At 45.2% G+C, this 140,270-nt stretch overlaps 6 protein-coding genes and 1 non-coding gene across 9 annotated transcripts; 5 read left to right on the top strand and 2 right to left on the bottom strand.

Annotated features, from left to right (window-relative positions):
- The first annotated feature begins 1,463 nt into the window (after positions 1 to 1,463).
- On the top strand, positions 1,464 to 5,788 carry CIMAP2 (ciliary microtubule associated protein 2). The gene is made up of 8 exons (XM_088522487.1): positions 1,464 to 1,484; positions 1,571 to 1,687; positions 2,130 to 2,258; positions 2,336 to 2,473; positions 2,571 to 2,735; positions 3,164 to 3,292; positions 4,706 to 4,836; positions 5,692 to 5,788. Exons 1-8 carry the CDS (start codon positions 1,464 to 1,466, stop codon positions 5,786 to 5,788), a joined length of 927 nt encoding a protein of 308 aa, XP_088378613.1.
- A 3,148-nt stretch (positions 5,789 to 8,936) lies between these two features.
- On the bottom strand, positions 8,937 to 18,593 carry DHCR24 (24-dehydrocholesterol reductase). Its single transcript, XM_088522464.1, has 9 exons — positions 18,361 to 18,593; positions 16,807 to 16,962; positions 15,180 to 15,285; positions 14,787 to 14,905; positions 14,434 to 14,697; positions 13,586 to 13,729; positions 12,759 to 12,956; positions 11,858 to 12,036; positions 8,937 to 9,772 (listed from the first exon to the last, which is right to left on the bottom strand). The coding sequence occupies exons 1-9, from the start codon at positions 18,589 to 18,591 to the stop codon at positions 9,619 to 9,621; spliced, it is 1,551 nt and encodes a 516-aa protein (XP_088378590.1). The 5' UTR covers positions 18,592 to 18,593; the 3' UTR covers positions 8,937 to 9,618.
- Positions 18,594 to 27,335: 8,742 nt separating this feature from the next.
- On the top strand, positions 27,336 to 33,965 carry TMEM61 (transmembrane protein 61). Its single transcript, XM_088522396.1, has 3 exons — positions 27,336 to 27,398; positions 32,075 to 32,489; positions 33,651 to 33,965. The coding sequence occupies exons 2-3, from the start codon at positions 32,137 to 32,139 to the stop codon at positions 33,952 to 33,954; spliced, it is 657 nt and encodes a 218-aa protein (XP_088378522.1). The 5' UTR covers positions 27,336 to 27,398; positions 32,075 to 32,136; the 3' UTR covers positions 33,955 to 33,965.
- Positions 33,966 to 35,282: 1,317 nt separating this feature from the next.
- On the top strand, positions 35,283 to 37,347 carry BSND (barttin CLCNK type accessory subunit beta). Its single transcript, XM_088522486.1, has 4 exons — positions 35,283 to 35,467; positions 35,984 to 36,081; positions 36,281 to 36,451; positions 37,179 to 37,347. The coding sequence occupies exons 1-4, from the start codon at positions 35,291 to 35,293 to the stop codon at positions 37,345 to 37,347; spliced, it is 615 nt and encodes a 204-aa protein (XP_088378612.1). The 5' UTR covers positions 35,283 to 35,290.
- A 972-nt stretch (positions 37,348 to 38,319) lies between these two features.
- TRNAG-CCC (transfer RNA glycine (anticodon CCC)) lies at positions 38,320 to 38,390 on the top strand. The gene has a single exon. It is a non-coding gene; the product is annotated as a tRNA-Gly (tRNA).
- Positions 38,391 to 40,300: 1,910 nt separating this feature from the next.
- Positions 40,301 to 44,561, top strand: PCSK9 (proprotein convertase subtilisin/kexin type 9). The gene is made up of 12 exons (XM_088522485.1): positions 40,301 to 40,531; positions 40,610 to 40,801; positions 41,582 to 41,705; positions 41,877 to 42,010; positions 42,153 to 42,294; positions 42,370 to 42,566; positions 42,715 to 42,898; positions 42,985 to 43,155; positions 43,280 to 43,422; positions 43,508 to 43,667; positions 44,119 to 44,306; positions 44,394 to 44,561. The coding sequence occupies exons 1-12, from the start codon at positions 40,364 to 40,366 to the stop codon at positions 44,559 to 44,561; spliced, it is 1,971 nt and encodes a 656-aa protein (XP_088378611.1). The 5' UTR covers positions 40,301 to 40,363.
- Positions 44,562 to 49,012: 4,451 nt separating this feature from the next.
- On the bottom strand, positions 49,013 to 110,136 carry USP24 (ubiquitin specific peptidase 24). Of its 3 annotated transcripts, XM_088522430.1 has the most exons (68): positions 109,815 to 110,136; positions 99,999 to 100,164; positions 98,984 to 99,051; positions 97,413 to 97,556; positions 96,931 to 97,053; positions 96,025 to 96,060; positions 95,376 to 95,441; positions 94,273 to 94,338; positions 92,965 to 93,039; positions 92,001 to 92,159; positions 90,631 to 90,745; positions 89,990 to 90,093; positions 86,610 to 86,717; positions 86,080 to 86,175; positions 85,814 to 85,975; positions 84,549 to 84,593; positions 83,858 to 83,965; positions 83,082 to 83,231; positions 82,189 to 82,320; positions 81,540 to 81,651; positions 81,231 to 81,307; positions 80,265 to 80,405; positions 80,062 to 80,115; positions 79,753 to 79,868; positions 79,078 to 79,144; positions 78,797 to 78,907; positions 78,568 to 78,666; positions 78,284 to 78,454; positions 77,475 to 77,560; positions 77,234 to 77,327; positions 76,822 to 76,977; positions 74,922 to 75,019; positions 74,043 to 74,138; positions 73,664 to 73,892; positions 72,512 to 72,671; positions 72,142 to 72,297; positions 71,836 to 71,906; positions 71,207 to 71,367; positions 70,905 to 70,966; positions 69,703 to 69,894; positions 69,270 to 69,387; positions 67,707 to 67,851; positions 67,115 to 67,234; positions 66,820 to 66,945; positions 66,508 to 66,606; positions 66,215 to 66,297; positions 65,822 to 65,963; positions 65,320 to 65,439; positions 64,732 to 64,952; positions 64,274 to 64,398; positions 63,464 to 63,605; positions 62,947 to 63,097; positions 61,499 to 61,594; positions 60,766 to 60,869; positions 60,107 to 60,220; positions 59,035 to 59,131; positions 57,639 to 57,755; positions 56,965 to 57,057; positions 56,509 to 56,611; positions 55,493 to 55,614; positions 54,865 to 54,978; positions 54,552 to 54,617; positions 54,215 to 54,281; positions 51,205 to 51,283; positions 50,579 to 50,654; positions 49,828 to 49,914; positions 49,464 to 49,574; positions 49,013 to 49,288 (listed from the first exon to the last, which is right to left on the bottom strand). In XM_088522430.1, the coding sequence occupies exons 1-68, from the start codon at positions 110,124 to 110,126 to the stop codon at positions 49,226 to 49,228; spliced, it is 7,845 nt and encodes a 2,614-aa protein (XP_088378556.1). In that variant the 5' UTR covers positions 110,127 to 110,136; the 3' UTR covers positions 49,013 to 49,225. The 3 variants fall into 3 exon arrangements, with proteins under 3 accessions (XP_088378556.1, XP_088378555.1, XP_088378554.1); XM_088522429.1 differs by lacking the exon at positions 84,549 to 84,593; XM_088522428.1 differs by lacking the exons at positions 49,013 to 49,288; positions 49,464 to 49,574; positions 49,828 to 49,914; ... (1 more) ...; positions 51,205 to 51,283; positions 84,549 to 84,593 and having other exon boundaries at positions 53,894 to 54,281; positions 56,965 to 57,054.
- Positions 110,137 to 140,270: the final 30,134 nt, after the last annotated feature.

Below are 140,270 nucleotides of genomic sequence, written 5' to 3'. Positions count from 1 at the left end.
AATAAAGATCTTCCGTCTAAGGTCGCTTTTTTTTTGGGGGGGGGGGGGGGGGGGGGCGTTACTAGACGGAGATCAGTGCAGTGCTGCGGTCTTCAGCCTCCTGCTCGCGGCTGAAGGAAAGGAGAATCCCCATGGTCGGATCCCAGCGTGGATCCGAGTGTTATCCCCTGCTGCCAGCGGCAGGAGGTGCCTCTTCCCTGAGCCCCGTTTCACGAGGCGCTAAGTAACCCTTTTAAAGTATAAGAAGGCAAGAATGAGCCCCGGTTTTATTTTAAAAAATGAGACGTGAGGAAAGTTTCATGATTCTCTTTTAATGGGAAATACACGTTAGTGAGTGCTCCCATGCAGAGAGGTCTGGAATTGGGAAAATCAAGGGATCCACGGGCACGTTTCTGATGCTCCCGATTAGTTTAGGAGCATTAAGGTCATTAACTGCTTGAGTTAGACTGGGCATTGCGTGAGGCTGCCCGGAGCGGCGCGGGGGCCCCTTGGCAGCCCCGTGCCGGAGCCAGGATCTGATCCAGCTCCCCCGCGCTGGGCAGTGCCGACGCTGCCGGAGCAGCCCCTCCTGCTTCATCAGGTGGTTGCTCCTTCCTAGGTGCTTCCCGACACGACTGGATGAGCTCCTGGAGGAGGATCTGCCCACAGGCATCACTTACTTACCCTCCTCACATGATGCCCTGGGAATTCAAGTTGCTCCTGCTTGTCCCTTCCTGCCCTGGGTGAAGACAGGCTCCCAGGGCAAAGGCTGTTTGCCCGATTATTTGAATTACAAATTATTTGAATCCAGCTTGATGATGGGGCTGCTGGTGCCAGTGCTGGTGGGATTTGCAGAGGACATCCCGTGCTGTATCGCATATCCCTTGGGCCGTCTCCTGCTTGCCTGGGAAGTTGAATAATTCTGCCAGGATGGGAGGGTGGTCTTCTGCGCTTGGCATCGCCCGTCCAAGCTGCAGGAGAAAACACATTTCTATCAGCGACTCGGTGCCTGCTGTGCTGATCAAAGAGGCACGAGATTCTCGCGTTGATGCGCCAGGACGGTGTTTTAGTTGGGAGGGTTCAACGAGAGACATGGTCTGCAGGGGAAGCTGCTCTCTTGTATTACACTGATGGAAGGACTGAGCGCCGGGGCAGCACAAGGCTCCCGTTGAAGGCAGAAGCAGCCCCGAAAGCTCTAGGGCCGCCGCGGGGCCGGGCATCCTGCAGCCGTTCCCTAGGGAACGTGGGATGCGGGCGCCGGCACCGCGGACACGGGCAGCGAGGGAGAGCGGAGCTCCCCACTGCCCACCTCTGGGCAGGCGCCATCCCGAACAAGGAGGTGCCGGGGAACACACGCAGTGATCCCAGCCCCTCCGCGGGATCCGCCTTGGTGGGAAGGCAGCTTGGAGGCAGCTGGGCTTTGTGTTGCAGGGAGGAGCGTCGGCCTGGCCGGCTCGGAGCAGAGGAAGGCTGGGCAGGAGGCCATGGGGAGCCGGAGCCGCACGGTGCGGCCGGGGCTGCGGCGGGGCATGCGGTGGGGCCGGGCGGCGCAGGCCGGGCCCAGCTGCGCCCTGACCCTCCCTGCCTGCAGGCAGAACCGCTGGGCCCAGGCGCCTACAACATCAGAGACTTCCTGCAGGAGAAGCGGCCCTCGAGCCTCAGGGGCGTCTGCGACACCAGGGAGAGGCGGTTTCGAGATGTCCTTAGGGTACGTCCTGCCTTCCAGCCTCACGCTGTGAAAGTCCGATCCTGGGGCGGGCAGGTGCCCACTGCCCTGTGGGGCTGCAGGGCTCGGCCGATGTCGGCAGGGCAGGGATGCCAGTTCTCCTGCAGCATGAAAGCCTGTGACACCAGCGAGAGTCCTTGCCCCTGCACAAAGCAGCGTCCTGCCCCACTTTGGAGTACAAAACCAGCCACAGTTGGGGTTGAACATATGCAATCCAGCTGTTCCTACATCAGTATGGCAGCCACCAGGCACCGCAGGGGTGATGGGGTTGGATACCTCCGTAACGCGGAGCTACTGAGCTAGGAGAGCAGAGAGCAAGGGATGTGCCCAGCGCCTGCACACACCGAGCGCCCAGGGAGGTGGCAGAGCCCCTGTGGGACCAGGGTGCCCCGTCCCGTCCCATCCTGTCCCGTCTCTCCCACAGGACTGTTACCCCGGCCCCGGCACCTACGACCCATGGCGGCAGCGCCGCGAGGAGCCGGCCGGGCGCCCCGCCGGCACGCGGGGCGTCATGGACAGCCGGACACCCCAGCGCGTCCTGCCCGCCACCCTGGCAAGTGCCACCCCTGCCCTGCACAGCGCTGGCACCGGCCCCGCTGCCGGCCCTGACGGCCCCGCTCGGCCCCGCAGGGCAGCGGCTTGGGGCCGGCCACCTACAACCTGCCCAACAGCATCGACGAGCTGCTGGGGCGCGTGGTGAGCGTGCGCGGCCCCTACGAGCTCTTCTCGGGCGACAGGTCGCAGCCAGCGCTCCGGGAGCAGCGCGAGGTGCGTGGCCCGGCGGGGCAACGGGCAGCCTCGGAGCCGGGCTCGTGCCCGGAGCCAGCCCCGAGCCGCCTGCGCTCCGCAACGTTGTCCCCGGCAGCACAAAGGCGGCGAGCTGAGCAGCGGCGCCGTCAAGAGCTTCGTGGAGGAGCTGGCGTCCAGGGACAACAAGCAGAAGGGGCGCTTCAGCACCGTGCCGAGGGAGCCGGGCCGCCCTGCCGAGAGGATCTGCTGGGCCACGCTCAGCCAGTGCCCCCGGGACGCGGTGAGGGAGAGCGCGGCCTGGAGCTGCCAACTCACCCTGCGGCGCGGGAGTGTGGGCAGGAGCTGGGGCTGCAGCGGGGCGGGAGGCTCTGCCCCACGGAGCTGGGGCTGCAGCGGGGTGAGAGGCTCTGCCCCACGGAGCTGGGGCTGCAGGGGGGCAGGAGCGACCGGTTCGTGCAGCGGGTGCTGGACAGCAGCGAGGGCAGCTGGCAGCTCCCGGCTTCCTAACGCGTGGTGGCCATGGCTGGCCGCAGGCCGACGTGTGGTAGCCGCTGCTCGCGTGGCTTGCCAAAGCTCCTGCTGGCCCTGGCCCAGGGCTGCGTATAATGCGAGGGTTTGTGCTAGGGCCTGGCAGAGGGACCCTCCGCTGTGAGGTCAGCAGCTCCTTTACCAGCAAACCGAAATGTAAGCGGTTTCCTTTTGTTGCAGTTTGCTGCAGGGCCAGGCTCATATGACCCAAAGCCGTTTGAGAGGTCAGAATCCTTCAACCAACCCCCATTTTGGTCATCCGCCAAGAGATTTGACAGAAGGTCCTGCTGCCTCTATGCTGGGAATGCGGTGAGTGGAAAGACACTGCGGCAAGACAAGGACAGGGGGACTGTCCTGCTCTGAGCTTCCTCCTCGACCATCCCCAGGCCATCGCTGGTCCCCCTGCTAGAGGACAAAATGGTGCAGGATGCACCTCGTCCCACACATCTAAAGCTTCTGTGTCCTCAGCACCTTCTGAGCAAGGGATGTCCTGCACTGGGATACAGTGACCTCAGGAGGTGCCTTCTCTCCCCATTGACTAGCAAGGAACCCGAGTGACTTGGCCAGGTGCCAAGGCTTTAGACAGGAGCTTGGCCCACTCATGCTACTGTCATTCTTGCACAAAAGGGGTTGCTGAAGAATAAGAGGTGAAGCCCCTCATCCCCACAGCTGCAAAGTCCTACCAAATCAATGGAGAAACACATGTAGCCTTGGAAGCTGAGCCCCTTTCTCCCGTGCTTCCTAAGGCTTCCCCGCTGCTGCTCTTGTCCTCCGGAGCACGTGCAGGTGCCAGAGCGCTGCTCGAGCAGTGACACCAGCACGACCCACGTGTGCGTGGGTTGTGGCTCTGCGCCTGGTGGCACGGCCATACACAGCCCCTGCACAGCCGGCACGAGGGGCCAGGCCAGCATCCACTGCCACCTTGTCTCTGTCAGTGTCACCATCCCCCTGTCCCCACTCTTTGACTCAGCCCCGGTTCCATTTCGGGATGGGGACAGCAAGGAGACTGTCTGCTCTGAGCTCTTTCAGGTGCTCCATGAATCCTCCTAGAAAGTTACATATTCTGCTGCTTAAAAGCAGCTATTTCTCCTCGCGGCAGCAGCAACACGCCGTGCAGGTGCGAGCCCTTCCCTTAGTACCGTCCTCAGAGCCGCATTCATCTTCGTGGCTTCCCCACGGAGAGCCAGAACAAAGCGGAGAGGGCTCAAAGCAGACGGCGAAAGCTTTAGTCTGAAATAGTCCACCCTGGCGAGGAGCGAGGAGCAGACTTCCACGGGGCTCCTTTCCTTCATGTGGCTGAGTGTGGAACAGGCAACTTGAAAGAGGTCAAGGATGAAGACACCTTCCTAATTGCTGGGGGGAGCCGGGCGGTGCCGTTTCAGCGGCGCGGTTGCAGCAAAGCAGCCCTCGCCTCGAGCTGGCGGCAGGCAAGCGGGGAGGCCGTCTGAGCCAGCACAGTTAATCAGGCCCAACTTCTCTGCAGACCGCTGTGACTTAAAGGAGCTGCTTGTGAAGGGCACTGCTTGGGCTAACACCGATTAACAGGTCTCCTCCTCCCTCCCCTGATACTTAGACATGGTTTTGTTAATATATTCCACAGATTGTTGTATTTTTTGCTACCGAAGGGCTGCTCCTGGGAAGCCCTCCTGCCTTTGCCCTCCATTGCGTCACCCATGTTGCCCCTGCGATGATGGGCAACCAGCTGTGACCTTCTCCTTGCAGAATCCCGTAGGTGTTGGTCGCTACAACATCACCAAACACGAGAAACACACTCGGACGATCCGGTACCAGTCTCTGTACCAGAGTGAAACGCGGCGGTACCTGAGTAACCTGGAGCGGGACGCCTACTTGCTGTAAGTCCGGTGTGCAGTGGATGCTCCAGGTGTTCCATACTGGCTTCCAGGGAAAGCATTTGCCCTGAGCACCTCTCTGGAGACCACGGGTACATTGCCAAAAATTTATGACTGATGCAAGAGGCTGAAGAGCAGAGGGATGATCGTGTGGTTAGAGCAGTGGTTTGGGCCTGAGGCAGCAGTGACCACGAGGCACAGCCTGGGACAGGAGCCTGTGCCGGTAACCAGGCAGGTGGCTGCGTGCCCAGGGCTGCACTGCGCCGCCCAGCAGCCTCCAGCAAACACCCCCTATTCGCACTGTGCCTCGCTTTACTCTTTGGGGAAGGAAGCCGACGAGGCTCCCTTCCGTTATCCCTCGCAAGCACCAGGATGGAAGCCCTGAGGAACTGTTAGGAACCATCCTACTGATGGACCTCGGGACAGCCCCTTGCTTTCACCTTTGCTCATGACCAAGATTAGCAGCTGTGGTTGTGCTAAGGGCTGACAGCACTGCGAAGACTTGGGTACTTTCTCTTTGTTTTTTTTCTATTTTTTTCCCCATCTCAACTGAATGTAACTGAGGGAGGAGGAAGCAGAAGGAAAGGCAGCTTTCAGCATTGCGCAGCTTGGTTAATTTTGCAGTTCCAGCAGGTATAAAAACCAGCCTGAACGCCAAGCAGGACCTGTGATTCAAACACGGTGAATGGATTGCTGTGATCAAACAGCACGAGCCCTCAAATCACTTTGCAGGCTAAAGTGGTACTTCCAAGGGAATAGCCAGGCTTTAAAGCTCTGCTCACCTCCAAGCTCATTAAGATTAACAAGATTAATCCAGCCAAGAAGTTGAGCCCACTGAATTGCATCCTCTTTTCACAGTGAGCGGCTCAAGCCTTCTGCTAAGAGCAACTGGAATGATTTGATTGCTGCTCCGCATCGCCCAGCTGCCTCTGAAGAAATTACCGCTGTTTTCTGAACTTTTGATGGGGCTGAAAAGCAGTGAAACTGTGAGTAAGGAAAAGTGCAAACAAGCTGTGGACACACCAGTGGATGAGGCTGTGTAGATAAAAATACCTAAGAGGTGGTGGTGGTGTGAGAATCAAGAGCAGGAAACAAGTTGTCTTATTCTGTGCTAATTAAATGGCCTTCCTTGGACAAACAACAGACTAACTCATTATTCTCAGTAATTCATTACTGCACCTTCAGCCCATATAGAAGCTTAAGAGGATGTCAGAAACCACATGCCCCGTGCCATGCACAGCTCCCTTAGTGTTATTTCCTTTCCAACTGCACCACACTACTGAGAGGAGTCATCCGCATCTGCTACTCTTGTGGCAGGGAGGAGAATCCCAGAGGGTGCCGCAACTCACGTTGTTCTTGTGGGAAGCAACAGGACACCTACCCCGAGGCCCAGCGGGTACAACGCGAGCGACGCTGCTCTCCCTGGGGAGCAATGAGAGCAGCCTTGTGCCCACGTACCTGTCGTGTGCGCCCTGCACCGGCGCAGCTGCCTCCTCGCCCGCTGGAACGTACAGCTGCACCGGGGGCAACAGCGCAGCCGCCTGGGAAAAGCCGCTGGGATTTAGGATCCTCGCTCCAAGCTTTGTAGGATGTCAAAGCCCTAGACGCAGGGAAGAAAGTGAAACGAGCAGAAAGCTTCAGCAATGGTCATGAAAAGGCCATAAACCTGCACGGAGAGCAAGCTGGCTCATTTAGAGTTTATCTTTCTGCAGTGTCAGAGTAGCACTTAGACCAGGCTGGAATAATTAAATTTAGGTGTGATTACATGTTAGTTAGGGCTGATTAAGTATGCTAATTAATCCACAATTACTCTTTGGTGGGGGAGAGAATTGAACACAGGTAAAACTGCGGTGATTTAAAGAAATGCTCATTATTGCAACAGGAAGGCAAGCAAAGAAGGAAATGCCCACACTGTGCTGCGTGTGAGTGTGGGCTACAGCAAAACTGCTGGGTAACGAAAGGGAGAACTGCGGAAAGGAGAGCCCATTGGGACTGAAAAAGATCTGACTGAAGGAACGCAGGACTTGGGCACCTAAATTGCAGTTTCAAGGGGATTCAGGGATTCATCAGCCTTGATTTCAGGGGAAAGTCTTGCAACTTGTATCAGGGAGGAGAACAGCACAAGGGGTATCTCCATAAACGGTGTGGGAAGGTGTTTTTTGAGGAAAGTGGGGGTGAGGATGTGAAACTCCACAGTTGAAGAGTGTTTTGAATCTTTGCCTCCAAGCCTCTGTTTGGTCCCTCAACCTAGGGGCTAGTCTATGCCAATAGCTCTCGCACCTAAATCCAAAATCATTTTTGTCTTTACAGGCCAATTGTTCACAGGGAAAGGAGGTAGTGAGGGGAAAAAAATAAGGGGAACTGACAGGATGATCTTAAGAAATACTTGTAGTTAGTAGGATGTAGCTGAGAGCTTGAGGCTCAGCTACCAGGTGCTTGCTTTGTACGGGCATGTTGTGGGGTAGAGATAAGTGCACGATCACAGCCTTCAGTAACACTGAACATCAGCACCAGGATCCTCCTGTCCCAACAGCCTCCCCACACCTTGGGCCTCCTGCTCAGAGAGCAGCTCTTCTCCGTGAGCCACTTCCAACAACACAGTAAGCACAAGAAAAAAAAGAGTGTTAAAAAAGTTAAAAAGTAAGTAATCACTCCTTAAAAGACACCATGGAACAGCACACTGGTTATTTTTATTTTAAACAGCTCATACAATGAAAAATTTCAGGACCACCAGCAGTTATGTGTGTGCATGTATGTGACTGGTATAGTCATAAGTTACAGTACCAAATCACGTCATACCAAGTTTGCTGATAAATTAGGAGTGGAAAAGAAATACAGTGCATACCTAGGGAACAGCAGTACAAAAGTGTAGATACACAGCTTAAGTAAAAGCAGTTGCATCTCTCTGGTTGTTTTACCATTACCCTTCTAAAAAACTAACCCAACTCTTGCTCGGTGCAGATTATCTCACAAGCACTGCCCTAATCACAGCATTGCCACAGGGCCAAGGAAGCTGCTCTCTCCCCGCTCCCTTTGTGGGACAGGGAGGCAGGTCACAACTCCCGTTTCCTTCACAGCCTGGAGCAGCGGAGCAAACGCTCCGGGATCACTGACCCAGCTCTGCTGGCGCCCGGCTCCCGCTTGGCTCCGGGCTGGGAGCAGCTCCGCAGGAGCGCGGCGCACGCTGCGTCTCCCCTTGCTGCTCTGCTGCCTGGCCCCGGGGGGCAGGACGTGGGGGGCTACCTCATCCACACACCGTTAGTCCAGCGCACGTTGCTGGGCCACAGGCCAAGTTAACTCGTTACTGCTTTATCATTGGTTTCATCTGGATCATAAACATCCATCTATCAATAAATAAAATCATTGGTTGAGCACTCAAATAAAAAAAGAAAAACCCAAACTACCCTCTGACAACCGTTTGATGAGCTCTTTGCATTACTCCCTACACAACCCGCAAGGACATTCCTTTTTTCCCACCTCATGCTCAGTAAGGTTTAAAGCAACTATTTCAAGCGCTGCTTGGATAACACATAGATTTGGTTTTCAGACCTGTTTCTGACTACAGGGTCGAGGCATTTCCACACTCGCACACGTTGGTGCATGATGTGCAGCCGGGCTGTCGATGCCAGCGTGCAGCCCAGCGCGACGGAACGGGCCGGTTCCCTCTGCAGGGGACTGAAGCAGCCCTTTCACAAAGTCTATCAAATGAAGCCAGCTAAAAACAAAAAAATCCAAATTTTCACTCCGAGCCTGTCCACGAGGAGAGCTTTCCTTACCCAGAGCCACTTCCTCCGAGCGGTCTTGTACAATAAAGGCTCTATCTGTCAGAACAGGACACGCTTCCTTCTCCTGCTGGTCAGGACGGAATGATCCCAAATGACTGAGGTCTTCCTCCAACTGAGCACTTATAAGGCACTAAAATTAAGCAAAACCTCCCAAAACAAAACAACAAAAAACCCACAACAACAACAACAAAATAAACTGACACATGCAAAAACTGAAAATAGTATTTGACCATATGAAATAGCAGCGATTTCTTTAGTAGTCTAGGAAGCCAGAGCATTGATATTTTGGGAAGGAAAAAACAGTGAGACCCCTAAAAACCTATATCCAACTTATAATCAAGATCAGTACAAGTTTGATAGGCACAAGTAAAAAGGATTTTCTTCACGCTTAAACTCCCTAACAATTCCTCCAGTTTCCAAGCCCAGCTGAGCTGCTCTATTGAGAGTATAATGCCCTACAGCAGAGGATAGCCCAGACATACAGTACCATCTATACCATATACACAGAGTACTGTACAGCGTGAAGATTATAGTACTGTGCTGCAAGCAACAGGCTGCAGGCAAATGTTTTCAACCTCATGATTCACTTGACAATTCTTTCAACTTTGGCACCTATTTCTGTGACCTCCTCATCATTTTCAACAGTAATTTTAAATACAACTACAGCAAATAGCTGGTGTAACTTCAGAGTATTTTCTTCCTTTCCAACTCTTCCTTGAAAGTAGGTGAATTCACCTACGTCACTACATCAGATCCAAGACACAAAGGTTAGCACTTCAGATTTCTTAAATAACAATCACTGAGTTTGGAAGAGCAGTTTAAAAACATACTAATGAATACTAAACATAAATTCAGAAAGCAGGAGTTCATACCTTTAAAACATCAGCAAGAATGAGCTTATTTGGACAGCAATAAAGCCTTTTTTTTTTTTTTTAAGGATATACTGACTAGCTACAGGTAAATCTGTTTTTCCCTGATTGCTTGATTAGGTTATTCAGGCTCAGTGCCTTGCAGCTTTGCAGATTTTGTCATAGACTTCTGGAAAGGCATCCTTGCAATTCATTTGCTCCCTCAGCTTATGGTATAGCGAGCCATCAAACATATCCCAGAACTCCTCACGGGTCATGTAGCAATCTGCATACAGCATCTGGAAACTGGAGGGGGAAAAAAGCCCAACAAGACGGTCAGCATTACTTGTGTCACGGGATTCAGACAGAATAATAATAATAATAATAATAATAATAATAATAATAAAGTATGAGATATAGACAGTAAATATTCAAAAAATATAAAAAACATTATTTTATTAAAAAAGCAAATATAATTGTTAGTATGAATTATTATGCTGGGACATGCAGCCAGTTCTATCTTGGGGATGTAATACTATCATGGTGCCCTTTCCAAAGGGAAATAACATGTAATAATGAAAACAGCAAGATATTCATATAGGCCCTTTTGATGGTGAAGGGGAGGATGGGAATGGAAGACAATTGACACAAACATTATTTTTAACATTTGGTTCAAAACACTTCTTTAGCCAAAGTATTAGCATTTCCATTAGTTTTACTACCCTGCTAAGTGAAAGGGAGAGAAGCTAAAAAAAAAAAGTCTGAATGAATAAAATTTATTTAAGAAAAGAAAAAACCCTTATTCATGTTCAGATTTACCAGCCATCTGCAATCAAATTTTCTAATGTGTTCTAACAATCTGTGTTCACAGAAATGCAGGTCTAGGGAGCAAGAACTTCCTCCAAATCAAGAGTCTGGTCTCAGTGCATGGAATAAAAATCAAACACGACCTAAATACTCCAGGACAAATATTCCTACCCTGTTTTATACCACCCTTTAACTGCTTTTGAAAGCCTGCTTGCTTTTTCCTCCATTCCAAAGCTTTTAATTTCAGCTCGATTTTTCTTTCTGCCTATTTTCCCACTGTATACATTTTTACACAGTATACAGATACAATTATGGCTTCTCAATTAGTCAGCATCTCACAATGCAGTCAAGATAGATACGCTGATTTTTGCTTTGATGCTTTTAAATGTCTTTGAATTGGATGTTGAGAATAGAACTGGGAAGGCAAAGGACTCCAGCGCGGACTAGACCAAGAACATAAATAAGTTTGCACTGTAATGAAACTGCAACATAACACCATTTCCGAAAATATATGAAATCAGCAATTAGTTGTGGACTCTTCTTTAATTTTATATTGCCCCCTCTACCCAATATCAGAGTACAGCAGTAAAACACAAACTATTTCAGAGATGCTCTGGTCTTGTGTGTGATTGATTATGAAACTGCAATACTGTTCTAGTGACAGGTGCAGAAGAGACGAAACTTTGTTAATAAGAAGCTTTAAATAAAAAGCTGAATTTCAAGTTAATTAAGAAAAGCTTTAAATGAACTTTCAGCTGCTTTGTTCTCTGGCAGATCGCTCATAGCTGCAAGTCACTGATGCTCCCCCGACCATCTCGACGCAAACTTGCTGCTGTTGGTGTAAGCCACGGGGGATATAACCCCTGAGAGATGAGAAGTAGGTCAAAATAGAAACACAGATAAATTATCCTGACAGCACGAATATCACGACGTTGTTTTTGTTCCTGAGAAACAAATTTGTAACTGCTCCTTCACGGCAGACGGTGAGTAAATACCTCAGCCCTTTGGTGATCCCATCTAGTAGGAATCTGGGCAGCGAAAAGGGGGTTCCGACGCCCCAGCAGGGAGCGAGGGAAGATCCGGCAGCACGGGGAGCTGCTGCGCGGCGCTGCCAGGATCCTCAGCCAACGGAGCGGCCTCCAGGGAATCCGTCCAACCCTTAACGTCCTGCGGGATTACGGAACTGCCCGTGGCCAAACCAGCCCTTGCTCTGCCCTGGGCAAGCTCGTGCCGTGTTCACCAGCCTGCGGGGCTGCTGCCTGCACTGGGGCTTGTGCAGGGGCCCTCAGACACCAGCACGTGCCCAGGCCCCTGTCCCTGTGCACGTTCGAGAGGCTCCTTCTGATGAAGAGGAGGCTCCGAGCCAGAGCCAAGAGGTTGCTTTTGCTTTGCACAATCCGGCCATGAAGTACAACCACATCTAAAAACTGCGACACCAAAATTAGTAATTAAAGTGAGCTTTCTATTATTGTGATGGCTGAACTATTGCAACGCTAAATTGTCACAGTAATATGTAAGTGTGGTTAAACTACACAGTTTTAAGCTACATGGCACTGTTACTATTCTGAGAAGCAGAAACCTTACCCATGAACACTTCTGACAAACTTTTCCATTTGTCTCATCGAAGCCCTGGCTTCAAAATGTTTTGTTTTGGGCTCTCCATAAGCTCCTATATCCACGTAGAGTTCTGCTTCATCCCCTTTTGGGTGGACCATACCAGGATTATTGGGCAGTATGAAAGGACACAGCCAAAGAGGGTATACCTGCCAGAGGGAAGAAAGCACTTTATCACTTAAAAAAATCTATTAATAAGGCAACAAAATAAAGATTTAAGAGGACTTTGTCACGGTTTAAGGATGTAAACTTATATGCATCTTCCTTTCCAATTCTCTTGCTATGATTCTTAGACCCACTTTCTAATGAACACAATACAAATGAATTAAGATGCTCAAAATAAGTGCAGTATCCTCCACAAATCATATTCCCCTACTAAATACCTTAAGAGCTGAATGGAGTACTTTCAAAGCTGAAGTGAAGACAACATCCCTGATCCCAAAGAAAAAAAAAATGCGAAAACTCATTCTGAATAAAGATTTTTTTTTTCAGCTCAGTCCAAAATTGGAACTGGGAAGTCTGTACTTCTTATGCTAATACAATATAATCAAAATCAAAAACAAGAAATTCATTCCCACAGCTTGAGTTCTGTGAGACAGCCAGTGATTTCAGTTGAATGAAAAATCAGTTCAGGCTTTACTAGATGATAAAGTCTCATGTTAGTCTATTAAATAAATTTTAATCTCATAACTTTAGTCCTTTTTCAGAAAGCCATGTTCACTCCCGTGGCCTCGCTCATAGATCTGTGAAGCACAGTACTCCCCACAAGATGAGAATGACCAACCAGAGCTTTATGTCTTAAGAGCAGTAATCACCATTCATATTATACACAATATATGATTTATTGTATTCTAAAAATGTGTGTTCTTACATTAAGATCAGCTTGGAAGGTTTGGATAGATTTTTCGAGGCTCTTCATTGGGACCAACATATCTTGCACAACGTGATGTTGCTCATACAGCTTTCGAATTGCTTCTCCTTGGGTCAGTTTTAACAAGGAGATTTTTGGAGGAGCCATCCAGCCAAACAGGTAGCGGAAAATAGGGTTATTGCCAAAAGGAATAATGTCCTTTAAGCAGGAAAGAAAAAGAAAACATGACGTAAGAATACCTAAGTGAAACAAAAGATAGTATTTCAGTACTGTACAGCTGTAAAATTTTATACTCCCTGCACAGCCAACTCCTATTTAACTTCTCCAGTACCTTAAAGGATTTGGTATCTCACTGCAGTGAGTTCTAAAACGTAGCCACGGGAAATCTTCAGAATGGTAAATAGTTTGTGTTAATGCACAACAAATACATTAATGAATTAAAAGTAACAATCTCAAGGCCTAACTTCATTAATACTTTATGAATTTAGGCAGGGCGTATTTTCAACCATAGTTCTGCATTCCTGTTTTTCTACTGTCTGCCTTTGGAAGCCACTTGGCAGGTAAAGAGGTTTTAAAAATGTACTTAAAGTCTGAATTCAGAAAAGCACTAACACAGAAATTAGAAAGCTATGACAAAAGGCCATATTCATATATAAAGAAATGCCTTTAGGTTTGTATTAGCCCAGCTGTGTAGCTTTAATATTTGCCATGAACTCAGCTGGGTCCTTTCTGCCGTGAAAGGCAGAAGAGGTGCCAAGAGGAAAAAGGTACATGGTATCTCTGTGGGGAAAAAGCAGCTGTTATTTTAATTCTGAAAGTGGTCTTACTTGGAGCTCCCAGAAGATGCTACGGGTATGCCTGTGGTAATAATGTCTGGAGGGAATGTATTCTATTCCAGTTCTGTCAGCTTTCAAATACTTTTCCACATGCTTAAAGAACCATGGTTTGTAGTAGTTGCCAATTCTGTTTATCTGTAAGAAGGGAAATATATATTCATCAGCAAATGCCAACACAAATAAGTTTACACTTTACATTAAGTTCCCCAAAATTCCTTGAGCATGAAGCATCAATGTTGCACTGTCTGTGAAGATTTGGGGAGTCTTTATTTCTCTTTATTTTGACCATATACATGGCTTTCTCTCACTTCTCCTCTCATTATGGTCAAGTTTAAATTAAGAGAGCAAGAATGTGACAGAGAGGGATTCTGAAGATACTGTTCTCTCAGCTCATGCTGTTCTAAAGCCTCATGGTTCAGAGTTGTAAAGAAAGACCATGTCCCTCCTGAAAAGCTTCCTTGATGCATTTTACCAATATTAACCATATTAACAGCTTAATGGGAAAACAAACACACAAACAACAAAGTTACTCTGATAACTGCAGGTTTAAACAGTGTTCTGTATGTGAGACAAGGTGCTTCTCTTTTTGCTTAGGTACTGCAATGCAAAGGCTGGAATAAAGCAAATCAATCAATCATTTCTTAGCAGTTGAAGATTCATAGTAAAACTCTATTTTTTGTAGTCGCAAAGCCTAATTTAAGATCATCTGATGGGTAGACCAAACTTTTATCCTATACTAACAATAAAAGATTGTTCTGATCATATAATGATTCTACTTTTATGACATATAGTAGAACAGTTAAATTGCATGGGGGGATTTTTTCACAGTAAATAGTTACCTTCTTTGGTTCAGCTTCATCAGTCAAGACTCCTGTCATGATAACTGCTTCGTTCAAGGAATAAACAAGTCCTTCCACAAAACTATTCTCCTTTTTCTTAGACTCTTCAGCAAATCTTTCACAAATCTTCTGCAGTCCTCTCACAGGCTCATAATGCAGTTTTATATATTTCTTGGCAGGAATCATTTTTATTTCTGCTGCAACCAGGAACCCCAGAGTACCACAAGACCAAGGCACTGCATAAAATAGGTCTGAGTTTTCAGTCTGAAAAAAGTATGTCATACTAAATCATATGTCCATATTGGTAACTGTCAATGCATTGTAAATGAGAGCAAAATAACAGAGTCTCTTACTGGTGAGCATCTCACAAGGCTTCCGTCGGCAAGAACAAGTTCATAGGCCACACAGGTATGTTGAAAAAGTCCATAGATGTGGGATGAAGACTCAATGCCTGTTCCCATGATCAGACCACCTTATCAAGAGAGCACACAGCAAATCGAGAGAGATACATTTCAAGATGAACACTGTTTAAGAGAATAAAAGTTCATTTTGTAGCTCTGCGGGTGGCCTTTAAGACTATTTAAAAAAAGGCAAGTGCCTCTAGCATAAATGACATTACAGTCACTCCAAGTTCCAAGGAATATTTTAGGAAACTTTTAAATAAGGCAATGTGTTACTGCATGAAAACTTAAAAAAAAAAAAAAAAGAAAGTGAAATCGGTTTCTTGTCAGCATATCAACCCTTACCTACTGTCAGGTCATCAAGTTCTGGTACCACAGGAATAGTCCAGCCCATAGGATTTAGGTGTGCAGTCAGCTGACCCATGGTGACCAAAGGTTCCACACGGACAACCTAAAAAAGAAAAAAACAAAAACCAAAAAAACAAACCCAATTCTCCCCAAGATAAATTAAATGTTCAGCATTAAGGGTGACAAAATATGGATAACTGGATTGTACTTCCATCTGTTAGCAGAATTCAGAGACTTACTTTCCCCAAAGCAATACTAAAAATAGTGGAAGCTGCTTAGTGATTCCTCCTCTGCCTCAACATCTTGTTGCTCAGTCCCCCAAAACACAAATCAGTCTGGTCTTTCACACTTCAGCACATAAAATTAAGCAATTCCATATGCTGTGTTTTTTTTTTTTTTTTTTTACTAGAATGGTCCAAGCATTTATTGCAGAGCCTGAAATTTGGTGGGTCTACTGTTTATAGTTCTTCAATAGTTACTTATTACAACAGTGCACATCAGTGTATAACCATAATATGTTAATCATTAATGTCATTAATCAGATATTACCACATGCGGTAAATTTGAGCTGGGCATTTGTGTACATAGACAAAGTTTATACTGCTGATGCAACAATTTGATACCAACGCCCCGGATTTATCTTATGTCACCAGTGGCAAAGCACATCGAGAGGAATGAACAGCATTTAGGAAAAATCTGTTTTCCTCAGCATTGGACAACAGGTTGAAATTCCATGTAAGGATAGGCAACCCTGGCTGAAGAGAATCAACAGTGGATTTTCTTACACTAGAAGTTCTTGTTTATTCAATTGGTTCAAGGTATTTTTTTTGTTTTTAAAAACACAAGAATTTAACAGTCTTTGTTGTGATGGTCCATATTTATGGAGAATATGAAGGAATCCGTTAGGCATTAGGAAAAAAAGTAAAATGCAAGAGTGAAGTTTATAACTGGCTTCCCTGAATCCTATCTGCAATTCCTTACGAAAAGCTAGGGCATGCAGATGATGACAATGTAGAATACCTAAGAATTGGTGCATCAGGTATGTTTTCTTCCTTCTCGTACCATCTACAGTAAAAACCTGCACTGACATGACTAAGTTTTTTAGTTGTTTTAGCAAAATGCCCAAGGTCAACATGATTAATATAAATAAACAGTTTTTGAGTTTAGAATATTACTAGACCCTTAGTAGTGATGCTTGGCATAAGCACTACTACAGAAACCCAGGACTCTGGTTTTATCACTGCCTCTCTGTCCAGAGAGCAGGAACTCAAATACTGGATTCAAGTTTTAAAGAGAACTAAAGGACTTCCACGTAAAAAGAAAGCCTTTTTGAGATTTTGTTTGTTTGTTTTTTAATTGTTGGGAAGAAGCTATGTCTCATCTGACACAGCCAAGTCTTAACACTGCACGTAAATATTTAAGTCCAAGGAGGACAATCAAAAAAAAAAAAAAAAAAAAAAAAAAACCTTAGACAGGGACACAAATAATTTTGTACTAGGATTTGTATTCTTTTTCTCAACAAAAATCATTTGCTTCTTACAGAACTTAATGTCTGTTTCAGTTATAAATGCGGTAAAAAGATATAAGCCTTATTATTACTGCAACTTGGTGAGGTATTTGTTACCTGTCTTTCACTGTCCACCTCAAGAACATCCATCAAGTTGATCATGATGTTCTTGTGAGTCTTCTTGTACTTTCCAACACGAAGCGACACAGTCAGCCAGCCGGGCCGACCGGTGCACATGTATCTCTTACTGCCCTCATTTTTCCACTCCCGAACCTGCAAGAGGTAAAATTCAACTGATGCTATAAGGTACACACGTGTATGCGATAACCTAAGCTAGAGACATTTCCCCTCAATGTGGGGGGGGAAAAAAAAAAAAAAACTTTCAATTCCATGAAAGTTAATGCCTGAAATGCAGAATATTTCTAAATGCAGAAATACCGCTGAACCTGAAAAGAAATTGGAAAAAGAGATAAAAGTTGAGAGGAAAAATGCATAGGACAGACATGTGATCTGCAAACTTTGAGAACAAATATCATCTCTGGTGTTTTCTTCAAAGCTATACAGCTAATACAGGCTCTTACTGGTGATAACAACTCCAAACTCTCAAATGGTAACTCCAGGGACATTAGTATCATCTGCATCTACTCCATCCACAACGAAGATTAGTGACAGCAAACAAAACAGCAGCAAACAGGACAGAAACACCATACATACCAAAGCACATAAAAGCATTAAGGAATTCTCTGGAGTCCCTAGTGGAAGAAAAGTTTCAGTTCTCCTTCAATCATTTATTTGAACTAATAATGCAAAGCAGGATGCTTGGATGGGATGAAAATGCTGTTAAAACACAGTACTGAGCCAGCCCTTTGAAGGACTGCAGCGTTTCTGTGTTAAATGTGTGCACACACTAAACGCAGACGAGGGCCGTAGTGGATTTCCAGCAGAGTTACCACAGCAACAGGACAGCCAAACCTGCACGTTCCACCTGTTCCACGCAACAACTTTTATAAGAGTTTTAAACGTAAAAACGCAGAGAAAGAAGCGTCTATTGGCTCCTCACATCCCTCTTCCCAGCTCCGCGGACACATGTGAATTCATCAACAGATCCCAAGATGCCGCTGCCAATGCTGGGATGCGGGAATGCGGGGGAGCTGGATTTGGGAGCACGTGGGCTGGGGGGTCCGTAGGGGGGTTGTGGGGTGCAGGACGCGTATGCTGGGGGTGTAGGGGCCAGTGTGAGCGGGATGCGTGTGGGAGGTGCTGGGGACGTGAGGGGGGAATGGCGCGTGGGGAGGATTAAATGGTGTGGGATGAGGACAAGCATGGGGGGTGCCAGGGAGGCCAGGGGGTGCGGGAGGGATGCACAGAGGTTTGCGTGGGGGGGATGCACAGGGGTGTGGGGAGCGCACGGGGCACGCAGAGCTGTGGGGGGATTCCGGGCCGCAGGGGCGTTCCAGGGGGTGCCTGCGTGGGAGGGATGCAGGGATGAGGCGGGGGATGCTGGAGTGCATGGGGGCCAGTCTGAGGTGTGTGTGTGTGTGAGGACACGGCGAGCAGGGGCGTGTGTGTGAACACGCGGGGGGCGCGGGGGCTGCGTGGCCGTCTGGGGGCCGAGGGGAGGGGACGCGGGTGCAAGGGGAGATGCGGGGGCGCAGAGGGGGCTCCGCTCACCTGCGCCTGGATGTGCCGCACGCGCTGGCCGTGCTGCCGCGGGGCGCTGTGCAGGCGCCACACGGCCCAGGCGCGCAGCTGGTAGTAGACGTCGAAGAGGATGGAGAGGGGCAGCAGGAAGAGGCACACGAAGACCCAGCGGTGGTGCACGAGCACGGCCTCCAGCCCGCGGTAGCGCACCCAGAGCAGCAGCAGCAGCAGCCCCGCGCCCAGGGACCACACGGCCGACATGGCGCCCCCGCTCCGCTCCGCGCCGCCGCGCTCCCCTCACGGCCGCGCCGGCCTCGCCATCCCGCGCGCGCCGCCCGCGCCGCGCCCCGCCCCGCCCGCCGCCGCCCGGCCTCATTGGCCAGCGCCGCCCTCCGCCGTGAGGCGAGGGGAGGCGGGCGGCCAATGGCGACGCGCGCTTCACATCGGACCAGGCGCTGAGCCCGTCCATTGGCTGCGGGCGCGGCGGGGGCGGTGCTCCCCAGCATCGCCTCGCCGGGACGCCCCGCCCACCTGCCCCCCGCCCTGGCGGGACCGAGGGAGGCGCTGGGGACCCCGGTCAGGGCTGGGGGGTCGGGGCAGGAGCGGGGTCCCCCATGGGGACTCCGGGTTTGGGGACAAAGGGGGGATCCCCCATCGGGGCTCCGGGTTTGGGGGCAGAGGGGGGATCCCTCTGTCAGAGCGGGGGCTTGGGGACAGCGATGGACCTCCCAGGCAGAGCGGCGGGGTTGGGATACGGGATGGAGCTCTCCCTCCCGCAGGACTGGGGGTTTGGGGCAAGGGATGGACCCCGCGCCAGGACAGGGGGTGTCCCCCAGCAGAGCAAGGCGCGCCCCGCCGTGTCCAGGAGGAAGGACATGGTCCCTCCAGAGCCCCTGGCGCTGGGTGAAACCGCAGCGAGCGTCTCCCTCCCCAGTGAACACTGCAGGGATGGCGGAGCAAAAGGGCTGTTCGTGATCTGGGAAGGATCAAATGCTGGCCTGGCTGGATAACGGCATCATTTATTCATAAGTAATATTGACTCTTCCAGCTTAAAAACTGATCTGATTTTTTTTAATGAAGATCCATTAAAAGTGTTTTATAATAATTTCCATACTCTGTTCTTGTTTTCGTAAGACCCTGGGCAACAAGAAGAAAAGGGAGCAGGTGGGCTTAAAGACTGCAGCATGAAACAGCTTTGAAACAGCCATTAACAAGGAAATCACCAATGTTCATAGTGATGTCAAGCACAAAAAGTACAGGAATCAGGAGGAAAAAAAGGGGAGTGGAAAATTTTTAAAGCTGAGATTTTCAATTTTAGTTATTTTAGATGTCTACAAACATCTACAAAGATGTCTTTAGTTATTTTAGACATCTGCAAACATCTACAAATTTGATCAGCAAAGCTAAGATTCCTTTGATATATTCTGTAGGGCTAAAATCCCAGCTCTCCCCAGTTAAAATAGCATTTTATGAGTGTTTAAGCTGTTACTGCTTTTTTAAAAAAAGCAGTTCTCTTTCCCTTCATCTCCTCCCTCCCTCTTTCCATCCCGCCCACCCACTCCTGCTGTTCTGGGCACCGCACACAGTACAGACGCTTGTGCTGCCACTTGCTATAACTGTGGAGACCTGCTCCAACTCGAGAATTAAAACGATATTTAGGGTTTTTTCCACCCAGATCAGTTCTTGGACGGAGTTCACCCCACAACACTAGTGTGGGTGGCGGGCAGGGAGCAGAGCGAGGGCTTCTCATCCACCTGGCCGGTGCGGTTGTCTCTTGGTGATTTGCTTGTCACTCATTGCTCTCCCAGTACGGTGCCCCTTTTGGTATGAAGCAAGACTCGGTAATAACTAAGCAAAGACTTCTGGAAAAGAACAAAAAGATGCAGCTCTTTATCTCAGGAGACAGCTAAAAGGGACGTGGTACTAATGTACAGAGCATTTGAGCTGCGGACAAAAGTAGGCTGGAAGCGTCTGTCTCCATAAGAAAAGTATCAAGACACATTCAGTGGCGCCAAAGAAAGGCATTGAAAGGAGTTAGAAAGCCCTTTTTCACAACACTCCCTTAGCCCTGGTACTGGCTGCCACAGAACTGCGGTTGAGTGGCACCAGGACATCAAAAGGATTGGCGTTTTAATAGCAGCAGTTATGAAAACTAATGAGGAATTTTTGAAAGGCTGCAAGCCTCCTCAATTCAGCAAGTAAATGAACCCATGTCTACCAAAAGGCTTCAGAATAACTTTTCCTAATTACCTGCCTTTGGGTTTCCTGAACTTATGCTTTGCACGAGGCTGTGCTGTCGGGAAGGGGACACGGTTGCAGATAGCTCAGCTGGTGTGGAGTTCAGATCCATACGTGAGAAGCTCCCTCTACTGAAAAAACCAAAGCATATTCCACCAGCTTGAAAGAAAAATGTGCTGGAGGATGTACGACAAGCCTGCAAGTGGGCTATTCTGGGGGACATAGACGGGTGACACAGAAGTCACCGATTTAACACCAGCCAGAGCTGGGAATGCTCTGTGGCATGGGACACGTGCCTTTCTCAGGTAGAGCAGGGCTGTGCTAGGAAGGAGAAGCCCATTCCCTACTCAACACCTGGCTACAGCGTGCTGAGATTGGGGTAAATTCCTAAGGAACGTGAGGAAGGGCAGTCGAACAACACTAAATCCTTCAGGTAGTGTGTGTCTAAATGGAAAATTAGCTGGTGTGAGCATCCTACTTATCTGAAGACAGGGAAATAGGATTTGGAGCGGGTCTTTTCTCCACTTGGATGCACAATGTCCATTATTGAGAACTTTACACCTCAGGTTTCGGGAATATTTCAGGTGAGGGAGGGATGATGTGGGCTTGATGAGGATGGAGGGTTTCCTATGGCCACTATAGCCATGGTGGCTGTAGGAAAACCTGCCACACAGCACCACGGGATGGTGATTGCTTTGGAAATTGCCCGGTAGCTCTCAGAGAAGGTGGAACTCCACTTGAAGGCCAAGGCAAGGATCTTCAGGATGGTTAGGAACTTTTAAGCACCTGGAATGCACTTTGAACCCCTCTTGCCAACTGCCTTTATATTTTGCTTATGTAACAGGGCGGTAGCTTGCGTGATGAGCTGCTTGCTGAAAGACCTGGGCACCCAGCACTAAAATCACAAACTCTGGTGGGTTTCACTCCTCACATGTGAGCGGCTGATGAGAGGAAGCCGTCTTGGCGGTGGTGATGGACAGAAAGTTGGGGCTCCTTGTACCAAATGTACTTGCGAGCAATTTTCTTCCAAATGAAGCTAACGCTTTCGCTGCCTTGGCTGCCACCGTCCCTCCCAGTGCTGTTACTCAGTCACCTGCCTGGTTTCATTAATGTCAGCTTTTTGAAATTTGGTGGGCACACTCCCAAGTGATGTAAACTTGTAAAATTCCAAGTTATGCTCCAGTGTAACTGCAACTCAGTGTAAGATCTAGATCTTTGGGGTTTTTTTTCTTACTATGAAAGAAAAATAAAATGCTGTAATCAAAATTTAAAATGAGGCATGCAGCTGAAACGGTTAAAATGTTGGTTATATAAAAACTGTCTTCTTTCCTAAGCCAAGCAATCACAACTGGATAAGTTAATAATTAAGGGTGACAAAAATATGCCATTGTTGCAATAATAAGGAATTATATTAGTCTTATCAGGGATAAATGGAGACATATTTAAAATGGTTCAGTATTATGCTAATTGGCTACAAATGCCCCCCTTTTTTTCACCAGAAAACACAGTATATAATCAGGTCAAAAAACTGATTATGGTATCTGATAGGTGCGTTCTGCTTCCCCCTGAATTGCTCATCTTCTGTCAGTGGTCAATGCTGGTCGTTGCTGCAAACCAAATTCCATATACAAGAAGATGAGTAGAAGGAAGCTGGAGGGTTTGAAGAGGGGGTCGTGCCCCTTCCTATGAGGGTGTGCTCTCATATATGTCATTTCACAGTGATTCAGAACAGTTTCAGAATGAGGATTGAATAAATAGGCTGGTCCTCATGTCTGAAAAGAAATGAGGGGCAAAGGTCTATGCATGGGGGAGGTGAGCAGGATGTAGTTGTTCAGGGGCTCGTTTAATACAAGAACTGGAGGATTCTCTTGAAAAATGCTCTTTGGCAACTTGGATTATTGCATTATCTAGCAAATCAAGACAATAATTCCACTACCTTTTGACACAACTAAAGAAAAATTTTCCTACCTCTATCAAGGATAGAAATGTGATGTCTGCACAACTGTGCCAGTGTGGAGCAATGGTCTTTTCCTATCCCCATGCACAGAGATCTTGGGACTCCCAAAATAGACCTGAGAATGGACAAACACACAGTGCCTGTTTGCAGCTTATGGTAAATCTAGGTATGTGACTCGAGCCCTGCGTACTGAGCTGGGCACTCACACAACCGTTTTCTGACTCTTTCTGCCCTCTCCCTCTGCAGCTAGGCCCATTTTCTACGGAATGCTTATGGAAGGTGGGAATTGGTCTGCAGCAACCCCTGACACCCCAGCATGGTTATTTTCCATTACCTCCAGTATCAGTCAATCGCCTCTAATAAGCTCTGTACTTTTACTGCGTTGGGATGTCTGTGCATATCGAGACTAATGCGAGTTATAGGGCCAGCGTACGATGTAGCTCATCCTGACAGAGGCACAGTGAATCACCAAGGGAGGAGAAAGTTTTATCCCTCTTTATCCTCAAGGCTAGGAGTAGTCAGCCAACAGTTGTTGTCAGTTTTCTGGCACAGAAATATTTACAACTCCCATGAATGGGGAGTTAAGATGAGAAGCCAGACTGTCTCTTAGTTAGGGAAAGATAGGACAGATCAGCATCAGCAGAAGGTGGCACATCAACCTACTGATGCTGTAATAACAAAATCAGAGGGAATTTTAGGTCATTTTTGACCCATAAAGCTCTCTGGGTGGAGAGCATCTTCGCTTCATCATTCATCATTCTGGTTGGGTTAATACTTTTTTAAGCTTTAAAATACTCAGTGTGTCAAGGCCCACAATCTTTCCTCTGTATAGATCATTTCAGAAGCTGAGCTCACACAACTGATAGAGCTGAATGTAGTTCCAATGGATCTTACTCTTCTACTATAGTTCAAATACAGTAAAAGTAACTGGAATTAAGTAAAATATGTGTGTGCAAAATGGGCAAAAAAATGGCTGTCCACAAAGAGGGTCCTCCTGTTGAAGCTGCAGATGCCCACAACAAGGAAACACCTTCTTATGGCCCTTGGGATAATCACCTTTCATGCCTAATGCATTTCCAGCTGGATAGGAAAAACAACTAATCCCTAACCCTCAGATTTTCCATACAGAGGGCATATAAAGACAGTTGAAAGTTCAACCCTAAATAAGCCTAGGGTACTGGGGAAAATTGCATCACTTGAAGGTGTAGGACAAATAATTTCATTGCTAAGATTTATTAGCTGGGTTAAATAGGAGTGACTGAACCAGTATATCAACAAACCCAACTAATTAGGCATTTTATGAAGAAGCAAATTGAGGCACAGATAAACAGCGGGAAGTTTCTCCCTTGCTTTATATGCGCTGACTGCAGGAACTGCTTCTCCTCTGCACATCTTGGTCTCTGCACAATGCCTCAGTTGGAAAGGTTGCATCTGTCCACCCTCTGCTAGTGTCTGGATGGTCCGTAAAGAGGAGAAATACAGGATGTGCCCTTAGGACTGTAGGAACAGCTTCCCTGTGTGATCCAAACAGCTTGGGTGTCTTCCCTGTGCTGACATGCGTCCCACAGGACCTCTTGAGACATGGTTTAGTTGGCTTCTTGGTAAGGAGGCGCCATCTTGGTGAACGGTGCTGGAGGAATCTGAGCCTTCCTCTCCGTGCGGGCACTGGGCGTGTGACAGCACAGTCAGCATGACAAATCTTGAAGAGAGACCTATGCCAAGGGTGGAATCACTCCCATCTGAGGTATGAGGTCAACCCTGCTTGGCCTGGCCTCTTTCTGCCTCCCAGGAGAGAAGAGGCTTGGACACCTTAGTTGAGAGTCTGATGGACAGAGAGCAGAGAAGCCTCTGCCATGCGGGGCTCTGCACCATCAGCTACACTTTTCAGGCCAGACCTAGTCTCCTGTCTTCCTCCTCCTAAGGCTGCTGGCCAAGAGAACCCTGGTGGACATTAAATCTAAGGATCCCAGGTGACTCCAGTACGGATTAGGGAGCAGGAGAGTGGTCTCCCCCTGGTCTCCCCTGGGTTGGCCCTCCTCGTGTGCTGTGACCGTGCTCTCCGTGGTTGTGCTGGCTCCTGCACGAATGGTTGGCCTGCTTGCAAGCGCCTTCTCTTGGCGCTGTTTCCCCGGGGAGCAGGGAAGTCCCTGGAACAGTCTTGGATGTGCCTGTCTTTCCAGATGTGTCGCTTCCCAGTCCCTTCAAGAAGCTGTATGTAGCGTGATTACACCAGGCCATAAAACTCTCCCTGCCTGTACAAACAGCCATGTGCATCTGGGCTGCTCTTCTACAGGTTCAGTGAATGCCCTAGTGCATCCAAATTCACCCTGTTTCGGTGCTCTGGCGTCCACCACCTTGCCCTGTTGGAGGGATGCAGCAGAAAATGCCCACATGTGCGCACACACACACATGCACACAGGTATTTATCATTCTGATTTAGTTAGCCCAATTAGATGGTAAAACATTCTATTTTACAGATGATTTGCTGCAGCAGCAGAATGTGGTGAGCAGGGAATCAAAAAGCAGCACTTTTTGCTGCCAAAAGGAGGGGAGAACTGGCTGCTGTTTGAGTGGCAGAGTTGTTCAGGCTCTGCATCCCTACCTGGGGGTGGCAATTACTGAACAATTTTTCTTTCTCAGTTCTTCCTTTGTTCCTGTTCTTGCAGGGGCTGTAACTATCTTTTGTATCATCTTGTCATCTCCATTGCGGCTTCACCATGCACGGGTTGCTTTACATATTTTGGGCAGATAATCTTTCTTAATTAAGCCCTAAAATTGGTTCTCCTCAGCTCTCAATGTTGCTTTCCTTCAGTAGCCAGCAACGGTTTCTGTCTTGTGTTTGTGCCCGTGGAGACCTCTGGTACTGTCCTGTGCTTGTGCCCATTGCTGCAGCTCAAAGCTCTGCTGCTTCCCTTTCCCTTACACCACGTGAGGCCGAAGTGAAATTCTCTTTCCTGCCCCGTTTGAGGGTTGTTGTGAAGCAGGGCTGTCCATGGGGCAGATGTGTCAGGAAGGAGAGTCAGGCTGAACCCCGTGTGGACAAGGAAGCAGCTGTGCCGGGAGGGAGGCACTGGAGATCTGGTTGCAGCCAACATAGACTGAAAGGGGCACCTGATGTTGGCATTTGGGAATTGAGCTCCAGGGTACGACAGACTGATATCTCTTACAAAAATCTCCGTTCTTTTCCACTGAACACTGAATCCCAAACAGGATCCTGCCACAGTGAGATGTCCCTGGCTCTGGAGGAAGGTGGGGATTTGAGGTCCTCACACCCCCTCTGTGATGGGCAAATGCAGCACACAGAACCTCTGTTCTGTCACAAAATATTTGTCATGCTGTTTGTCTCCCTGTAGTCTTGATCGCAGGAGAAAATGGAAGATCCGCACTGGTTACGAAGCTGGAGATAACAGGGATAACTTTGTGACTTTGAATGACTTGACTCCTACCTTATGTTGGCACAGCCCATGTGCAAGCACCACCTTGAAGTGCTTCAGAATCCACTTAACAATCAAACTTCAGTTAAAAATACAGTAAAAGCATGTGACAAGCAAGAGAACGTGTGTCATTGTCCTTTAATAGGGAGCTGGTGATTCACAGTACCCGTGTTCCTCGTGGATGACAGGTGCTGTTAATGCAAGTGCTCAGCACCCGCGTATCTGTGACAGAGGAACCCGCATGGTCCCTTCTGACATCCTCGGGTGAGACTCTGTCCTGCCAAGGAGCATTGACTGTATATTTGGAGGAGCCTGGGATTGTTACGATGGATTGGATCCCCTCAGTGGTCACCAAACTCAAACGAAGCACATCTGGATTACATGATAAGTCTTCAGATCAGCCTCTGCAGCTTGTGCTGAAAAGTCCCGGACTGCTTTTGAACCAGCAGGATGAGGAGTTTTAAGTCCACAGCAGCAGCAGCCTGGAGTTCTACTGCAGTGCGGCAATGGTTTAACCCAAGAGCTGAGCGCAGCTGGGGCTCGGGGGCAGTGCCACAGAGCTTGGAGAGGGCCCAGCAACAGCACCCAGCAGCATGGCAGCTGCTAACACAAGCTGCCTCTCACCTGTATGAGGAGGAGGCGTGCAGAAATCTTGGTGTCGGTCACACAGATCATCCCAACCCTTAGATTGGAACAGCCTCTGTTTGCTTAAAATGCACATAGATCTGGCATAGCAATGCCAGGTGCAGAGGCAGCAAGGTGCAGAGAGCCCAGAGTAAGGCAAGGGCAGAGATCTCCCAGTGGGTGACCCACTGCAGGGTGCAGGGTGTCCCAGCTCCAGCACAGCCGCCCCTCTGCTCCAGCTCGGGGCTCTCCCTCCCAGGCTGGTCCCGGCTCCCCTCGCTGACTCCCGCACTCGGTGTGAGCAGGCTCTGTGCTCACCAGTCGCTCCGAGATGCAGCCCAAATTTATTGAACACCGGCTGGAAAGAAACCCCAAACACTTGCACGGGAGCCCACGTGGACCTCCCTGTCCGGGCACCGAAGGCCCCGCGCTCAGAGTGCGGCGCTGCCTCCGAAATCGGGAGAACGAAGTGCGAGGGTGGGGGGTTCTTGTGGACTCTGAGCTTGCTGTTTTGGGGGGCCCGAAGCACGGGAACAGCCGGGACGTCCCGGCGGGAGGGCAGCGGAGCCGGGAACCTCGGCGGGACTGAATCGGAGCGGGGCGCCCCGACGGGACGAGACCGAAGCGGAACGGGGCGCCCCGGCGGGGCGGAACCGAACCGAACCGAGCGGAAGCGGAGCGGAGCGGGGCGCCCCGGCGGGGCGGGCCCGAAGCGGAGCGGGGCGCCCTGCCCGCCCCCGGCGCCGCCCGCCCGGGGCCGCCCTCGCCGCGGGGCCGGGCTGCGCCGCAGCCGCCGTTCGCCCGCGGAGGGGCCGGTGAGTGCGGGCCGGGCGCGGGGCGCGGGGCGGGCGCGGGGGCGGTGCGGGCTGGGGGGAGCAGCCCCGCGGGGGCCGCTCCGGACCGAGCCCGAGCGTCGAGTCCCGGCGGGCGGAGGCGGCGGCGCCGGGCGCGCTCCGGGCCGGGAGCCCGGCGAGCCCCGTCCCCTCGCGGAGCCCCGAGCCGGCCGCTCCTCTGCCTCCCCGAGCGTGCCCGGGGGTGGGAGCCTTGGCAAGAGCCCCGCGCGTCTCCCTGCGCCAGCGCTGGTCCCCCCCGAGCCCGCGTTTGAAGAGTGCCGGGGCTTGGAAAGCTTGTTGCTTGGCTTTGGAGGGGGACCAAAAAGCTCGCGAGGATGAATAGTCCCAACCACAACAGCAACAGTAAATCCAAACAAAGGCAGGGTGGAATCTTTTTAATTATACCCTCGCGCCTCGGCCCGTTCCCTCCCCACACTCCTCTTGGTGTGTTTGCGTGTGGTGAAAGTCTCCGGTGGCAGCAGTGGAAGGACGGGTTGTGGAGGTGGTTTTCCACTTGCTGGGAAGATGGGAGAGATTCAAAACTCTTCTCATTTCTTGTGCCTCTGAGAAAGATTGTTTTTCTGAGCTTCGTAGCCCCTATGAATCACCATCTGCATCACTTTATATGGGGAGTGCTATTCTCAGCACCTTCCCGGGGCTGTGCACACTGCTCACACTCCTGTCTGTTTGTACACGCAACATGCAAAGCCTTTTTGCCCGTAAAAACTGCTCCGAAGCAGGTCAAGGGAGAGACGGGGCAGAGCGAAACGTCGGAGCGTATTGGCAGGCGGAGATGTGTGTTTGAGTGGAGGCGGGAGGAGCCTCCAGAGGCTGGAACTGCTCGGGAGGCGACTTGAGGCACTGGTGCTCGTGGGACAGAGCCCGGAGCGCGCCAGAACAGCAGCGGTTGCCCCCTGCCACGGCCTCGTGCCTCCTGCTCGGTGCTGCCGGGAGCTTTTTCCAGCGGTTGGCACTTTGGGAGGCTCCCTGCACGCTTGAAGGCCTCCTAGGAGATGCTCAGCAGAGCTGTCCTAGCTGAGGAGGGCTGGCGGCAGCGGGTGCTGTCGCACTGCCGCCCGCAGGAGCCGCCCCCGCGGAGCCAGAGCGCTGTGCGGGGAGAAGCTCTTAGTGCAGCACTCCGCGCGGCGCCGGCTTCATCAGGGAGGGCGATTTCCTTGTCTGGAGCCGTCAACCCGCCGGCTCCGCTCGCCTCGCCGCCGGCCTCCCCTCGCTGCCGCTCGCGGGGCTCTGCCGCAGAGGCGCGCGGCGCTGCGGGCCCAAGCGCGCGCTCGGCTCGCGGGTTGGTTCAGCGCGCGCAGCCCAAGTTCCCTCCTGCTGGACGGTGCAAATCCTGCAGAGGGTCTCCCCTTCCCTGCAGCTGCTTGGCTGCAAGCCTGAGCACCGCTCTGCTGCTCTTGTGCATGGGGAGCAACTACTGGGAAGGATGCGCTAGTTCTGGACCATTTCTTGGGCTTCTGAGGAGGCTGCACTGATGGCGAAAGGATGACTGGGATATTGGGACCACCTCAGACATCGCCCCACAGCAGTGACAGCCGTGTCCTCCCTGACCAGGACCAGCTACCAGCGCTAGGCTCTGCATCTCTTGGCCATGGACCTTCCTGAGGAAACTGCAGACACTTCAGCTGACTGCAAGATCTGAACGTTTCAACGTTCGGTGCCATTTCAGTGCAGGTTTTCAGTTCAGGGGGACCTGTATTTTCCATAGAATTTGATAGAGAGAGCTGCCACACATTGTTTTGCGTTGTTTTGTCTTCTTTTTTTTTTCTACCTACACTGGCTGCAGTTTTTCCTGGAGAATGCTATGTTCTTAACAGCAATGGCATCCAGCAGTCAGTAGTGTCCTCTTGGGCTCTCCTGAGCACCTACTGCTCTGAAAACCCATGTGTGCCCCCTTCTCTGCCAGTGCCTCCTTGCAGAGCTTGGTGGTGCATTGGAGGATGTTCATCTCTGATAGCATCTCCACAAGGTCTCCGAAATCCTTTCCCCCACTGCTGTTCCGAAGGGAGCACCCAAACGTGTCCCCTCTGTCTGAAGGGAAGCTCAGCCTCGCTGCAGGGAGGAAACCCCAAGTCCTTCCCTGTCGGTGACTTTGGGGCTGATGGTGAGGACAGCTGGCAGCAGCCCAGCCCGCCGGGGGAGCCGAGCTCGTGACCTCGAGATGAAAGACACGGCGGGTTATCAGGACGCCGAGTCTTGCAGCCTTCCTGCAAGTTTCATAAATCTCACTTCTTATTGTATTTCTTCATTAAATGCAGATTAGATCGCATGGTCTTTCTTTCACTACAAAGTAATTTGGATTTCCATTTCGTGGGCCCATCTGATAAACAGCTGCTTGAAATAACATAATTTTACCCGGCCTTGATAGCACTGGATTCATCTCGAACTCTTGGGCTCTGTCTACTGGGCTCCCTACTTAGCGGTGGCTCTTCCCTTGCAGATCTCAGGATAAAGAGGCGCAGTGTGCAGCTGGGGTTTTGAAGAGCTGGGGAGCTCATTTGGAACATGAAAAATGACTTCATATCAACGCTGTGCAGGGGGAGCTCCAAGACGACAAGCAAGGACCTCAGGAAGCCCTCTAAACAGTTCATCGCTTTTATGTATCGCCTATGTAGATGTCTCACTTGGAGCCTTTCTTTCTTTCCCCAGTAAGTGCCAGGCAGAAGAGGGACCTGGGCTCTCATTGCCTTGCTGGGCAGTGAGCAGGGCTCGAGCAGTAGGGATGTCCCTGAAGGGATGTCACTCCTGCCGCTGGCAGCGGTTGGTTCATGGTAGGGCATCCAATGGCCTCGGAATAAATGCCTGCTGTTTGCTGGAGTGGAGAGAGCAGTGTGGAAAAGGCTGATTTGGATAAGGGACCAGCAGGGTCTCCCAGAGCCGGGGCATCTGCCAGCGGCAGTGACCTGGGAAGTCAGTCCCAGCCCTGCAGACAGCGGGAGGCTTGGGCAGCCTCAAGCAGCATCTTGCCTGGCTTTATTCAGAACACCTCTCAACGGGCTTTCTTCCTATGCTAGGCAGAGCGCTTTGGGGACTGTCTTCAAGATGATGTTGTATGTTACTGGGGAGAAAAAAAAAAACATTGAACAAAAAACCAAGCCTCGAAGCGGCTGCTCAGAGCGAAGCCCTTCTTCCCTGCCGCCGCCCTGGGGCAAGGGAGTGAGCGCTGGAGCTTCACCAATTACCACAGTGGCGTTTCTGGCCTTCTGGCCGTGGAGCCCTGCTTTCACCATAACCTGGACCCTCTTCTCTTCTGGGGTTTCTTGAGATGGGACACAACAGCTAGGTCAATAAAGGCTTCAGATACCTCAACAGGCTGTTGATGCAGAGCTCCAAAGCCGCACAGCAGAAAGACCAAGTTCAGAGGTCCTTCACCTTGGGGCAATAGAAGACACATTCCAAACGATAATCTGTCTGTGTCGGTTTTAGTTTTTCCTTTTCCTGGGTGAGAGCAAAGCTGGGGGCAGGAGGTGGGTGTGTGTCTCAAACTCACATTGAGTCCCTGGCTGATGGCAGGGAGCGATTTACCTCCCTGGCCGCGGTGCCGGGGCCACCCCAGCAAATGGGGCAGTAGGCAAACTGAGCAGCTGTTACCCTGCATGTCTAGGTGAGTAGCTGCTGCCAGGTTTAGATGCTGCAGGCTTTCCTAGGTGCTGAACTGCCTGGACACCTTGCTGGAGAGCTGGGACACGACCACAGGTGAACGCACAGAGCCTTCGAAATGGCTCCTTTGCTACCAAGAGGAGCCGTCTGGCTTTCCGTGAGAGGGTTTAGCTCATCTCCAGAAGATTCCTGACTTTAAAGGAGATGCAGATTAATTCCCACACAGTGCCTTGCCTGAGCTTGGTCTCACAGGGGAGCTCAGCTGCTGTGGGCTCTATCACAGCACTCCCATGGGTCCCACCTCCCCCAGTGTCTTTGGAGCAATCCCTAGGGAAGGTGCCCTGGTTGCCAGTGGCTGAGCGGTCCAGCAGCTCCCTGACTTCCAGAGAGGCTGCTCGGCTCTTTTCCCTGAGAAAGCAAGAAGCAGCGCAGCCCCAGTCTCTGTGGGCTTCTGAGCAGCGATGCCAGACACCTACTGCCACTGCAGGACTGATTCGCATCCAGTCTCAGAGGAGGAAACAAGCGCCCTGCTAATTTGGAAGCTGATTTGGAAGCGATGACATCTCAGATTTATGTCCTTTTCTCTATCCTCTCTCATAAGCTTTGCTTTGATTGTAAACCCAGCTGGTGGCTTTCCAGGTTTGGGAGGCAGCATGAAATCAAACTCAGAGACAAGCAGGATGCCAGTCCCCGGAGCTGCCTGTGCAGCTACGCTGCCTGCAGTTCTCACCTTGCCTGCAGAGCAGCGCGGGGTGATTTCTTTGAAATGAGGACATTTTTGTGAGGCTACTGGAAAGTTTGCGGGTCCAAACAGTCTTGGCGCTGCACATGGGTCCTTCCAGAGGCACCAGTGTGGTTTCCATTTGAGAGTGGAAATGCCCTCTTTGACAGCAGAGATCAGTTGGTGATAAATAGTTGAAGATGACACTGAAGCCTCTAACCCATAGGGAGCTCCTAGCTTAGCAGTTTTCTTCTCAGGGAGTTTTTTTTCCATGGAAGCCATTGTCCCTCTCAAGCCCAGTCCACTTTTTGTATTGCAGGTCGTGGGCTCTCTCATGATTGTCTCGCCTCAGCTCTCTGGCACGAGGCCTCTCTGTGAAGAATGGTGGCTTCCTCTTTCCGCTATGGGGTGACCATCACCGGGGCCGTGCTGCTGGTGACGGGGACGTTGTGCTTCGCCTGGTGGAGCGATGGGGAGATGGGCGCCGTGGCCAGCAGCGGGACTCAGCTGGTGCCTCCCCGGGAAGCCCACATGATGCCCAGCTCCTCCTCGTCCAACGCGCTGCTCCGCTCCGTCAGCTTCTTCTGCTGCGGCATCGGCGGCATCCTGCTCCTCTTCGGGCTGCTGTGGTCCGTGAAGGCCAATGCCAGGGTGGTGTCCCGACGCTACCAGTACCACTTCCCCAGGGACCTCCAGTACTTCACCGCGGAGCCCCTTGAGAAATGGAACTGCAGGTTAGTCCCTGCCCGCACAGGCATTGGGCCGGGGAAAGGAGCCAGAAATAAATCTAGGCTGGAAAAGAGCCAGCAGCCTCTGAGTTGAGAAGCCCTGAGATCCTGGAGAAGTCACTAATGAAAGTCAACAGTTTTTAAGAGCTTGATCAGCTTGTGAGAGAGGTTATAGGGTCACCTCTACTGATGGTACTGGTGATCATACTCTAGCAGCTCCTCCCGGGCCTGTTCCCTCAGTGAGCAACACAGTATCTTTTATATTAAGGTGTCATTGCTTTCCAGGGTGTCTATGACCACTGATATTTAGTTGAGTATATAGTTAAATTTGCCCCTTGAGGTGGGTTCCCAGCCACTTTGTGCACCAAGGACCCCTCACGTACCTCTTAGCTTTGGTGTTGCTGGTTCGTCCAGCCCAGCTGTCCCACACGGTGCTGTACCTGATGGAGGCACCACCATCCCCTGCAGACAATCCCAATCTTTGGCACGGTGAAGGGCAGAGTAAGAGTGTAGTGACTCTGCCGTGCTGGAGGTAGCTCATGTTGTTGCATTAGGGAAAGCCCAGCAGTGTTGTCTCATTACATGTTATCTTTAATGGGAGCAAAATGTACTTTTTTTTTTTAATGAAGAGAAAATAGTCATAAGATTGGCATTAAGTAGAATGGAAAGGGAGTTGGAAGGAGCCTTTCAAATTCCTGCTTGCACGCTTGGGAAGACCCCTTACATGACCCTGAGTGGTACTATTGCTCATTTAATCAGAGTCTCCCTGTGTGAGTTGCAGAGATTTATTCCCACTTCTTAATTAAAAATTATTTTGTTTCAGCGGATGCTCTGAACAGAGAGCCACTGGTGCAGCACTATGGGGTCACAGCAGAGATCTTGGCTCTAGAATAAATCAGACTCTGGGGAAAAGTCAGGCTTAGAGGAAGTTGGAAAACATAAAAAACCTGCCGGGGTGGATGGCATAGTTGGGTTCCCTTGGGGTTTTGGAGCCCCTCTGAGGACATGGGAGTGGGATCCTGAGTGGGAGCACCGAGGGGTTTGCTGCAGTTCCCCAGGTCCTGCAGGGAGGGGAAGGTCCGGGGTGGCCCGGCGAGGTGTTGCAGGATGCTCGGGACCGGCAATGGGTCCGAGCTTGGTCTCAGCTCCCTCGCGTTTGCCTTGCAGCGGCTGGGACGCCAGCGCCATCCCCAGCTACGAGGAGGCCCTGAGCTGCCGGCCGGCCCCCGGCGCCCTGGTCTACGTGCGGCCGCCGTCGCGCAAGGAGGAGGCCACGCCGCCGTGCTACCGCGCTGCGCGGGACAACGACGCCGACGAGGCCGAAGGGCGCTGGCAGGGCGGGCGCCGGCGCAGCTCCTCGGACGGCGCCCTGTGCCGCACCAGCCCGCCCTGGCCGGGCTGCGGGCGCCTCAGCGAGGTGCGGGCCACGCCGCCCCCCAGCTACGAGCACATCAGCGCCGGCGGCCTCTGAGGCGAGGGCGGCACCGCCGCAGGGTGCCGTGTGCTGCCTCGTAGTCCCTCTGCCACCGGCTGCCAGCACGGGGGAGAGCAGAAGCTGTGGTGAAGTGGCCCTGTCTTGCTTGCTGCTGCAGCCCGGGGCTGCAGGGCGGCGTGCAGCGGTACGGGGGAACCGGCCGTCGCACCCAGCTCTGGACTCGGGGACATAGAGGGGCTGTGCGGGTGGCTTTGGCGGGAGAGGAGGGCGTGGAGGGATGTGGAGTGTGGCTGCCCCTGTGTTTGCTCCCCTCACTGCTTTTCACCTCGCCGTGAAGACAAAAAGCACCGGCGTGGGGCAGAGGGGCCTGCCCAACACCCGCGGTCCCGCTGTTACCCATGTCCCTGTCAGCCCCTCCACCTGCTTAACGTGCTCCCCGTCCCCGCTTTGGTGTCCCCAAATATTGCCTTCCCGCACCTCGCTTCACCCTGTCCCCGGATGCTCAGTGCTGCTGCCTGTGCTGCGTGTTGCCCGCATGTGTTTGCCGCGTTGGACGGGGTCCCGTGAAGGGCACTCCCTGAGCTGCGCAGCTCCCTGTCTGCCTGCAATAAACACGTTGGCCTCAGTGCCCAGCCCGTCCTGGCTCGCTGCCATCGTGTCGCGCCACGCGCTCTCTGGGGGGCCCTTCCCTCTGGCAGGGGTGCAGGATGCGCCGCGGGGAGGGTTTGCACCCCGGCGCACCTTGGCAGTGTCCATGAACCCAGGACTGCTGCAGGAGGAGAGTGGGAAGGGACTGGGATCACCCTGCTTCTTTGGGGGCTGGGGATGCGCGCGGGGACCCAGAAAGCTATAAAAGAGCCCCAGGCCTCAAGGATTGCCTTGGGCCACAGGTCCCTTCTGGAGTCTCCAGGCCTTCAGCTTCACTTGTCCCAGTTGCCCTCGGCAGTGTCCTGAGAGCTCGGGATGAGCCCCCAGGGAGGGAGCTTGGAGCAGACGCGCCCTGGCTGCAAATCCCCTTCCCTCCCTGGCGGGTCCAACCTGTCCCGTGTGCAGGAGTTCTGGCCGGGGAAGCAGCAGCCCGGGGTTTTGCAGGGTGGCCCACAAAGGCTCGGTAGCTGTCCTGTTGTGCCTCCCCCGCTCCGCTGCCGCTCGTGCCTCCAGGGAAGGTGATCTGGGCGCGTGCCGGGCGGCTCCGCCGGGCTGGGAATTTCGGCGGCTTGTTTGCATTCATTACAAACCCGTTAAAAACCGGCTGGCTCAGCCCCGTGCAGGAGCGGGCAGCCCGCAGAAACCTCCCCTCGCCGTGCCCTGCGGGCGAGCTCAGCACGCAGCCCTGCCGCTGTGGCGAGCAGCGCTCCCCGTACCCGCGCCCATGGCCGAGGAGAAGACTTTTCGCTACGGCTTCATCATTCTGGGCTTCTTCCTGGTGATGACGGGGCTCTTCATCATGAGTGTGGACAAGCCCCACATCTATGTCACCTTCTGCACCTTGGGCATCCTGCTCGTGGCCGTGGGCATCACCTGGAGCATGTGCCAGTGCTACCCCAAGGTAGGGCCCTCTGGGGACTCCTCAGCACCTTCCCTGCAAGTGTTAGGGAACGAACGCAAGGAAACCCGCTTGCTTTCACCGCTCTCCCATGGGAATCCTCCCTCTTTCCAAGGTGACCTGGGGTGGAGCTGCACTTGGGGCGGGGGGGATACATGGAAAGAAAGACTGGGGGTAAAGTGTCCCTTTGGCAGCTTTGTGTCCACATGGGGCGCACAGCGCTCGGGGATTTTTTGGGTCCTCGCTGGCAGGTCTCCTTGGCAGAGGACATTGCCTGTCACACGTCCCTTCTCCCGGGAAGCCGGTCTGGCAGAAAAGACTCCTTTTCTCCCCAGGTTGCTCTGCAGACAGTGGGCACTGTGTGGTGCTTCCCTTAATCCTCCATTGATTCCCCTCCTGAAAAAAACATATCTGAGCACAACGCGCAGGCGGGAGGCACCTGCAGCAACGGGACTCGCGCTGAGGCCACCGGGACCCCCTGTGCTGCCACCCCCGGCTCTGCCTTTCTTCTGCCCCCAGATCACCTTTGTCCCCGCTGACTCAGAGACGGAGCAGTTCCTGGCTCCCCGTCCTGCCGCGCCGCTGTTGGCACCGGGGGAGAAGCCGGGGAAGCAGCGGTACGTGGGGGGCACTGGTGGGTGCTCTCACCCATGCACGGGGTGGCCCGAGGGACACGGCTATTGCTTCAAAGCCTGTGCACCCCCAGCTTTGTGCCATGGCCAGGTACTCCTGGGCGGCCGTGGGGCGCAGGAGAGGGGATGACAGGGCTGAAGCATTGGGGACCGGAGCCCCACACCATGCCCCATCCCCCTGCAGCCTGCAGGCTCCCGCCGGGCACCGCGAGGAGCCCAGCGCCTACGAGAAGAGCCTGCCCACCTACGAGCAGGCGCAGCGGCAGGCGGCCGCCGAGGTGCACCCCGAGCGGCCGAGCGGCGCCGTGGCCCCCCAGAACCGGGCGGCCCCAGGGGTGATGGCCACCGGCAGCAGGTAGGTGACAGCAGAGGGAGCGGCAGAGGGACGTGAGGAGGTGGCGGCCCTGCCCGCGGGCGGCTCTCAGCCTGAGCCCGCGGCGGCAGGACGGATCGCTTCCGAGCACGTTTTAGAAGCGCAAGCAGCATCCCTCCGGCATGAGTCCCATCTGCCCGGTGGGACCTGCCCTTGAGCACCCAACCAGGCTGCATTCCCTGACACCTCCCAAATGGCGCACAGGAATGCCAGCGGGATAGCCGGGAACGCCGAGGGGGTCATCCGGGCGGTCCTGACAGCACTTTGCAAGTGGCAATAACTCTGGTGTGGCATGTGCTGGGCGTGGGGGGCAATTACCTTTCTTGACAAAGTGACTTTAGTTTTGTGTGTTTTCAGGAGCACAAGCAATGTTAAATCTGGCTTAACTCCCGTGGCAGGAGGAGCTTCGTGCCCTCCTTCCTCCAAAAGCCTCTTGGAGGAGAGTGCCCAGGCCAGCGTCTCTCCATGCTCACACACACAGCCGTGAGCCCCCCCAACCACGTGCCATGAAATTAATAAATGAATTTTGGCTCATTCTTGGCCACTCCTGCAGCACAGGAGGAGGCAGCAGGGGTGAAACCAGGCAGCAATGTCATGGGCAAAACACAGCGCCGCCCCGCTGCGTTTACTGTAAACCTGCCACGGGGAACCCAAAACAGCGCCTGCCCGGCACTGCTGCGCCCGTCACCGCTGCGCCCGTCTCCCGCAGCCCCGCGGCGCCGCTCGCTGCCTTCCCCGAGGAGCTGGACGGGCCGTCGCCAGCGGACTCAGCGCCCGGCAGCCCGGGCACGGGGCGCAACGACCTCTACTACGGCCTACAGGAGGGCTGGGACGCGCTGGCGGCCGACGGCGAGCTCCAATTCGAGCCGGAGGAGTAGCAGCCCAGCACGGCTGTGCTGAGGACAGTGCAGGACTGGAGGCAACCCTGCCGCCCCACGGACCACCTGGAAACATCTGTTTCACCAGGATGTGCCGGGCCAGGAGATGGAAGCGCAAGGTGCTGGGCAGAGCGATGGCAGCGCCGGCCCTGAGCTGCTTGATGCGCTGCTGGCGGCGGGGACTGGGGCAAAGCCTCTCCCTGCACCGACACCAAAGATCTCCAGGGAATTAAACCTGCTCTGGGGACAGGAGACGTCTTTCGTGTCTCTGCCATGGTGGTGGGGGGATTTGGAGGGTTTTGCTGGCCGCAGGCAGCATGCAACCACGTGGCAGTTAAACATTGCAAGGAGCGGGACATTCCTGCATGAAATTAGGGGCTCGACGGCGCCACTTGCTCCCGGGATGAGGCCAGACCGTGCGGTGGCTTCCCCATGGGGGCGAAGCTCCCTCCTGCTGGCACCCGTGTGTGGGGGTACACACGGCCGAGTTTTGTCCTCGGTGCAGGAGGGACCCAGCGCCCTCCTCCGCCACTCAGGGTGCTGCGTTTTTGTACCAGCTTCACCCCTACATGAGCGCTCAGCGGCCTCGCTTTTCCCAAGCTGCTGTTTCCTAGTGGGAAAAGCCAGTTTCCCATGGGAGAATCACTGGGGTCCCGTGGCACGTCCAGCTCAAGCCGCTGGTGGCAGCAGGGACTCACTGGTGTCTCGTGGGGGCTGAGCCCTCGCGGCAGCCTCCCCATCGCTGCAGTAGCACTGAGATTTCTCACCTCTCCCACGCGCTGCTTCCCCCAGGCTCGGTGCCTGCGAGACGGGCACAGCCTGGCCCCATTTGGCTGCGCTGCCGCCTCTTGCAGGAGCCGCTCTCAGCAAATGGGGCTGCAGGGGCTGATGCAGCTGGGCCACAACTCACAGAACAGCTGGGAGAGCCACGTGCAGGGTCCCTGGGCCTGCGCTGAGCCCTGCACACTCACAGCACCAGTGGTGTAGTGGTATCATGCAAGATTCCCATTCTTGCGACCCGGGTTCGATTCCCGGCTGGTGCAGAGAAGCAACGGTGCCTGTTAGGGCGCGATGGGAGAGCCTTCCCAGCAGCTCCAGTGCAGATGAACTTTTATTTCCCTTCCCTGTTCACCAACAGCAGCAGCTTTTCAGGCCGTTTCCCATGCACTGGTGACTGCTGCTCTTTTGCTTGCACCTTTCCCCTCCCCAAGGGGCTCCATCCTGCACAGATACCCCAGCGCCACCCCTGGATACCCCATGTGCCGGAGCCTGTGCTCTTGGCGGCTGCTCCCTTTGCTCTGGGGTCACCTCTGTGGCTCGGGGGCCCAAGGTGGCCAGGAGGGCGTCAGTGCTGCCAGGTCTCCTGGCATCCTCGGTGCCTCGCTGAAAGGGAAAGGGATCATCTGCAAGGAGACGGAGCAGGATGAGTCCCCACGCTGCCAGCTCTGTCCTTCCCCACGTCCTTCCCCGCTCGCTTCACGCTCCGCTTCGTGCCCCGGGGACGGGGAGCGAGTGGAGCCGGGCGCTGGCGCCCGTCATCTCGCTGCAGTGACCTGGCGCTGACGGCAGAGCCTGGCTGTGCTCAGGTCAGCCCCATGGCCGGCGTCACGTGTGAGCTGCCTCTGCCTCCATCCTTCTAACAAATGGGTTTAATAAAGCTCCAGCGAGCAGCTGCCGGCGCGAGGCGCAAGCTTGTGCCGCTTCTCATTCGCCGCTTGCAGCCGATCCCGGCTGATTCCTGTGGCACAAATGGGCGCAGGTGGACTCATTTATGCACAGAACATATAAACCCCAGCCTACGGGGCTGCCCTTGCACTGAGGAGCTTCTGGACCAACTAGTGGCTCCAAGGATGACAGTTTCCCCTGGGAAACTGAGGCACGGAGGGGGTGACCTTGGCAAAGGACAGCAAGGACGGCAGCAAGGGCATCACCAAGGCCATCAGCAAGGCCACCAGCAAGGGCATCGGCAGGGAAGCAAGGGCAGGACATGGGTACTGGCAGTCCCAGCGTTGTAGTCCTGTCACAGACACCACCCCTAAGGGCTCGGCGGATGAGACCTGTGGAGAAATTGCATGAGAGCAACCAGAAAGGAGCAACCATGTCAGTTGGGGAAAAAAAAATAAAATTGCAATGTGTGACGAGTCTGTAAAAAATGTGTAAACAGGATTAGATTAAAATGTGCCTTGATGAAAATTCGCCTCTGCAATAAGCCAATAAGGGAGACATAAAAGATTTCAGTCCCTCCTGTGAACAGCCCTTCACTGTCAGTGTTTCACTTGCCAGGACCCCCAGCAACGCACGGAAATTTGGGGCAGATTTCATGCTAAGTGGTCAGAAAGAGGCAGCTCGGATCAGAGCCACTGGGCGTCCTCCTCCCGCCGCGGCTGCCGGTGCCCCCGGCCGCGCTGCTCCGCGCTGCTCCGCGCGCCGTTAATGTTTAACCGGGTCGGTGGTCCGATGGCCGCGGCGGTGGCGTGATCGCGCCGGGCCGCGGGGGCGGGGGGCCGCGGGGGGGACGCTCCGTGCGCCGCGGCCGCCCCACTCGTGCTGCGCTGCGGGGCGAGAGGCTCCGCGGTCCCGGCAGCTCCACGGTCCGAGGAGGCTCCGCGCTCCGGGAGGCGCCGGGGTCCAGGGCGGTTCCGAGCAGGCTCCGCGCTCCGGGGCGGTTCCAAGGAGGCTCCGTGGTTCGGACAGCTCCGCGCTCCAGGGAGATTCCGAGGCGGCTCCGCGCTCCGGGCAACTCGGCGCTCCGAAGCGGTTCCGAGGCGGCTCCGCGCTCCGGGCAGCTCCAAGGAGGCTCCGTGCTCCGGGGCGGTTGCAAGGAGGCTCCGTGATTCGGACAGCTCCGCGCTCCGAGGCGGTTCCGAGGCGGCTCCGCGCTCCGGGCAGCTCCGCGCTCCTGCGGCCCCGCAGCTCCGGGGCGCTCCGGCCTCTCCGGGCGCGGCGCGGGGGCTCCGCGCTGGCGGCTCCGCGCTCGGTTCGGCGCCCCGGGGCGCCCCGTCGGGCCGGGGGGTCCATGGCGCCCTGGGTGCTGGCGCTGGCGGCCGCGCTGGCGGCGGCGCGGGCGGCGGCGGCCACGGAGGTGGCCGAGGAGCTGGTGCGCGCCCTGAGCCGCGCCGACGAGGCGCTGGCCGTGCCCGCGGCCGCCCCGACGGCGCCCGGCGCCTTCCAGCGCTCCGCCAAGGTGAGGAGCGGGCTGGGCCGGGGGGTCCCGGCACCTCGAGGGTGTCTGCGCTGACCACGGGTTGCTGTGTCCCTGCAGGCGGCGTGGCGGCTGCCTGGGCGCTACATGGTGGTGCTGCGGGCCGGCAGCAGCGCGGCGCAGCTGGAGGGCACCGTGCGGCAGCTGCAGGCCCGCGCCGCCCGCCGCGGCTACCTCACCGAGGTGCTGCACGTCTTCCACCACCTGCTCCCCGCCTTCGTGGTGAAGATGAGCAGCGACGTGCTGGACATGGTACGGGGCGCTGAGCTTGACACGGGTACGGGTGACAGCATCCGGGGCTGCTTTGGGGGTGGCGGTCCCAGCCTGAGCGTGGCTGTCAAGACCCACCGGGAACAGGAGCTTTTCCGCTTGCAAAAGACCCTTCTAGCCTCTTGGTGTTTTTTTTTTTTTTTGCCCTGTTTCCAAAACTGCATGTTTCTGGACACAATTCAGTCTTCCCGGCAGGGAAAGAAGAAACTTTCTCCATGGATTATTGCATAACTGCCTGCATGTGATTTTATGTTTGTTGTTTGTTTAATCCACCTCCCAAGGGCCAGCTCCTGGCCTCTGGTCAGAGGAGTGTGAGGGAGCCTGGGGTTCCCTTGGAGCAAACACCTGCAGGGTGACAAAATCCTCTGGGAGACATGGATTTGGCACCGGGCTTCCCCGAGGCCGCGGCTGTGACACCGGTTGCGCGCTTCCGACCCGCTGCATGAGCCAAGCGGCCCAGCCTGGCACATCCCTGTGGGGATCCAGCTGCGGCCCAGCTGGTGGCTGCTGGTGGCCCAGTTCTGCAAAGGCCGAGATTTACTGTGAGCGGCAGGGCTGGAGCTTGCTCCTTGGGGACACCGTGTGCTGCGGACCTGTGTTTTTGCTGCGAGCGCAGCCCATTGATGTGCCTTGCTGGAGTCCTGGGCCGGGTGGGCACGGGGGGCACTGCAGAAGCTGGCTGGTTGCAGGAGGTCCAGCAAGCCATGGTGTGAGGGCCCCCAGCACTATGGGGGCATGTTGCACAGGTTGGTCTTCCTGTAGGCGCTGAAGCTGCCACACGTGGAGTATGTTGAGGAGGACTCATACGTGTTTGCCCAGAGCATCCCCTGGAACCTGGGAAGGATCGTGCCAGCGCTGGCCAAGGCAGGCGCCTACAGCCCTCCCAGTAAGCGCAGGGATGGGGGAAATGTGCGCTGAGCCCGTCTCCAGACCATGGGGAGATGGAGCAATGTCCTCCTCAGGGCCAGGTGGCTATGGGGAGGAGTTGGCAGTGCAAAGATTGTTTGGGGAGGACCACAGTCCTGACTGCCTTTCCTGCTGATGGCACCTCCGGCAGATAAGGGGGAGCTGGTGGAGATCTACCTGCTGGACACGGGCGTGCAGAGCACCCACCGGGAGATCGAGGGCAGGGTGCTAGTGACCGACTTCGAGAGTGTCCCCGAAGAGGACGGCACCCGTTTCCATCGGCAGGTACGGGCAGATCCGGATTTCTCCATGGTGCTGGAGAAGACCGGCCGGTCACCTGCCCCTTGCACCAACTTTCCCTGACCGCACTTCTCCCAAAGACGCTGTGCGAGGAGACAGGGTGTCCGAGTGTGTCTCCATCCACCAGGCCAGCAAGTGCGACAGCCATGGCACCCACTTGGCCGGGGTGGTGAGTGGGCGTGACGCCGGCGTGGCCAAGGGCGCCAACGTCCGCAGCCTCCGGGTGCTCAACTGCCAGGGCAAGGGCACCATCAGCGGGACCCTCCTCGGTGAGCGGCGGTGCTGCAAGGAGGCGTCACCCCATCCCACCGGCTCTTCTCCCTGATGCTCCTGTCTCTCACCAGGCCTGGAGTTCATCAACGCCTCGCGGGAGGCCCGGCCGTCTGTGCCGCCCGTCGCCCTGCTGCCCTTTGCCGGTGCCTACAGCCGTGTCCTCAATGCCGGCTGCCGGCGTCTGGCCGCGGCTGGGGTCGTGCTGATCGCTGCTGCTGGCAACTACAAGGATGACGCCTGCCTCTACTCGCCAGCCTCGGAGCCGGAGGTATGGGAGCCGAGGCCCAGGGGCTGCCGCCCTTCCGCAGGGCTCTTCCAGCCTCTGTTTGCCTGGCTGGAGAAATGGGCGGCACAGGCAGAGCTGGCAGTCCATGCCACATCCCTTGGCCTCATGCACATGCGTGTTGTCACCACAGGTGATCACAGTGGGGGCGACCAATAGCCAGGACCAGCCAGCCTCCATGGGCTCACTGGGCACCAACTTTGGCCGCTGCGTGGACGTCTTTGCCCCAGGCGACGACATCATCGGCGCCTCCAGCGACTGCAGCACCTGCTTCACCTCGCAGAGTGGCACCTCGCAGGCGGCTGCCCACGTGGCAGGTGAGCAGGGCGCCCGGGGCGCGCGGTTGGGCTGCGGGGCCGGGCACGCGGCCGCGCTCACGGCATGACGCCCGTGCCGCCCGCAGGCATCGTCGCCGTGGTGCTGAGCGCCGAGCCCGCGCTGGGCCCGGCCGAGCTGCGCCAGCACCTGCTGCGCTTTGCCGCCAAGGACGTGGTGGACGCGGCGCCGCTCCCGGCCGAGCAGCGGCTCCTCACGCCCGCTGCCGTGGCCCGCCTGCCCCCTGCGCCGCTGCCAGGTGAGGCGCTCAGCGGGGCCTCGAGAGGGGCTGTCCTGCACAGAGGGGGCATTGCGAGCCCCGTGGGGCGGTCGAGCGCGGTGCTCCAGCTGCTGTTCGCGCCCTGACGCCGTCCCCGTTGCAGAGGAGCGCCTGTCCTGCCGCACCGTGTGGTCGGCCCGCTCCGGCGGTTCCCGGCACGCCACCGCCCGCTGCGCCCGCCATGAGGAGATGTTCAGCTGCTCCAGCTTCACCCCCAGTGGCCGCCGCCTGGGCGAGCGCGTGGAGGTGAGGCCGCGCGGGGCAGCCGAGCCGACGGGCACCCGCCGCTATGTGCGCCCCGTCCGTCCCCAGCGCTCTCTCTCCCTGCCAGGAGAAGGACGGTGTGAAGGAGTGTGTGGCCCGCAGTGCTTTTGGCGGCGGTGGTGTTTACGCCATGGCCCGGTGCTGCACACGGCCCCCGGGTGGCTGCCAGGTCCACGCCAGCGACGGGGAGGCTGTGGGGTGCTCCACGCAGGACCACGTGCTCACCGGTAGGCTGCGCGGCCGGGGCTCACAGCCCCCTGCCATGGGGTGGAGGTCCTGCGTGCCAAGATCCCCATCAGGGAGCCTCCTTCAGAAAAACTCCCCCCTGAAAGAGCCGTGTGGATGAGCGCGACCCGATGGGTAGGAGGGTGCTGGTTGGAGGGGCTGGGGCTTGGCGGGGATGTCCTGACTTGGCGGGACCTTTGCAGATGGAGGAGGGTCAGTTCCCAGTGCTGTGGTCCCTGTTTTCTACTGTCTCATTTTGAGAGGTGAACACATGGTTTGCTAAAACTGTGCTGAGGTTAACTCTGAAACCTAGTGATCTTTGCTATGAAGATCAGCTCAGCACTACCCCTCCTCCTGCAGTGCATTTCTCCTTGCAGCGTCAGGGCACAGCGCAGGCTCCTGTGGAAGAGGTCGTGCTGGGCTGCCCACCTCTGACTGCTCTCCTGTTGGCAGGATGCAGCTTCCACTCGGACACCATGGCAGCTTTGGGTGACGGTGGCCGCCCCGTCCTGGGAACAGGCAACAGGACCCACCGCTGTGCCGGGGTGACAGCCGCCACCACCTCACATGCCTCCTGCTGCCCCGCCACCGGCCTCGAGTGCCGGGTGAAGGAGCAGGCGCCGCTGGGCCCTGCGGAGAAGGTAGGGATGGATGCGGCAGCCTGGGCACCAGCAGCCCCAGTGCCGCTTCGGTGACCCGCTGATCCCAGCGTCTTCCCCCATCACCAGGTGACGGTGTCCTGTGATGAGGGCTGGACGCTGACGGGCTGCAACGCCTACTCGCCAGGCGCTGCGGCCTTGGGTGCCTACGCCGTGGACGACACCTGCGTGGCGGCCAGTGGCCCTGGCGGCCGAGCGCCCGCGGCCGTGGCCGTCTGCTGCCGGAGCCGGCACTAGGGCAGGGAGCTCCTGGCTGCACCGCACCCCCGGCTGTGGGGACACTGTGAGGGAGAGGAGCTGCGGCGCGGAGGAGGCAATGCCCGCGCGGGTGGCATGGGCCCACGCACGCGCAGTGCGGCGGCCGCGCTCCGTCCTTCCCCACCCCGCTGCTCCTCGGAGAGCAGCCGACCCACCTCAGCGCTCGCTGCGGTTGGGTTGGCTGGGGGGGTCTTCAAGTCTCCCGGTCATGTCCCCAAGAGGCTCCTTTACTTCTTAGTCAAGTGTAGGGTCCCTGGTTTAGAGAACTTGCTGCTTTAGTGTTGAGTTTTAATTTGCATTGCCCTGGCATGAGCTGCTGCTTTGTGAGTAGGGCTGTGGTGGTGGTGGTGTCTACGTGCAAAGTTAAGTGCAAAGTCTGCTGGTGCTATACATTGCTTCTATGGTTCCCTCAGGGCTTCTCCGTAATTTCTTTTTCTTCTTCTCTTATTTTCCCAATGAAAGAAAAGGAAAAGCTTTCATGATACTTTTTTTTTTTCTTTTTTTAACATTTGTATCCTAAATATTTATTTGGACTTTTATAAATAAACATTTTATAAGTGTCTTTTTAAAATAAAGTTCATGGACTGGTGCTCAGTAGATCCGATCCCTGGTCTGGCTTAGTGTGTGTGTGAGCTCTGATGGGAGAAATGGTGCTCACCTGGCAAAGCTCCAGGAGACACTTGAGAAGCATCGGGGAGCAGCAGCACAAGGCAGGGAGCACCCAGAGCTGTCCAAGTCGGCTCCCACCCTTCTCCCTTTTACGGGGGCTCTCCTGCTACCACCACTCGCAGTCTGCAAGCTGTTGTGTGAGGACAGGTGAAGAAATCAAGCCTGATGTCCCGGCTGGCAGTCAGGCTTGGCCTTTTTTGTGTCCAGGTCTTAGCCTGTAGCCTACCAAAACGCCCATTGGGCGTTTCTCCCTTCCCGGCGAGGGGGAAGGTCCTGCCGCCTGCTGCACCGCGGCCTGTGGCAGAAGGCAGCATGTCCCCGACGCCACGCGCCCCTGCGCCAGGGCTGCTGCTCCGTGCAGCACGAAGGCTGATCCCCCCCTGCGTCCCGCTCAGCTCTGCGAGCCATGTGGAGCGGAACAGTGTGCCACCATGAGGAGCCCTCGCTCGCTGCCTCGGCAGAACCATCACTCGTGCTTGCGCTGGAGCGCGGCTTGGAAATGGCAAGGTACACCTGGAGGACCAGGAACTCCTGTGGAAGGAATAGGAGAGGAGGAGCGCTTTCCGCTCCACTGCGGACACGAGCAAAACCCCCGGAGGCCAAACGCGGCCAGTCAAGGGGAAGGCAGGAGATGGGCCTCGCATTCACGTGCGCCTCACTGCGCTTAACCGCACGGCCGCGACCTGCCCAAGCATGAGGACAGCAGCAGCGCAGGGACAGGCCGCAGGCCTGAGCAGGAACAGCACCATCCAAGATGGCAGCACTGTTGGAGAGCCCTGTGTGTGCTGCGGCCCCGCGCCCTTCCCTCGGGCCCAGCAACAGCACGGAGCCTGCTGAGGGAATCTGAAGAAGCCAGGAGCATCCACTGCTCAGTGACAAGGGGAACTGGAAGGGAAGGGCAGGATAAAGCTTTGGGGACCATGGATGGGGAAGCCTCAACGTGCTACAGCTCTTAAAACCTAGCAGTAGCATAATTTAGGAGAAAGCAACAGTGATGTGGGGCAAGTGCTGAACAGCTGCGTGAGGTGGCTGCAGGTCGATCTCACAGGACGGGCACTGCCCATGGAGGCTGCAGGCTGGGGCGCACGTGGAAAATAATTCCCTGTCCTTAGAGCAGAGGGAGGAGGCAGCCACACGAGAGGTGGAAGAGCAGGACTTGGCCAGGTTTGCTTACGGAAGAAGCGGGCGGACAGATGAGCAGGGAGGCTATGGCGGTGCTACCAGAGGGAAACTATGGCTCTGTGTCCCTCCTGAGGACAGGGGTGAGCGCAAGGCTGCGCTGCCTCCACAGGGCGCTCCAGCAGCAGTGCCAGCCTCGAGCTCCTGCACCGCTCGTTATCCGATGTGCTGCCTGCAAGCACAGCAGCATCCGATAGAAGGAACTGGGAGCAGAGGAACGCGAGGCCGCGGGAGCAGGGGGAGGCGGCAGGGCGCTCCTCAGGGCCATCCCGGGAGATCAGCTGGCCTCGGAGAGGGGCCGCGAGCGCGGTAACCTCGCCACGCTGCGTATCTAAAGGTCAGGCCTGCGAGGGCTCCAGATAAGAGGATCAACACGACACAGCAGAGCACAGGCACAAGCTAAAGATTACACTAGCCTTCTGTGAAAGGAATAACTTTATTCCATTGACCAGGAATCCCAAGACTGTTCATCAAGACTGCCTATTTTTCCAGTGCCAAATGTCTGTGTATTAACTGGACAGTATCTTCCCAGAGGCTCACAGGCAGGCTGTGGCTGCTCTTCACCGAACATTTTGTAAGCTGTATAAAAACATTTTCATCCAAAAAGATTGGCAGTAAAAATTACAACATAGAAATGCATCACAATTTACACAAAAACTAGTTTTGTTGAACTCTATTTTCCAAAAAATAATCTTCAGCAGGTTCAAATGACAGCAGCTGGAAACCAAAAATAATTGACCAAGTATCATCTTATTGCAAATTATAACCACTGACTTTGTACAAGCATGAGCAGAACTATGAAAAAGTTTGTATTGGTTTCAAGTATACAGTGGTGATGAGCCATCCCGATGCAGCTCTCCCATCAACGCTTCTTTGGAACTGCAGGAATTGAGGATGTTGTTTCCATAGGAAATAACAGGAACCTGAAGTGACAATTGGTGCCAACCCATAAGAACATGACTCACTCCTTCCATCACCATCCCCGCTGCATACCCACTACTCATGATGATTTATGATCCATTACAAAGTATTTGGTGGTAGTTGGTGGGGAGGGGAAAAGGTAGAGGGAGTATCCTTAAGAAATGATTTATTCGTAATTAATTTAAAACATCACATTTAAAATGTCCCAGCACATTATCAGAAACATTTATAAAATGCTAATTCTGCCATGTGTTCATGAAGACATTGTTTGGAGAAAAAACAAGTGAGATTCACTCCAGTGCCACCCTTACTTTGCAGGCGCAATTGGTGACAACAGTTCTCTTAACCCACAATAAGTTATAAAGCCGTACAGCTGAAGGCAGATGTTTACTCCCGACAGTGAAATGACTGCTAAATTTCAATATTGGTGCACAACAGTGAAAAGCTGGCTGCCACTTCTTGTTTCGGCAACAGTGTGTAAAAAGAAGAAGAAGGAAAAAAAAAAAGGCACTTTTCGGCTGTCTGTGCCTTTAACTTGGCAAATTTATCTATTCTGGAGGTACCCAGGCACTCCTAGAGATCTCCCCCATTTCTGTGCATGTCTATTTATATAATTTTTAAAGTAAGGCAGAATCCATAAATAAAGGCAAAAGCAGTGCAGAAAATGTGACAAACGCAAAATGTACAAAATATGACGAGTTAGTTGGCACAAAAGAAGCTAGCATCCAAACCCAGAAATGCATTTGACACAGAAAACAAAATTGCTCAAATCGTCCCAACTGGTTTCCAGTTGTGAGCAAATAGGAGCTGTGGTATTTTAAATGTTGCCTGGTCAAGTGAAAATACAAAGCCAAATCTTTCTTTCCCCATGTTAAAACTGCTAAAATCTGCACAACAGTGTCCTCAACTCACTCAAGGAATTATTCATCATATACAACCAATACCAACTTTCTCAGTAATTTCAAAGCATTAAGCAAGTGATTGCAGATCACATGATTGAGACTACATCTTATTTAATATGTCTCCAAAGATTAAAAAAATTTAATGAGTAAAACTGCAACAGAATTCCATGTTAAAGTGCTTTTTTTCTTTTAAACTACTCATTAATTTTTTTTTGAAATCCACCAACATCCTTTCATAAACACCCGCATACCTAGAAAGCAAAACGTTTCTTTTATTGCTCTTCCCAATTTTTGGTGGTTTTCAGAAGGTTACCAGAAAAGACAACCTATTCCAGAATTCCTTCACCAAACCATTCCGTAAGGAGTCACTGTCCTTAGAGCAAGTTTACCAAACCTTCTCATAAAGAGCTTTACAAATTAGCAGGGAGACATATTAAATACAGAAGTCTTTATGTAAACTGATTCTTTAACTAATATTTTACAATGAAATGTAAGTCATCACACATCTTTACAGAAATTTGAATATTCCTATTCAGTATTATCAGAAAGATTAAAAATTGCCCTCCATACATAAGGGCAATGTTTTTTTTTTCTGTATAAAAACCAAAAGATTTTTTTTTGCAGCATCACAGAAAAGCAACAGTTTTACATTCACTCATTTAATGTTCACATAAAAATTCAACCACTAGCGTTTGTGTACTTGATAAAATCTTCTTGACAAACTTTTCGGTGTCTGGACTGTCACAAGCATACTGCAGGTGAAGATGCAGTTTTCTAGATCATTTATTCATCTGAAGCCTTCATGGCAGAAGAATGCTGTTAGTTTTCAGGGAAAATTTTTCCTCCAGCAATTTTAATAAAGCCATTTCTCTTCCAGACTCTTCTAATGGCATAAGCAATGGGACTCCAGTTGCAAAAAGTACCAGGCATTAAATATTAGAGTTGATCTGCTCTTGTGTTCTTAGGTATCCTTTATGGGTCAACATCATCAAGGTCACTTTTAGGCTCACCAATCATCATGGGAGACTCTGAACCCTTTCAATACACACAAGGGGTGGGGGGGAAAAATAAAAAAAGATATTGCACGTTATTTACTTACACAACACACAGCTATTATGCACATTCAGTGATAATTCTGACCCTGAGACCCAGGGGCACGTTGTCCAGAGAATCAGATAGTAGAAAACAAACTTTTTAATTTTATTGTTACCTGCTGCAGATGTCTCTCCCCATTCTCGTTGGCTGGACTACTTTCTGACCCATTACTGCTTCCAGACTGATCTTTCTCATTCAGCAGGGCTGTGGCATAGGCCAGTGTGTCCTGTGTTGGAAATACATTGTTCAAGAGACACTGTCAGGAGCCATAGTGATACCTTTATTTAATAACTATTTTTTAAAGTTGATTCTAATACCATATAACTATTGGACTGAGATAGCTTAGTGACCACAGGTAGTTGTTAGGTACTAAAATTTAAGGGTTAGTTTAGGCTTGGAAGGGGAAAATGGCCTTAAGCACACAGGAATATGGCAAGAAAATAAAACAAGTTTGACACTCGTAGGACTGTGCCACATACCTGTGCCGAAATAGTGCGCTGGAAGGTTTTTGCAGTTGATGTTTCGTTGGATACGTTACTCTGTGGAGCCCAATAATGTTCAGACATCTATATAAAAAGCCAAGATCAAATTTCATCAGTTTTGCTTTTACTTTTGTAAAGTCTAACCTGTTTGTCCCAGCAGGTGAACAAACAAGCCTGGAACAAGGTTCTTCAATACTCTGGCAAAGAGATGGAGACCTGGAGCACTGCCAGATGTGCACTTCTAATGCAACTGGGATCAGTTTCAAGGACTATTGCCCCTCAACAGCAACCCTGTAACCAATTTTGGATATGTGGTAACTGTACATGCATGCAAGTTACTGGATGCCAGCTGCAGAGTGGCAATTTAGCTATTCCACTGGGGTTTACATGAGCCTATTTTCACTGGCTCAGTAGGACCACCCAGAGCCCATCAGTTCACTGTGCTTCACCCACAAAGTGGTAACAGGTTGTGTTGTATTGCAAGCATACCACTAATTCTGCTTACACTACTCAGCAAAATATTATTTCATGCATCTAACATCGTATTATTGTCTGGGGTAGAAGCTGTCAGGATAAACAGGCAGATTTAGCCACATTCAAAAGGTCCTTGTAAGAAATGAAGTTAACTTGCATTTTGTTTTAAAAGGCACCTCAAAGACCTATATAGAGAATGCAAATTATGTAAGCCTTCTCGCAAAAATAAATAAATAAATGTATCAGTTTCTCCATAATTTTACAGCCACACTACCTTTTTCTGTAGCCACTGCACAGCCCAACTCCAGTGATGGGAATTCTCCTTGAAATAATCTTTTGCAGTAGGGCACCTTGGAAATTGAAATTATATTCATTATTCAGCAACAAGGCATTCTGGCAAACTTTCTCTGGGCTGCTGCCTTCTCTATGTATGAACATCATTGATAACTCTGACGTAAACTGTACAGCCCTGTTATTACTTAATTAGCAAGAGCGATAATGTCCAGCAAAATTTACAGTGTAGTTTAGTACACAGATTCATATATTTCAGAATTATACTTCATCAGATCTTATGAAAGCTCTAAACAAAGAATTTAGGAATCATACCATTTCAAAAATCTGGGACAGTTTTCTTGCATATATTTTGATCGTAATGGTAGAATGGTGCTTTATACATGTGGCTGACCTTGCCTTTATAAACAACTATTGTCAGCTGAGATGGAAGAAATCCACCTTCAGAAAAGATTTCACTTCATATTGTAACTTTAACGCCAAGACCTTTGAGCACCACTTGAAGTCCAATAACACAACCTAGAGCTGTAGTCAGAGCAGCAACCTAAATGGTCACAGAGATCCAAGGTAGAGGTCAGGTTGAACTCTGCAGTATGTATCATGACTTACTTCTGAGCCAAAGTTACAAGGAACTTGACACACTGATAACAACGACTGCTGTCCACATGGTTGCTGTGGTGCATCAGGGCTGTGGGGAGAAACATAAGGATTAAAAACATAAAACAACAACAACAAAAAACCACAGTTTAGATTTGCGTGTACCACTCTGGAAATACAACAAAGATGAAGCTAAAATCTTAACGTAGGTAGTGGAAGTTATTTCTGTAGCTGTTAGTATTTTTGTTGTATATTGCTGCTGTATGCCTGGCAAATTCAAGTATTCCCAAGACTCTATTGGATTAATAATAGATCAAAGTGAAAATGCAGTAATTTTCATATGCAGTACCTGAATTTTAAATAGCCCTTTTCTACATTTCTCTTAATCGAGTTATTCTTCCTCTATAATCCATTCTAGGTTAGATAATTGCTATGGTTACATCTATCTGGAAAAAAATTCACTGTTCTAAGCTAGAACTTGCAAAATTCACCAGACAGAAACCTCTTCTAGGGCAGATCCGGAGATCTGGACAAGACAAGCCATTCTTGGCCAGCATATTTTTTTTCCACAATGGAATTCCCATGTTCTGCAAGAGAATCTTTTTGCTGAAGAGAACTACAGAAACCACCATTACACTGTCCCCATGACATTTAACACCCAAATCTGCTCTGTCCTTGGGTGGCTATCAGTGAAGAACACTGTAGAGATGCCTCTAAAGCAGGCAAACAACTGCTGAAGAACTGCAAATTGCCAGCTTTTCTACCCTCAAAGCACGGCAGATGAAAGTTACAGTACTGACACGCTGCAAATTATGCATACACATCTCGAGCACCACAGAAAACTTATTTTCTAGCTTCCTTTCTTGAAGTAAGAGGAGCCACTGTGACTGATAAGCCATGGTCTACAGGCAATGAGACTGGAGGCTGTTCAAGGCTGTTGCTAGGAAACTCCAAGGTAAAGCTACAATTTTCACTTCCAAACCCCACAGCATTTCTTGTAAAATATGTATGGTTTAACAGCATAACACAATGAATTTTAAACATAAAAATCTGATTGAATAATTGCACCTCTCCTCTGTAGGAAAATAAAGGTCATGTATTGCCTGAATTACAGAAGAGAATTGGTTCAAGTGGGACCAACTTATATAGAAGTAAAATAACCACTTGGCTGGTTTTTTTTTCCATATCAAGCATATTTTCTTCTTTTTTATCAGTCACAGATGGAAACTAGCAAACAGAAGAGCAGCGGTGCAGAAAAGGGAAATAAAGAATGAACTAAATATTCCTTCTCACTAGAAGGAAATCCCCCAAACGGAGAGCTACTATCTGAAGCATCTTCACAACTAAACAAACAGCTTAAGAGAGATGTCCAAGTTGCACCGTTTGATTAGAGGTGCTCTCTGAGCTCCATGTAGCTCCTCTGCATTTCTCTTCCAGGCAGTGCCTCTTCTCCTGACTCACATGAAATAGACTCTCGTTACTTCTGGGACTTATTTTCTCTTACTGTTGAATGCTTTAGTAATTTCACTTCATCAGGGTATCTGGATCCAACAAGGTGACAAAAATTTGTACAACAGGTGACAAATGGGAGCCACCTGCCAGATTATGATAGTTATCCTATAGCTAATACAATAGTCATGCTTCTGTGTTGAATCAGCTACTTTTACAGTAATTAGAATACTGAAAAAGGAAAGGATAGGCAATTTCTTGAGATAGGTGGAAAGCAACATTAACTTTCAAGGTTACAGGATTCAGAGAGCTACTCTTCTGTGGTACAGGAGGCTTCTTGTTGTAATGGTAAAACATGTCCACGACCAACCTTGAAGTAAATAGGAAACAGGAACTAAAAGACTATAAAAAAAAAAAACAGAGACAAAAACCACTACCACAGCCACTTGTGAAAATAAAGTAGAATTTCACAGCCAAGGCGATGAACAATAGCTCTAAGAAGATGGATAAGGATGATGCAACCTGCTTGTGATGCTTTATGGAAGGCTGTGATGCTACTTAAAGGCCGAAATCCCTGTGCTGTCTGAATTTACAAAAATTCAGCTTAGACTTGGTTATCTTCTTACCAGTCCTAGGATATAATTTTAGTGGCAAAGGAGGCTACCATTTCATGCAAAGTAAGACATAAGAGACAGTAAGTGGAAAATAATGACTGCACAAATACAAACATGGAGAAAAAGAGGAAGCAGCTACATTAGGGCTCTTCAGAAATATACCCAGAAAAATAAAACAGGAGACTCCAACTAAAACCAGTTGCAGCAAAAATATATTTCCTTCCTATAAATTCAAAGAACTTTCTTCTTCACAGCTTCTCTCCATTATACATCTAGTTATGTCTGCTTTGATTTTGAAAGTTTACTGACCATCCAATCTGTTCCTTATCATTTTGAAGCATGGAGCTGCAAGCTGGGAAAAGTCACCAACAGGCAGGATGGCAGGAGGAAGGCATGAACATTTCAAGAGACAGAGCACTTCCAGTACAACACTTCTAACTCATGGGACCCACTTGTTGTGACTTTTCTTCACAGCTTTTATCTCCCCATAAAAGTCAGAGACACATGGGCTAGATCATATATTTCTTGTTTAGAAGAATTGCTAATGAGATAGACCTGAGCAAGGTATTTCCAACTACTTTTCTTTCCTTATATACACGTCCTGATCTGGCCCTGATTTCAACTTGTTAGCTCTCTCATCAGAACCATTAAGGTTCTTTAATGTCATTTATTGAAGTAGGTAATGACCATTCTTCCCTAGGTTCACCAAGTGCTTTTGTTGGAATTTTTTTTCCCCCCCAACTATTTTCCTTTCCAACTTCCCATTACTATAATATTTTACTGCTTGCTGTAGTTTTTGCTGATTTTTTTGGAGAAGATGGGGGTGCTAATAGCATTACGTTGATTTTCCTGAGAAGTAGAACAGTCTAGGAAGATTAGAAAGTAGCAGACTATATGAACCAGCATCAAAATAAAGGTCAGTAGGAGAAAGCAGTCTATTCACACACTGGTCTACTTGCCTATTAATCCATTTTCAGTCTCAAAGGCAAATTTGATGCGCTCTACTTGTAAAGGGTCTTCAATAACCTGTTAAGAAAGAAAAGAAAGGGTCAATAGAAGTTGTGTGTGATACCTATATCTGAGCTATGTTTTAACCACCTCAACATGAGTTTTAACAACCTTGACATGAAAAACACACAAGATTTGTGAAGTTTCATGTATGATTACATTGTCAAGCAGCAATTTATTAGACAATAAAAGTAGTATGAAGTATCAATGATACGTGGATATTAAAATTATCACTCCAACACAAAATTCATGCTGTGCTTAATATACAAGCCTTTCCTCTTCACTTACCAATATTTCATGGAGCAACTGGAATATGTTTTTCAGTTCATGAGGTGGTGCAGTTTCCAGCTGAGTCTGCATGCAAGAAATACAATTGTTATTTAGCCAGCAGAATAGGCTGATGATACTACAATATTATCAGATGACTTTGCAGCTTTTGAAACTATTTATTTTAAACTCTAAAATCTAAATAAAATGTAATGAATATACTGATTGATCTTCTGAAAATCCCAGAACCGTTATAACCCATAGGGTACAGTAAGACACACCAATCTCTAGAAGCAACACTCATACTAGAAGTCGAGCTTGGTTCTCTCCATACCTTGATGAAGTGCAGCACAGTGAAGGAAAAGTGCTCATTACAAAAGCAGCAGTACACCACCATCTCAATGAGAACCGACAGGGATCCAGTCAGCTCTCGTAACGCATACATCACCTAATGGAAAGATGGAAACAATCTCAGACATAGTCATTATTTTTAAAGAGACAAGTTCTTAATAGAATGTTAATCTTTTCCATGAGGGATGCAGTTTTTGCTCCCAGGATGAGAATGGCCCCATGGGCTGAGCCCCTACTCTTACAACACTCTGTTTGACTTCTGCTGCCCACTTCTAAGGGCCTGGTCAAGCGTTATCCATTAAGTCAGAGCAGTTCAAGCTGGCACCTCGGGCTGACATAAAAAACAAACTGCACGGGCAGATTGAGCTCAGCTGTCTTTGCTGTCAACTTCTGTAACTCTCTAACCAGACCTCCAAGCCAAGAGATAGACTGGCAGGAGAAGGGGTCAAGAAGAAATTGAAGGTGACTTCTTGTTCTGGCTCAAAATAACCACCACATACTTCCCAGCTCACTGCTTTTTAATATGTCATGTTTTTTAATGCAAAGGTTTTATAAAGGACTATACAAGACAAGCTTTGATGTTCAAGTAGGGCAGAATTGAGAGCAAATACCTCCATTAAGTATGGCTTTCCCTCCGACAGGAATAACAAGGCTTCTACTTCTTCATGGAGAGTCAAAAGTGGACCTGAAGCAGTGATGCTTAGAGGCGGACGCTGCTTAAAGAGACCAGGAGCTATAATAGCAAATACAAAAACAATCCACTAATAAATCAGATTGTTCTACGCACCTTGAAAATACTGTCACTCACTTTGGTACCACGTTATTTCTAATACTCATCTCAACCAGCTTGTAGCTCATGAAATACTCCCAAGTAAATACTACTTCCATGCAAAGAGCCATTTACATGAGTGACAATATATGGGAATGAAGTTTCAGAAGGCCAAAGCCAAAACATTTATATTTACTATTAGTACGTCTAGCTTTAGAATCACCCAATCCTGCTTGCCCATCCTATTCATAATGGTCATCATCTCATCCTTCTGTTACACTATAATTTTTCACTGCCTCCAATTCCAGAAATTTCTAGCCCTGGACAGAATTCAAGTTGTTATCATTATTTTTTAATATGACAACTTAAAATTCCTCCTTCAAGGCAAGAAACATCTCAACTCATTTCTTTTTAATCTTTTTTTGGATATCACTGTCTTTTTAAAGAAATACCTAGTAGAGTGTTACACAGCTTGTTGTTCAGTAGCTTAATCTAAATACTCCCTTTAGGATTAGAAACAGAAATAGCAAATGTAAGTGATGTTAGTCTAGTAGGCTGCCAAGTCATCAGTGGCACAACTCAATTCATTTTAGGTATGGAAAGCTCTTTGGGGGATATAAAAAAAAAAAAAAAAGACACAATAATGTTAACTTAGAGTGCCTGCAATACTATCTCCTCAATGCAGCCTCTCTTTTGATAGATTTTAAGAAAAAAAATATCCAAGTGTATGCTATTCGGTACTGCCCTGAAAATCAAGGTCAGTAATGCCTTAAAATCAAAGTAATTGTATTTTTCCCCATTGATTCTAAGTTATTCCCCACCAAAGTGTCAACAGAAGGAGAAAGAGGCAAGTCTTACCAACATTTCTTTGTGAGGAGACATCAGAGTGCAAAACAAGCAGTGACACAGTATTGTGAAGATACCCAAACTCACGTGCTTGTGCCGAACTCCATCTTCGGTTCTATGTGGGCCAAGGGAGAGATTTAGTTAGCTTTTGATTACTTTGTTTTGCTGACTTAAGAAAAACTGAGGCCGTCTTTAACAGATCACTACCACATTCTAATACTTTTAAATCAGTGAAAGTTTATCACCACAAACACGAGGCTCATTTATGTGGACATAGCTGCTTTCGTGTTAACTGCTATGAACACGCAGTTGTTCATAGCAGAAGATTTGCACGGATACTATAGAACTATCAAGGAAATAGTCTGGTCTATCCCATTAAAGTATCTGTCCATAATTTAAGCACATTAGAAAACAAAAATAACCCTGCAAGCGGATAAACACACACAACACACAATGCATAAGCTTTACCTGATTATTCTGCCGGTTGGGGCCAAGGAGAAAGTTGATCATATGTCTCAAAGCAGAGTGTCTGAGAAGAAGACTGCTAGCCCTTATGCCCTGCTGCTTAGACAACAACACAAAGTTATGTCTGCAAATCAAGAATTAGTGTTCTAGGGGATGAAAGTAACATGCATAGGCTAAACATTGCGCTTCCCACAAAAAGATCTGACAATGTCAATAAATTATGCCATTTATAATGTTCCTTTTAATGAGAGCCCTTAACTAGATCAGAATCAGTGCATGGAAAATAGATGTCATATTGGGAGAGGGGATGAGGGAGAAGAGAGAGAAACCTTACTGGCGTATACAGTGCGGACCAGACAATTTATCTACTCTGCATAAGAAAAAAAAAATCCTAAATCCTTACTCTTAATAAAGGAGAGAGAAAAAAAAAGAATATTTAGACTTTGGAAATAACACCTGCAATATCTATATTTGGCTTGCATATTTCTGTGCAATTTTTAATTTGATCCTAATCCTGTAGTCAAAGCTATTTATTTTTCAGAAAGGAGAGAGAATATTCTTCTTAGAGCTCTGGAAGTCTCACTATGTTGCTTAAACCTACTAGGAATATGCTTAACTAGCTGTTTTACTCTGGTCTTTAAAACATACAAAAACAAGAACAAACAAGGGTTGTTTACCTTCTGTACAAAGTTGTTGAATAGCAAAAAGTACTGAGCACAGTTTTTACAGTTTTCAGGAACATCTTTATCTAGTAGAGCAAGTAGCACCTCCAGTAACTGATGCAGACTTTTTAACTGTAAAGACAATTATTAATTTGAAAAGTTGTCTACTGCTTAAAAAAACAAGACAAAGAATTTCTGCATAGCAAAGTTTAAGATACAATTAGCAAAACTGCACTCTTTAGACATGTAAACTGATGTTCAAATGTTACAGATGTTTTAGTTATACAAAATAACCCAGCTTAGAACAACATTCAAGGTCTTGGTTGGCACAGTACGACTCTCAATCCTGCAAAAGGCAATCTTAGTGCACTGAAGTGCACTAAGAGCAGCATTGGTAAAATGTTTCTTCTTTTTTTACATCTCGGTTAATGGATAGCAACTAACAGCCTAGAGGAAGTAACCAAAAACTCTCAAGTCATACTGTAAATTTCCATCTGCCTACTATTGTAGTCAGCTTTGACACTGGACTACTTAGCAGTCTTTCCTTAAAGCACCAAATAAGACAGCCTTCTTCACAGTTGCCTATACAAAGTAGCATTCTTCATTCACTAGTATTATTACTATATATATATATATGTATTTGTAAGAAAAGGTTTATCCAAACAAATTTTAAAGTGTGATGTAAAAAAAATACTTTAGATTAAACAAGACTTGAACACTTAAAAGCAGTCTAAACATGACAAGTTACAGGAATACATTAGAGCAAAAGGTAATGGTTCTATTGTTGTTTTCTTAATATAAATGATACAGGTTCAAGCATCCCAAATGAAAAAGGTGAAACTCTAAACATTTCATAAAAGACTCCTTCTCCACATATTCCCTATCAGATTTTCCTACAATATTAAGATCATATGAAGCAAAAAGCTACACTTGTACTTTCCAAGCTTATTACCTTAGAAAGTATAAGATTTTCTAATAGAAATTTAAACTTCTGAATATTAACAGGTATTGTGTCTCTGTGGAATGAGATAGCTTGGCTACTACTGCTATGGGCTTCTGAGTGAGGAAGGAAAAATTAGTTAAAAATTAAGCTGACTTCTGGAATGTCTCAGTTGCAAGGTGAATAAATCTTAACAAAACAAAGTTTTCACACCATTAAAAGAATACGGCGTATCGGTCGGTAAGACAACAAGCTGAAATGAGGCAGGCTTGCTCATAACTAATACTTTGAACTTACTCTCTGAGAATTACAGAAGCATTAACCTATTCAAGAAATGAAGAGCTATAAACAAGCATGATCAAGCTGAGTGCCTTTCATTTTGCCATTTACAGGTCACACAACAAATGCAGCAAGAGCCATTCGGTAGGGTAGATTGGCAGAATCCTTGGTGATTAAACCCTCTCCACTAACCTTCTCCTGATAAAGCAAGGCACTGTCAAGGGTTTTCTCCAGGATGGTGGCTACAGCAACTCGCACCTCCCTTACGCTGCATTCCAGGAGGAAAGTCCTGAAAGACAAAAGGCAAAGCTGCAACAAGGACTGCAATCTACACGTACACAGGCTTACTATCATTGTGATATTTATTTTAGAAGTATAACAGTCAGGATATCTCTTGTATCTTGGTGGATCAAAACAGCTTTGACTTGCTTTTCCTGCATTCTTGTTTGTCAATACAAAGGCCTACAATGCTACTTTAATGCAACTCATTAAAAGGACAAAAACGTCTCACGTAGTTATTTTAATGTGCCAAGTGAGTTACATGGTCCCAAGACACGTTTAAAAACGTATGATCTTTGGACAAGCAACAGCTTAACAGTCCTGCAGAATCCACTTCACAGTGATGGCGCTTCATAAATTGAAGTCTGAAGCAACACAGATTCTCCTTCCACTCTAAGGTCATCATATGCAATAACAGCCAGTTAAAGATGACACCTCTTAAAGGCCTTGATCAATGCATAATGGCACTTAAACTAGAAGCTATCACACGATCATCTCTTTCAATGCAACTTCAAAGAGAAAAAATAGACAAAATCCTCCATCTCTATTTATCAGTTCTCCAAGTAGTTTTCTCTTAGGTGTTTTCTTAGCACCTACTCCCCAATCTGAGCTTGAAGAAAATTAATATGTTCCAGTTTATCTGTGATCTTCACCAGAGAAGCGTTTAATTCATATTATCCCAAAGTTCTCAAATATTTCCAAGTTTTCATTTCTCTACACCTGCAAGAGTCACTAGACAAACTTAGCATAGACCAAAGATTAACTTCTACATCCTTATTAACATATACTTCACTATTTTACAAGATTTTCAGATTTACTGAGAAAGCCACAAAATTAGAGAACATGTCAGAAGCGAAAAACTAATTTGATAGCTTATGTGCACAGTCAACACTATACATCAGTATAGGGCAGACCATGTTCTTCTGAAGCATTATATGCAGGCAAGGTGGATAATCTCATGTAAGACAACAGTACTGGTACTTACTTCACAAGCTCCCGGCCTTCTGGCCCAACCAAATACTCAACTAACCACTGACAAGCATCAATGCTTTTCGACAGCAATGCATCAATGGTGGCAATCCATTCTTCTGTATCAGCCCTATAACAAAACAGAGGTAATAGTTAATTTGTTTTTTTAAAAATAGAGAGGAGGAAAAAAAAAAAAAACCCCACACCCAAAACCTAAGCCGTGTTTCATAACCTGTCTCCTTTTTGGTAAGCCATAAGCGGGTTTTCGCACAACCACCCTCTTCCCCTCTCCGCGAACCACACCAGAGGTTTGCAGCACAGCACATCTGCCTCTTGTTCAAGAACTTCCTCCTGAAACCACACCTAAACCTGGCTATTGTGGTGTGACGAAGCACAGAGTGCCTTCCTCTGTTTTGCTGGTTTGCCAAATTGATTTTTTTTTAAGCTTTAATTGAATAAACTTAAGTCGTTATACGACTTAAAACAAAAACACCTATTGAATTATTTCGGGAAAATTGGATATTATCTTCTATCTTTCCAGGCAAAATAACAGCTCCTACCCTTGAATGCGACTTCTGTGAACATCCATACTAGCAGCAATAGCCCGAAGACCCACAGGTCCAACAAGCCAGAGCACCTCAGAATGTCACTACAATATCCAGGACAAGCCCCTACCTGAGTTTCTTCTTGGTTCGGAGATAGGTTTGGAAGAGGAATTGGACTGCCAGCTGTAAGCTCACCTTTGCCATGCATGGGTAATGAGGATGTTTTACCTTAGTCTGAAACAAACATTAAATTTACTTCAGGGCAGAAAGATGCTCGCAGTACATACACTTTCCCTAAGACACGTCAACATGTTCTGTTCAAGTAATTTATTTAATTTGGTGGGGGAAAAGAAATGATCCCAAGCAATTTTGTGCTAAAACCAGTTTTCACGGCTGATTGTATATATTCAAATAGGAGGAAACTTGCTCTAAAGTCCACTACACCTGTGAATTCAATAAATTTGATAAGTGTTGGTTTATTTATTATTGCATAAGTATGTTTAAAAAAAACTTCCATTGTCGGCTACAGTGTATTTCAAGACAAGTCTATCAACTTTGAGGTGACTAAGCAATTTTTTTTACTCCTTTATACAGGGAGGATTTTTTATCCTTCTGGAGTTTGATTCGTATCACTAAAACACATTTTATTTCATATATTTTACTATGACACATGACTTTTTTTTCCCCATATTACTAAAACAGGAGACTGGAGTCAACTTTGAGATGAAAGTTATTCCTGTGAAGAATTACTGGAGGCAATGGATTCCTTGGTTAGAAAGTCAGTCCTGTCAGCACTTTTCATCTTGTGGCCCTCCCTATCTGATACATTCAAAGTACTCTAGGATTAAAATCCAGTTACTTACAGCATTCAGTGAAGCTAATGACAGAACAAAACTGAAGTAGTCACTACTGTATACATCTCTATTCTTCATAAACTTCAGGTTTTCATCTCTCACCATCTGCAGTTGCAAAGTAACAAAAGGCAAAAAAAATGTTGCAAAGCTGTTTTTCCCTCTAAATAAAATTACGTCCTACATGTAAATACATGAGGTGTTAAAAAACAGAAAGAAAATTATTCTGCTCATACTCTGAATCACTGTTTCAGTGGAGGGGAAAATACATATGAGACTTGCATAACACCAGTGATTTCCTTCCAAGAATATTACAAAACACAAGATAACACGTGAGAAAAGTAATCTGACCATGAAGGAAAAGAAAAAGAAAGAAGCTGCTGATAAGGTCTATTTTTTACTCTTAATAAAATTCCAACAAAACATTGTTTAAACCTGAAAGCTTTGCTTAACAAATTAACATGTACAATGCAAGGAGCCAGGGTATAATTACAAGTTGCATCCATTATAATGTACTTGCATACCAAATCCCCTTCTCCAAGTGAGATTTGCTAAAAGGTACTCAGTAAATTTGAATAAAGTTTTGTTTATTCTAATAAGACCCCCCCAGGTATGACACAAGAAACCCAAAAGCGACTATAATGACCTGATACCGCCTAGGTGAAAGACCATACATAATTCATGCAGTTTAGCCTGATTGTGTATGTGGTATGGGCTCTTCTACATGTATGCAGAACAGCAGTGGTGTATGTTCAGAAGGCCAAATCGTGCAGAATTTCAACTTCTGCACAGATCTGACTGTCACTCTAACATGTAAGTCAATTCAAGTTAGGCACTTAGGCCTTCCTCTTATGACAGCAAACCCTATCTAGGTTCTACCACCTCTCACTACCCTGCCAGTGCTGTCAGATTCCCTTTTTCTGCTCTGACTTGCAAGCGGCCTTCAACATCTTCATCCTCCCTTTTGAGACTGTATGTAGTAGGCCATAAACTGACAGACATGAAGAGAACTGAAGCTCATTTTGGTTTCTCTTACTTCTCTTGCCCTTTCTACATTGTTCTGAGCTGAAGAACTGGAGGACGACTGAGGTGATTTGACATCTTCACCACTTCTCTTCAAGTGTAAATTCAACTTCAATACTTCAAATGAAGCATCTTCTCTGTTAACTCATCTCTCCCTGCTTGTACACTGACTGCTGCCATGTTTCAGTTTAACTAGTTTGCCTGTAGTTTCTGCAAAGCCAAAAGTGGGTCAATTTTGTGAGAAGGGACAAAATGTAGAATACTATATCACTAAACAGCTTTTTAACAGAATTTGGAAATACTTTCCAATTTTGTGCTGGTTTGACTTTCAACAAGGAAAATCCTCCAAGGCCATGTTCAATGTTACCATGTTCCTCGTACTGTGTACTTAGATTTCACAGGAGTAGCATTAAGTTTCAGTTTTTGGAGTGCTCTACCTGATATATCCGCACAGGCATTTTCTCTACAAAAAGTCCCTTCTTTTCTCCCTTTCGAACGAGCTTAGTCAAGATGGAGAGACGGTCACTGTTGGGCCTGTGGGGTCGTGGTGACGACTGGGGGGAAATCTCTGGTGAAGATGGAGCAGATCTAAAACAAACACAAGTTCAAGATCAATAATCAAGCCCTCTGAAAATCTTGAATTCCAAGTATTTAAAACAAACAAACAAACAAACAAACAAAAACAGTAGAGCCAGTGTCATCTAATGGCAAATCTAGATGACAGTCTAAATACTTCTTGAGGCTGTCAGGCACCTTGAACTTCTTACTCCAATAGTGACACGTGTACTGAAGACAAACATAAAAAGGTGATAAAAGAGTATCTATTAAACATTTCAAAAAGATGGATCCGTATGCCCCTGCAGGGAACACACGCAATTATTTTCTGAATTCTGAATATTGTGTCTAGACGACGAAGACACAGAAACATTTACAGACACAGCAGGAAGAACTTACAGCGAGAGGTCCTCAGCTTCTTGACGCACAACGCTCACTCGACTTTTCTTTGGTAACACTGGAGAGTTCTGATCAGACACTCTCTGGTAAAACAGCATATAGGCATTCCAGTACCGCCGACGCACGTCAGGGTAAGGGTTAGCTGGCAGGAGAGAAGGCATTCAAAGAAGGTCTTTGGGGGGTTTATTTTATTTCTACAGTGGACTTCAACTCACTGGGCAAGTAATACAGATTGTGGCAATATAAAATAATGTTTTAGATCAAAACAACAGTCCATGTTAGTGGATAATAATAAAAATAAATAGAGTTTTAAAATATTTTTCCAAAGGGCATATGTTTAACTAAAAATATAACCAACAGAATTTCGAAACAAGTGAATAGCAGTAGAAACATATTTGGAATTAATTCCTTAAAGCACAGAAAAGCTTCAGTAGAAGACCCACACCATGTTTCTTATGTTGTCTTTGTCAGTAACCTCAAGCAGGGAGAGGAAGCGAGAGCATGTAAATGAGCACATGTGATTATTTTTTTTTTAACCACTTTGAAAAGGATGAACAGGCACTTTTCAAATAAGCTCTGCTATTAAGTCAAAAAAGTGCTGAACATCAGTGAATATGGTCAATTAATATTAGGCCATTTACAAGCAGTTACAACCTTCAGTAAAATAGAAGGTTTTATGAAAAACTGCTTGTGAAGGATTATTAGACCAAGTCACTCAAACAGATTAGCTATAACAGACATAATTCTAACTGTGCTGAGAACTAGTATGATATATAAAGCTACTGTAAAATAATCCACATTTCTACTTACACTGATCATAGACTTTAGGTCTATACTCTCCACCAAAACATTCATATTCCAAGGTTTCATCAGATAACTCAAACTCTTCAACAACTGTGTCATTAAATTTATACCATTTTCCTTTTCCACATCCCCTATGGTCAAGAGAACAAAAACACATCAGAGAAAGTTAGATTTTCTACTTAAACAAAATACCCTGAACACCCCAGAAATCAGAACCCTCAGCTTGTGTTTGTTTCAACAGTGAGTAAGGCTTAGTTCAGTGACAAAATGGAATTAAAAATACGAGAAAGCATGTAACACACCTAAATGTCACAAGAAGCCTTCAAACTGCAATACAATGCAAAGAATTCCTAAGACTTTGACAGTCAAGTTTTAAGGCGGCGAAAAGTGCTCCTGATAAGAGTTCCAAATGGCTCACTATGCCTTTTAAAATTTTGACCACTTCAAACCTTCTTGGCCATTACCTCCTGTCCTTTATAAAGGAGTAGTAGTGCCCTGCGTGTGCCTGGCCACTGTGAACAATCACACCAACAAGCTCATAGTTTTCTGTAGGAGCCACTTTCTTCCTTGGGGAGCCTCCTCCTCCTTGATCCATGTTTCTACCGTTGTCCCCAACTTCGGAGGACGAGTCCTGGCGAGCCATTCCTGATACAGTGTAAGGCTCCATGTTCAGCATCCAGGGAAACTGTTTGAAGAGATATTTTAGGTTAAGTGGAGATTATATTTTATATAGGCTTTGTGAAATTTTATACAACTGTATTAATACTTCACACTCTGGGAACACTTAAAGAAAGCATAGTAAACTTTTTATCTGTATGATAGACATACTAAGTAAGATGTCATTAGGGAGGTTTTGGTTCTTCCTTTCCAGAAGGACCAGTATGCTGGAGACAAGGAATAAGGAAAGTATTTGTTTTCTGCAGGGTCATCATGTTGCAAGTGTACCTCATTCTCAAAAGCCCTTACTGAAATGGGTGGTAAAGAAGGGAGAATAGACAGGAAAAGCAAAAGTGCACTGGAATTTACAAGCAGTGGTGAAAAAGTTTTCTTACCCTTATTTGCTCATCATATTTAATAGAACGTCCGCTTTCCCAGTCAAAGCCAAATCTCATCAGGTGAATCACCAATAGGCTAGGCAATACCTTAATGCATGTGCGCTTCACTGTAGTTCTCTTAAAAAGACAGAAAAATAACGCCTCTAACTATTTATTTCAATCATGTATTTTTGTATAGTTTCTTAATTCCAGCAATCTCAGACTGATGTGCAATATAGCTACTAGATGCAGGATGACTGCAGGATATCATTACAGATATTACAGAGTCTGGTAGTGAACCTTGCAGAACACTATCATCCTGCCACCCTTCTGAATGTTCACAGCCTACAATGAGTCACAGAAAATGAAGCTGCCTAGAGTTATGGATTCAACCTTCTGATTACTAAAGTACAAAGATTCAGCTGAGCAGTATCTAAGTATGGCTTGATACAACCACACAGTGCTCCAGAAAGCATCAAGCTAAAACTTAATTTTCCTTCACACAAGTTAAGAGCAATACCTTTTCTTTGCATTTTTCACAATAATATGCATTACTTCCTTCCAGAACTTCTCCTCTAACAAACTGATCCAGTGATATTTCCAGACTTTGACATGAAGTCACTCCTAGGTTGAGAGCCATGAAGGCTTCTTCACGCTCATACCTAAATTAAAGAAAGAAAACAATCAAGATATTAACAGAGCAGACTTACGTTAACTGGCATTAATAAGATATATGCTTAGGAAATAGTATTATACTTGTTCCAAAGCTATCAACAGCTATGATTCTCACAGTCAAAGGTGAGAATTATCACTCTCAGTCAAAGGTGTATTACTCTACATTCCCATGTTATTTTGACACATATATTTTACTAGTTTTGGCAGCACATAACTTGGTGACTAAATTTCATTTTACCTGTGGGGACAGTCCTTGCAGATCTTCTGATCAGAGAAGATGCCTTGAAAAGTATTCTTAAATATTTGATCTCTCCCTATTTTCTGTTGGAGATAGAAAGTTAGAAATTAGTTGGATATATTTGCAGCATGAAAGACCAAGAAGTCAACATGAATTTTAAATATCCGAATGAGTATGATTTAGATAATAAAATGAAGTCAGATGGCTTTCTGCCTTCTTTATCAAGGAACAGAGAGAAGAGGTACTGAAGTGAGATGCACAGATAAGCAAGGAGAGCTATTGAAGTATTTTACCTTGAGGTACTCATCCATCTGATCTATAAGACTAGTGAAGAATTCATAAGCATCCTGTTGTTCTCGGACATAAAGTTCCTTGTTCCACATCTTGAAAATCTATATAGGTATAAATAAAGGTAGTTGTTCAATATACATATCACTCCAGAAAATCTTTTTTTTTTTTTTTTTTTTTAAAAAAAAACTTAAAAAAAAAATTGAGGTAAAATTTACTTTATCACCATAAATCCTGCAATGAAAAAAAGATGGATAGATGATTACATTAAATTTACAAGTAGGAAAGCAATATATTCAAACGAAAAGTAGTAACACCTTCCAAAAGTTCTCAGGTACATAATACTGCAACTTGCTTTCCATCAAATGACCAAAGAGGGATTGAACTTGATAGAACACATTGTCATCTGGATTGTCCGTACCATCATCAATGGAAAGCAGGGCCTGGAAAGAAAAAAAAAAAATTGGTTTTAGAAAAAAAAAAAAAAAAACTCCTTTTTAAATATATTTTCCCCTCCTCAACAAATTAACGTCAAAAATGGTAGTCAAAGGAATTTACAGTTCAGATGACTAACTCCCAAAGGAGAAAATTACTGGATATTGAACCAATTACCTCAGGGAGACCAGGTTGCATGTATAGCTGTTGGAAGACAGCATTCATGTAACAAGTGGCACCACCATTCTTCAACCCCACGAATCCTGAAATGGAGCGGCTATCCACTGGCGGAAGATACTAGAAAGAGCAATTAATTTTTTGTCCCAATAAGTTATAGGAAGCACAGTATTCCAGCAACATATTATAAATTCCATAATCATTTTTATGAGTTGCTTAAGAGCACTGGACACTGGACTATTCCAGTGTCCAATTTCACTGGAAAACGAGAATGTAAACTCTGAAATACTACACAAAAGCTAAATTTGTTCATTTATATAGCCAATGCTTAGCATAACATGGTTAAAAACAGTCTAAAATTACTTATGTAAAACAAATGATATTTAGGCATTACTTCTTGTTAAGATAGCAACTGACAGACTCATGATAGTATCTGCTTCCGAGGAAGACCAAGTAGATCTGCATTTGCTCATGCCTAATCATTACCATCTTAAATCGGAAACCACAAAAACTTCATGGATGGAGCAGCTGAGTAGCTCATACAGTACTTCAAACCATGCTAATACCAATCAGAACAAAGGTTCTTGCTTACATCAAACTCCTTGGTTAGTGCAGGGTCAGACTGATGATGCATAGAAAGCAGCTCTTTTGTAATAAGCTGAAGGTTGGAAGGAGAGCTATCGGCCAGCATCACCAGCACTTCATAAGCAGCTAATCGGCTATCTGCTGTGCTGCACCTAAAAATAAAAGCAAAGCTGAGATCTACTTTGTGACTCAATTATTTCTACTTCCAGAAAAATCATATTATTCAGAATAAGTGACAATTAGCTGTTCAAAAGAAATGGAATCGGAGAGCAGCAGCACTGGGAACATTCCCTTAACTAAGCCTCCCTTACTGACACAGAGACATATGGTTGACATTCAATAGCAATGAGAAGTAAGTGCTCTCCCTCCCCACCCCTTAAAAGAGGGGGCAAATGACTGGTTTCCTCTATAAGGATAATAGAGAATATCCAAGTATTCTTAACACCAATGTGATCACACAATGACTCATTCACGGGGAGACAATTTTAAAAGAGTTGGACCAGATATTTTATGTATTGCAACAAGGGACTACTTTTTACTTAGTGTAGAACACTTACTTGGTTCTTTTCAAGGGATCATCAAGCACTCTCATAGCTTTCCCAACAAAGACAAGACACTGTTTGCTTTAAGCAAACAAATATGAAAGTGCTTGAGATGAACTGCAAAGATACACTGTAGCAAGCATGTCAATTAGCAGGGTTTTCAATCACTGTAGCAAGTTAATACATATGCCTATGCTATTTACATGAAGATTAGAACAAACAACAAAAAACCTACACAAGAGAACAACAAAAAACACACCTAAAGATATTAAGGAAAGCAGCTTGTCAGCACTGCATCAATATTAAACCAAATGACATGAGATTAACATGCAACAAAAGGGATATATTCTTATGCATCTCAGAACAAGAAGTCTAACTGACTACAACCATCGTTTTCAGATAGTGACATAATGTTGCAAGGTTTTGCACTATAACAGGTCCTGATAAAGAGAGTAGCTTTGAAGTCAGCAATTGTCAATTGTTCCCCCAGGACATTCTTTAGGGTTGGAAACATTATGCAGACATATCTGATCCAACTTCAAAACTAGAAAGTCAGAAAAACATAAGCAATCAGCTGTAGCTGTACAACACTCCACATGGACGTAATTCCATTCCTTCCTTCCCCGTTGCGTGCCAATAACAGAAGGCAGCTTTGACAGGAAAGAACAGACATACTTTTTTTCCCCCCATTTCATATATTCTGAGCTATTGATGGCTATCTCAGTTGAAAGGAGACTTGCTTAGCCCTGGTTTCTTACAAGAATCAGTTATTCGGGGGAGAAAAAAAGAAGCTAAATAATCTTTTGAGATTCTCATCAGAATCTCACAAAAGAGTGAAGATTTTACATGACTTAACTTATAAAATGCTATTTGGACACTTATGTAGTAAACGTGTAAATTGAATAAGTATGCTCTTGAGAAATGTTCCCTCATCAGTATTAATTCCTAATATCCATAGACCCAGTGTGACATGTACATACATGAGAACTAGGATAGAAAAGCAAGATGATCAAGAAGGCATTTCTTACTTTGGATGAAAGTCTTGCTGACTGATGGCAGCACTGCCTGCTGGAGAATGGCTATTCAGGATAATCCTGGATGCTCGGAAGAGAAAATCATCCAATAATGGTTTAATTAAAGATGAACCTGCAACACAGTAATCCAGAGTGTTAATCCAGAGTAATAATTTCGTTATTACTGCAACAGTAAAAAGGTGTTCCATAACAGCAAAACCACTTAATAGCATTCTACCAACAAAAGTAAATCCAAACGACCATCAAAAAACAAAGATACAAAACAATGGTACTGTCAACATTTTTCCTTTCAGCTCCATACCACTTCTACAGACACATAATAATGGCTTCACGGGTAGTGTCTACTGTTCAAAACACTAAACGATCTTTTAGTGCTAAGAAGAATTCAAATTGGTTTAGTTACTTCAGTGCACAAAAGAATACTTACCAACCATTTCCTTCTCTGCTCCACAAAGTGAAAGGAGAGTTTTGATGAGTCTCAAGTGTCCTGCTAATAAGATATTATCAGCTTCACTGGTCTCACACTCGGCAGTGCGGTTGGGTTCAAAATTGTCTAGCCAGGTGATCTCATCTTCTAACATGGCAGCTGGGCTTATCTTTAGCTGCTCCATTTCTGAAGCTGCAAGGGAAAAAAAAAACAAACAAAATGAAGAGTTCTAAATTTTTAAATATCAAGGATTTCAAAGAGTTTGATGCTTATTATGCTTATTATGCTTATTATGATCATACTACAGTTGATTTAAAAAAAAAAAAAAAAGGTACTACACTGGCAGTTTATGAGGGAGATCATGGGGCTGAAGCTTCCAGTAAGTTCACTAATATACCTTATTAAGTGCTTTAAAGAGAAATATTTAGCATAGAGAAACTGAAAGATAGACAGATAAGTAAGCACAGACAGCATCTAGTCATGCACGAGATAATTCAACTCCTGCACCACGCTCATCAGTGATTTCAAATGTGTACAGATAACTTTAAGTAATGAAAAATACTCCAGTGAGACTCACAGATAAAGAAGGTCTCCAAAATCAAAGTAGACCACTTGTAAGATGAATATATCTAGTTCCCTTACATTATTAAACAGGAAACAAGCAAGGGGTTATTTTATAGGGAAGGCAAAGCACCTTAGAGACATACCTTGAAGCCAGACAGTGAACCCTGAGTAAGATCTAGCCAGTGTGAAATAGTAGTGTGCTTATAGGCATAATCTTTTTATGAAGACTGTGAGAGAATCACTGTGTAAGCAGAGCACAGCTAGGCAGGTACTGCAGACCTCCTCACGAGGGAGGTGACATACACTGCTACCTAAGTTCAGGCTGTGCCAGAACCTAAGTGAAATTTTACATCTCTGAATTTCCATCTGAAGGTACCTAACACATGGATCTAGCTTCCCCTTCAATGTGTACAAAATGTACCTTCAGCACTTCACCTTCCAAGAGGAATAAGGTACCTTGCAGTTACTGAACAGTCCAAATGAATTAACAGGACAGCCAGCGCACTGGCAAGTCACACTGAGACCGTGGTGTAGTGTCTGCCCCATGAAGTCAATTCCACATCTTGTCTACAGAAGGAACAAGTTTGGAAGTTGCAGTCAGAATATGACATGTGTGCCTGTTCAGTAATCATACTTACATGTGAGGTCATCCAGTAACTGACATCTCAGGTCAAAATATTCTGTACACTGGGACAAAAATCTGAAACAGATATAAATAGAAGAAGGGTTTTAAAATTAAAATTAGAAAGTTTCTTCTAAACTGCTCGGCTCTATTTCCCACCATATGCTCCTTAAACCATCTCAGGCATGTCAGGAATACCTACATTTGACAAAAAAGCAAGGACAAATTCATAACCATTTGTCGTTAAGAGCTGCCACGGCACTGCTCATTTTAAAATGTATTTTATTTCCTTTCTCAATAAACATGCAGCTGACTTGCCTCTGGTTGATTCCTCTCATGATGCTGGTTGGTGACCAAAGAGGCAGCTGGGCGCTCAGGATAACACTCAGGAGAAACTGGTTTGGTTTCTGCACATCCGGGTGAGCTGATGTATCTGTCTGACTAAGGGTGTACAGCTGATCACAGGCAACGCGACGAATCTGAAAGAGTATCATTAGAAAGCACCAGACCTTACTTGAAGGTTGCCTAAATAGATTTCTAATCAAAACAGAAGTGTAACGTGGGGGGGGGGGGATAAAAGACATTAAAAAGTCTGTAGAACAGAACCCAGTTCAAATGGCCCCTTCTTTAAGAGAACCTAACTAGCAGTTCTGTGGCATTTTCTCTCTCTCTCTCTCGAAAAAAAAAAAAAAAAAAAAAGTGAGTATTTTCTTTAAACTAGTCCAAGCACAGTCCTGTACTTTATGGATAAAACAAGTTCAAAGAATGTAATGCTTTAGCATTTGCTATCAACATGGTACTAAATACTGAGTTGCTAACACTGTGTTGCTAAAACAGATGTTATTTATACAGCTACTAAGACAGCTGGAATATTTGCAATGCCCAATTTTATCTTGAGACCATATTAACTGAACAAAGTGTACACATTTCCAGGGAAAGATCCTCACCTCAGCACTTGGTGATCCAAGCAGGATGTCAATGATGAAATCAGCAACACAAGGCAAATTGTAGAAAGATCCTAGAACAACAACAAAAAAATCAGGCTACTTTTAAGTAATTATTCAAAAAGTCAGCTATGGATTTACATTAAAATAACACAGGAAAACTTTTTTTTTAAATTGTGTTTGTGAATTGAGACCACTCAATTAATTTAGAGTTGTAAGTTTCTTGCATTTTTTAAATATGTGTCTGTCTTCAAAAGCCTTCTCTCTCCTTATATTTCAAACAGTGACTACCCCAATCCCATTTCATACCTAGTTGCTGACTGCGCAGCTGAAGGCATGTGACTAGCAGAGACAGGGCTTCTCCAGCAATCAGAGCATCTTTGGTGGATACGGACTGCTGTCTCACACAGATGCCAGCATGCAGTGCTGTTGGTTCTCCTTCACTTCCTGAACTGCAATTACTTCCTGCATCAAGAAAGGATATGATCCATTACAGTTTTCAGTCGTTTTCAGCTTCTCCTCAACACTGTACTTAAAGCAGAAAAACAGCCCAAAACAACCAACCAAAAAACTGCTTAAACCTCTCAAGATGTGATATGAATAAACAGCATTTTCTCAAATTTAAGCTAGACTAAAAATCAACTAAATATATTTTTAAAATAAGGACAGAGTTTACTACCTGAGCTGCTAAGTCTATTCCGAATCCCAGCAGGAAATAGGGTGTTGCTCTCTTTTATTGGCTGACTACTCCCGACGAGGTCCAGCCGTCCTGCAGCAGCAGCCCAGGAGAGTCGCATGAAGCAAGCCACTGTGGAAGTGAAATCATTCACCTCCATAGTCTGGAGGAACAGGAAACAGCAGTTATTTCTGCCACATTCAACCACCTTTGCTAAGCAGAGGAATACATCTTCAATAATGCATGAAATTTCCACTTGCTTTTGTTCTCTTCTGCCTTCTCCAAGACCACCTAAGGATGCAAGAATCTTTTTCTTCTTGGGAAGGAGAGATTAGGATTGCCCCCCTAAACAGGAAGTCATTTGTTTTTAAAGTCCCCACTCTAGATATCTTTTTCCTCTACCTAGAGGCTAGGTATGCAAAATTTGATCACATTTATCTGTCAGGAAAGCACTCACTAAAAAACTGAGATAATATATTCATTACATCATCTATGAAGTTTCTTTCATCTTGACTCAACTTTCAAATTGGTTGAGCTTGTCTTTTAAGATTAGACTGCTTTAGGAAACAGCCACTTGAAAATTCATTTCAGTGACAAAGAGTGATAGAGAGAAAAATGAGGAGTTCTTAAACTATTGAGAATAAAAGTCGGTTCCCTCTTTCCCCTCCAGGTACCCTTGCACAAGTTTAATATTCAAATGAGCTATCTGATACATGAAACGTCTCTCAAACTTCTAATTCAAAGAAACATGGCCAACAAGCCATGATTTAGAGCAGGAACCTTCTCTTTCTATTCCCAGAAAATTAACTCTAAGATCTTGCTCAGGTTAAGAGTGTGACTGAGATTAAAACTCTAAGAGGAAGATTTCTAGGCAGCTCTACATTTCTAGGGTGCATCTTTGGGGTACTCTCTCCCCTAGTGATGTGTCGTAATCAGTTTACTAACCAAATAATTTCTGAGCCTAAGTTTAATGCTAAAAATCCAGATGAGCAGATGCAGACAGTTTAGATTTTAAGAGGTTTTAAATGGAGCCTGGGCAAGAATCAGTAAAAAAGGAGGATCCTTGAGTTAGAAAAAAAAAAAATCCAGGAGTCGCACAGCTGCCACTGGAGATCACACTGCTACATTATCATAATTTATCAAATATTTCCTTACTTGTATGGCAACTCTAGCTGCTGGTATGATTTCTTCCACCCTAATGGAGGATCTATCAGACACAGAGAGCTGTCGGTAGGACGATTTCTCCGGTGTTCCACAGATGGACATCTGTCTACTTGCTTGTCGGCTGACGTTACGGAAGGGACGCGAGGACAACGCTTCCACCCCATCTTTAATGAAATCCTCATCCAGTGAGGTAGGCATGGTCTGGCCAACAAGCAAGAACCTACATTCACAGAGCAAAAATGTCAGGCTCATTTTTGAATGTTCACAGACAGGAAATGAAATGGAAATCAAAGCACGATTCAGTCTCATATTTTACAAGTCACACTTCAAAAAGCAAGAATGAACTATCTGATAAAAGGCAATTACATACCTTGCAAGTTGCAGGCAGATGGAGTAGACTCCCTGTCTTGTTTCATAGTCTACTTCTGATGGGATGGAATCTCTCTGCATCACATTCACCACCAAACTTAAGAACAGATTAATAGATAGGCTCTGTTTGCGAGTGTTTCACATTAGAAGGTAGCTGCAGTTTACCCCCATCCTCCCCTATATTCCTATTCAGTCAGCTTAGTGCCAGTTAAAATTGGGAAAATGGCATCTTTGGAGACTAACATTCAGGCTAACATTCTTATTTTCCCCTCTTACACTTGCAAGCTGGAGATTTCTGCTCACATTGGGAAAATGCTTCATGATCCAGGGAAGAAGGGGTGGGGAAGGTGGGAACTAAGAGCAAAATACACTCAGTAAAGGTGGCACAACCTCTAATAATACTGCAAGATCTTCCAAACTACATGCACTGCAGCTTAACTCTCACTTCAATCTGGATTTTGGAGACAGACTAAAGTTTAATTGGTTTCCAACACATGACCTAGGCTGTAACTACTAAAAATGCCCCGTGGTATCTATGCAGGAGGTAGTGTGGATAATATGCACACTTCCGATTTGAACTGAAGCAGTTTAATGCTAACTATCCAAGGATCAAAAAAGCTTATACTTCACAAGCTTATACATACCTAGCTTTATTTTGGGTATGTAACATATACTTTGTTATACTACTATGATAGTTACAGTAGCTTTTCAAGCATTCAGTAATGAAAGGTCTGATTTGGGTGGTTTCTCACTCCAAAAAACGTTAATTGCTACACAAGTGTGCTAAGTCACACACAGCAGAGCAAAGAAAAGCAGAAACCACACAGAACTGTTAACTAAATAAGGTATTATAAATGACATCAAGATTTTGAAATCTAACCTCAGACCTCCTGCTCTGAGGAAGTTTTCGCAGAAAGATTTGGCACAGTTCCTTGCCATCTCATCATCTGCAGTTGGCATCAGCTTGGAACTCAGAACCTGGGGAAAAAAAATAAAACCAAAAAAACACTTAGTATTATTTAATAGCTGAAAGTTAAACTGAACTGAAAAGTTCCACTTAAGAGGAAATAATTGGTTGTATTGCACTGTGAAGCTCTAATCAGTAAATAGAAATTGTATTAAAAATATTCAGAATAAAAAAAGGCTATTACAGATATGTGTTCAGTATCAAAGGACATTTTCTTCCTTATTGTTGCTTATGCATTAAGGGAAGGGATAAGGTATATACACTAGCACATGAAATGTATCTTTGGGCTCAGAATGTGTTGCTTAACAGCTCAAATCCTCTTCCCTTCCAGATTTTCAGTTGACAGTTACAGCCCCTGTAAACATCCTACTGCATCTTAACTCATGAATTTTAAGTGTGCTCTGAAACATGGCCAATGTTTTTTTCCTCCTCTAACACTAGTCCAGGCAATTCTGTGGCCCTGTATTGCTCCTCTGCTTTTAAGTCAGCACTAAATTTCACACAGTGCAATTGCAGCCAGAAACAGCCACACAGGAATCTGTAGCCCTTGGGGGTTAGATATCATGTATGTCTGTAATCACTTTTTTTTTTAATTAAATTTGATGGTAAAATTAAAGTTATCTACGTTTTTGAAAAGTCTCTTTGGCATATATAGCCAAAGGCACATCAGAAAACAAACCACATCTTTTTTCAGACTCACGGTCCAAAGAATGGGTACAGAGCTCTAGCTGTACAACTTTATTATCACAGTGCAGGATGAAAATTATGTTCCAATTTGTATCTCTTTCATATAATCTGCAAGTTTTCTGTATATGTTTTTCAGAAAGCCTAATATGCCAGTCTGCATCTCATACTTTCAAGAGATTACCAACACAGAAGGATAAAATACAACATTATATTTTGCTCAGAGACCTTATCTTCTAATGTATTTGAATGGACTTGAGGAACAAGTCCACTCATGTCATCTACACCTCTAGCCCAATTTACTTTTGCTCCAGGAAAGCAAGCAACTGATTACTTGCTTTATTTTCTCTGGCACAGAAGCAAAAGATAACCATCTCATCTAGTGTAACAAAACCTGCCGAATGAACAAGATAGCTTTGCTGTGATATGCTAAACTACTTGCCCCTTTTTTTTTTTCAAATGGAACTTGTGAACATATTTTACAGTTATAATCAATTATCTTTCATTATGGCTGGACAGAAAAAGGGAGGAATCCTCAAATATTGCTGCAATATGATTGCTGAGTGTAGAAAAATGAAGAACTCTAATACCAGACTATATACAATGCCAAAAGAAAACCAGTAGGAAAGTCCTTCAGCAACACTGGTGCACACAGTGTTAGACACAAGTGACTTGGTCCATTATTTCTGAAGCTGCTGGTAACCAGTCCTTCAACTTTAAATTGTTCAAGTCATATCTGTAATGAGTCCTTATAAGTAGTGAGATCTGCTAACAGAACTATAAACTGCCCAGTTTTCTTGATGACATTGGCTAAACACTTAAAAAAACCCCTCACCTCTTTTAAAAAAGTCTTTTTTTTATTTTATTTTTTTTTAAACTCATTTTTCTTCTCACACTGTGTGGTATTTCTGACATGAAAAAGAAAAGCAGACCACGATATGACAAAAATACTCTGTGTTTTCTATAATGATCTCCAGAGGCTCGAGGCTCCCTGCAAGAAACTTTCAACTAGTTAGGTATCAGTCCTAAAGATAAAAAACCCACCACCACTGCCACAAATATAACCCAATCAAAAACAAACAAACACAAAAATTCCTGCAAGCAGAGAGTGACAAATTTGTTTACTTACTTCTAAATTGTAGAGGACTCTGAAGGTGGACATGCCTGGGGCAAAAGATCTGAAAAGACTTTCTAGTATGGAACTAGCACTGGGCTGATGCTGGTGTTTTGAAGACAAGGATGGGGATTTTGAAGACTGAGAAGTTGATTCTGACAACAGTGTTTTCTAGGACAAATGCGTTAAAGAAGAAATCATCTTAGAACTTTGCATTTCATTTTAATTGGCAATACATCTCTCATAATCCTTGTAATAACCCTCTAGCCTCCAACTGCTTGTAAGTCATTAATCCTTAAGATAAGCATTATTTTGCAGCAGAATTTCCAATCCTTCAGAGATTATTATCTTAAAGAGAATTTAAGCAATCCCATAGTAAAATCTTTTTTGTTAAGGTCACCAAGATTAGTTATTGTTTAATCCATACCTTCCTTCCCAGGGAATCAAGCTGATCAAGGGCCTCCTGAATAGCTGGGTCAGTGGGAATCAAGAGAAGCAGCTTCCTCACTCGCAGCGTTATCCTGAAAAGTTACCAGAAGTTGTGCAAATTACAGCTTCCTCGGGTGCACAATGGCTAGCTGTGCTCATAAACACAGTAAAATCAGGAACTACTAGAACATCCCAGCACCAGCACTTTTCAATATTTAATAACTGTTTAGCTTGTTTACCTTGGCTCCTCTAGATTGGCAAGCTGGTAAAGCATATCAAACACATTGCACACGAGAGCCATGACTACTCCAGGGAGGGATTTTTCCTAAGGAATAAGCAGAAATACAAAGATATTTTTTTTCTCCCTCAAGTTATTTAACAGGAGCCTTAACTGAAGCAATTGACCTGGATACTAACATGGCCCACAGAATCACAGAATGGTTAGGGTTGGAAGAGACCTGTAGAAACCATCTATTCCAACCCCCCTGCTCAAGCAGGGACACCCACTGATATCTCATTTACCTTCTAGACTGAGGCAACATCTGAATTTTACCATTGATCCATTTTCTCTTAATGACATAGTTATGAAGCCATTTATTTAGAGTTCATGCACAAAGCAGACCAGGAGTGGTTTGAACATGCCAGCTGATACTTCTTGAATTCTCACACTTCAGGTTTGTTAGAGGAACTTCCCCACCTCCCCTCCAAATATAAGATCTCAAAATTAAATCAAATGAATCCTGTTTGTTTCAAGATTTAATGGAAGATGCTGTAGACATTAATAAGTACTAAGAAGGTAACCCTAGACAACTATATGCAGTTTTTAAATAAAATCTATGTGCTTAAGGCAATAGTATTTTAAAATGCTTTGCTTTCATCACAGTTTGAAAGCAAACCAGGGCTGCTCACAATTAGTTACTCAAGCTGATGTGAACGGCTTCTGACTCGGCTTGCTCTACCTTTCTGACCACAGCTGTGGCTTCTTTTCAAAAACATGCAAACAAACAAACAAAAACACAAGGATAGGTTTCAGGCTATTATTTTGCACCTGTTCCATTGCATAGGATGAATTAAAGACGCTGCTGCTGTTGCTGGAACTTGTTGAGGAATCTGCAGAGCTTCCTGATGGAGTCCCGCTTCCTGATGTTTTTACTGTAAGCACTTGTTCATCAGAGAATCCCAACTGATGGAGCAGTTTCTGATCTTTATTTACAGTTAGCTACAAGGAAAAAAGAAAAAAAAAAGAAAAGAGAAAGAAAGAAAAAAAGGTCACTTAACTCTGGAGAAGACAGTCAAAACTCAAAGAATGAGAGCACTTTGTAGTAAACGTACCAGGCTGTCGTTGGCAAATATCTGTATATTATCAACAGGAGAATTCAACATCTTTGCTATCTTCCACCTGACGCTCCCTACGGTTTCATTGCTATGAGCCTGTAAAGTTAAATAACACTTGTTTAGTCAATCTGAGCAGTAAATCCTAGAAGAGGGAAATCTTCTATTAAGGTTTTCCTGCTCCTCTACAGAGGGTTATAAGTGTATGACACAACCTGTGTACACATACCTCTATGGTGAAGGTATCTTTGGTAGACTCATATGTAACATTAAGTGTTAAAAGATGTCCATGGAAAGAGGCACCATGAGGTAGAATAGTTCGAGGAACAGAATAAAGGTCCTACGGGAAGAGAAGGACAATGATGAATACAGTGCTTGAAAACAAAACCAGTTTTATGATAGCATGTAATAAACCTGCTACAGCTGCACAGGCTTAAGTAGCTTTTACTGTTTTAATATTACTAGAAATTATGTTCTTAGTCTCATCTACTAAGAAATGACATATCTTACCTCTATAGTTATCACGTAACGCTCTGCCAACAGCAATAGTCTCTCAATTATTACAAGTTTAGTTGACCTAGGGATAAGCACCCAAAACAAGAGTAACTTGTCATTGAAAATTAATCTCTGTGACAACAGGTAACTATCACGAATTAACTGTTTTCAAATACACAGCTGGTCCTTAAGGGTCTTGAGGTTATACTGAACTTAACTAACAAAACAGATTAAGAAGTTTTCTTAAGTCATACTGAGCTTCAGAAGAACCTTCACATTTCTACACGACCCAACTCTGCTCGTATTTAAGCCACCCACACTTAAGTACACATAAGTACAGCAGAAGGATGGAAAGTGCTCCTTTTCTCCCTTATTAAAAAAAATCCTATTGCCTCCCACATCTTGCCTAAGCTATCCCCTAAAACATAGATGACTTCAGCATTCTGGCTTTCAGTCTCGTTTGCCATGCTGGTTTTGTCAGAATTTTTTTGGAACTCAAATTACATTTTATTGGAATATTTAAAATGAGAGGTTTCTAGAACATACACCAATACTGAGAAGGGAACATAGAACACAAAGCTTTCAGCTAACACAGTCTCAGAACAGTTTTAATTATCATTCAAAATCATTAGTTAAGTAGCTTGTAGTAAACATTCACTGCCATATTTATTCTTTTAAAGACAAACTTGCCTGTAAGGAGACTGAACTGATGTTGCTACTGTAGGCATAGCAGTTGCTGTAAGCATTTTTGTAGCTCTTGTAACAGCGTGCGTTAATGTTGGACCGCCAAGTGCTGAACTGGCTGCCTAGAATATAAAGAAGAGTATAAGTGCTGGTTTATACTGATGATTATTATGTTCTGGAGAGCTAAGAGAACAAGGAGTACTTGTGGAAATAAAATTTTCTTTAAATAGAATTATCACAATTAATTACCCTAAAGCTACAATACAAAGCCGGAAAAGGATGAAGACATAAGAACAATTAAAATTTGTCCTTTACCTCTAATCGCGTGTAACAATCTGCAATGAATTTCTTGTGCAGTGATACTGAATCCTGAAGATATGAAGGAAAAAAATAATCAGAACTTTAAAAAAATGTCATTGGAGTCACTGTTAAAAAGCATTATAGTCTGGGCTCTATCAGTTTATCAGGGAGTGAATCTCCAGCTGTTAAAGCACCCTCACATTCTAATAAATGCTTACCTTTTTCAGTCTAGGAGTTAGATTAATATAGCTGTAATTTATTATCAATTGTATAGCTTCATTGGCAATTTCTTCATCAGGTGACTCCATTGCTATCTTCCAAATGAAATCCATTCCTATTAATTCCAGTTTTTCTACACTCTGTGCAAGAAGGAACGAGAATAAAATGCAACTGGGTTTCTAACTTGCAAAATGCATTCAAACATGGGGACGAATTGTGTTCCATCTGCTAGAAAAGTACCATTGGACCTGATCTTAAAAACTGTCTTTTCCAACACGCTGTTAAGTTTTGACGTGGTGAAAACTGAAATCAATAAGTGCAAGGTTACCTATTTACACTGGAAACAAAATGTTTGCTTACAAGTTCCGAAGAATGCTCAAATTGAACTGAAGAATTACAAAATTCAAGAGCATGAAGAAATTTAAATCAGGGATGGAATTACTTCTGGAAAGTCCAAGTGGTAACCAATCAAAAATAATCTCCCACAAAACCTGTTATGATACTTGGAAAGAAGTACGCATTTGAAGTAAATTAACTCTCTGTAAGTCAATGACTTTGGAAAATTATTTTTGGAATAGTCTGGAAAAGTACTTAACATAAAACTCTCAATTTGAGAAAAATAGTCAAGGATCACAGAGCTAGAAATGACTGAAATAAGACATTAATCTTTCGGAGAGAAGAAGAATTAAAAATGGTATAGAATATTTTCCTTAATAAAAAATGAGCTCACTCATTCCATCTGAGAATTTTTAGAAGCTACATAGTAACTTCCAGCAACCGGTGGCAAATTTTCTCCCACAACTCAGGAACTTTAACTTTAGAATTTAACAATGTCAATGCTACAAGGACCATCTGTGTATCAATACAAACATGACAAAATCAAACAGCTGCTAAAGAACCCTTGTCTTCTCCCCTGCCCAATATGCCATGGGTAGTATACAAAAATGAATTTGCAGAACACTCACCAGCTGAGTTCCTTGCCTCTTTAGTCGATGGTCACACAGGTTCACATTTTCAAAGAAAGTTTTAAATAAACTAAAACCTGTAAATAAAAAAGTGCAGTTTTTTAAAATTTAACCTTAATTTCTATGCTTTTTAAAAAATACAAAGATTGCCTTTTCCCTTTAGAACTACTGGAAATTCAGAACGACAGAAAAAGACCCCTTTATAATGATATTGATCTCCACAACTGTTTGGACATTTAATTTGAAGGCTTAAAAAGCAAGTTCCTGATAATTCAATCAAAAATCTGTTTACCAAAATCTTTTTCCTACCATTCATAGTAATTTCATATGACTCCAGTTTAAGAATTTTCTCCTTGAACAGCTGCTGTTGCACATCACTCTCTAGATCATGCTGTCCTTTTGTAAACCACTCAAAGCACATCTGTGAATGAAAAGCAGAAGTCTTTAACCCAAGGTCATTGCAAATATTTGACAATGCTGCATAAAACTATGTCAGGTACTATAGCAAGAATAGTGAGACAGACACAAGGATTTTTATCCGCAGCAGGAGGTTCAGAGACTCATACAGTAATCATACACATTATATATGCTGCATTGTAATATTAGGGTATCTTGATAGTTATCTTTTACCCAAATAACACTGCACATTTCTCATGCAACTGCGCAGACTTTCAGGTGTTGGTCCTCTAATGAGCATCAATAAACAAGCAACTCATCTCCTGGCCAACATTCCTCTTCCAGTCAAGTTTACGGTCAAAAGAGAATCCTAACCATAAGCAAACATGTAACAGCAGTTCCACTGATTTACACAAAGCACATAAACCATCATTACTTTGTTGCTCATGTTTTTACATGAACAATATGCTTTATCATGTTTCTTCAGCAAGTACACAAGCTATTAAGGATCCATTAAGTTCCACTCCCCAAACACAAGACTAGGTATTTAAGTTTTTCTTACCTCTCGATCTAACTCGCAAACATCCTGGCCAGTTACAAGGCATTCCCAGATCTCCCTGGCACGATTCCAGCCCAAATAAAGGGTGGCTTCTTGCAGAAAAAATGCCAGAAATTTTAGATGTGCTTCCAAATACTGAAAAAGAAGGAAAAAACCGTTAAGTTCAAGGCTTTTCTTTCTAAAACAAGAATTTTCAATATTCAAAGTACAGTTTCATTTTTCCTCCAGTTTTGGGAAACTTTTTATTGTACAGTAACAACACACTTTGCAAAACTTGGAGAATCAAAAAATGATTTTACGGAGAGCTTTATTTCTATTTTATATGTTTTCAGCATGACTTTTTTTGGTTATCTTTTTAAAGGGACATACTCAATTCACCTTGGATTTTCTGTTACTTCACTGATATTATTTGACAGTAAGTAGTTCCTAAAGACACCACTTGTGTAACAAAATCCAAAACTCCATAACAAATTATTACAAGCTATCTGTGAAAGCATCTTCCACCTCCTAACTAGCAAATCTGTTTCAGTATCAAATTCAAAGATATAATCTATACAGTGCAATCAAACTCAGGCTCATGGAGAAGCTAAAATATACACAGCTGGAGATGGGAGGTCCTGGGGCAGAAGGATGTAGCTTTCAAACAATTAAAGATCCTGCTAGGAAACTTGTGGGACTGTTTGGCCATCACTATTCCATAAAATTGTAACAAGGCTATAGTAAGCTTAACAGATAAATATCAGAGCCATAAATAAAACCTGATTGTTGAGCTGAGGGAACATACCTGCCAATGAATTCCAAAAATGGATCAACACAATCTTTTGCAACTTGCTCAGTGATAAAACAACACCATGCTTTCAAAAAACAAAAGCAGGAAAATATTCAGGATTCAATACCTCCCGGTAAGTGTATCGGCCATCCACTAATGTCGCTCCAACAAGTCCTCCTGGACCAGCCACAGATGCAGCCAAACGATGGCATGATATTAGGCTTCCTGTCACCAATTTCACTATCTCAAAATTTTTCTTTAAGTCTTGAATAATGCTCTTGTCAAAAAAGAAAAAGAAAAAAAGAGGTTATAGGAAAATACAGAACCAGGTGCACACACGCACACAGAATTCTGCTCTTCTACATAAGTCTCTTTTATGAGAAGGGGGAATGCTCCCTCCTCACCAGATCAAGCTGTAACCTTCCAATGCCCCGTGTCCTTTGATATTGCTGTTTTCAGCACTGCTGAAGCATGCATACTGCAGATTGCAAAACCAAGTCCCATACCTCCACTTAGCTACAGTATAACACACACGGCTTGCAGCTATTTTAGTGCATTTTCCAAGCATTGCTGCCAAATAACAACTTCAAGTTCAATTATGAACCAGCTGGTCTAAACATTAGCTATCATAATTTCTTAACCAAGACTTGCTTGGCTAATAATTCTACAATAAACTAAAAATTAAAAAAGCCAATCCAAACACATCAAGCAGAGATTATACACACGTAAACAGACAGCACACATACACTTCTCCTCTAGGATTTTGTTTATGCTCTATCACTATGCTGTGATTCCTACACTTCCTTTTCCTTTTGCTTCTACAGACACAAACTTCTACACTCTCAAGAAGCAGAAGCCTTAGAGGCATTAGGCTTTCAAGAACAACTCAGCACATGTTCTTACCTTGTCTTGCTTTTGGTAAGTCTGCTTAATAAACGATCGTGTGATTTCATGGAGCTGACGCAGAGCTGGCACCACCCACACAAACTGAGGATTATTGTGCTGGGACGACTAGTAGTAAGAAAAGTAAGAACAATTATACCTATGTACATGCTCAACAATGGATTAAAAACCTGTTAGACTCCTAGATGCCTAAATGATTTCTCTTAATGCCCCATTTCAAAACACCAATCATCACTTCAGAAGGCTTCAGTTACTTGTTCCTGGTCCCTTTCCAAGTGCTTCGAGGGTGCCCTCCTTCCCTTCGACACACATATAGGATACTGCTATCCTTATTATTAGCCCAAAGTGCCACCTCCTTGCTAGAAGGCATGCAAATTAAGTGGGGGAGGGAGGGGGGGAAAGAAAGTAAAAACTTGGTTACAGCAGCAAGATGATAACCACCACCTTACTCAATTACGCAGACCCAGTGGAAGTTCAAAGGGCATCTGTCAGGGTATGAAAGGGCAAATATGGTCAAAGGGGGGCACTTATTGCTAGAGCAGAAATGATGAAAGGAAGAGCCTGGAGTACTACAGAGAATTAAAAGAGAAGGAATTTGTGATTGGGGCTGCAAGGAGCCCTGTGACAGGAAGCAAAGGATATTTAAGCCGCACATTGAAAAGGTCCTGCAAATTACAGAGCACCCGCCTACCTCATTGTAAGAAATGCTCATCACTTTTCTGGAAGGCTTCATTTTCTGTAAAGTTTGACCACACAAACCAGAACTGAGGGTTTTTTAAAATTATTTATTTTTCTCCCCCCACAGAAGTGATGTTTGCTTTAAATATTGATGGCAATCAGTGCCACCTACTCACTCAGCAAGAACTAAAGTAACTTCAGGCATACTGACAACTCCCTCATTTGAGGGGTATTTAAGTGATGCCTTAATGTAGCATTCCCTCCCAGACTATACTTTTATTTCCCCTAATGCAAACAAATAAGTGATACATTTTTAAAAATCTGTTTTATGTTTACCACAGTCCCTTCCAGCCTGCAGTTAGTTACAACTTTCCTTTAGCGTTCCCTGCTGTTAAGGCCCCTGCCAGAATGTTACTAAACTGAACGCAAGGACAGGAAAGCTGAAAAGAACAGAAGGAAGAAACAGCAAATTCTAAAGATATTGAGAATCCAAAGCTTGAAACGCGTAGCTCTAAACATACAAAACAAAACAGTGCTCAATATCAAGAAGGCAATGTACAGTGACCTCTAAACAACTAAAGTCCTTTCCAGATGTCGCAGGACAGACAAAGCCTCATTTACAATAAAATAAATAAATAAAAGTACAAGCCTTTTTCTTTACAGGCTTGTTTAAGACTACGAAAAGAAGACAGAAGCATTCCTGGAGACCTCTAGGAAAAAAGTCTGCTATGTGAACAGTGCAGCACAGAGTTTGGGCAGCCTTTTAGGCCATGCATGCCTACTGCTGCCAGGAAACATCTTAGCCCAGGCAGCTGCAAAAAGAAGTTCTTGTTAGATGAACGAGTACAAGTATTTTAAGAAAATACAAAATTACTACGATTTCAATAACAATTTGCATTCTGAGACTCACTTAATGGCCATGCCAGAACACATGCTTTACTCTAAGAAAAACAATCTAGGCTCTCATGAAAGGGACAGTTAAAACACTGACATACCTTTACAGTGTTTCCATTTGCAAATTCTAACCTTGGGTCCATCCTGGTAGTTTCCAATAAACTGATCACTCCTTGGGCTGAAAATTTGTTTAAAACAAAGGCAAGAGACTTACTAAGAGTCTCATGGTCAACAAACTGGCTCACACATAGCCTACCCCTCTCGTGGACTCCCCAAGGTAAGAACTTACAGATGGGACGTGCAATTTGTGCATCTTGGAGGAAAAAAAAAGGGCAACATCAAGACTAGATAATTTTTGACTTTGAGAAAGATAAACCAGCCAACCCTCTTAATATCCTCTATGCATTTGATGATGTAGCTCCTTTTGATTGCCTCTTTCACTGCATAGGCATCACTGAGGATTGTCAGATGTTCCTCTAAGGCCTGCTGAATCAGGCTACAAGGTAAGGTTGGAAGATGAGCCAGGTCCCAAAGCACCTCCAGAACCTGGAGGAAGAAAACAAGCTCAGTCAGCACCTAGTAAATGCCAAGACACGAAACCCTATGTTTTATCTAGGAAAAAAAGGTGATCTTGTTTCACGTTCACATACCTTTCCAGTGGTTGTCTCTACCCGAGCTTCTCGACCAATGCGTCCTATCAGGCTCAGCAGCTTCTGGCGCACTCTGTCACTCTCTGTCTCCCAGCTCTGTACAGCAAAGAAATAACATTTGCTATTACAACAGCAAGAACTGTCACTCTTAAGACTCAAGTGTACAAGAAAATATAATTTATAATTCTTTTACTGCTGTACAAACAAAACAATGTTTCTATCATACATATTTTCTCATTTTTGTAACTGGAGGTTACAATATTCATTTGTTCAACTGTTAGTCAAATATGCGCTACAAAAGGCTAGATATAATCATAAAAATCTCACTTTAAGTGCCTTAGCAGTGGATATATATACTTTAAGTCAATTAGCAGCACAACACCAGACCAGCCATTTGGGTTAAAACAAAATAAAAAACCGCAAGACCCCCCAAAATAGCATAGTGCTATTTTATAGCTAAAGGGCACGGATGCACGAGTATTTCTCATCAATTGTCATGCCAACATAGAAAAATCTATGTTAAATTTTACCTTTTGGATAAGAACAAATAAATGATTCAGCTGATCAGAGCTGAACTTCACAGCAGCTGCAGCAATAATGGTATGTATGTTTTCAATCACAGTGGAGGATTGTCCTGACTAAAAAGATAAAGGAAACAAAACAGTAAGTCTTCTTAAAACCACAAAATTAACCAGAGATCTTCCTGTTAGCAACGGTAGATAAAAATAATTGACACAGCTCCTCATTCCAGTGTCAGGGAGGCCTTGAAAAGCAGCTCTAAAGCACAACAGAATAAGTTAGTTTGCTCATGTTCAGTGCAAGGAGCAAAACAACAATCTGCCACCCCTTTTGCAAAGCAGCTTTGTACAAGGGATATACACCTATATCCTTTTTAAATAAGAAAATAGGAAAACAATCATCAGAAAGAAACACACAAGAAAGCAACAATATTTCAACAGGGAGCTAATGATGCTCTCTGATGTCATCTAGCCTACCACTATCCTCTACACTGCACATAGATTTCTCAAGACCATTCTTGAGAGCCAGTCATTGATTGTGTTTATAAACATAAATGCCACAATCTTAAAATATCCCCAAGAAATCACCATTTCCTTCACATAAACCCAAACTCTGGGTCTTGCACAGATTTCACTATATTCAATAGAATCTATTTCTTTAAATCCTGTAGCAATTAAACACTAACCCGTATATCTCATGCCAAATCTCTCAACTGATTCACTAGCAAGCAGCCTCCCTGATCCTTGCTCAGGGAGGGGAAGCAAAGTCTACGGTTTGGGAATGAGGACCCGTGAACGGAACCATCTGCCAACAAACCTGTCCCACCTCTGGGGACAAAGACCGTCCCCCCAAGCACTTCTGTGTAGTTCAGCACTGCCTGCAGCACTGACGCTGCAAGTAAGAATTTAGCACTTCATTTTATGCACACAAGATAAAGCACCTTAGCAGTCATCAGATATGAAGAAAATGAAGGGAGGGAAATTTTACTTGACCTGTATGCTTCTGCTTTTACTAGACCAAAATATGTTTTTAACATAAATGTTGCTTTTACATTGGATTAGATTAACATTGGTTCCATAAATTAGACTCTGCTGAACATCACTTGTACTCTTCGCACAACTAGTCAAAGCAAGGAAAAAATGAAAAAAAAAAGAAAAAAGAACCCATTCTGATAACAATGATGTTTTCTTACTCTACGCCTCAATAACCTTCTTTCACTCCCTGCTCTACTTTCATCCCTTGAGCTCCATCCTTCTTTCAGTAATCCTGGAAGTTTCCCTCCCAAATGATCATGAAATAGCAAAAAATTCACTTTTCAAGGAAGTCCAAGTAAATACTTTGCATCCTGATTTTTCTCAGGGGAATTTCATGTTAGACTTTCTTCAGTTTCTGCTGGATTGCTTTATAGTGACCTGCTTTGTGATATTTTTTTTCACTTCAGGGATCTTTTGGGATTTTTATGGTTCTTTGTGGCTGTTGCTTGAATATGTTGTTATATTTGAGTGATAATTCCATCCTTCAGTTCACTGTCTAATGTATTAGGATTAAAAATGCCTCTGCCATTGAGTCCTGCCTGCAATTATTGAAAGCAATTTTGTATACTCTAATTTGAGCAAAGTATTTACTTGGGCTTCCTTGATGGGAAGTTTGGAAAATCTTAGACCTGACTTTTTGGGCTATTCCTACTTGCAACTTTCCTAGGACTATGAGAAGAGAAGAGGGGAGACAGAAACCAGCTGCATCCCTCTTAGAGCAGCTTCAAAAACCCTGCAATGGTGCATAGCACTGTAACTGTGCCCACAGGTCACTGAACACACAAGCTGTTCTGCTTAAATACTGTCTGGTACAGCATGTGTAAGTTCTTTAACATGTTCCTAACACAAGGACTCTCCAAGGCAGCATCTCCCCATCAAGTTAAGTTTCTTTTCGGACACTAAATACCTGGAAGAGACAGAGGACTGTGAACCAATGCTGGTTCTCTAAGAGGGAACTTCTTTACTTTTCTAAGCTGTACGTTGTAAAAACAGGTTAATTCAATTTCTTAAAGACATTACTCACAGAGTAACATCCATTTAGGATTGACTCCTACCTCAACACTTTGTTTTGAGAAGACCTCAAGGCAGTAAAAGGCTATTTGTGGAGTTGGATAGGAGACAAATGTATAGGAAGCAAAACTACACAGTATAAGGCTCAACTCTCCTTTAAGTATTCCCATTCCTGTTCCAGGCCAGTGTCTAGGCAATATAGACATGATTTTCATTACTTAACTAAGTTCACATATGGAGTGCTCCATCTCTGACTTTTTCTTTCTTTTTTCTTTTTTTTCTTTCTTTCAAGAGAGAGCAACACAAAACCTCCTCCCACACTGATGGGAGCACCATGGTAACAACAGTCAGGAGGGGGAAGAAATTGCATTTTATTAAAGAACACACACAACATGAGCTTGAGTCATGCTTCAGCTCTATTAAGCATGCAGAACTTTATCTTGCCTAAACATGCTATAGATCTGAATCTCTAAAGAGGCTAGCTCAGAACTTCAGTATTTGGACAGGGAAGCAAATGTTTCCTGCACTGCAAGATTAAATTTCTCCTCAAAATGACATTTGTATTAAGCATCCAAATCCCCTTTCTACAAAAGTGCTAAGCAGAATGTACATATGGTGAATGTGAAAAAATGACTAGTCAGTAATACATATTTACAGGAAGCTGAGCAGATATCCATGCAGTTTGAGCCCACTCTCTTTAAACTCAGTGTGAGCTGCATTCAGATTTATACCTCCAGCCAGGATAATTAATATCTGTAGAACACGGTTGTTAGTCTAGACAATCTCTCTATCACCTATTTCAGGCTATCTCTTATTCCAAGTCAAATACTTTTTCAGCTCCCTTACTCTTGTTGTTACGAATTTAATTTCATCCATAAGATTTCCACAAGAAACCATAAGGCCTAAGCTGTGTTACACCAGATTGTTAGAACAGTTAATTTTAAACAATAAAAAAAGAAATAAAGACTTTGCATTAACATACTGCAAATAAATCTCAACACATCTACCCTGCAATGGAGAGATGTCTATAAAATAAAACAAGAATTTGGAACACTACACTATTTCCTCAGTGTCAGCAGAGGGAAACCTCCACTAAGAATAAAAAGAATATCTTCTTTATTAGGACATTAGCAATACACAACAGATATTTATATGACAATTCAGCAATTAAAATGATTTTTTAATAACAAGGAAGCTTTCAGTATAAGAGATTACAATCAACTTGCTGTGGATACAACTTGGTATGTTCCCCTGAACACACATGCTGGATGTTAAGGAACTTGGTAGTACAAAGTGTGCAATTTTGTTATGCAGCCTAAAACATCTGCCTAGTCTTTGTGGCTTACCTGTATTCTCCAAATTTTAGTGAGCTCATCTAAAGATAATTTACTGCCCAGCAGTTCAATAATTCCCTTTATACGATCACAGTATTGTGCTTGGTCTATATTACCTATGAAATAAGGAAAGGCTGGATTAATATTTTAAGAGTATTAAAAAACACTGAACACATAACAATAAACCAGCTATTTTTGAAGGGACAAGAACAGAGCTATCTTCATCTGAATGTTCTTCATCTATTGTTACAGATAAATCCCTCAGTCTAAAGAAAGAAAGAGCAAGCCTCTTCACTTCCAGCTTAGAATAGTTCATTCATCTGACAGTACTTTACACCTGTTTGGTTTTAATGCTTGGAAAAGGAACTGTTCTCTTTTTTCTAGGGGCTAACAATACAGATAGATTAAAAAATGAGCATAAGATATTTGCAAGTCTGCATGTTAGTAGCAATATTTGCAGAGTTTTTCTTACTCTATTTTGATGATGAGAAAACCTTTGAACTCCTTTGTTAACAGTGTCCCATTAAAATTTTATATATTATATAAATATATTAAAATTATATATACATTAAATATAACTATAAAAGCATAGACTAACTTTTCAATTTAAGATAGCCAAAGCACATGTCAAAAGTCTATATGGATCTGCTTACCTTCCAGAGCAATCGACAAGACAGAATTTTCTACTAGCCAGTTCAGTAATCTGTCTGTATCTATTGCATTCTTCACAGACTTTGATACAGTGCTGTCTTCTATTAATTTGGTTACCTAGGAATTCCAAAATGCATTTTTTTATAATACTCCCTACATACCTTATACCCACAAACATTGAACTGCATTCAAGAAGTCTATTTAATTCTCACTATGAAGCTTCAATGTAAGTCCTTTTGAGCACAGAAGGATTTTTTGTTCTGCTTTTTCTTTTTTTGAAAGAATAAGTTGTCAGAGGTAAAATTCCTAACCAGAAACACCTTCTTGGCATCATGGCATTATCATGCAGCAGATTATTAATACCATTCTGATACAGAAAACAGGGCCTGTGCTGCAAATTTCTTTAGATATTCCAGAAGTGGGTTATGGGAGCCTTCTGACTGTGACACTCAAATTAGTGCCCTATTTTTACCCAATATGGAACTGATACATGCTCCTCTCTCTAGGGAAAAAGATGAAGAAAGCACATTTCTGCTAAAGCTTTTAAAAGCTGCACTTTTATAACTTCACCAAGGATGCCCAACATTTATGAATAAGAACAAAAGAGCAGTGAGGTTTAACATCTCAATTTTTCCTTAAATAGAGAAGAAAAAAATCACCAAAAGACTCAAAAAAAAAAAAAAACCTTCTTTTTTGGTGCATTATTAAGTTGTACAAGTTCCAGAAAGAAGAGATAAATGCAAGCAACCAAGCAAACAAATTGTATTCCCATGAAAGAGAAAATGTTTTCTTCTGCTCTGAAAAGCCTAGTAGCTCGAAGAGGCCAGGTCCATAATCTAAGGCTTCTACATGCTACTGTAGTGTCTACATAATCACAAAGAAAAGCGATTACATAGTGTGATGTGATAATCTGATGCAATATGACTGAGAACACCAATCCAGCATTAAATCTCATTAATATTTTAAAATTCATTTTTCATTTATTTTCATTTCAATTTGAGAAAAGGAAAAAAGAGACATCCCATAGGATGCCCAGAGGATAGTGATATTGAAGTGAATTCTCATGAATAGTACCGGCTACTGCTTACAAATGAATTTGAAAATGCGGTTTTAAAATAAATTTCACATTATATTCGGATTTTTTTTTTTTTTAATTGGGAGACCAAAGTCCTTGCACTGGCTACTAATACTACAAACAACTGTCATCTTCACTTCTTATGGTATTTATTAGGAGCTCTGTGCTCGCTAAGACAATATAATTTGTTAGGAAACACTGTACACCTTTGTTTTTGAAGTTATGGTTTTGATGATTTCCTAACAGCCCACATCAGATAGACACACACCCCGACACTCACACAAAAAGCAAACTTACTTCTTTGAGGGAATTCATTTTTGCACTGAAGTGAGGAGATTTTAACATGCGCAGCAGAATGTCCAGCCGCAAGTCATCTACTGCTGTTACCAGATCGGGTTGGAAGCGCATACACAGCAGCTTGATACCAGACAAGAGCTCAGGGATACTCACTAGTCTCTGTTTAAACCAGGAAAAAATAATAACAAAAAAAAAGACAGAGGCATTACTATTTTTGCTGTTATGTTGCAGGTTTCAGTGATTCACAGAAAGAGAGCAGGTTTAGTGACCAATACCGACTGCTTAAGTTTTAAAATGCAATACTATGGGTATCTCAAATTATAATTCTATACTTAGAAATTGCAAGGCACACTTAGAAGTCAGAAGGTAATAAAATCTCTGGTTAAGGTGGATGGATTCTCTTGGCATAAATTCAGTACACTAAATTGCTCCTCTGCAGATGCACAGCCATGGCATACTTTACAGTACGTATTTCCAAGTCTAAAGAGTCAAAACTAGAAAATACATTAGAACTGAACACTAAATTGGATATAATGCAGGACGTAGTGACAAGTTACACAGAAATTGTACCAACAACCACCAACCAATTAATGCAGCAGTTATTTGTCCAAAAGCAGTTTTAAACTTACTAGAATCAACACAATGCACACAAATTCTTAGAACTGCCACATATCAAGCATCTTCAAGTCAACTAGAGAAGTGGACCTACAAAAAGGTATTTGATCATACTGTGGGAAAGTATTTTAGAAAGATCATATAACATCAGATATCCACTGAAGAGAATTTAGTAGGATATCCAGTAAATGCAGGGTGGTTACTCTTCAATATTTTGTGCTATGTCATTCAGTGATAATTCAGAACAGGCTGTATTCATATCAGCGAAAAGGAAGATATTTTACAGCCAGTACTGCCAGCATTTCAAGACACAGAGTTCTTCCTAAGTATACGAAACATACAGCATTACCTTATCTTTCAGATCCTTCTCTTCTACATTCTGTACATATTTAATCATTTTGTGAATGACTGGATCCAACATGGGCTAAAGAATACAGAAAAAAAAAAGACAAAACAAACATTTTATGCTTCCTGAAATCAATTACATTACTCAGATGATCTGCCTGCAGTAGAATGAAATACTTAGCTTAAAGCACACAGTTATCTTGGGCATAAAGCAACACATGCAAATATAGGAGCTACCTTGCCAAGTATGTCCAGAATAAAAACGCAATTACAGTAAGAAGCCAACTTTGGACCACTATAATACAGACTAAATGATCTTTCAAAAGGCATTAATTATTAGACATGTAGCCCTTTGGCTTTCAGTGGCTTATTCCCGATTTCCTCTTCAAATAAAGACTTTACTAGATTGGTAGTTACTAAACTGGTAGTTCTTGTAGGCAAGTGTAGACATGCAGGAATGAGCATATCTACGCACATATTTTGTTTCCTGTACCAGATTTTTCTGGTGAAAACTCTCAGAACCACGTGCTAGACGTAAGCTTGAAATTTATAAACAAAATTCTTCCACCAAGCTAGATTTTCTCACATATTTTACACTGGTAAAGATTACTAATGGCAGTGGCATAACTTTTCTCTCTTGCAGTTATAAATAAGAGAATAAAGATATTTGTCCTTAGAAAATGAACCTGAACCTTGCGCAAGCCCTCTAACCATCACCCTCAGAATATGCCACGAAATTCCAGTGAAACTTTCTACCTTCTTAAAATTTTAAACAGACAATCAATCCGTTTGTTTAGTGGTGACTTAACGTCTGGTTGGGGCACCCATGATACTTCCAATCTCCTCCTAAATTTGGTTCCTAAATCAGTAAATGACAGCTTCTTTCCTCCATGCAGTATTTCACATGGCTTTGCTCTGTTTCAGAAATTGAGCCTCCTGGCTGTTAACTGTATCCTATGAGAAGTTGTGTGCTCTGCCTCGCAGGCAGCAAGCTTTGAATCCAACCCCAAAACACAAGCTGGACATTCATCCAAAACAGGCATGCTCTAAATGAGTTGCATGCTTTATGCAACATGTGTTCTGAAGGCTTTCAAGATTAGTCACCACTTTCACACCTCCACAGTGTTAAATCAATTTTCACTCCTTTGAGTTTTCAAATTCCTAGGACAAAAAGAACAGGTTCTATATAGTTGCCTTTTTAATATTGTGCTGTCTGAGAAGACAAAGCCCTGTTTAAATCTCAACAAACTACTATACCACATCTCAAGGCTTTCCTATTTGCTGAAAAGCATTCATAATGAAGGCAATTTACCTGTACTACAGAAGAGTTGAGATATTCTGCACAAACTCCAAACGGCTGAACTAATGCAGAGATTGCCTGAAAGAAAGAGCAGTTTTTCAGGGGTAGGTAAGAGGTCTTTCCAGAACTAGTGATCTACACCTTAGAAGGCAAATGCAGGTGAATAAATATTATGCATCTGACATTATCACCTTCAGTCTCCTGTAACAAATTGTCAACAAGTTGCACGGCAGAATCAACAGGGCATGGTCCAGAAAAAAGAAGATTTACTCTATGGCACACACTATGTACCATATATTTTTGCTCAAAATGAAAAGTGCCTTCTCAGCTTTCACTAGTCTCACGCCTTTTATCACACTTCTAAATCTCAGTCTAATGATGTTTCAGCCACAGATATAAATAGTCAAATGGACACATCACGTTTGAGTTGTTCTCCACAGCACTGACAAATGTGAATACAAGATATAGGTGAAAAGTTATATGGTGAATTTCCTTCCTGAAGTATTAGGAACAAGGAAGTGTTTGTTAATATGTCAAATTAAGTGTCAGGGTTTCTTCAATAAACAATTTTCAAGTGGTATCTATTTTCAGGATATTAAGAGTTTGAAGACATTCATGCATCAATACAGCAAAACTTGCTTCCTCCTCACAAAACATAAAGGATTATAAAATTGAGTATGCATCACTGCAACCAAAAGCCTAAGTTAAGTCAGTTCTTGAAAAGTTGCTTACGATTAGACAGTTTGGCTTCCTAAGAATGCTTTTTTGTAAATAATGTCACACTTTTTTCGAAGGACTAGAAATTACTTTGCTTACAGCTAAACGCAACTACAGTAAACAAAAAAATGAGAATATATCTGTGAATATACAGAAACACTGCTCTGATTTACACCTTACTGAAAGGCTGAAAGTCACCCAGAAAGATACAGTAACCCCTCTTCTTTTCTGTAAAGTCTCAAAATCTGCTTAGCCACAACCTCATCTCACTGCCAGTATGACAGCACTTCTCCAGCTTCCGTCTGGGTATTTCTCTGGCACCAAACTAAAAGTTAAGAGCGCTGTCAAGAGAGACACTACTGATTCTTCACAAAGATATGCACAGAAAATGAACATACCCCAAGTTCAATATCTTCTGAATTGAGTTTTGACTGAATTGCTGAAAATCCACCCAATTCTGCAAACTGAAATGAAAGCAGCAACATTACATCAGTGAGCTACAGTATTTCATCATTTAAATGCACTTTTATATTAAATATTCCATTAAGAATGCCTGGCCTGCTAGCAAGTATCCTTTACTGTAGAACATGACGTTCAACATGAGCTTTCCACTTGCCTGAGAATTCTAGGGCCCACCAGGGAATGCAACACACGTGGGTACTAGTTTGAACATCAAGCTAGAAACTCCATCTCTGGTAAAAATGAGTATGGGGAAGAAAGCTGGATCCATTTAAAGTGACAGCTGAGTAGCCCAGCAGAGCTTACTGGGGGACATCACTGCAGCCTAAATTAACCTCTGGACTTTTCTTTGGTGCTAGCTATCTCATTAGTACAAAAATGATCAATGGGGAAAGCAGCAACCCCCAAAATGGATTTCCTACAAGGCCCTTTCCTTCTATGCAGGGAGCAGGAACAAAAACAAACTACTTTTTGTGGTTGTCATTCTCTAAGAGAGGGAAAAACAAGAGGAGGTGGAAAAAGGGAAATTATTATCTCTCGGGAGTAATAAATTCAAACGACAATTCTGCTAGGTATACATTTACCTACCCTGTTCACCAGATCCACCAGCCACCCATGAGGTTCCTGAACAATTAAAACATTAGCAAATTAGTAACTGCAGTATCAGCACTAAGCTTTTGTTTTCTGAAAAGGAGATTTGGACAGACACACTCAGCTCGTTAACCCACACCCTAAATGCATGCACTACTACTTCAAAGAAAACGGAGCAACGTGTTTATAACAACTCCTTCACAGAGCCTGCAGCTGGAGCTCTGGGAGGTTCTTGTTAGCATCATCCTTTTTTGGACTCTGCTCGACATCGCTGCCCACGTGCTGTGCAACTGGATTCGCTGGCTGCTGACTCACAAGCAACTGTATTTATAGCACACGAGCAGCGCGGAACGCTACTAGAAAGCCTGCCCCAAAGCAGCAGACTTGAAATCTTGTTTCTACAGCCACAACTTGTTTCTTGAAGGAGAGACAAACAGCAGTGAAGCTCCTTTTTTAAATCCATTTATCTGCTACAAATGTGACAAGGCAAAGCAAACCTCAAAACCAGCTCCTTGCACTGTGTTTAAGTTGAAGATATTCTATCCTACCCTTGTGCGTCAGAAAAGCAGGAATTCTCCAGAGCTATTAACGTCAGTGCAGCCAGTGAATACTGATACACTTGGAATGCTCTTGGTCATTTCATACTCAACAGCAAAACAGATGTAGCCCTCAGATACAACAGATCTACCTGGCTGACAGAAAATATACCCATTTATAAATCTCTTCTCCAACAGAGAACTGAGACAAAAGTTTCAGAGAACAAAGAAAATTATTTTTCAATACACTCAAGAGCTGCTCACTCATTTAAACTTTCCTGAGTCATAAATGTTTACTAACCCCCAAAATATTTTCTGAATCACAATTCTGCCCTAAAAATAGGCTTTAGGATATGGTCACACTCACCTTCTGAAAAGTGGATATGGGCGAGACAGCATGCATATTGCCCTCCCCGAAGACCTCTGCCCAATTTCTCTGGCATACCTTCATTCGATTCTTGAAGTGATATTCATTGTCAGGGTTAAACGCCTTTAAAAAAAAGCCCATGGTAAGGACAAGCATGGCTTAAGCCACAGTCTCAAAACTTATGATATTTGATTTTTAATTTTTTTCCCCACTCGAACATTCCTCTGGTTGGCAGCTAAAGCTCTAGCAAAAATTAAACAGTGTAACAGCTGACCCATTCTTCTGCCTCTCAATTCTCAAGGTCTAAAGCCCTTTGAGAGGCTTTAGACACAGAATATAATTCATGCCAAATACTACTACAGACTTTTATATTTTGAGGATGTTCACTCAAATTAGTATACTCCTATTTTCCATAGTACTTAACCAGATCTCTGAGTTCAAAACCCTGTCATTATTAGAAACTTCATGAGAGAGACGAATACCATTGTAAGCACACCGAGCAAGCCCACAGGAATAGGATCTTGTTTTACTCTTTCTGCGACCAGGTCTACCAGCAGCATGAGCATGTTGTAGATGCCTTCATGGATTTCCGTTCCCCATTTGTGCACGGCACTGGATGTCAACAGCTACCAAAAAATTAAAAATAAAAAAGTAATTATTGAACCTTGAGCACAATCACATAAAACAAGAGAAAAAGAAAAAGATCAATCCCAAAGACTCACTGTTTTCAGAGCAAATATATCCTTAGAGTACTTAGAGTGTAATAATCATTGGCTGGTGTGTTACTTTAGATGCTTTCTCTACCCTCATGGTTTAAGAGTTAATTTAGCTTGTTAATTCACTGTAGAACATCTTAAATAACAATTTATGATTAATAAAATAAAGCAACAAAACAAACCATTTTCCATTTTCACTGGCTATTAAAATTGTAAATTTTGCAAGGCTCAACCTATATGCAACTATTTTGTTTGCAGAACGAGCGCACAGCTGTTGAATCTTCAAATTGGTGCACCACAAAGCTGCACCAAGTGAACTTTGAGCAGGTTTTTTTGTTGTTGGCAAACAAAAAACAGAGTTTTTTCTTTACTATGAAGACAAGTATTTAATCACACTTTCACAGCTACTGAAATGTGTTCTTTAAACAATTACATTGGACAAATTTAAAGAGAACATTTAGTTTCTACCTACAGGCACAATGATTGCTGGTTGTATGCGAGCATTAGCAAGTCTTTACAGTTAAAAAAGCACAGAATGTCAAATACAACTACTGTTTGTACCGTTTCAAAAAATAATATGATATTAGGCTCAATAATTGGCTTGCAAATACTTAAGTCAGCAAATTCTAAAGGCAGGTTTCTACACACTCTCCTTCTAGAGGAGTCAATCTACCCTATTTAATGTGCAGAAAATACCAAGGGATGTGAAAGCCTTACAAGCAACATCATTAGGCTAATAGCCAAATAGGGTAAGAGATTCCTCCTTCTCCTCCTCCCCCCGGCTTTTATTTTGGGTTCTTTTTGAAAAATGTATATATAATGTTCACACATACTGTCTAATAAGTGGGAAAAAAACTTAGGGAGAAGCCAAAACAGACAGAATAGTGGGAAGCAAATTGGTTTGGAGATCTTCACAGGGAAATTTCAAAATAACCCAGACAAGAACTACAGAAGCATGGAAAGCATTAAGTACTGAAGGCAAGGATAAAATATAAACAGGCGATGAAAAGAGGACAGAATTTAGCTACCCTCCAAGGAAGGAACAAACAAAGAGCCAAAAGAAACCTGTTATGAATGGCTGTATCCAGATTCTTTACACCTGCCTGTAGGCTCCAATAACTGCTATAGAGAAGATAACAAATAATAAAACAATTGACCTGCAGGCAGCAGTAACAGAACTGGGACTTAAGAGTTAGATGATTTTTTTAAATTAGATTTTATTAAATCTAAGTATACACTCTGTGGTTGCCACAGTTTCTGAAGCATTTATCAGTCCAGAACATAATACACTACTTCCACCACAGACAAGTCCAACGCAAACCGTTTTACCTGCTTACCTTTTTAAATGCTTCAGGCATGCATCTGTCCATAAATCGCTTGCAATTCTCATCAGAATCAGCAAGACCTTTACAAAAAGAAAAGACAGTGTATGTTTTAGGATTACTTCAAGGAGCTTGTTTTTAAGTTTTTGGAAACACCAAGCAACACCACCAGCAAAAGCCCTGTTGTCCACACATAACCAGCATTACACTTTTTCAGGCTCAAAAGTGTGTCAGTGAAAAAAATTGGCCTTTTAGAATATTCAGAAACTTCTTATTTCTAACTTTTACAACTGTTTCAAGCATGACTAGCACTATAAATGTTTATCCCTTCAAAGTTTATTACTTTTACCAACTTCACATCATTTCTCGTGCTTCACACCCCCAAAAACCAAACCTACGTACATCCCTGACAACACAACACATAGCTGGTGGGTTTGGTTTGCTTTTTTGTTTTTAACCTAACAACTTCCATTGTTCAAACAGACTATAGTCTCCTTTTAGTCTGCCATCAGGCATGATGGAAAAACTACCTTGCAATCGTTATCCCATGAGTTGGGCACGATGCCTCCGTAATGCACTTAACCCCAGCCAAAGCACTGAACACAGAAAAATCAAATGCAAGTTTAATGCAGTACAAGCATTTCACCAGGGAAAAAACAACCAGTTACACAAGCTTGGTGGAGCATGAATGTAGATGACAGCTTGTTTTTACTAATGAAAAATAACCAGCACAATCAAAAAAAAAAGCTCCAATTCATCTCTGAAAAACAGTAACTCCTACAATCGTTAAGAACATAAAGAAACACATGCTCCACTTCTTATAAAAAGCTAAATAAACAATATTTTAGAAAAAAGAGATGGACATTTTTCTCAGTGTTAGGTGTAGTTCACCGTTAGCCACTTACAGAGATACAACCATTTCTCAGGGTACTGTGTAAACAGCTGCAAAATGGATGTGAAAGCCACAGCAGCCCACTAAGCTGCCTATCCAATCTTTTGAGCAGATCCTTTTTGCATGAGCTGAACTTACCGAGTCTTGCGAGATACGTGGATGCAATCAGGCACTTGCCTAGAGACTCTTCCCGCTTATATGGTATGGACCAATGATCTGTTAAAACTCTGCTCTCCAGTTCATATAAGTTGGTTGTTGGGAACTCGATACCTTCGCCAGAGCAATTCCCATTTTCATCATTTTTCTGTGAATAAAAAGACGTTCGAGTCAAGCGTTTTTTCTCTCTCCTAGACACTTTAAAGGATTTAGTAGCTTTGGAAAAGGAGGTTATGCCTATAACAAGCATGTCAAATCCTCACCAACCCTGAGGCTGCTTGTGTTTTACAAAGTAGAAACTGATATTTCAGTTTCTATTGAAGGGATTACACACCTTTATATTATCTCCTGTAGGTGATAACCACTATGTTTACATGACTAATTGCTAACTAATTGCCTATTTAAATGGCAAATCCTTTTCCTTAACATAACAGATCCTAGAGACAAGTGATAACTGCTTCTAGATCCTGTGGGGCTGTAGAGAGTATAAACCCTGATCTTCACAGAACTCTGCACATTAATCCCCTGTTCAGCAGCTGCTGGAAAATACAGAATAGTTTATTCCAAGATAGACCAATCTAATCATCCTCTCACCCCATTACGTTAAGAAAAAAAAAAAAAAAAGCCCCCCGACAAGACAATAAATCCAGGACATACAGATAATTAGCAAATAAGAAAATGTATTCCAAGAAAAAATTTAATCTTAAATGAAGCTGACAAGGAGACTACAGTCATCCTTCTCCTGTAGTCAGACTGAGTTTCTGGAAAGTATTCCGGGAGGCAGGCGAGGGAAAAGGGAAGCAGCTCAGCTTTCCCAGTTCCTCTGCTAGTGTCACTAAACAGCAGCTATTTCTGTGCACAGACAGAACACAAAATTAGCCCCACATTCCTTGTGAAGTGCTATATGAGGCAACTGTCTCAGTAGTACCAGGGAAAAACAGTAGGCTGGGCAGACAAGTCACCTATTTCTTTAATTACTTTTTTAACCTTACATTGAGACTAGCTACCCCATGTGCAAAGAGTTCACATGTTCTAGCTTTTCTCAGTCTTCAAAACAGGAGGAATCCAAGCAGGAGGAAGGACAGACTGTTTGGATCAGGACTGCAGCAACCGGGAGCAGCAGTGAGAGAAAGAAGAAAACAGAAGCACGGTGACAGTAACAAGATCCCACGAGGAGAGAAGCCAGGAACATGTGGGGAGGATGAACAAGCAGGAAACATATTCAGGTGTAAAAAACAGTCCCAGCAAAGCGAGCGCAGCAATTAGAAAGGAATAAACCAAGGGAAATCAAATAAACTCAAGAGGAAGTTGTATGCAAAGAATGCAATCAATCCACGCAGAGAAGTGTGCTCCTGGTTTCCGCACTGCACTTGCCTCTTGAAGGATCAGACCTGCTTATTAAAAAGTAAATGCTTCATATTCACTTTCATAACGATTAAAAAATCCAGTAAACCACAACCATCAATTGTATAAAGTCCATCCTATAAAATTCAATAGTGGAGAACACCACAGCACACAGCATCCGGTCTTAATAATCTGGCTGCTAATCAGCATTAATATTTATAGAAATGAGATATAAAACAATATTCAGAATGGAAAGCACGTCGATGTTTGGGAAGCAACGTGCTGCCTTCCCACAACCCTCCGCTGATCGCTTGGCCCCAGGTTTGTTGCTGTGGGAAGCTCTACTTCCCCCAGGAGACCTGGACACCAGTTTGGGAAGCTGAAGCTGTGCAGTCCAGGCCTGCACATGTAATCCCAGCCTAACCCGTGCCTGGTCAATCACGGCTTGCCAGCTTTTGAAGAAGCGTCATTTAAAGGTCCAAGGCAATTTAACACTACTGAAGAATTGGGAAGTATTTAAAAGCAAGAGTTGCCTAGGAAATGGTGCGTGGTAGTGATGAACAAACAACAGTTAAGTTTATCACTTCTGTAGATGACACCTCGCCAGAACCCAAACCCACTCCTTGAACAGTGAGTACATTAAAAGGAAGTCTTCATGGTAATAGTAACATCTTATAGTGAGGTCCCAGAGCTCACTTCAACCCAGCCTAGCAGCAAATGAAAGTGACATTTCAACAAGTGCTACCTTGGTCAAGCCACAATGGAGTTTCTCCATCCCCTAGGGAAAGGTGTCCATGGTAAACAAACACATCCATTGCTAGCACCAGCCTTTGGGGAATTCAGCCTAACAGCAGTGCAGGGTTCAACTGTTGCTGAAAACATCAGTTCTTGTTCTGCCTCCCCAACTACATTTAAGCATAGTTGCTCTTCGTTCACTTTATTCTTTTAAGTGATTGAAAGTTGATAAAATGAAGGAAATTCATAAAGAGATACCAAAGGATCTTTTTCTGAACTGTACACTCAGCTCCTCCAAGTAGGGCACTATCGTAAGAGTTGTGCCAAGGATACCAGCCTTACTGCTGGATTAATTCTACCAAAATAGGGAAAAAGGAGGTCTCCTTTTATACAAGTGGTAACAACGGATGCGGTACTGGTAATACAGCCCGAATAACATGAGCAACTATTCTCAGCGAGGGAGCACATCTTTGGCACTCTATTAATTAGAGAAGGCAAGTCACTCTTGCACATCAGTTTTTCTGCTCCTAAAGCCCTGCCAATAAAGCACTGAGTTCAATTATGTAATAATTCTATGAACACCCGACACTGAGCAGCTTCACAACTCCTGCTAAACCTGCAGCAGTCTCCAATAAATGCCCAGAGAGTTTAAAAGTACAACTCAAAAACCACTTCAAGCCATTAATTTATTACCCTGTATTTCTTGGAAACTACTGCCCTTTTCAGATAGTTTATATTACTGCACATTCAGTCTCGTTTTTCAAAACATATCTAGCATAAATAACAGCCTGTCTAAACAAAGATCTGTGCACTGCTCTTGAGGGGAGGGATTTCATAGCAGTAGTTGTATTAACAAAGTGCTCCATGACAAGGTGCAATGTCAGCTCTTAGGTAACTAAGTTGTTCTCCAACTGACAAATGCTGCAGACCTTATTTGCTCCGTGGATGTTCACACGTTTCAGTTTGGTGCTATCCACACCTGGAGACTGAGGGGCTAAGAACTGTCACGACAGATCCACAGACATCAGCTCGGAGCTGTAATAAAAGTTCTCAAGTAAAGAAGATGCTATGGAAAATAAGGAGTGCACAAAGCCATGGCTGTCTCCTCAAAAGCAGCTTTCTGGGTCGTATTTTGGGGATTATATATTTTTTGATACAAAAGTTTTTTCCTTCCCCTCAAATAAATGACTTAAGAACAGTGTCCCCCCGTTGTTGCTTACTCTCGGTGATCTAAATCAGGACTCTGTGATTCTGTGTGAATAGACTTAATACTGGAGTGGCACTTGGCATTTCAAGGATTTGCAGGGTTACTCTGCTGCAGCAGAACAGTAACAGCAAAGAAAACAGTCATTCCAAATTAGACTGTTCAAAATAATCAAGAACTATCTGTTTTCTGAGGCAGAAAATCACGGTGCCCACCAAACACGCACTGATAATCTCCCTTCTGCAGCTTAGGGCTTAAGACCAAAGAGCATTTGCCTGCAAACCTTTAGCATCTTTTCCCATATCTTCTGTTGTATCTTTGACTACACGAGAGCCCTGAAGACACCTTGCCCCAGTCTAATGGGGCTACTTGATTCCTTCTTTCAGCTTATTTTCATGGTGCAAAACTTTACTTATGTCCACAAACAAATATACGAGCCCCCCAAAATATCATCTCCACTCAAAGATCTTAAAAGAAGACTTAAAGATTCTCTACAGAGAGACCAGGTATCTTCCAGAGTTCTTTATAAATCTGAATAAATAACAGTTGTTAAATATATGATTTAGAATGTGCTGCTTAAGTCCACACTACAAAACTTGCCATGGAAGACCAACAAAGAGCCAGGATCAGTCCTTATACAAGAAGCAAAATATAAATTAACTTTAATTAGCACAAGTTCACAGATTAAAATTTTAAATGTATTCCCTAAAAGTTCAGCTAGTTGATTCACCAATTGGGATTTATCTAAAGCCACTAACATTTATGATGATTGTTACTGTACATAAAACAAAAAGAACTTTAAGAAAGTATTTTAGTTCCTGCTGGTGGTCTTTTGCTATCAGAGGGGATGGTGTAATGTTGCTACGCGGGATTTGCTCGTTGTTTGGAGAGAAGCACCAGCACCGTAACGTGGTGAGCATTACAACAAAGCAAACACTGCCTCTGTAAAGATTATTTGTAATGAATAAGACCCATACAGTTAACTTGAAAAGAGGAAGTTCTTAGCCTCTTTATGCTATGATCACAGCATTAATACAGTTAGGAATGCCATTCATAAGAAACCTAGAAAAACACAGTTAAGTTGCACGTTTTCAGTATCATCTCTGAAGTTTCCTGAAGACTTCTTTCGTGAGAATAACTACAAACACCGAGTTGATACCATTGTTCCTCCTAACCCTTAAACTTTCCTAAGTGCACACACACAAAAAATCATGCTTATTTCCAAACAATTCAATATCACTTTTCATGGTATCCCATAAATATTATGCTTAAATGTAATAAAACAGTGAATCGCAAATGCTTAGAATTCCAGAGATTAAAATTAATATGTCTGTTTTCCTTCACCAACTCACCAGGTGTTAATAGTGAAGTGCTGCAGCAACACTAGATAAAGCATCTATTAAAACATTTTAATGACCAAGCCTTAAGTTCTGGAAGGAGAATGAATTCAGTAATACTGCTGAGGACTTGCACTTTATTCCTTAGGTGTGTGCAGATGTTCTGCAGAACAGAGACGAGTGTCTACAGAGAAAACAGTTTGACTGCCATCAACTTACGTGAACAACCTTTAAATGTCTGTTACGTCTGTGCTGCTGGGCAGCAGAAGAAAAGGAGTCCAAACTGTTGTACCGGAGTGAGCAGGAAGATCAAGTGGCAAGGAGCGTTTAGGGTACGCTGGGCTTTTTTTAGTTTAGCCCATCAAGCATAACGGAAACATACATACCAAAGCCTATTCCTATGGCAGCACAAATACGTGTGTTTTTCAAATTGAGAGCTTTACAAAAGAAATCGGCACTTCCTTCCATCTTTGCCCTCTTCATACAAAGAGCTCCTGTTCCTTAATCCAAAAGCAATCCAAATGATTTGCTGGAATTAACTTCTAACACTGGTTAATTTGTTTTTATTCTCATTCTTTCTCGGTATTTCACTTCCTTATTAAACAGCTGCCACAGAACAGCACTTTTAACTGGGAAGGCTACCAGAAAAAGCCTCCAGAGAGCATTAGAGCCCAAACGCTTCCTGCCCAGCTGAGGAGATGGCTCTGCAGAAGACTTATCTCCACCTCCACCCACTCCATAGACATCACCTTCACTGCTGAACTAGTAATTTAAAAGTCTTAAACTGAAGATTATTTCAACAATCATACTACATTAGGGCTTTATAAATCATTTGAAACAAGGCTCATATTTAAAATCAATCAGCTGCACCTGTCAGTCTCATCCCTGCCCGGCCAATTCTCCAACCTCCATCCAGCATCTCTATATCGTTTATCAACATGATAAACCAGGTCATTTTCTTTCAAAATACCAGAAAACATTCCGGTACCCTGATTCAAGGAAAAGGTGCTATACCAGGGCCACTGATTTTTGAACACAGCGATGCCGAAACCAGGACTACTAAAATACCAGTTCTACTTGACGTTCTGATGGCATCTGGCCAGGGACTCAATGCCAGAATCCACCACAAAGCTTTATTTGATTGCTTAATTGTTTTACAAGGCCAGTTCCTAGACAAGCCATACTGCAACTTCCACAGCAGAACGCCAGAAATACTCTTTTTTGCACAGCTCAACTCTACTTATGAGAGAGAAGGCTGACTTTAAAGTTATAAAATTACAGTGAGAAATTCATCATTTTCTTGAAGGCTAAGTACAAAGAAAGCTTTTTTTGTCCTTAAATAAATACAGCTCCTTCCATTCAAGGATCAAAGAGCTTCTCAAGTCTCACATCAGCAATACACCCATACAGCATGAATCATTATCCTCATTTTACACATTAAAAACTAAGTAAGAGGTTAAGCTACATACCCTAAGTGACAGCATCTGCAGCAGAACTGCTTCCAGTACTGAGCTCCAATAATGAGGAGAGACAGGGTTTTGAACACACAAATTCTGCAGCATGACTAGTGAGAAGCTCTGCCCTGCGCTGGTTCTGACTCAAGTTGCTCTTCTGCTGCTTTTATAAAAGCTCCTTCTCTTGGAGTGCAACGGCACTTCTAACAGCAATCTTAGACAAGCTTTTAACATAAACCTTATCCTAGTAAAACCTGGCACACATGAGTCTGATACAGTGCAGGCAAAAAAAAAAAAAAAAGTGCACACGCTAAAGCAGACATGAACAGCTAGAAGGTAATAGAATCTATTAATCACAATTTCTCAAAAAGGTATAGTAGTCATTCTCAGAAGCTGTTTAAAAACCAATCAGGCTTATTTTAGGAAAGGTTATACAAACTGCTTGTACATATGCTGTTGCTACTAAGTTCCATATCTTGAGTATCAGTGGGTTCCTGCTCTTACTGCAATCTAGGTTCACTGTCACAATCCTCACATTTATTTGGCCTGCTCTTTTCATCCTGTTCCACCCCTCTCCGCAAAGCCCAGTGCTATGGGTAAAGTCCTCCAATGCACCAACACGCCGACACACATTTTCATCATTTCAAATTTTAAGTTTTTATCAGCAGTTCATATAACAGCATATCTCAGTCATATGAAGAGATAAGCACAGACCTTTGTTTCTGCCAAAAATCAAACCGTATGTTGCCTAAGGAATAAACACACAGCATCCCATGTTTTTGCCAAAATATGCTTATCGGTTTTACTTCAGACAACAGACAAACATAGATATCATGTCAAAGTAGTAAACCTACCCCTTGTAAAAGCAGATCTTAACCCAGGGAGGTTTGGCACTAGAGAACTTGGAAAGCTAAACTAAGGTTACAATTATTGATTTTTCAGAAACACTGCACAAGCCTGTGTGAAGACCCTTTTATATTCCCAAATTTTTATGTCTTCCTTTTAATGAGTTAAGCATAGTCATGTCAACAAGATCGAATGCAGAGAGACACACTCGAGTGATGAACTTTAAGCTCAATCCACTGGTTGTTCTTCGGAAGACGTTAGCCTGTGTTTCAGCTCTTGGGAAAGTGGAGGTGGCCGTGTCCTTATCTCAGGCTTCCATAACCTTTCCAGGTGCCCTCCAAGGCCAAAAGCCTGGACCACTCAAGGTAAAGAGGATGCACAATTGCTTTACTGTATCTGAATAAAATACACTTTTTGCTACTCCAACAAGTACCTGGCTGCTGTGCTAGTCTCTGCGAAAAACCACAGATAAACCTTTCTTTGATCAACACATTACTGAGCAAAGCAGACTAATGTTAGGTAATACGCACCACAGAAGCATATGCAAACATAATGGATTCATTACTGATTAAAGAAAATGAAGTGTTTAATCATTCATAAATCTATTTTTATAGGCAGTGTAAGCTGCACTCTATCAAAGAGAATGTAAACACAAAGTACAGATTTCTCATACCTTGCGGCATGACTGAAGCTTTCCTATTATTTTTATACCACAAAATCTAACCCTAACTTGTGTCCACTGACTCATGGAAAAGTTTACCAGATCACGTATTTTTAGGGAAAAATCTCTAATAAGCCTGCTCTGTTGGTCATGAATACATGTGTATATGTATTGGTGAACAGTTAAATGAATTCATGTACACATTCATGTACACCACTGATAAATACAATCCAAAACCCAGGTCAAACCTTAACTAGTCACCATGTTTCCATTAAGAACATGAGACAACAGGTTCTATGAGAAGGAGGAACAGGTACTTCAGAGACTATTAGAGAGATGACAGCAACAGCAAGATAAAAAGAATTAGCATCCAAATTCTGTGTTTCCACAAAACAGTACTATCTACAACACAGAATATTATTCAACATAGTGTATAGGACTGCAATGAGCAACATATATAATTGTGCAATTGGCTTTTTGAACAGCTTCACATGCTATAAGCTGCACTGAAAGTTTCCTGCTAATTAACCACCTAATATCTCTAGTTTATTAAGCATAGTTATAGATTTCATTTGAAGAATAAAGAGCTGATCAAAAATACCCCACACACACACTTTGAAAGGTTACTACACTGCAATGCAGTATTAGTCAAATAAACAGGCAACAATGCCAAGTCTTCAGATTTTTTCCAAGCAAAACTTTAACATAACACTCTTTTGCTCCGATGTGCAAAGGTAGATGAACCTTCATATCCAAGTGAGTGCAATTATTAAATCCAGGTCTGTTTTTATATAAGAGTTTTATGTAGAAATGGTGCTTTAGTTCTTCTGAGCCAATCCCTGTTTCGTGGATGTGTAGTCATTTATCTACACTTAAGTGTTTTGTTTTCCCTTGCATGGGTTAGTGAGAATACAAGTGACAGCAAACAGGAACAAGACTGGCAAAAGGAACTATGAAGTGTACGTGAAGTTTGATCACACGCAAACTGAAATAATAGGAAAAAAAAATCTCTTTGAGTTGACAAAGTGTCATTTGTAATAGGAACAGCAGTGAGGAAAAAAAGTGCTTCTGTGAAGTTTACACTGACAGCATCTCTTTAAATATCACACTCACAACCCAGATCTTCCCATCTGCAACTATAAAATATCTGAAAGGAAAATCCACCCTGTTGATGATTACAAAGGTCTGCATGAGAACAAGTAGCATTAGGACAGCAGCTCTCACTCATTCCCAGCGACTCCTGTTCTGCGCAGAGGCAGCCCCGCAGGGCCCCTCGCTCCACACGTGCGCCTCATCCTCCCGGATCAGCGAAGGACCCGGCCCAGCCGGGTCAGCGCCGGGGATCGCGCGCCGCAGCGCTGCACACCTGCACTCCAGCGTAAGTAACGGGGCCGCGGGGACCAAGGATGCACAGAGGAAGCCTGCACGCACACACATATGTGTGTGCATGTTTCACTTAGGCTTTAATAGACATACGGACACGGAAAGTCACCCTTTCTGGCTCAGGGATGCTGGAGAGACACCCCCAGGAAGGGTAGCCGAGCTCCCCTGTTCTCACTCCTGTGCTTAGGCAGCGGCTCCTGGCCATGCTTGGAGACAGAGGACACGCGAGGTGGCCCTTTGGCATGACACCGCGGGGCCGTTCTTGCCCCCTTATCCCCACGTGTCCCGCAATCTGGACACCACCCATTAGCCCCTTTTCCACAAGTTTTTTGAGGAAAGCCTTGGAGTGGGAGAGCTTTTCCAGGCGAGGCAAGGCAGCTCCAGGCAGCGGGAAGCAGCCCCGCGCGCTGTGGAACCCGGAGCTCCGGCACAGCATGGAGGAGCCGGGAGGGAAAAGGGCAGGCGCGGCAGGAGGCGAGGAGCTGCAAAGGGCATTTCAATACGGGTCTGCAACACAGCTGCAGCTTAAATCCTGAGAGAGATCCTTAATTAAAACATAATTATAAAACAGCTCTATTTTGGTATTTATGCTTAGCATCTCCCACTAAAATCGCAAGCAGAGGAATACCCAGGTGCAAACAGTTAAAATATATATATACATATATATGACACCCATTAGGGTTATGCAAGAAGGGACGGGAGGGACGGACAGACGACAACCTACCGTGGCCGCACATTCCTAGAATGCCAAAAAAAAAAAAGAAAAAAAAAAAAAAGGGAAGGAAATGGGTGGGGGAAAGCGAAACATCGGTGCCCCCGGCCGCGGCCCCTCACCTCGGTCTCCACCACTTCGTGGTAGGCGGGCGGCGGGTCGAAGCCGCCGCTGCCGCCGCCGCCGCCACCGTCGCCGTCGCCGCCGCGGGGCCCGTGCCCGCCGGCGGGGGATCCGTGCCCGCCGGGCGGGCCCTGCCCGCTCTCCATGGGCTCGTAGCCGCCGTAGTGGAGGCCGGGCCGCTCGTTGGTGAGCAGCGCCACGGCCTCGTTGATGTCGTTCTTGGCGAGGCGCAGCGCCTTGCGGATGGCGGCCGCGTCCGAGAAGCCCATGCAGAGCAGCGTGGTCATGTGCTGCTCCTCCTCGCTCTCCATGGCGCCGGCGGCGGCGCGGGGCTCGGCGCGGGGCTCAGGCGCGGCCCGCCGCGCGCGCCGCCATGTTGACGGCCCCGCAGCGCCTCCCGCCGCCCCCGCCCCGCCCCCGCGCCGCGCTCCCGGAAGCGGCCGCGGCGGAGCCCGCCGGGCCTCGGGGCGGGGGGGGCGCGCGCCGGGCCCGCGTCACGTGACGGGGGCGGCATGAATGGGCGCGCCGCGGAGGGAGGGGGGGAAAGGCGCGGGAGCGGCCGTTGCCGCGGTAACGGAACGGCAGGGGGCGGGGCCCGCGGCGGGAGGGGCGTTGCCGAGGCAACGGGCGGCCGTTGCTTTCCCGCCCAGCGGGAGCCCCGCGGCAGGTGGGGTCGCTTGTAATTAGCCCCTCCTGCTAATTGGCCCCCCTGCTAATTAGCGCCTCACGCCCCTCGGGACAGCGAGGGAGCTGCGCCCTCGCTATTAAGGCGCTGGTAGCCGCAGGGGGTGGTTTGGCCAGGGGGTCATTGTGGGGAGAGTCTGTGTGGTGGGAGGCCTTGACTAGCCCTTGTCTGGCTGAGGTGAAGAAGCTCTTTTGCTTTGTAAAAAATGTGCCTTTTAAGTCTTCATGGTCTTTAGAGGACCCTTCCAATATCAGCCATCTGCAATTTGGGGAAACAAGTTCAGTTCTGTAAGGGAAGTAGGGTGTAGTCAGGAGAAGGGGAACAAATGTCTACTGCCCTAAGCAGAAAAAGCTTCTTAAAGTTGTTCATCCCAGCCATGGCATTACAGGGGCATCACCACAAGAGGCAGCAGATCTCCAGAGACTGCAAGGTAGGGTTTGTTGCCTTGTTCTAACATATGTCTGTTTTTAATGCCCACAGAAGAAGAGTAAGGAGGAAAGAGATAATAGACTTGTCAACAGCAGTGCTGTTACTGGGCACACACTTGTCTCCAGAGACTGGTGTTTTCTGGCAAGCTGCTCACTGTTAGCAGTGACTGCCATGGGTGAAAGCACTGGGGCTAGGAAGCGAGAAATATCTGTCTGAAGCCCTAGATATGAATCATGTGCTGTGTAGAGGAGACTTGTGAAGGCATGGACCAGATTTAGGTGTCCAACCTACTCGAGCTTCTAGCAAGGGTTGGGTGTCTCTCTGTTCTGGAGAGTGTTTGTTTATAGGAGACAGGCTGAGAGCTTGTTCTGTGTGACTGGCACGATTTCTGATTCATTTTTAAATTGCAGTATATTTTAGTGGTCTCATTTCTGATCCAAAAGGTAATCACAGCTCTTTATTCTTGCACATTCATTTATTTTTCTTTTCTTTCTTTCTTTTTTTTTTTTTTCCTTTTTAATAGGCTGATATTCCGTGGAATGGATGTAATGTATATATTGCTCTGAACTTCGGCTTCTGGATCTGAGGAAGGTTCTTTCATTCATGCTGCACTCCAGTTATGAAAGAAACTGTTATGGTTCAGACTTGGCAGGCTTCAGAAAAATTCCAGCAGTTCAAATGCATTCAGTTAATATGCTGAATATTGACTCACTGCTTACTCACATGATGAACATTTAAATTACGCTTTCTCATTTTCAAAGCATGTTATAAATAACATTTAATCCTCACAGCCTGATGAAGTCAGTTGGCATCGTTTTTTCCTACTAATGGAAGAAAAGTTTGTAGGAAAAAGTAATATCTTTTATTAGATGCCATTACGGTTTTCACATTTATTTCATGGCAGTACTTGTGTATACTTGCACTGAGCTATCTAATGAAAAAAATGCCAGAAGTAATAGAAGTACTGGTTGTAATCCCAAGTGAGTAAGAAGAAAAGGCTCTACAGTTAGTGTCTTTAGGCTCTACCCTGCTATAGCCTGTCTGTCCTGGAGAGAAAAGGAAGTTCGAAGGGACTCTGCCAGGATGTAATGGTGACATTTGGACACAGCAGCACCATGTAACTTTGGCAGTGAGGTATGGCGGTCCTAAAGCAATCCTCTTTTGCAAATTTCCCTGATGGCATATCTGTTGAGACCACTTAAAGGACAAGTGTGTATATTCCAACTTAGGAAAGAAATCTAGAAGTTTGCAAGTGTTTTTCATGCACCGTTGCTCAAGGAAAAGTTACAGGGAAAAGCACCACAAACCTATCTAATTGAGGACCAGAAAAGGAAAGAGGAGTCCTGTGGTATCAGAAGGTGCAAGGAATCAAAGGAAGGAAAGAAAATGAGGGAGAAAATATCTTCAAGATCTGCCTTTAGCAACTGCACAGGCACATATTCTACTATCCAATTTGATATGGCATGTATTTGCTAGCTATTTGTTTGCATTCTTTTTTTTAAAGAAAAAAAAAAAGGATAGGATGTGTTGGATTTGAGGATCCCAGAAACTGAATGTTACATAATGAGAAAAGAAACATTTTGAAACGGAAGCTACTGTTTTGGTAAGTGGTCATGTTGCGAGATCGAACAGACACTTTTACATTGACTATGGTGTTGCCGGGTAGCCTAAAAACAGGGTTTGATGGAGCACTGCAGGCCCTGCAGAGATATTACGGTAGGAGTGTTTGATTAATTTGTGTTTTATAACTAAATATGCTTATCTTCATAAGCCTATTTTAAAGTTAGTCCTGTGTTTTATGGCTCACTTGTTTAAACAGTGAATGCAATATCTTCATTCAAAGAAGAGGAGCAGCTGTATTGTTCTCATGAAACTTATGTGCATATATTTTATGTATATATGTATATATACACACACATGCAGCCAAACTAAGATGACTCTATGGCTTGTTGAAACCAGAAGTTTTCAGTGTTGTTTACAGCTGTTGGGGTATTCCATCCAAAATCCTTCAACTAACTGAAAAACACCTGTTGCCATCCTAGTTTTATTTTCCTTGCAGTTGTGTTAACAGATTCATCCTACCATGTGACTGTTACATACACATTTAGAGACTTTGATGGAATGTATTTTTTATGCTGCCACTAAATCTTTAGTTTCAGATGTATGTTTTGCTCAGGATACAAGACTGGTTTTCTCATCTTTTATTGTGAGTAGCATAGCAATATATTACCAAGGAGAACTTGGTAGGAGCTAAAAACTTCCTGTTCATAAGCATTTTATAAATAATGACTAAATCTGCAAAATCAGAATGAATTTTAAACATAGTGCTGTCTTTAAGACTCTACCACTGTATGGTACATAGGCCCAGAAGGAGTTGTATGAAAACTGGAGTTCTAGTCTGCACAATACCTAGAAGGAATTTCTTTTCAGTTATTGCATGAATGAGGAGTGTGTGTGAGTCTGTGTGAAACCCAGCTCAGTTATTTGCAAAGGGAGAACACTCTTTTCAGTGAGGCTAACATTTTGGAATTAGGCACCCAATACAGTTGGATCTTATGAGGATAACAAGAAGCTTCTGTCCTGTCTGCCAGATGAACAGAAACACTTTCCACAGGCTGCAGTGTAAATGTTTTCTTGTGAAAATGAATTAAACTAACAGAAGAGGCAGCAAACCAAGTGGTGTTACCTTGCAGGAAAGCCCATGGGCTATCTGAGAAGAGAAGGTAACTTTCACGTGAGAAGTGTCCCTTCTCTGTACCTCTAACTATACTGAGCACTGAAGAGGAACATTTATACAAAGGCTTGCCTTATTTTTTTTTTGCTTTTTGTTGATGGGCAAGGCACTCAGTGCAGCTGACTGTGGGGCACTGAAAGCCCTTACTGCTTGAGGAAATAGTATATCCAATCTTGCGGGACCCAACTTTTGTAGTGGTGTTGCACAGAACTGATTTAGCTTTTCTGGAATGACTTTATCCTTCCTTCCTGTTTTTTCTTGTCCTGCCCAGTCTCTTCCAGTTTCCTGCTTCTGCTTTATAGTTAAATATAAAAGGTGGGATTTAAGAAACCGACTTGATGAACAGATAATGCAAATCCTTCTGAATAATATCAAAAGTATGATTTTTTTTAATATAGAATTTGGTTAATAATATTGGGTTGTGTTTAGTAATAGGCTTAAAGGTGTCGGTGTATTGAACTGCAAAAAAATGCCATAAAAATAAGCTGCCATGGACAGTAGCATAGGTACACAAATGCATTTGGCTCCTCAGGCATCTGCACACCTTCAGGCAAAAGAAATATTTTTGGCAGACTCGAAGTGTGTGAATGTATTCACAACCATCATTTGCCAGATTTGTGCAATGTATGTTTAGACTTTGTCTACACCAGGGTTTTTGCTGCCTGTGCAGCTGTTGGCCACCTAAAAAGGAAATTTGCTCTGGGGTAACCTCCAGAGCAAAGCCTGCTGTCAGCATCGATTTGCACAGAGGCAACTCACCTTAGTTTCAAGCTGGGATTACTCATCTATATGAGTAATCATAATTACAATATTTAGTGTTTATATGGTGCTTTTAAGCTGGTATCTAACATGTCTTAAAGGGGGATGGAAGAGTGTCATTAGCAGCTCTGCAGGTGTTAATTTTGACTACTGCTATAGACCATAGTGGAGCTGATAGGGAAGGAAGGCCAGCAGATCTTGTGGTGATGTGCTGCCTCCAGCAAATCCATCCCCCTTGTCATCCTAGTGTCCAAAGGAAACAGGAGCTGTACTGACTAATTCGGCAGCAATTGAGTACCCAATACTCTGCTGAATATAAAAGAGAAATCTCAAACTGTTTCCCATGACTGGGAACAGCATGATGTTGATGGTCGGGAGAACTGAGCAGTTATGTCAAGGGAAACTCAACTAAAAGGAAAGAACAGCTGATTCCAGAGGCTGGTTGGATCTTTGCCCTCCTGCTTTGCTCTGTAGTTTGTTTGCAGCTCTTTAACTGTCGCATGGGTCTTGCAACACTTCTCCACATCTCTAAGCTGGGAAATGAAACAATTGTGGGAGGTTTGTTTGCTCTCCTGGAACAAGCTTCAAACTGTGGGAAATGAAAGCTAAGGCTGAACTTTTAAATACAAACTGAAAGCACAGCAATGTAGACTGCAGCCATTCAAAAGCATCTAATTTGGAAGAAAGCCATGAAAAAGCCTGCAGTCATGGCTGATGCGGTTTTAATGTGTGTGGTTCTAGGTAAAATTACTACTTTTAAGATCATTTCTCTGCCTGCATTGGTCAGAGTTCTTTACTGTCACTAGAGATGAGTTGCTTGGCTGACATGCAAGTTTGTTATCAGGTGAGTTACAATGGCAGAGCTATTTCTGGTGCTCAGGAAGCGGAGGGGCTGCACAAACAGGGTATTTGGTGCCAAGCCAGAGCTGTACCTCGAGACCCCTGCAGAGGTGAACTCTATCCTTCGTCTGAGATAGCTGAAGGGACTTGCTGTAATAACAGTGTGGGACCCTGAGCATGGGCAAAGAATGCAGTGATGCTCTAGGGATGAAACAGGCTGAAATAGAAACTTGTGTGTTCTGGATACACTGAAAAAGTGTGTGAGGCACCAAGCAATTTTACAGGATAGCCTTTGGGTGCTACTATTTTGTCTTCAGGTTGTCCCAGCCTTGCTTCCTGATCACTTTTCCCTCTGATCTTGTGATACAGAACCCCCGAAGCTGGCGAAGTGCTGCAGGGAGGGGAGCTGTGGTACAGGGACCATTCTGAGTGTCATGGCTGTTGCAGTACAAACCCAATCATTTAGATAATTTTCAATCTCATAGTAAGTAGAACTGAATAAGAGCTATGAATCTGGTATAGACAAGCAAAAACTGTGGAGCTGTGCTAGGCAGGTAGGAAGCAATACAGTAAGCTCAATGCTGAGGGGGTCCCATCAACTTACATGCTACAGTAATCTAAGGGCAGTACAGTGGCAGTGGTGACTAGTAACATGCAGTACTCCAAGGGTTAAGGCTATTTTCTGTAGTGTGTGTGTAGCTGATATCCAGGAACAAAAGCAGTTGGTATTTTCCTGATGCAGCTGTAATGATATGGTGCAATATGTTAGAGCAACAAGGAACTCCTTGCTGGCTTTTTGCCCTGTGCAGATTCCTTTTAAATTGCGTTTTGATCTTTAGAGCAAAACCTGCTGCTTCAGTTTCTCATTGTCTAAGATCTGCATTGGAGCTTGAGAAACAAATCTGTAGAGCTAGAGGATTTTCTAAGCTCTTATTAGTGAAACAGAATAGGCAGGAGCTGTTATGTAAAAAAAACCCTTTTTGCATTTCTTTAACATTACGGTTGTCTTGATTGTACTCCCACGGATTTCTTTTTTTGGTCAGATTCCATTATGTGGACTATTTAGTGTAAACTGATGGCAATTGCTGCAACTTGGCCAGCAGCAGCCACCGGGTGCCAGGGGAAGACCTCACTGTGGTGCTAAGTGACCTGCAGGTGCCACTGCAGGGAAGGGGGAAACATGCAGCCAATTTGGGCTCAAATGCAAGGTTTAAGTTTTCAGAAGTATCAAGAGTTTCTTAAAGGCTGTGAAAGCCCAAAGTGTTGGAGTTCTCAGTCTCCTCTGCCTGCTGGCACTCACAGCCCTGTTGTCCCTTGAACACTGGTGACTCATCTGAAGTCTCTTTATCACCAAGGTGTTTCAGGGTGAGTTGCACCCAGGTACCAGCTCTGTTGCTATATCATGTTATCAGCTGCTCCTTTTACTCCTTGGGTGCTCCCAGCCTTTGATCTGTTACTGTGCTACAACTTCCTCTGTTCACTTATCTTCTTGGCTCCTGTTTTCTACTGCTGTATGACATTTTGCAAGGCTGCCAGCGCTCCATGAGTGCTCCCATCACTGCTGGCTGCTCACTGCTCTTGCAAGTGTATCCAGGTTATCTACTCCAGTGCCTGGTGTTGACTCTTCCCCTTTCCTCAAATAATTGCACTGGGAGAGACTTTCTGTTCTCCTGAATCAGTTTGCTAAAAGATGGTATTTGTGATCACACACCCTTTTTTTCCTGCAGCGAGATAATGTGATACAGTGAATTTTCCCTGTCCTTTTCATTGATGCCTTTGGCTGCTGTTTTTAATAAACCGCGGGGCAGGGGCAGTTTGTTTAATCTACCTGTACAGCACCTAGTGTTGTGAGCCCCAATCCCTGAGCCCCAGCAGTCATGAGTTATGTCCTGCAACAGCAGGGGATTCCTTGAAAATTCCTTTTGCTGGCCTGGCTGGGTTTTGTTTAGTATGAGACAAACTTCACCAGAAAGAAGAGAGTTGTCTTTGCAGCAGGACTTAGTTTATTGAGTTTTACAGTTGTCTCACTGTTAAGCTGGGAATCCAATTTGACTGTTTTCAATGTCAGAGAACTCCCATGGGAGATGCTTCTGAAGGCAGAAGTGGGCTCTCTGCTGAGAGGCACACGTTTCCAGCAGAGCTGACACACCAAGACATGTGGCTTCCTTGCATGTAGGTGTACTCTGCACAGAAATTGAGCTCCCATTGCGGCCTGCCCCTTGGTGCCTATGTCAACAAGATATACCAAATTGTGCCCAAGAGCATTAAGACCTGCCCCGTGTCAAATTTGGCTGAAGTTGGCCAATAAGTTAGTGGAACGGGGGTAGGTAACAAGTGGGCAAAAGTAGAGATAAAACAATGTGGTAAACCTTGTTTGCTTAAAACCTGCTGAAATCCTGGTGGTGTTGGAAATAAGACCCTTGGCAGCCTCTGAGCCAGTTCTGCTGGAGGGAATGCTTTTCAGGTAACCTCGCAAAACCCTCCTAACTCGTGGGATGTTAGGCGGGAACTTTGGTGTAAGAAGCACGCGTCAGCTCAAGCCCCAGAACGAAGCATTCCTGCTGCTGCTCCTCAGTGATCCAACACTTCTCATCCATTTGCTTGGGGCTGGGCTTTGGCAGCAGCCTGAGCTGTGCTCAGTTCTGCATGGGGATTTGTCTGCTGCACCTGGCCATGCCACACACGCAAGGCTGCGGCTGCTGTATTTTGTTTCTGATCGTGCTCTAGCAAAGTGACACTGCCCCTGTCTGTTGCGTCCCTCTAACACAGAGAACTGACTCCAGACAGCTGGAGTTTCTTTCCTTTCAGTGGCCAGATTGGGCTAACTTTATTTCATATACCTCTTTCTTCCCACACTGTGATCCATGCAAAACTGTTTGGCAAGTTAAAAGCCCTGTCTGGTGTGTGGGCAGGAGGAGAGCGGCGGCTTGGTGCTGAAAATGTGAGATGTGGCCCAGCTCATGGGGGAGAACTAGGCAGCGACCAGGGTCCTTTGCTGCCTTTGCCAGACTTGCCTGGCCTGTTTCACAGCCTCTTAACTACTGAGACTTAATTGCGTTTCAGGCTTGGCCTACAGTCACTAATTTTCAGTGTTCTGGGGCTTCTTCCAGGTTTTAATGGTCTCTTAGTATGATAGTTGTTGGAAATACTGGTGAAAGGTGGTAGTGTTTTTGCTGCTGCTGTTATCGTTGTTGGGGCTATCATGAAAGCTACTTACTGGTGCTTTTCCTCCCATGAAATGTGTAGGTGAGCTATTTATAAATGAACAGAGAGATCCTGTATCTCTCTTTCACTTAGGTTTAAGAGTAATCCCCACTAGGAGGGGAGAATCCCTCCAGGATTGCAAAGCAGGTTAGTGCAGAGTTGCCAGTAATCCACTTCTGAGCCTCAGCCTCTCCTTCAGGATGAGAGGATTTATGGTGGCAGGAGTGGGGGCGGTGAGGAGTCATATTTTTCCCCATTAGCACTGCCTGTTATGGCATGATCATCCTGAGGAGGGAAAAAATAGAGCCCCCTCTTCTATCCTCCTCTCTCTCTGCAGGACAGATCCATGTAGCCTTGGTCCAGCCTGTATTTGGCCTTGGGCTTTGCTTGCTTTTGCCCTTCTCATTTGGACCAGAGCCATCCTGGTGTGCAGGGGGCAATGACTCTTTTCCTGTTGCTAGAGCTCTCAGGTTCCAGACATGCAGGAGTTAATCCTTCTGCTTTTCTAATCTTCTAATGTTAGATACAGATACTTTCATTTTCTCTTGTAAGGTGAAAAAATAGCTTGATTTCCAGTATGTCTGATTGCCTTTTCACCTTTCCATGTGTGGATTCTCTGCTGACTAATAACAGGCAGTCTCAGTTTATTGAACAAGAACTTAGTCCCTCTCTTCTGCCTAAACCCCCATTTTCCCGAGGCTGAGAGGAATTTTCTACCTTTGAGGCCTGCATCCTGGTGTCCAGCTTGCTTGGAATTTGCTGAGGTGCGGCAGATGGATTAGGCAGATGCAGATGCACCACAAAGTCTATAGTATGAGCCTAATTGCTCTATGAAGTAAGGCTAATGCTACATGGTTGCAGTGAGGAAGAGACTCTGGATTCGTTCCCCGAATGTCTCTTCAGCTCGTGTTGTGCTGGCTGTAATTGCAGGACACACTGCCCTCTCTCGGTCCTTGATGGGCTGTGGATCTGGGCTGAGGAATTTGCTCTGATTGTCAGAGGAGCCAGAGGGTGATACTTGGAGCTTTCTAGGGGAATCTGATTCAGACTGGGATTTATAATGTCAATCAGAGTTACAGGACTTTGTAGGTTCTCTCCAGACATTCAGAGATGATTTACATGGAATTTTACCACTGCATGAAACCAATCGTAGGAAAAATACACTTTTAGCAGTTTTATTACTGCATGCAAAATAAGTGATGTAAGAGCCTGCATAAATGAGCTAGCTGAAATCATGAACACATGGGGAAAGGCTTTCATCTAGTTTCTCTTTTAGATGATAGTTTTATGTAAATATTGGAGAATCCTAATTATACAAACATTTCAGAGTTTACATTTCCAGATCTGGAATCCGGGGGCAGGGAGTTGTTTGAAAGAGGCATCTCTGTCTTGATCTCGGGATCAGGCCCTGCAGAGCTAAGCTAGCTCAGAGTTGTTTCTGGCCACTGGGTAATTCAGTCTGAAGCTGAGCCCTGAACTGCCCAGTACCCCAGTCTTAACTGGGGTGCAACAGTTTCAGATTTGCACAGTTCTGCTGCATGGTGTGCATATTTCTCTCTGGATTACTTTCCATGGGCAGTGCCTGACTGTGTTTATCCTTTTTACATCCTGGAGAACCTTATTAATCTGCACTATCTCATTTCTGCATTGGAGAAGATTCATGTTACAGCAAAACATGAGTAGCTAGAAAAAACTGTTTATTTTATTTGTATTTGTTTATTTTGTTGTTTGTCAAAATAGTTGTTGGGAAGAAAAGCCAACATCACTTTGAAGTTCATGTGCTGACTGCATATATTCTTGAAGGAGCAACAAGTGGAGATAGTACTTGGGTCAGCAAGTCCAAGAACGAGTGCTCTGGGGCTACACAAGGTGATGGATGTCTCTCCTTTAATGTCTATGTGCACTGGGCCACCAAAGTAGGCAAAAGAGCCTGGGCTGGAAATGGTGTCTTGTCTGTTTCTGCACCACATGCTGCTCCCTGCTCTGAGCTGTCCCTATCTGCCTCTTTAGATGTGTGGTGCCCCTGCAGGCTGTGCCCGCAGTGCAGGTCAAAGCCCCAGCAAAGTCAAAGGCTGAACAGCTACCTGGGAGAGGGGTGGAAGGGGGAGAGTTGGGTGTTCCTCAGTGCAAGGGAGCTCACGCAGCCCTTCCGGAGGCTGCCTGGGCTCCTGAAGTCACTGCCCCTGTTGGAGCCCTGAGGGAGCTGCTGGAGGGCCTGGCAGGAGGCCTTGGGTGCACTGCGGGGAGGCAGTGGGGCAGAATTACCCACAAGGGAGTCTCGTGCATTTGGACAGGAGGGGCTGGGTCTGGGCTCCACTTTCAGCAGTGCTTTACTGAGATGCCAAGGATCTGTTTCCTTCCTAGGAACCTGGGTTTGGGGGCCCCCACTGGCCCCTCTGATGGGCCCTGGACTAAGCTGAGGAAAAGGCATTTTTCAAGCTGAATCTGCTCCAAACACCAACTTAGTATTTTTATAGTGATTTACACCTTTCTGAAATAGGGCCTTTGAACCACTTTTTTTTTTTTCCCCTTAGAACTGACATGAAAAGGGAAAACTGGAAAAACAGTTTGATATATATATATATTTTCCTCCAATTCAACAGGCTGGTTTTTGAAGGCAGCCTTGGCATCTTGCTGGCCAGCTGCACCGAATACTTGCACCTTACACGTGATAGCCTCTTGGCTGAGTAAGTGGCTGATCAGTGTGCCCAGCCTGGGCAAGTCTGCAGAGCCTGTCTGCAGCAGCAGAGTGTAAATTCATATAAACAATTTGTTTTGCACTTCTCATGCTTCAGCTTGACTGAAAACATACCCTGGCCCTATACCTACAGGCAAGATCAAAATGACTTAACAGCTCTTATTTATACATTTATATTAGTCACTTGTGTAATTAGATGCGTGTTTTATGCAGGTCCCTGAGTGGACGAAGGAACCGGTGTGTGGGGTGGTTCAGTTTTAGCTGTTGCCACGGGGGGACGCTGCTGGATAGTCTATAAAGTGTCTTCCACCCGCCTGGCTTTCCATGTTGTGCTCTCCGGTTTGTTTCAGGCAGATTATCCCAAACTCCCAGCCCCTGTCTCCCTCCTTCTGCCAACCCCCGTCGAGCTCATTGTCCTTGGCACCTTCACCCTGGCGCTGGATTCAGTAGAGCTGTTCCCTGAGGCACTGGCTCTTCGTTCTGCTCCGGCAGTCTTATCGCACAAGGTCACCACGCTGCAGTCTTGTATTTCATTCCGTATCTCCTCCCTGGGGCAGGTAGCCAGGGCACCAGTTAGCAGGGAGCGTGTCAAGGACCTGCATGGGCCTGGCATGCTCAGAACGAGACACAGGGCAGGCATGACCTGCCCTGCTGTTTGGAAACACTCAGAGTGGAGATTCAGGTTTGGGCCTGTTGGAGAGACTGCTAAGTTCAATCTAGGTTCACACCACTCCAGTTTCTGGTAAAGTTAAAAATGGCTTATGATGTCTGTTCCCTGCAATGACAGTCAAGCACACATTTGAAGTTGAGGCCCTGATGCTTCAAGTTGTGAGGAAACTTCATTTGCTTGAAATAAATATATTTATATGTATATATACATATAGTCAAGCTGCTTTTTCAGCTTGAAAGGGTTGTCCCTTAAGAAGCTTGACTTGGTGGTCATGAGAGTGATGTGGGTTCCTTGCACAGTTTTGAGCTGCCTCAGCTCAGAAAGGCTTTGTGAGGATTGCCATCAGGGATGGAAGTGGCTCTGCTTTAGGTTCTTCTGAGGCTTGATGTATATTCTGGTTTGCAGCACTGCCTGAAGAGCAGGTCAGGATCATTGCCACAATCTGCCGTTTTGTTCCTCAGTGCTAAAACGTACACACAGAGAATGAAGTGGAGGCATTGCGCTGCTCATGTCTTCTGGCATAGATGCCTTGGTCTCAGTTTATTCAGTTCATTCAGAGCTGGGATATCGGTCCATCCTGTACTACACAGGGCTTTATTTTGTGTAATGTGGTTTCTGGAAGCAAGTTTAACAAAGTGTTAATAGCGCACAAGAAAAACCTCCTACTCGTGCTTTGGTGGCTCCCAGCATGCTGAAGAGCTCCATGCGTTGTGCTCGTACTACCAGAGCTTCAAGCACCTCTGGGAAAGGGAAGGATTTTAGGCTTCCTACTGTTTGGACAGCCCGTTAAGGAGATGAAGTGCCCAGCACAGCTACTGCAAGGGAGTTTCACTGGTTAGCGTATGAGCAGAGTGTTTAAAAAAGGGGATGCTGGTTTTGGAAATGAAGAGTAAAGATGGTCTGGCAGCCAAGTGGTGTTTAAGGATGAATGCAGTGAAGCAGCGCTGCCTTGTAATATGTCGGGAGGCGGGAGGCAGCCGTCTGTGCTAATTAAGCTTATGGTTAGCAGCACATGCCTGTGTTTCAGCCAGGCCTGATTATGATTGATTGGAATTCCAGAGAAGATTCAAATTCATGTGTGTCTTCAAAGGGGTGGATACGTATGTAGAAGAGGAGTAATAATTCGGTAACCTTTTTTAATCTTTATGGTACCTTCTTGCAGAGCAGCAACAAGCTCCCTGTGATTGCAGAAGTATTTCTATAACGCAGAGCATCTTCAAATATTCCTGCAGCATTTCATTCCTAAAGAGGATTCACATTTCAGTGTCTGCATTGACTCACTGGGAATTAAACTTTCCTGCAGGGCTCCAGATTTCGAGTGCCTTAGGACTGCCTAGGAACGATGGAGAGAAAGGGAACACACTGAAGCCCTTCAGAGAAAACTCCCTTAGCCATAGGTTTCTTCCTGGAGTTTAGCAGGGCCTCCTGGTTCTGATGGAGACAGTGAAAGGTCTTCATGTCACCAAGTGTTAGGCCATGTGTTGAAAAGCTACCCTCCTGTAGCAGAGGGAGAAAGAAGGATCCCAATATGAGTATGGGGGTCCATGTTTCACGGCTGTATCATCTCACAGAACAAATGGGATCTGTGGCAAGTGTGGACATGCAGGCATTTTTGATGAATTATCCAGAGCAGATGAGATGGCTTCATCCTCTTACTGCCAGGAGACAGCTGAGCCTTGACCTAACACAGAGCTTGCCACCACAAATGGCAAATCCATGAAGTTTTTAAATGCAGAGTGACTTTATGTTGGATCAGCACTTTTGCATCATGTAGCTTTGGCTGTTTTGACTCCGTGTTTGGACACCCAGAGCTGTGTTAAATGTTTCAGGTAACCATGTCTAGCCTTGCTCCAGCTTTGAATCATTTTTTTTATGGAGCCTCTCTTTTCCTGCTAGCTCCTATGTTGACTAGATTCCTTAGTTGAGCACGAAAGCTGGGATTCAGAAATGCTCCGAATCTCTCACTGCATCCTATCTGATAGAGCAGTGGGAAAGCAGGAGCAAGGGTGGATGTTGCCAGCGGAAGGTGAGGATCTGAATCTAGTTTGTAGGTCCTTTGGTTTCAGTGCAATTTTGTCATGGGTTGGATCAGCCCCCGGTCCTGGTTGTATCACAGGCCTGCTCTGGAGTACAGGCAGCCACTTCTCCTTTCTTTTTCTTTTTCTTTTCTTTGCTTTTGCCTGAATTTACCACTTGCAAATTGCTGGGTAAATATGCACAATATAGGCAGAGGGAGGGATGTGGGGCAGGGCAGCAGGAGGACACTAGTGAGCTGCTTTCATGGGAGCCCCACTTGTGCCTCAGTTTCCCCTTGTGGTATCCAATGAAAGGTGACTCCCACAGTGTGACGGGAGCCTCTGTAACACTTGGCCCAGCAGAACCTCCCTTGCAGGAAAATGTGATTTAAATTATCGAGTGTTGTCATGTGATCAGGACTGATTGAGTGCCTGTGGCTTAACAAGTTGCCATCTGTTATCATCCCCATTATGAATTATGCATGAGCTTAAATCAAGGCTTAAACCAGACTAATTCAAGTAAAGTCCTAACTCTGATGATGGAGTTAATCTGTCTCTTGGGCTGTTCGTATCGGATCCAAAACATTGCAGCCACATGACACAGGGACCTGCTGGTCCAGTGCAAACTCTTTGCTGGTTCAGACATGTTCAAGATGCAGTGGTGGGTTCGATGGTGACAGGCTTTATGTTGGATCAGGTATCATCCTCCCTCCCATAGCTGGCATAGGATCAAAAAGATAGTGAAAACCCCCTCAACTGTGTCCTGGCTGAGCTGACAGAAATGCGATCATGGACCCACATCCCAAAGGGCTCAGGATCATCTGATCATGAAGATGCAGAGACCAGCTGCTGAATTGCTGGTTAAGTGGATGTGAGGCTTTCTGAAACTGTAGCTGTGCTTTAAAAGTGGCAGGGTGTGTGTGTGCTGTCACAGTGGCCAGTCCCAGGAAAACACTCCATGCCCAGCTTGGACATTTGTGCCAGTGCCTGGACCTGGGAGCGTGTCCGGCTGTGCCCTGTGGCTGCACATGGCAGAGAGCAGGTCCAGCCCGTGTGTTCCTGTTTCCCAAACTGACTTATTGTGTATCAGCCTCTCAATGTACGTTCCCCGAGCAGGAGAGGTGGCTCGAGCCCATGTGTATGGGCTACTTCTCTCTTAGGACAAAGTGCTGTTGCTCGCACATAGTTCAGGAAGCTACTGCTGGCCCCTGGCCAGGCTGTGAAGTCACTGCCCTTGGTTCGGTAGTGTATATCGGGTCTGCAACAGCAACAGCAATTAAAACCTGCTGCCATTTGAAGGGTGCAGTTCCCTGATGTCCCATATCCCGCAAGTCAGATTTACAGGCCAAGCTTTCTCTGCATGCTCTATACCAACGGCAAGCCAGCTTGGCAGCCCAGCGTGGTCAGAGGCAGGCTTAGCTGTTATTACTCTTCTGAGGTTGGCTGAATTGATACGCGGTGCTGCCAACAGCAGACTGGGTCAGTGACCTGGTTCTGACGCAGTGTGCTCTGTATTGGCATCCATGTGGGATAGGAGCCTGTAAAATAAATATCCTTTTCTGTGGGAATGGGCAGCATGGGTTGCTGCAGCTAAATTAGGACTTCCACGGCGAGTGTGCACGTAGCATAGTGGGGAATGCAGAAAATTCCTGATGTGAACAAACTATGCAGAATCCAAGCACCCTCAGACTGATTGCATGAGTGTCCTGAGGAGAATCTCTGGGACCTATGGGACAGACAGGCTGGGCAGGCATCAGCAGTTGTTGCAATGATAACTCCTGCCTGGATTTGGGATCATAAATCCATTTGTGGCTGCAGGGACACTTGCAGTGACTCCTGCCATATTCCAGTGTTTAGAGCTATTTATTGCTGGAGAGTGCTTGTTCCACCAGCTGGCACAAAAGTGGATTCTACAGCTCTGGTTTCTTCCCTTGGACATTTGAGGGCAAAATCCTTTGGCGGCAGCAGGAGTAACTCATGTAATGTCCCTGCTAGAAATAGAATTATGTCCCCTGTCTTAAAAATAGGGTCAGATTTTCTCTCGTCATCATTGTGCAAAGCCTTTCCCATGGGAGACAGCCAGTCCACTTGTTCTTCCAAGTTCACAGGCATCTGTACCCCTTGCCATTTTCTAGAGGACGAAACAGTTGTTTCTTTGATGAAGGCAGGAACTCAAATACTTTTTAAAATGTCCTTTGTAAAGGAGATGGAAAAGCTCCCCAAAAACCAGCACTAGCCTAAGGTCTGCATCTGTTGAGATGGATAGATTTGATATCTTGTCTTACACTTTGCCTTTGAATTTACAGTCTTAAGATTAAAAAAAAAAATGGCTAAGTTCTGGATGCTGGGTCATTACTGGATTAGAAAAGAAGGAATAAAAAATTAAAGGAGAAAGAATTGGGATTTAGTGTGGACCACCAGGGTGTGAGAAAAGCGAAACAAATTCTCAGACTAAGTCTTGTATTGCTTCAAACCACAGGGTATTGCTTGGGGGTGAGGCAGGGAGGGAGTAGTTAAGCAATTTCACCCTCAATCATGTGAAGAGAAAACTACTGGATGAAGGGATTGTATTAGATATACTGCAGTTGGAGCCTGGTAAAATGTTTGCCACAGGGCCTTACAAGATCCTGCCTCCAGGATTGACTGGCTTGCTCGAATAGGAACCCGGTCCCATGATTTAGTAGAGGTGTCAAGTGGCACATGGCTCTGAACATGCAAGTTTTTGGGCAACATGACTGATGGAAGTTGTTGGTGTGCCTGCTTCACCAAGGGCTAATTCTGTGATTTAGTGTAGTACTAAAGAACGTTTCAGTGATATTTTTAGGTGCAGTTGTTTTACAGACTTTACTGAGGACCTTGAACATAAAGTATGGCAGGAATCAGGAAGTTTGGTAATGTGGGATGGAAATAATGAATACTTATGAAAGTTTAGAGGGGGAAAAACATCTGAAATAAAAAATCTCTAGGAAGGAGGAACCCTGAAAGCTTTAATGTGAGCGACAGCAAAGTGAACTGTGTATAGTTTGGGCTTGCATACTTGGCTGCCTGTGATAGACTTAACCACAAGGTGACTGAAGTTAGAGTTTTGGGCCAGACTGTAAACTGGGATAAGCAGTATAGTTCCACTGAAATCTGTTAAGCTCTGGCAATTTACCCCTGCTGAAAATACATTTGGGATAGAATTTGCTACCAGGAAATAATCATTCGACTGAGTTGGAATCAGTGTTGAAAATACTGAGAGATGAGTTAAATGAATCAACTTCTCCCAACATATCAAGGAAGGAAGTTTGCTTATCCCAGGCCAGAGATGAAGGGAGAGGCTCTACAGGAGCCTGCCAGCAACTGAGAGGTGGGGAGAGTTACTGAGCAGTTTGGGAGAACTTGGCACACTGGCAAGGAAATGGAAAATGGCACTGAAGCCCGTCCCTTGGGAGCAAGTCTGTGGTTGGGAGGTCACTTTGATCAGATTGGTTTTTCTACCTTTTCTAATTGGGCTCTGTAGATTATGGCTGGGATTTCACTACAGGCAGGTCATGAGATTTCAGCCAATAATCCCACAGAGGAAGGAATTGCTCTATCCTGTAGGAGACAGGAATATTGTCCAGCCCCACCGGTTGTGGCTTAGTATGTGACTCTGAAAGCCGTCCACTTGCAATCCAAGGAGTCTGACTGTGATGACTTTACCATTAATGCATAGTCCATACTCAACTCTTGCCCTTGGAGAGATGCAGAAATGCAGGTCATTTATGTATCCTGGACATATTCTTGTGTAACATGCTCTAGATGACCCTGCTTGTGCAGGTGGGTTGGATTAGATCATCTCCAGAGGTTCTTTCCAACCTCAGTCTTTCTGTGATTCTGTGGATGGCTCAGGGAGGAACCCCAGTTTGCCTCAGCAGTATCTTTTACCAGACAGCTTGCATCCTAAAAGCTTTGAAAGCTGATGGAGAATAGAAATACTTTGGTCATCGTTCTCCCCAGTCTGCGTGAGTTTTTGCCTGCATCCCAGCAGGACTGTCAGACAGAAAAGCGAGAATGGAAAAGCTACATCTGAAACCATCCTGTGTCACTGAGCTTGGCTTGCTGCTCCTGGGACTGGAGGAGTTTGGAGGACTTTCTGATCTGATGTCCATGCAGTTTGTTTCAAATACTGCCTGTGCCTTTCTCAGTAGTCACTGGTGAGAAAATTGCAATTTACAGCTACTATTCAGTGGTTTTTGCTTGAGGTATGGCTTTTGATGGTGCTTTACCTGGCTTTTGGTAGTTTATTCTTCTGGGGCACCTGTTGACAGCAACATGAAATAAAGATTTTGTTATTACAGTATTTAAAGTGATGGTTGCAATGCAAATATGAGATGCTTTCAGTGCAGGCAGAAAATGCCTGTGGAAACCATTTGGCTGAAATCTCCCGTTTCAAGCATTGGTAGTTCCTAGATCTTATGCTGCAGCAGCAAACTTCTTCACTGCTCAGGACATTGCTTGCCATATACTGAAATTTTACCCACAGCTGACTGTCCTCTGGCCCATGCTGCCTGATCTGCAGGGGTTGAGTGCACGCAGTGGAAAATAGAGTTGTTTCCCTCCCTCTCTTTAGACTCAGCGTAGCTCTGGTGCTGGCAGTGCCATTATTCCTGGGCTTCCTATATTTTGATTTGATAATAGATCAGAGTGAAGAGCGGTGATTGATCACTCCCTGATCCACCTTCAGGAGAGGAATGCGTGGTCAAAAGGTTACTTTAAAAAATGCGTAGTTCTCTATCTTAGTTCACTCCTGCCTTGCTGTGATTCCATCCAATAAAATAGCTCTGTAATTGTTAAAGTGAAGAGTAAGCAACTAGATTTCAAACACTCGCTGGACCCTTCAGGCGACTCTTTAAGAGTTTTACACCAAGAGAAAAGGAGAGAAGAAAGGAGAAAGGGGAAGGGAGTGTTTATGCTGAAATCTTTATTTAGTTCCAAAGGCCTAGAGCAAAACATCAAAACACAGAATGTCTCGGACAAGCCAAGACAGGGAGCAGAATTCCCATTTTCCTCCAGATGAGAAGTAGGTCTCGTTATGAAGGGCTTGGGTGACAAAGTGGGGTGTAATTTACATTTCTATACAATCTATTTTAATTATTCATGTGTAGATTCTTTTGCAGGGTTAACAGGGAATTTGCCACAAACTTGAGTTGTAGTTTTCCAGCAGACATCCTGAAAAAAAAAACACTGTCACAGGCAATCAGTGTCCTTGGTGAGGTGGCCTGTTAGAGGGCATTTGCTAATTGGGATCATTCTGGAGCAGATAATTGTTTATGGCACCCACGCCGATTGGACTCCCAGTATCTTCCCATCCTGCAAATGGTCCGTGACAATTTTGATGAATTTGAAATTTGGAGTCTGAATAAATCTATGGAAAGAAGAAAAATGCTTTCTCTCAAAAATATGTGTAGAAGAGCAGAGCTCTGCCCCGGGTCAGCCTCCAAGAATGGAGCCGCACGAGCACGCAGACACGTTTGGCAGTTAACAGGACGAGAGGCCACTTGATGGCTCGTCAGACTCTATTTTTACCTCTTTCTTTAATCAAGAGACTGGGGGAGACCAGCTATGCCAGATTTTAAATGGGAGCAGTGGCTGGATCTGCGCAGGATAGCATTGTCCTAACCAATGGCTCCTGAGTTTACCAGGACACTGCAGATTTATTAAAATATCCCTGGAATGAGTTCAGATGTAGGACAGGCCTCCTTGCTGGCAGACACCAGCAAAAGTGAGGTGGATGACTCTAACAAACAGGCACAAACTCTGGGCCTGAGAACAAAATGTGATGGCTGCAAGCACTGTTTTGCAGTGGAGCTGTAGAGATTGTTTCAGTTCTTGGAGCCCTGACCAAAGTGTATGAACTGCAACAGTGCTCTGTGCTAGCACTGAAAAAATGCACAGAAAGGTGCTTTGTCAGGCCATGGCCAGATCAGTGCTCTCTGCCAGACAGTGATGCACTGAACAGGTCCCAAATCACAGTGCTTTCTCAATTTGGTCAACATTTCAACATATTTTTTCTGGAGAAGCAACTTCATTCTGGCAGATTGCAGGTCTAGTAAGTTATCATGTGTCCACAGTACTCTTAAATCATGGCCAGAACTAGGATCACAAAATTGTAGCCTCATTCTAGCTGAGGCCCCTGCTCAGAGTTCATCTGTCCTTCTGGCCCTGGCATAAATCCTGCAGTCAGGATAAGCACCATACCATGTGTTTTCACTCATTTGACAGAAATGAGCTTGTCTGCTCTGTCTGGATTACATTTGTACCAAGCCGAGGTGAGCTGGTGATGCAGCAGGTTAAGGCTTTGCAATTAAGAGATTGGAGCATCAGCTGGATTTTCTAAGTTGCATGTGAGCACACAACACTTTCTAGATTTCAGGCTGAGGATAAAGTTGCAGAGCTGATCTCAGGCCACACATCAGTGGTATGACCATCGGGGCTTCCTTGTTCCCCAAAGGTCAATGGGTTTTTTCTATGTATATTTCGGTAAGAATCTAGAAAAATTAATATAGGATATATATCAATTCTAAGGATCACTACTATAGCTCCCATATCCGCTCTTGGGACATTTTGGTTAGGAAGCAAAGAATTAAAGAATAAGCTTTCTCACGGCAGAAAATTTATTAGTGCTGTTAGCAGAAGCCCATATTCAGGTCTTTAAATCATAGGATTAGCAATGGCTGAAGTATGAGAGACAAAGATTCAAAGGTGTCCAAGCTGGTAGGGTTGATGTTCCTGTTCAGAAGAAGGGTCAGGCATCTTCCTAGGCCAGCAACAATTTCCTGAGACACAGAGCTCTTCTCTAATAGCCCTGCTCCATTCTACAAGCAAATGAAATTCTAGATTCAAGTATTTATGGAAATCTATGAAAAATATTCTAGACCGGAGCTTTGGAAAAGAGGAATTCTGTATAGCAAAAATTTAAAGTATTTCTCAGCACTTTTTTTTCAAATTTCTGTTATGACAAAGCTATAAGCAAGAATCAAAAAGTCCTGAATGGAAATTTCCAGGTGCACTTTAAAGTTGTCCCCCATTTTTAAGCAATGGGCTTAATTATCTAAAAATATGTTCCACGTTTCCCCAACAGTAAAATCCAGAGTACTCTTCCGGCCTCGCAGCACCCCGCGGAGGCCAGTGGGATCGCGTGGGAGTGATGTGGTCCAGCCTTTTGGCCCTACCAGAGCACCGACTGACCTGGGATCAAGGACTCAGGTTTGGAGTGTGAGCACTAGTTGCAAGAGATGATGATGATTATCCTCTTACCAGGGGAACCTGTCTCCTCAATCTCAGCATCATGCACTTCAGCCTCACTCTGATAATCTTTTGGAGCTTTAACAGATTCACAGGAAAGGGAGGACCTGGAAGGATTCCTGGAGGTTGTTAAGCATCCAACATTTCTATTGCAATGAGCTCCAGTGCATCTTCACTAAATCTGTTTCAATTGTTTTTTGGGGGTCAGTGGAACACAGTATAAATCCCAGCTCACTCAAGCCCTTCAGGCAGAGAATTTGGGAAATACATGTGGAAATACTTTTGCTTGGTGTTCTCTGCACCCCTCCCAAATGGATTTTACATTTCTGTTGTAGTATAAAAGGGAAAAAATCTCCAAGCCTGGAATAATGTACACAATTCTGTAATACATGAGATGCAAAGCTGCACATTGATCGCATTCATGTTTAGCTTTCAGGTTTGAGGTCCTGCAGGTTGCCTGGCCTTTGTGTCAGCTGTTAAGTGGAAGGGGCATCCCAACCCCTCTGTACAGAGCTCCAAAACTGCCTCAGGTAACAAGTGCAGTTGGCTTTGTAGGGGACACTGCGTTCTCCCCCGGGGGCATGGTGCAAGCTACTGCACAGACTGGCCCCTCTTCAGGCTGTTTGGGTACCAGAGGTTTGGCAGGGTACTGCAAAGGGCTCCTTGCGCGTTCGGGAGTGTAAGACCTGGAAAGTGATATTATTGCAGGTCAGAGTCCAGCTGCATTGACAGGACTGGGCATGAGGAGCAAGCTTTAAATATATCAACTCCCTCTCCTCCTGTCACCATCCAGTTTCCAAGCCCCTGATTTTCACCACTGTTTGTGCACTGGCAGATCTTTTGTTTAAACAGCATTTCACGTTGGAGAGTTGGGTTATTAACTGTCCTCAGTGGTTACCTTTGCCTGGGCCTCACTCATTCAGCCAGTGCTGCAGCTTCCTTGCCCCTGGCTATTCAGACCCCCCTTCTCCCCTCCTCTTTTGAACTATACAAAATGCTGTTACAACAAGCTTTTATCCTGCCCTTTTCCCAGCCAGGCTTGTTTTCCAGGGCTCCAAAAGGGCAAGTTAAGCCAGAGGGGGCTGAAACTATCCTGCTGACCCTCTGCAGCCTGGTGCCATGGGCACCTGCTTCCTTGCTGTCTGCGCTGGTTTTAGTGATGAACACCAGATGGGTGCCGTGGCTAACCAGAGAATACTTTTTTTGCACTCGATTTGCATCAGGGTTTTAGCCTCGTGCAATGCAATCCGAGCAAGATAAGGCAGTAGTGATAGTTGTGCTGTGGCTGCCAGTACCTCCAAGTATCTTCACGTGGACCAATGCGGGACTGGTATTATGGGGGTTAATGAGCTAGTAGGATTCATGCTAGAAATCCTGGCAAATAGTAGTATTTGCCAAAAAGTAGTGGTAGTATTTGCCAAAAAATAGTTTATGATATCAGGTTATCAGGTAGTTGAAAATGCATCTACAGAGCTAGAATGAGATATCCTTCAGCTTCCAAATCCCAGTGTGTCATCCCAAGTAGGACCTGCATTTCAGATGTTCTGTCTGCATGAGGGATATGCAGTGAGCACCCAAGACTGCTTATAAACGCTCCAGAAAACTGGATCTTGACCAGTCTTTGTTAGAAGTGAACAACACTGGTTACACAGCTGAGTGAAATGCCCTCTTCCAAAGACATATCAGAGGTACAGTGCTGGATTAAGAGCTGTATAAATGGTGATACTCAGTTGCTGGTGGGTCATCCAAGAATGTTTTTGATGCTAAGCACAGCTTCTGGTAGTGCAAATCATTAATAGCTGTCAAGGTTGTGGGAGAGTTTGGTCCTGCAAGGTCTTCTCCAAAACCTAAACAGGAGAATAAAGAGATTTTTTAGCAGGGGCTGGAAAGCAAATGCTTGCTAAGATCAAATGGTAAATACAACACTCTCCCTTGTAGAATTGTAGGCTGACAAACTAAGCCCACCACCCAAAGAGGAAGAGAGCAGTGCCTGAATGGCTCTCATAGAATACAAATACAGAGGTACAGCAGAGGGCATAATTTTCCATCTCTTCAGTTGGAGAGAAAATATTTCAGGTGATAACACTGAATTTAGCTTGCAGTTACAGAGCGTGTATTGTTCTTGTAGGGCCACACTGGGGTTTTAATGAAGCAAATGGCAAAGCTCCCACTAAGGGGGCTTGGCCCTCAGCAACTGCAAGGCTGGAAGTTATTCGGTTATGTATTATATGAAGAGAGGAAAGTTTCCAATCTGCCACGCTTTGATGCAAACAACTTTTCATGTTTGTGTCAAAAGGATAAAGTGAACCAGGCAAGCAGCGTGCAAACATTTCTGAAAGGTGGGATTATTGAATAGTACCTTGGAGTTTTAGTGAGAAATCACACAAGAAATCACCACTACATTTGGATGTGCCTCTGGCATATCCAAATATATGGAAAAAACATGGGGTCAGCTTTTCAAAGGCACTAAGCACGCAGCCCCGATTAAGGGCTGTGCTAACTCAAATTCAGTGCAAAGCCAGGTGTCTGCCTTAGCCTGTATCACAGTCAGGATGGCCACAAAGAGCAGTGGTAGTTAGGGCATAGCAAAGATCTCAGCAAAGATCTGCTGATTCGAAAAGGAGCAGAATTCAGCTCAGCTTCTGATCGAAACGTTTTGACACACTAGTTACCATTTGTCACCACAATAAAATTGTAATAAAAATGCCGTTAGTGTATTCTTGCCCTGCGGCAATTCACAAGAAATGAAAAATAATTTGAGTTAGTGTTTTGCTTTTTATCTCATGGGAAAGCTACCCTACATTTAACAAAATGTCCCACAGGGGTAAGAGCGTGCACGTGGACCAGGAGAAGCCCATGTGTGGTACTTCGGTATCTTGCAATTGTTGGTATGACAAAGCCCTGTGATAGATATAGGGGCTTTTTCTCTATTTCTGTTCTTGTTTTTCTTTTTTCTTCTTTTTTTTTCTTCTTGTTTTTCCTTTTCCTTTTTTCTCCTTTTTCTTTTTCTTCCACTTTTTCTTCTGCTTTTTCTCTTTCTTCCTTTCCAGTGTCTCTTATCTTTTCTGGGGCTTCCTTTTAATTGCCATTTCCGTGACAGAAAGGGGAAAGGATTCCTGTCATGGCACTCACAGAGGAATCCTGAAATGGGAAGTTTGACCCCCAAATACCATTTCTTCTTTCTGTACGCCTGACTGTTGGAGATAAGCTGTACCCCACTATCCTAAGGGGAGAGCACACACAGTGGAGTTTGGCCATTGCTTCAGACCAGTTAAAACACTGGTGCAAACTGTGAGGGCCTTGGGGAGCTCCCACTGCAGGGTGAGAGGAGCCCTTGGCCTTCGGCTTCTCTGTGCATGGCAGTAACTAGTAGTTGGCTGAAAAGGCAGTAGAAACTAGCACATTTGGTTTAGATTTCATTAGAGTGGGTCTATCTAGTGGGTTATTAAGAGGAATACAATTCCCATCACACAAGGGGCAAAATTGAAAAATAACTTTTTTTTTTTCAGTGCAAGGCATGGGAAAATGAAACTCCCCAAATGTTCTGGAGGGGAGGAAGCCGTGGCTCAGTGTCCCCTTTGCTTTGCAGCGAGACAGAGATAACCTGCACAGGGCCTTGCTCGAGTGGGGACCCGTTCTCTGGCTTCGTGACAGAGCTCGGGCAGAGCAGCTCCAATGTGCCAATTTTTAAAAAATCCAGCTATTGAATACTCTTGGAGAGCTCCTGAGGCTAATGCGGGACAGCAGGTTGTATCTAAAATGACTTACTTCTTAAAAAGCAGTATTTGGTGAAAGGATTGCAGTCTTTCTTCAGTTCAGCTACGTGGTGGCAAAACAGTATTTTAGCTAGTTTGGAGGCAGCCAGATAGTTCATAAAAGACTCACTAACTTAACATGATCCTTCTTGTATAGAACTTGCTGTTCTTTGATCCAACTAACTCAATCCAGGAGGGCTTTAAAAGGAGAGAAATAAAGCGTTTCTAATTAAAAATTTGAAAGAAAGTTTTCAGGAAAAAAAAAAAGAAACAGCAGAACATCAATGTAGAATTATTTAATTTAAAAAGTTTCCTAATTCTCCCCATGTTGCAACATGAAAGGTGGATCTGTGGCCAGCTTGTTAAGTGGAATCACTTGGCTACTGGCCCACACACATGGGTAGCAAGCCAATTCCTGCCCTACCTCCTGCAACTTGGATGCGCTGTAACGTGGCAAGAGGAGGGAGATGGAATCTGAGTGGGAACATTGCAAAATTGGCAAAACCGATGGTTGATTGGTTGCCATTTTTACAGCTGCTGGATGTTTAAAGTTGAGAGAGGAAAGCAGCTAGGGATTTCAGGACAAGGATGGTTCCAGACCTTCATTTCCTCAAAAGGGAAGTGACCAAGAGTAAAAAAGTCTTTGAGATCTTGCAACTTGCATGCGTGCTTCTCCTTGGCAGCTTCTTAAGGTGACAAATTAGAGGAAAGGATTTCTGGTGTGGGAAAACAAAACTTGTATGACATTTCCTAAGTAGGTTTAGGCCAGGATAAAACTGACTTGATCTCGGGTTTCACTACAGTTTTGATCATTCTCTCTGGCATCTGGTGCCCATTTATAAGGTATAAAATATGGAATCACTTAAAAGTATGCACAAGCAAATATGAAATTTGTGCTAAAACAATGCACTTGGGGATTTGAATACAATAATTGACCCCTTCCTTGTTTGTCCGGCTAATGTTCGCTTTGTTCTCCTAGACCTCATAAGATATTAGATTTACTTCCTAGAGAAGGACTGCAGGACTAGGAAGGGATAGAGAAAACAAAAATTTGTTGAGAAAAATTTGCTGCGAAAGCAGGAGAAGGGTAAAGTCTTGTTTTCTCTGGTCGAGCAGTACTTATTCTCCTGGTGATGCACACCAGATATTCTTCAGCTATCGGTGCTTGTTTTTCTCTCCACCCTCGACAAGTTCTTCTGACCACAACTGTTCTGCTTTACTGGTTTTACAGATCTGATAAAAAAAAGTCTGAGAGCTGTACAGTCTATTTCAGATAACAGCATATCAGTACTGAAAACCATTCACCTCACAAATCCCCAACTACTAAGGAGATTTACCATCAGTGGTGACAGCCCTAAGCTCTTCTGCTCTTGTTTTGCACGTGCTCTCATGCTGGAGGCTTTTTATGTCTTGCAGGTAGATCTTGGATGTGTAACGTAAGAGAGAGCTGCCGAGCAGGCAGAGCAACGTGCCTCTGGCTTCTGGGCAAGTAGTTGTGATCAGAAGAAAATAAATGGGCAGGACTTCACAGGGTGCTTCCTTCGTGTGCACGGGGTCACACGGCAGCTCGGGGCGCGCTCGGCCACAGTGTGCAGCTCTTGTGGGGCACGAGGAGCTGCCGCAGCGCCGCGGAGCTGCTGGAGCTTTGCACTGAACCGCTCTGAGAGCGGAGAGCGCCGCAACAGCCTCCGTGTCCCAGGCACGGGGAAGGAGAGAGGTGAGGAGAAGGGAAGAGGTGGCCCTGCTCTGCTTTCACCCTTCCTTGCATTTGTTTGATGCCAAGGAGTGAGTGCATCATTCTGCAGCTGCCAAGCCGGAGTCTGGTATTAAAACACAGCAGGAAACCTGGCTAGGTCTTTGTTAACTCAGAAGAAAACCAGGGAAGAAAAGTACAGGAGACAAGCGCAGTGATCAGGGCTGAATAAAACAGAAATATTGACAGGAGAGAATGAGAGAAAAAAAATCCTGTTGCTTTGGCAGTCAATTTACTGCTCTTACCATTACTATTTGCTTATTTCTATATCATCAAAATTTTTCTCTCCCTTTTCAGTGGTGCCTCCTCATCAACATTCATTGCTCATGCTCAGTCATCCCAGATTCTCCTCTTTCTCTATGAGAACTTCATCTTCTTGGTGAAGCTCCTTTAATCAGTAGGTGCAATAATTTCAGTATTTCCTCTTCTGGCTCTTGGACTAATGCTTAGGTCTCCTTCCTCTGCAGCACGGGGGGTGAAGGCTTTTACGTAGCTCTCCCAAAGGAACAAATGCCTTGCAGGTACTGGAGCCATGGTGTGATTCACGCCGTCCATTCTGAGAGAGAGACAGAGGAAGGACTGCACAGCTAGGCCTGGATGCAGGACATGTATTTATCTTGCATGGAAACCCCAAGGCAGGAGATCTGATAATTAAGTGTTTCATTAAGCGTGTGCTGTGTGCGTTGAAGCGCTTTCGCATGCAGGTACCGTAGGCTGCTGTTAGAAAATGCCACTGGGGAGGAGCCGCGGCTGCTGCATAGGAGAAAATCTTTGTGTGAAGGGATCTAGTGGGTCTCAGAGAGCAGCACGTGTCCACGCGAGGGGCTGAGCTGCACCAGCTGCTCCTGTGCCCAGGAACCTGCCCAGGGTGAGCAGAGCGGGGCGCGGAGTAAAGGAGCTGCTCTCGGCGGTGGAGGAGAAGGAAAGAGGAGGATATTGAGGAGGGCCAGGAAGTCCCAGGCAGCTGGAAGACTCTCAGAAGTGAGACATGACTGGAAGGGGCCCAAACACATTAAATGTGGGAGCAGATTTCCTTTATATCATTAGATGAACTGGAAGGCGTTTACTGGTGGCTGGTTCCCTGTCATCTCCTTATCACCATATTCAAACATCTCTTCTCCAGAGCCTTATCAGGAAAAGAGATTTCTCAGTGAATGACTGGCCCCAGACACTCTGCTGCAGAGCCCCGAAGAGCTCGGCGCTCTTGGGACCTGTGGCTCCATGTAGTCAGTACCGACGTTCCCACTCACAGCTTTTTTTTTTTTTTCTTTTTTTTCCTGAGAAAGAAGAAATCCCTTTTGAATGGTAAACAGTTCCCATAAGGAGAGTTTAATCTTAGAAAAATGTCTTATGCCCTGAAAGTACCTTACTTTGTACTGGCCAGTCTGATTTTCCTGGGTGTCAGCTGAGTCTTTGGCTTTTACCTGTGCAAGCAAGAAAAGCTTGGTGGGATGCTAAGAACTCCCTGTTTTGGTGCCTGTGCGTGGACAAAAGATGTGTGCAGCCACAGTTGGGTAAGGGATGCTTTGCAGGAGAAAACAGCGTGTAGCCTCTTCTGCACCAACAGGAATGACCTCTGGTCTCTGCTTTTCTGTTCAGCCTGTTGTTTATTACTGACAAACAATTGAAATAATAGCTCCCATTTAAAGTGCTTGCTCATCTTAAAAACAAGGCCCAATCAAAGAGGTACTCTCTGAAAGAAGTTTTCAACAATAATTTACTTCACTGTAATATGAACAAGCTTGAACTGAAACTTTTATGACCTATGACTTGTCAGATTTTTCCTCACAGACCTTGCCCTTTAGCACATTTTTCACGATAATACAAACCAATCTGTTTATTATTCTCAATTTTTAAAAGTAAAAAATATTGCATCCTCATGAAAATTGCTTCATTGTTAGGGCTATTTGAGTGGCCAGTGCAATATATCATTGTTTGATCTGGCAGCACCATCTATTTAGAAGCTAGTATGTGTCAAACTATTTTTTTGGCAAAACTAAGACGACACCTGGTTTAGTTTAGATTCTTCACTATGTAATTCCAAACATCGCTTGGTCCTCTTGGATGGAAAACTTCGGCTAGAATCCAGACTTAAGAGTGCTGCTGTCATTCATGAGATGCTCTGGGCCTCTGCTCTCAAGGTTCATGAGTTTTTTGGGTTTATTTTTTGGATTTAAGTTTGGGCATAAACCCAAAATGGGCCACATGATTTTGGGAAGAATTGCCTGGATAGACCAAAGTAGGAAGCAGCAATGCCATTAAAGAAAGTTTGCTGACAAGCCCAAGAGGAGTAGGTCACTTTTGAGGAGCTGTCATAAAACTTGAAAGATAGCACTGCACAAGAAACAGTGCTTGCAAAGAGGAGTTAGAGACATTTATTTCTGTAGTTGGGTAGGTGTAAGGGAGCAAATGATTGATTCACTGTTTCTAAAGAAGCTGAAAGGCTCCATGAAATAGCAGTGCTATAATGCCATTACAGAAGTGTCTTTGTCATTGATTGGTCTGGGCTCGCTACAGCTGATACAGAACATACTAATTCAGAATTATATTTCAATACAATTCCTTTTTTGAGTGATTTGCTGTTAAACAGAATTCATGATGCAGATATGAGTGTTGCTTGGTTATAAAGTTCAAGAATTTATATTTTTAGATTCATATTAATTTCATCTGTAACTGTTTACAGGTTTCCTAAAGGCACTGGGATGCTCATTATGAAGTGCCTGGAGTGGTGAGAGCTGCGCTGCACAGAACTGGGCACGTGCTCAAGCCGCTGCCTAAACATGGCATTGAAGGCGAGAAAGGCGACAGCTCTGCCATGAGAGACACAGAGAGACAAGGATAAGGTAAGGAAAACAAAAACGTGCGTTGTCCATGAGCAATGCACATTAAATGTGTATGCAGGTTAAGGACAGCAGGCAGTGCTCCTTGTTAAAGCAGTGCTCGTGCTCCATTCTGCCCAGTGGCATCATGCCATTGCATCAACAGTGTCTTCACCCTTTCATAGTTTTTTTTTTTTTTTTTTTTTTCCCTTTCTAGTGGATCTTTTTTGGTTGAACAGGACCCCTCTGCAGTGAGCTGACCAGTTGTCTAAATAGGCTGCAGGCCATCTTGATTATTTTCTCTTTGTCCTCCTGGTGAGGGAGATAGGTGGTCCAAAAAACAGAATCCAAGTGAAATGGTTCATGCCCAGAGCAGCTAAATAAACCTGTGCTTTAACGCCAACAATTTTCATAATTTATCTTGTAATATAAGCCAATGCGGTAGTTTAAAACAAATTTACTTTAAGCTTTCAAGGGCAAAGGACCTGTATATTTAGCCACAGGCTCAATTTGACTTACATACACAGAAGTCAGCAAGGACTAGTGCCTCAGTGACCTCCTATCTCCTACTAGGCAAAGTCCTTCTGTTCCGGCAGCCTGCTTTGCACCACTCCCCAGTAATGCAACCTTGACAGAGCACTGGGGAAAGGACATGGAACTGATTATGCATAAAAGAGTGGTTATTAATGGAAGACAAACACCCAAGTAGTGAGCAAACCTCTGTATTATGGTTTCTAATGTTTATTAGGTACTCAGTTGTGCAGTAAATGAAGAGCTAGGCACCCAAAACTGGGGTGGATGACGACAAGCTTGCAGAAAGGACCA

Source organism: Tinamus guttatus, unplaced genomic scaffold (genome assembly GCF_059628265.1).
Source record: "Tinamus guttatus ecotype Peru unplaced genomic scaffold, ASM5962826v1 Tinamus_guttatus_pri_ptg000153l, whole genome shotgun sequence".
Taxonomy (NCBI): Eukaryota; Metazoa; Chordata; class Aves; order Tinamiformes; family Tinamidae; genus Tinamus; species Tinamus guttatus.
Note: the sequence above shows the minus strand (reverse complement) of the source record. Positions and strands in the feature narration are given on the sequence as shown.

Bases quoted from the DNA above. Each gene is read 5' to 3' on its own strand.
- CIMAP2 (XM_088522487.1), top strand. From the start codon at position 1,464: ATGGGGAGCCGGAGCCGCACG. The intron at 1,485-1,570 runs GTGCGGCCGGGG...CCCTGCCTGCAG, and splicing joins TGGGGAGCCGGAGCCGCACG to GCAGAACCGCTGGGCCCAGG. The intron at 2,736-3,163 runs GTGAGGGAGAGC...CTTTTGTTGCAG, and splicing joins GCCAGTGCCCCCGGGACGCG to TTTGCTGCAGGGCCAGGCTC.
- DHCR24 (XM_088522464.1), bottom strand. From the start codon at position 18,591: ATGTCGGCCGTGTGGTCCCTGGGCGCGGGGCTGCTGCTGCTGCTGCTC. The intron at 16,963-18,360 runs GTGAGCGGAGCC...TACCTCTTGCAG, and splicing joins TGCGGCACATCCAGGCGCAG to GTTCGGGAGTGGAAAAATGA. The intron at 13,730-14,433 runs GTAACTATTTAC...CCCTTCTTACAG, and splicing joins ATGAAGCTGAACCAAAGAAG to ATAAACAGAATTGGCAACTA.
- TMEM61 (XM_088522396.1), top strand. From the start codon at position 32,137: ATGGTGGCTTCCTCTTTCCGCTATGGGGTGACCATCACCGGGGCCGTG. The intron at 32,490-33,650 runs GTTAGTCCCTGC...TTTGCCTTGCAG, and splicing joins CTTGAGAAATGGAACTGCAG to CGGCTGGGACGCCAGCGCCA.
- BSND (XM_088522486.1), top strand. From the start codon at position 35,291: ATGGCCGAGGAGAAGACTTTTCGCTACGGCTTCATCATTCTGGGCTTC. The intron at 36,082-36,280 runs GTACGTGGGGGG...ATCCCCCTGCAG, and splicing joins GAGAAGCCGGGGAAGCAGCG to CCTGCAGGCTCCCGCCGGGC. The intron at 36,452-37,178 runs GTAGGTGACAGC...CGTCTCCCGCAG, and splicing joins GTGATGGCCACCGGCAGCAG to CCCCGCGGCGCCGCTCGCTG.
- PCSK9 (XM_088522485.1), top strand. From the start codon at position 40,364: ATGGCGCCCTGGGTGCTGGCGCTGGCGGCCGCGCTGGCGGCGGCGCGG. The intron at 43,668-44,118 runs GTAGGCTGCGCG...TCCTGTTGGCAG, and splicing joins GCAGGACCACGTGCTCACCG to GATGCAGCTTCCACTCGGAC. The intron at 44,307-44,393 runs GTAGGGATGGAT...CCCCATCACCAG, and splicing joins CGCTGGGCCCTGCGGAGAAG to GTGACGGTGTCCTGTGATGA.
- USP24 (XM_088522430.1), bottom strand. From the start codon at position 110,126: ATGGAGAGCGAGGAGGAGCAGCACATGACCACGCTGCTCTGCATGGGC. The intron at 85,976-86,079 runs GTATGTGAACGT...TTCTTCCTCCAG, and splicing joins TAGAGACAACCACTGGAAAG to GTTCTGGAGGTGCTTTGGGA. The intron at 75,020-76,821 runs GTAAGTAAACAA...TTTTTTCCCCAG, and splicing joins GAGTCCTCTACAATTTAGAA to GTTCTGAGTTCCAAGCTGAT.